The 144,179-nt window shown below is 35.6% G+C and overlaps 2 protein-coding genes across 4 annotated transcripts; both read right to left on the minus strand.

Annotated features, from left to right (window-relative positions):
* Window positions 1-6,379: 6,379 nt before the first annotated feature.
* Window positions 6,380-20,824, minus strand: LOC148951073 (uncharacterized). Of its 3 annotated transcripts, none has more exons than XM_089090608.1 (2): window positions 20,722-20,824; window positions 6,380-7,955 (listed from the first exon to the last, which is right to left on the minus strand). In XM_089090608.1, exon 2 carries the CDS (start codon window positions 7,950-7,952, stop codon window positions 6,453-6,455), a length of 1,500 nt encoding a protein of 499 aa, XP_088946734.1. In that variant the 5' UTR covers window positions 7,953-7,955; window positions 20,722-20,824; the 3' UTR covers window positions 6,380-6,452. The 3 variants fall into 3 exon arrangements, with proteins under 3 accessions (XP_088946734.1, XP_088946735.1, XP_088946733.1); XM_089090609.1 differs by lacking the exon at window positions 20,722-20,824 and adding an exon at window positions 20,460-20,583; XM_089090607.1 differs by lacking the exon at window positions 20,722-20,824 and adding an exon at window positions 18,001-18,020.
* An 11,498-nt stretch (window positions 20,825-32,322) lies between these two features.
* Window positions 32,323-119,194, minus strand: drongo (Arf GTPase activating protein drongo). Its single transcript, XM_089090612.1, has 9 exons — window positions 119,123-119,194; window positions 102,097-102,270; window positions 92,769-92,862; window positions 77,448-77,557; window positions 67,440-67,524; window positions 58,773-59,142; window positions 53,257-53,451; window positions 43,004-43,131; window positions 32,323-37,719 (listed from the first exon to the last, which is right to left on the minus strand). The coding sequence occupies exons 2-9, from the start codon at window positions 102,255-102,257 to the stop codon at window positions 37,654-37,656; spliced, it is 1,209 nt and encodes a 402-aa protein (XP_088946738.1). The 5' UTR covers window positions 102,258-102,270; window positions 119,123-119,194; the 3' UTR covers window positions 32,323-37,653.
* Between the last annotated feature and the right edge of the window lie 24,985 nt (window positions 119,195-144,179).

Here is a 144,179-nt window from a genome sequence, read left to right on the forward strand (position 1 = left end):
GCGTAGTTAATTTCCAGATAGAAAATATCATTTCGAGGAGGACACTCCCCCACAACCCTCGAGGCAAGGGTTTTAAGTTATGTCCTGAGGGCATAAAATCAATGTTGACAATGTACAGTTTATTATTTCCTTTCTTTAAAACAGGCCATTTAATATAGAAGGGGTCGTCCTAGAGACTTCAAAAGGGGCTCATTCGATTAGGAATCGAGAGTTCTAGTGCCTTTTTCAATAGTCGAAAGTGATTGGAGGGCAACTAGCCCCCTCACGGCAATCATTCCCCCAAACACATCCAATCAAAATTTTGAGATAGCCATTTTGTTCAGCGTAGTTGATTTCAAGATAGAAAATGTGTTTTTGAGGAGGACACTCCCCCAAAACCCTCAGGGCAAGGGTTTTAAGTTATGCCCTGGGGGCATATACGGTTTTTATAGAAGTTGTTGTCGTAGAAACTGCAAAACAGGCTCATTCGATAGGAAATTCAAAGGGCTAGTGCCCTTTTTAATAGTCGAAATTGCCTGGAAGGCAACTAGCCCCCCCGCCCCACGCCCATCATTCCCCCAAACACATCCAATCAAAATTGTGAGATAGCCATTTTGTTCAGCGTAGTTGATTTCCAGATAGAAAATATGTTTTTGAGGAGGACACTCCCCAACAACCCTCAGGGCAAGGGTTTTAAGTTATGCCCTGGGGGCATATAAGTTTTTTATTGAAGGCGTTGTTGTAGAAACTTCAAAGCAGGCTCATTCGATTGGAAATTTAAAGGGCTAGTTCACTTTTTAATAGTCAAAAGGGATTAGAGGGCAACTAGACCCCCCCACGCCAATCATTCCCCCAAACACATCCAATCAAAATTTTGAGATAGCCATTTTGTTCAGCGTAGTTGACTTCAAGATAGAAAATGTGTTTTTGAGGAGGACACTCCCCTACAACGCTCAGGGCAAGGGTTGTAAGTTATGACCTGGGGGCCTCTAAGTTTTTTTTTATAGAAGGGGTTGTCGTAGAAACTTCAAAAAAGGCTCGTTCGATTGGAAATTCAAAGGGCTAGTGCCCTTCTTAATAGTCGAAAGTGATTGGAGGGCAACTTGCCCCCCCACGCCCATCTTTCCCCCAAACACATCCAATAAAAATTGTGAGATAGCCATTTTAATCAACGTAGTTGATTTACAGATAGAAAATAGGTTTTTGAGGAGGACACTCCCCCACAACCCTCAGGGCAAGGGTTTTAAGTTATGCCCTGGGGGTATATAAGTTTTTTATAGAAGGCGTTGTCGTAGAAACTTCATAAAAGGCTCATTCGCTTGGAAATTCAAAGGGCTAGTGCCATTTTTACTAGTCGAAAGTGATTGGAGAGCAACTAGCCCCCCCCCCCACACCCATCATTCCCCCAAACACATCCAATCAAACTTTTGAGATAGGCATTTTGTCAGCCTAGCTGATTTCCAGATGGAAAAAATCTTTTTTAGGAGGACACTCCCCCACAACCCTCGGGGCAAGGGTTTTAAGTTATGCCCTGGGGGCATATAAGATTTTTTATAGAAGGCGTTGTCGTAGAAACTTCAAAACAGGCTCATTCGATTGGAAATTCAAAGGGCTAGTGCCCATTTTAAAAGTCGAAAAGGATTGGAGGGCAACTAGCCCCCCCCCCCCACGCCCATTATTCCCCCAAACACATCCACTCAAAATTGTGAGATAGCCATTTTGTTCAGCATAGTTGATTCCCAGATAGAATATATGTTTTTGAGGAGGACACTCCCCAACAACCCTCAGGGCAAGGGTTTTAAGTTATGCCCTGGGGGCATATAAGGTTTTCATTGAAGGCGTTGTCGTAGAAACTTAAAAACAGGCTCATTCGACTGGAACTTCAAAGGGCTTGTTCCCTTTTTAATAGTCGAAAGTGATGGGAGGGCAACTAGCCCCCCCCCCACGCCCATTAATTCCCAAAACAAATCCAATCAAAATTTTAAGATAGCCATTTTGTTAAGCGAAGTTGATTTCAAGATAGAAAGTGTGTTTTTAAAGAGGAGACTCCCCACAACCCTCAGGGCAAGGGTTTTAAGTTATGCCCTGGGGGTTTATAAGTTTTTTTTTTATAGAAGGCGTTGTCTTATAAACTTCAAAAAAGGCTCAGTTGATTTGATATCGGAAGGGCTTGTGTCCTTTTTAATCGTCGAATGTGATTGTAGGGCAACTAGCCCCCCCCCCACGCCCATCTTTCCCCCAAACACATCCAATCAAAATTGTGAGATAGCCATTTTAATCAACGTAGTTGATTTCCAGATAGAAAATAGGTTTTTGAGGAGGATACTCCCCCAAAACCCTCAGGGCAAGGGTTTTAAGTTAGGCCCTGGGGGCATATAAGGCTTTTAGAGAAAGCGTTGTCGTAGAAACTTCAAAACAGGCTCATTCGATTGGAAATTCAAAGGGCTAGTGCCCTTTTTAATAGTCGAAAGTGATTAGAGGGCAACTAGCCCCCCCTCCCACACCCATCATTCCCCCAAACACATCCAATCAAAATTTTGAGATAGCCATTTTGTCAGCGTAGCTGATTTCCAGATGGAAAACATCTTTTTAGGAGGACACTCCCCCACAAACCTCGGGGCAAGGGTTTTAAGTTATGCCCTGGGGGCATATAAGATTTTTATAGAAGGCGTTGTCGTAGAAACTTCAAAACGGGCTCATTCGATTGGAAATTCAAAGGGCTAGTGCCCATTTTAAAAGTCGAAAAGGATTGGAGGGCAACTAGCCCCCCCCCCACGCCCATTATTCCCCCAAACACATCCAATCAAAATTTTGAGATAGCTATTTTTTCAGCGTAGTTGATTTCCAGATAGAAAATATGTTTTTGAGGAGGACACTCCCCCGCAACCCTCAGGGCAAAGGTTTTAAGTTACGCCCTGGTGGCATATAAGGTTTTTAATAGAAGCCGCTGTCGTAGAAACTTCAAAACAGGCTCATTCGATTGGAAATTCAAAGGGCTACTGCCCTTTCTAAAAGTAGAAAGGGATTGGAGGGTAACTAGCCCCCCCCCCCGCCTATCATTCCCCCAAACACATCCAATCAGAATTTTGAGATAGCCATTTTGTTCAGCGTAGACTAGTTGATTTCCAGATAGAAAATATGTTTTTAGGAGGACACTCCCCCAGAGGACAATCCCCCACAACCCTCAGGGCAAGGGTTTTAAGTTATGCCCTGGGGGAATATAAGGATTTATCAGAAGGTGTTGTCGTAGAAACTTCAAAACAGGCTCATTCGATTGCAAAATCAAAGGGCTCGTTCCCTTCTTAATAGTAGAAATTGATTGGAGGGGAACTAGCCCCGCCCCCCCCCCCAACATTCCCCCCAACACAACCAATCAAAATTTTTATATAGCCCATTTCTTCAGAGTAGTTTATTTACAGATAGAAAATATGTGTTTGAGGACACTCCCCAACAACACTCAGGGCAAAGGTCTTAAGTTTTGCCCTAGGGTATATAAGGATTATATAGAAGGCATTGTCATAAAAACTTCAAAAGGGGCTCATTTGATCCGAAATTCAAACTGATAGTGCCATTTTTGATAGTCGAAACTGATTTGAGGGCAACTAGCCCCCCTCCCCACGTCCATCATTCACAAAAACACATCCAATCAAAATTTTGAGATAGCCATTTTGTTTAGCGTAGGCTAGTTGATTTCCAGATAGACAATATTTTTTTGAGCAGGACACTCCCCCCCAACCCTCAGGGCAAGGGTTTTAAGTTATGCCCTGGGCGCATTTAAGGTTTTTATAGAAGGCGTTGTCGTAGAAACTTCAAAAAAGGCTAATTCGATTGGAAATTCAAAAGCTAGTGCCCTTTTTAATAGTAGAAAGTGATTAGTAATATATTCTGTTGTTGTTGTTGTTTAGACCAGGGCACTTCGTATCGAAGGAGTTGTCGTTGGAACTTCGAAAGAGGCTCATTCGATGGAAAATAGAAAGGGTTGATGCCCTTTTTAATTGTTGAAAGTGATTAAAGGGAAACTAATCACCCTCCCAGGCCCACTCTCCCATTTGCACATTATGTTTAAAAAATAAATGTTGCATTAAGATTAAATCAAAATGAACTGTGATAATACTAATTCCCAATAAGGCATCTCAGCAGTAGCCCAAGAACGACTGAGGGTATTATGTTCAAACTTTCGAGGCTACTTCTGCTGTTAAAATTTAAGCAAATCAAAATAGTGTAAGTGTATACAAGCTATCAAAGAGAGTAAACACGATTTTTTTGCGAATGGTATCAAGTTTCCCATTTCAGGTCAACTAGAGGAGGTCTGAAACTAAGTTAAACAGTACTATTTGCGTCCAGATTTTTAAAATGGTGTATGTTGTTAAAAATTGCTCAAAATCTTTCTCCAGCATACGAATAGCAGGCCAAACTATAAAGTCTTAAGAAACGAAAAGATTTAAATTATTATTTTCTTTTTCCCTGAAAAGACTTATGTCAATATAAAACGAACAGAAATTAATTAAAAAAAACTTTTTCCACAAAATAAGGTTTTCAAAGAAAAGTAAAGAACTCCATTAAACAAAAAATGAGCAAAAATAAAATCAAATAATCTACCAAGCTCGAAACTACGACAAATCAGCATCAATAAATAAATGAAACCCAAAACGAACAGAAATTACAACGAATAACCGAGTCAAACTCAAACGAGCAGAAATTAACATAAGTTGGGCGCAAAACCCAAGGCCAGAACAAAATTTGCACTTTACTGAAAAAACACAAATGAATGTACATAGTTAGTTTAATAAACATATACTGATATTTAGTAATCAAAATGTTAAAATTAGTTGACTTATTAAAGTTATAAAAGTAAAAACATTTATATTTTTTTCAGTAAAGTGCAAATTATGTTCTGGCCTTGGGAAGCCATAGGGGTTTTGAGCCCGACTTATGTAAATTTCTGCTCGTTTTGAGTTTGAATCGGTTATTTATTGTAATTTCTGTTCGTTTTAGGTGTCATTTATTTATCGATGCTGATTTGTCGTAGTTTCGAGCTTAGTAGATTATTTGATTTTATTTTTGCTCATTTTTTGTTTAATGGAGTTCTTTACTTTTCTTTGAAATACTTATTTTGTGGAAAAAGTTTTTTTAATTAATACATACAAAGACAAAAATTGAATATCAAAGGTTATTATTCTCTAGCAAGAGTAGCTTCTGTTTACGCTTATAGAAATATTTGGGTATTTGATTATAGTTGCTCGATTTTTAATGGCTCTTTCATTTGGGTTGACAATTTGAATTAATTTTCTCTTTAAGTCCCAAGTAAGTCCTACAAAAAAAGAGTCAAATATGGGACTCCTCCTCGAGCAGTGAGATCTAGTCATTACACACATGCGCAATTCAAAGTTCATGGACATTCAAATGAGACCCCAATTACAACAAGATTTACACCCAGCCCACATTATCTGTTATTGCTAACCGGGACTGTGATAATCAAGAGGAAACAAACTATCAGGAGATTTGTTTTGACTCGGAGGATCTTCACCAAGTTGGTAGTTTGCTCTCTTCTAAAAAGGGATGATATAGCTGACTTGTTAACAATAGCTCTACAAAACTAAACCGAAAAATAAAAACACTTTCGCCCTGTTAAGTTTAACTTTAGAAATTGTTAATAGTTCAGATAAATCATGGGAAATGTTAGTAAGCTTCTTAAGTGTCACTATGTGGTCATACTGAAAAAAGCAAGAGTTTTAAAGGTCTTCTTTCCTGCAAATATTGACAAAGTGTTGTTGAATTTCATTCCATAGAAAATAAAATAAACCTGTTGTTTTATAATAAAGGATTTAATTACCTTTTTTTCTTCATTTTTAAGTACATGAGCGAGACAGGTAAAGCAGACTTGGGCATTCTTATATATTAGTATTTAAGTTCATGAAAGAGTAAGGTTAGATAGTGACAAAATCTTAAGGCAGCTAACACTCTTAGAATCAATTCTATTAAACAGAATGTATATACTGTACTGCTTTTGAAAATACTGCCTCTTTAATTTCCCCCAACGTTTTATTGCACTTTATTTATTAAATTTATATGCCCAAACCATTTTTCAAGCAAAACAATTGTCAGCTAGAAGACATATACTCAATATAAAGTATACAATTCAAAATTATATCAACGAACAAATTTTCATTCAATTCAATTAAACCAATTTTTTTTTTATCTTAGATGAAAAATTTTTAACCGATCATAGGTACCGTAATGAATAATCAAATCATGTTTCTGGCAAAAATACATTTTGAGTTGGTATGCTTGAAACTCAACCGCTTTCAACTGTACCTATTTAGCTATTTTTTCAACTCAACTCCTGCGCAACGCAACCCTGTTTAACTCTGTTTAAAAAAATAACTGGTGAATGTTTAAGACTGGAAAGAAAGGCCTTCTTATTTGCATAATCATTATATAAATCAGCTACATATTCAACAGAAAATAAAACACTATGACATATCTGATGTAGGAGGGATTACTAGGATCTTAGGATCATAGACACGCCCTGACTTTTTCCAAAAATCCACAACATCAACGAGGGACTTATGGGCCAAATATTTGACTGTACGACTCACTATAAGCCCTTTGTTGTTTTCTGAAACAATAAACTTGGTATGTAATTTTAGCTGTCTAGCAACAATATGAATAACTATTCTTTCTTGAGAAGAAAACTCAGATACAAATTTCATACTTCTAGTTGAACCAGAAGCAATATAATCATTTAAATATTTGCGAACGTGTTTTTTGAATTTTTGTACTACTACCAAGGAAAGTTTTGGAGGAACGCTGAAGCCCAGGCCACTCCGGCCGGGAACAGGCACAGCCTCAATTGGGGCTTCAATACCTTGTCCATTCTTACCAAGGCCACCACCTTGCCATCCAAGTATGCGCAGAAGCTCTTCTCCCTTTCCAGTTCCTGTCCTTCCTCTTGAATCTTCTTTTCCTCTCGTATTCACTCCCTCCTCTCCTTTGGACTTTTGTATATTAATTACATCCCGTTTTGAAATTATGTCACAATTAGTCACATCAGATGTATGGTGTACAGTGAAGTGATGTTCCTTTAAGTACTTGTAAGCATAGCTGTAAGTTCTAGCATGAATTTTAGTTGCATTAAAAGTAAATTTAGCTGAGAGCACTTGATACTCATCAATAAAAACCTCACATATCTGGCCATCATCAACAACACTCCTAGTCAAAAAAAAATTAAATTTCCCAGCTCTAGCTGATCCACGAAGTATTTGCTTTTCTGATGATCTAACTACATTTGTCTGTTCAAAAATAATGAAATATTTCAAATAGGGACAATCAGTAGGGAAATAATCAATGCTAATTAAGGTATTTTCTCTTAAGCCAATTTCAGATAGATTTTCTGGGAAAATATCATGGTTTTCCAAATCTTTGTTAACAGGGAATTCCTTAAATCTTGCCTGACAATTGGTTAGATTTACTAGCAGAATGTCAAGGTTTTCTGAACCCTTACTTTGTAAACATTCCTTCATATCATCAGTTTTTGTCCCATAGTTAGGTTTGGATTTTGCTACTTCAGCTTCAGCAGCATTTTCAGGTATGTTAACTGGTAAAAAACCACAATTTATCAAATCTTTATGCCGTGAAAGTTTCTTTGTATTACTAAAGTTTTTCCCATAGTTGGGCATGATTTTTGTCACATTAGCTTCAGCAGCATTTCCAGTAGATGCAAAAATTCGACGTATTTTTCCTCGAGATTTTGCCCCAAATTCAGCCAGTATTTCACTTCCCATTTCAAGCAAAATTTTCATAAAATCCTCAGGATAGGTACATCCAAGAAAGTAAACATTCACTAATGCCTGAGATAGACATAATAGTTGATTATATGGAAATGTATCCCAGTGTAGGATCAAAAACCGTTCTCGCATGTTCCATTGTTCATCCGTCTCATAATTGTTGCGTAGTCTACTTAATCGTTCCATGATCTAAAAATAGAAGAGACAATCAGCTATAGTTGACCATAAAATGGAACAAATACTAATGCCTAGAAATTTCTGCAATTCTGAGTTTTAAATCAATGTTTCTCTTTATTGTTTTACACAAGAATTTACACATTCTGTAACAACATTTTACAGTGCTTTACTTGTATAAATGAATGAACAACAAGCAATACCTTCTTTACGCATAACTAACTGGGGAACTGTAGACCCCATTCCCTTTTCACCAAACAAGCAACAAGCTAACAGAAAAATAAAGATTTAGACGCAGGTACGCCCACAAGGTTATATGCCCTTTTTCCATTAGCGAAAGGAGTAAGCTCCAGCCATTCTTTTTCAAATCTAAAATGGTAATAGTACTTCTTGTTTGTTGACCAGTACAAAAACAAAGAGAAACGTCAAAACTCCAAAAATAAACCTTTTAGAATTTGTTTTTAAATAAACTTGGATAGAGCATAAAACTATTCCTACAAGCTCTTGGATTGAGAAATATTAATCTCCTTCACGTTTCTAGATAATAATTATAGAAATGTAAACCTGGAAATTGCAGGTTTCAAAATTGTGAATTGGTGACATCAGCATACGTTGCAGAAGAGCTGTATAGATGTTGACTAATTCTAATTAGAAGTTAGAGCATGAGTCCAAGTTATATTTTTTGGAGGTCTTTATCTATTCAACAGACCTTTGCAGGGAAAAGAAAAATAAAGGATCTTTGAATTCTTGTCATCATCACATTCTTTAATTCCGTGGAGGTCTGCCCTATTTTCGGAAATCTAAAGGGTATCACAAGTAGACCCCGAAGCCGCGCCGAACAGTCGGCGGGGCGCCGCCAAAAAAAATACGGCGGCGCGCCGCCGAGCGTGCAACAGCGCGCTGGCGCCGCCGCGGATTCGATCGGCGGCGGCGTCCCAAATACGCCGCCGGTTTTTTTTTTTTTTCTCTCTTTTTTTGTTATCGATATCGACCTCCGGGCTTCAACCCTCATCCCGGCTAATCTGTTTCTTAAAGATAAATACTTTCATCTTGGGCTCACCATGTATATCGGTTCGTAGGAAGGAGAAGAAGAAATTTTTCTTGAAACAAAAATTCTACCTTCCACTTTAAAATTCTGTTCATTTTTCTTTCTGATTTTTTCGGATGAAAAGAGGTAGATAAAAGAGCATTAGGCAATTCAGGATGTTATCATAGGCAGCGCATTCGAGCTGCCTAAGTAAAGAACAATGTTGGCACAATGTATTATTTTTTTCCATACCAGGGCAATTCGTATCGAAGGAGTTGTCGTAGAAACTTTGAAAAGGGTTCATTCGATTGGAATAGCTAGTGCCCTTTTTAATAGTCCAAAGTGATTGGAAGGCAGCTAACACCCCTTCCATGCCCACCATTAACCCAAACACATCCAATCAAAATTTTAAGCTAGCCATTTTGTTCAGAGTAGCTGATTTCCAAAGAGAAAATATGTTTTTTGAGGAGGTTACTCCCCCACAACCCTTAGGGCAAGGGTTTTGTTATACCCTGGGGGTATATAAGAACGATGTTGGAACAATGTATTATTTATTGTTTTTTTCCTTTAGACCAGGGCACTTCATATCGAAGACGTTGTCGTAGAAACTTCGAAAAGGGCTCATTTAATTAGAGATTGGAGTGGCTTGTGCTCTTTTTAATAGTCGAAAATGATTGGAAGGCAACTAACACCCGTTCCACGCCTACCATTTCCCGAAACACATCCAATCAAAATTTTGAGATAGCCATTTTGTTTAACATAGTTGAAAGTTCTGGAAATTAGGTCTTAGACGATGACAACCACCCTCACAGCCCTTAGGGTAAGGGTTGTAATTTATGCCCTGGGAGCATACACGGTGTTTATAGAAAGCGTTGCCGTAGAAACTCAAAAAGGGATCATTCGATTGGAAATTGAAAAGCCTAGTGCCCTTTTTAATAATCGAAAGTGATTGGAAGGCTTGACAATTTTTATAGCAGAGATGGATGTGGGTATAATGTATCATTTTGTTGTTGTTGTTGTTGTTTAGACCAGGGCACTTCGTATCGAGGGAGTTGTGGTAAGAACTTTGAAAAGGGGTCATTCGATTGAAAATAGAAAGAACTGATGCCCTTTTTAATAGTCGAAAGTGATTGGAGGGAAACTAATCCCCCTCCCACGCCCACCCACCCATTTTCCTTTATGTTTAAGAAGTAAATGTTGCCTTAAGATTAAATCAAAATACACTGTGTTAATGCTAATTCCCCATAAGGCATTTCAGCAGTATCCCAAGAACAACTGAGGGTATTATGTTCCAACTTTTGGAGTTTCTTCTGCTCTTAAAATTTGACCAAATCAAAATAGCTTAAGTGTATCCAAGCTATCAAAGAAAGTAAAAAAATTTTTTTGCGAATGTTATCAAGTTTTCCATTTCAGGTCAACTACAGGAGGTATGGAACTAAATTAAACACTACTATTGGTGTCCAGATTTTTAAAAGAGTCAATGTTTTTAAATGTTGCTGCAAATTTTTTTTCAGCCTACAAATAGCAGGCCGAACTATAAATTCTTAAAAAAACGAAAAATTTAAAGTATTATTTTCTTTTTCCCTGAAAAGACTATGTCAATACAAAACGAACAGAAATTAATTAAAAAACTGTTTCAGCAAAATAATTTTTCAAAGAAAAGTAAAGAACTTCATTAAACCAAAAATGAGCAAAAATAAAATCCAATAATCTACCAAACGTGAAACTACCACAAATCAGCATCGATAAATAAACGAAACTCAAAACAAACAGAAATTACAATAAATAACCGCGTCAAACTCAAAACGAGCCGAAATTAACATACGTTGGGCTCAAAACCCCTATTCCTTCCCGAGGCCAGAACATAATTTGCACTTTACAGAAAAAAATACAAATGAATATGCATTGTCAGTTTAATATACATATACTGATATTTAGTAATCAATATGTTAATAATATTTGATTTATTAAAGTTATAAAAGTAAAATCATTTATATTTTTTCAGTAAAGTGAAAACCATGCTCTGTTTTGGATAGGCATGAGGGTTTCGAGCCTAACTCATGTTAATTTCTGCTCTTTTTAAGTTTGACTCGGTTATTTACTGTAATTTATGTACGTTTTGGGTTAATTTTATTTATCGATGCTGATTTATGGTAGTTTCCCACTAAGTAGATTATCTAGAGCTAGTATAGAAATATATCTATAGAAATCAATTACATTTTTTTGCACAGTTAGCAGAGCACACTGAAGTTTAAGTAGCATTAAACTTTGACTTGAAACGTTATAACTTGACCACTTCTTTCAGAAAAGAATTTTGGAGGGTTATTCCGTGTTGATAAGAAAAGAGGGTAAAGGTGCAGTTTAGTTCCTCCTGGAGTGTAGGGCACAGGAGCCCTATGGGAAAGGTACGTGTTTATTCTCCCGTATGAAAAAAATTATTTCAGCAAATACAAAGAAGAAGCCCGTTTTCGGTATTCTGTGGGGCCCCAAGGTTCAATACTAGCATTAGATCCCGCTAGTGGCAGTTTACGCTCGTCAAGTTCTGGCTATACCGGCCACACGTGCCCCAGCTAAACGACTTTTTAGCACGACAGGACTGATAGTGACTGCAAAAAGATCAATGGATCCAGGCAGAGCGAACAAACTCACTTTTTTTTACATCAGTTGTAACTGAAGTGATGTAACCGCTGATTTAAAATAGTTGGTGTTGTTAAGCCATGGTATCTGACATGTATACAGTGTTTTTTCGATGTTGTTATTTGTTTTGTTTTTACACTTCCTTTTCGTATGTATTTGATGAACAGGAGATGTTTGAACTTCAAACTTTGAAAGTTATACACACATTATCCCAAATAATTAACAAGAAGGAAATGACTAAACACGGGATTTTATAGGAACAATGCGATGTTAAACATAAACACAACAAGTAAGTAAGTCAAGTAAGTCATGTTGTTCCTGTATGTTTTTAGCCAACCATTTAAAAGTCCTTACTAAAATCAAGGTTGAACGTGCTTGGTGAAGTGGAATTTTATTACTATTTTTAATCAGAAAAATCGGCGCGCTGTGGCGCGCCGCCAGTCTAAAATCGGCGGCGCGCCGCGAAAAAAAATTCGGCGCGCCTGGCGGCGCGCCACCGCCGATACTAAATCACACATTCGCCGCCGTCATGTCGGCGTGGCGCGGCTTCGGGGACTAATCACAAGACCTAACTCAGAGGTTTGCCAAATATCAACTAAATTTGATAGGAGGTAAGAGTCAGTGTTCCTTTTGGGAGTCCATATTCTGTTAGTCTATATCAGTAATATCGCACGTTTTGATTTTGGTACCGAATGTAAAAATCTTGAGCAATCAAAACCTTAGTTTTGCAGCGTGTAACACGTCACAAAAGTAAAGACCAAAACCAGAAAATTTTATAATTTTTGTAAGTTCAATTGTTTGTTTGTATAATTTTGTTTGTTTTAATATTATTTAATACTGAGAATAATTTCGCAAAAAAAAATGTGAATGAGAAAATTGCTATTATGTTCCATAAGTTCAACAAATGATTTTAACTCAACGGATCCGTGAATCCAAATGCTATTCTGAAAATATACTTATTGAGTCTCTAAATCGTCAATTTGCATACAATGAAAATCCTTTAATTCCAAAGAAATGTAAACAAAAACATTTGGATATTTAATCGTTTTAATTGCCTTTCCTATGCTTCTCAACTGGCTGAATTTTCCCCTGAACTGTTGAATTTCCCCTGAACGAGTCAACTACATTCTAGTAGAGAAGTATAGACTCCATTCCACAAGGTGTTGTATTTGTTTGTTTCTTTTTTTTTATGTGAGGAAAATACTTGCATCTTTTAGTTTGAATATTTAGTTTTCTTATAAGAAACAAAAATGAAACTATAAGTGGCACTAGTTCTAAAATGTGTTTTATAGTTTAAAATATGTTATTACATGTCTTGTAAAAAAGCAAAATTAAAACTAAAACAAAAAAGGGTACTTGTCTATTAAACGAAACACATTCAAGAATTACACTGTGTAAGATCAGGCAATAACCGGTTTGCCTCTTTGGAATCGGTTACGATTTGCTTATGTTGAGTGAGAAAAACTACGCTGTAGGTATTTTTTAATTAAATATTTAATATATAAAGGTGGTTAGGGGTTTGGTATTTAATATAATACGTTCTCTGCGGCCTGCTTTCCATAATTCTTTGCCGTAGTTTCCATAATTTTGCCTCTAAAGTATCATATTATCAAAATGTTTTGGCATATTTCATTAGGATTAACCTAACTTTATTTCTCGGGTGTATTTTGTTTAACAGACAAGTACCCAAAAAAGTTTTCTTATCTGTCATCATCATTTTATTTAAAATCATCATCTAAATGTGGTTCTTAACCTTAGGACCGTTTATTAGATATTTATTTCTGATATATAACTTGTGCTCTGCCGAAAACGATTTCTGTTCCCAGCACTTTATTCAAATAAAGGATACAAAGCAAGTCAAGGAATTAATATTAGTTGCACATCAACAAAACAGATATGCATTTTGAACAGTGTTGTTTCTATTAATCAAACAACAACAACAATAACAAAAGAAAAAAAGCACTATAATAGCCAAGGTTACTGAAAAAAACTAATGAAAAAAGAATAATTATGTCCAATTCTGGAAGTATTAGGAATTTTCTGAATAATTAACTTTTAAAGGTAAAATGTTTAAAATATATTTTATTCAGCAAATCGCAAATTTCCTAGTAGGAGAGAAATAGCTGAAAGCCTTTTACATTCACTTTATTAGAACATTTAACAGGAGAGGTTCTGAACTATAAACACAACTTGGACAAGCGCATGAGTATGTATTCTATTTGTTTTTTTATGCAGGACCATACCCATTCTGACGTGCGAGGTAAGAATCACTTCTAAATTCCCCTCATTTTACATTCATCAGAATAGGCTTTATAGTTCGGCCTGCTATTTGTATGCTGGAGAAAAATTTTCAGCAATTTCTAGCAGCATACACCCTTTTAAAAATCTGGACACAAATAGTAGTGTTTAATTTAGTTTCATACCTCCTCTAGATGACCTGAAATGGAAAACTTGATACCATTCGAAAAAAAAATCTGTTTATTTTCTTTGATATCCTTGGATACACTTCTGCTATTTTGATTTTGTTGAATTTTAAGAGCAGAAGTAGTACCAAAAGTTTGAACATAATACCCTCAGTCGTTCTTGGGATACTGCTGAGATGCCTTATTGGGAGTTAGCATTAACACAGTGCATTTTGATTTAATCTTAAGGCAACATTTAGTTTTTAAACATAATGGGAAAATGGGAGAGTGGGTGTGGGATGGGGATTATTTGCCCTCCAATCACTTTTGACCATTAAAAAGGACATCAGCCCTTTCCATTTTCAATCGAATGAGCCCTTTTCGAAGTTAATACGACAACTCTTTCGGTACAAACTGCCCTGGTCTAAACAACACCAGTAAAAAATAAATAAATAATACATTATATCCAAATCGATCTTTACTATAAAAAATGTCAAGCCTTCCAATCACTTTCGAACATTAAAAAGAGCACTAGGCCTTTCGATATCCAATCAAATGAGCCCTTTTTGAGTGTCTACAACACAGCTTTCTAAAAACACCTTATATGCCCCAAGGGCATAAATTACAACCCTTACCCTAAGGGCTGTTAGGATGGTTGTCATCCTCTAAAACCTAATTTCCAGAATTGTTAACTATATTGTACAAAATGGTCATCTCAAAATTTTGATTAGATGTTTTTGGGGCGATTGTGCGTATCAGAGGGGAGCTAGTTGCTCTCCAATCACTTTCAACTATTAAAAAAGGCACTAGCCCTTTCAAACAATATACACCCCCCAGGGCATAACTTACAACCTTTGCGCTGGGGGCTCTGGGGGGTTAGTCATCCTTAAAAACGTAATTTCCAGAACTTTCAACTACGTTGAACAAAATGGCTCTGTCTAAACTTTGATTGTTTGTTTTTCGGAAAATCGTGGGCACGAGAGGGGGGTTAACTACTCTTCACTCACTTTCGACTATTTAAAAAGGCAATTTCATTTTCCAATCAAATAAGCTGTTTTTGAAATTTCTACAACAACTTTCTAAATAAACCTTATAAGCCCCCAGGGTATAACTTACAACCCTTGCACTGAGGGCTCTGAGGGGTTTATCATCCTAAAAGACCTAATTTCCAGAACTTTCAACTACATTGACCAAAATGAATATCTCAAAATGAAAATTTTGATTCGATGTGTTTGAAAAAAATGGTGGGCATGAGAGGGGGGTTAGTTGCCCTTCAATCACTTTCTACTATAAAAGGGCACTAGTAATTTCAATTTCCAATTGAATGAGCCCTTTTTGAAGTTTCTACAACATTGCTGTCTATAAAAACCTTATATACCCCCAGGGCATAACTCACACCCCTTCCCCTGAGGGCTGGGGGGGGGGGGGTTGTCATCCTTAAAGACCTAATTTCCAAAACTTTCAACTACGTTGAATAAACTGGCTATCTAAAAATTTTGATTGGATGGGTTTGGGGGAAAGGTGGGCGCGAGAGGCGGGGTTAGTTGCCCTCAGATCACTTTTGACTATTGAAAAGGACACTAGCCCTTTTCTACAACAAAGATTTGAATTAAAACCTTATATGCCCCCAGGGCATAACTTATAACACTTGCGCAGAAGACTGGGGGGGGGGGGGTAATGTCCTGCTCAAAGGTATATTTTCCTGAACTTTAAACAGCATTGAACAAAATGGCTATCTCAAAATTTTTATTGGATGTGTTTGGGGAAATGGTGGGCGTGGAAAAGGTGTTAATTGCCTTCCAATCACTTTTGACTATTATAAGGGCACAAGCCACTCCAATTTCCAATCAAATCAAATGAGCCCTTTCCGAAGTTCCTACGACAACTCCTTCAATACAGAGTGCCCTATTCTACAACCAAGAAAAAAAAAATACATTGTGCCAACATTGTTCTTTACTTAGGCAGCACTATTGCACTGCCTGTGACATGAGGTGCCTAAACTATTGCCATCATAAAATCTATAAGAACACACAGTCAAACCTTAATCAAAATTGGTTAGAATTGGTGGCCTTTAGGAAATTTGAATGTCATCAAATAAATATGGGGTATAAGGGTCCCAAATTTTGGTCGCCAGGACAAATATCAGAACAGGAGCAAAATTGAAGAAGGAGTAAGAGATGAATTCCCATTTATGCCATTCTGAGATCAGGAACTGATCTGAAATCTATGTTACATGTGCACGAGGGGGGGGGGAGGTCCAAGTTCACATTGTCAAAATAAAGGCAGAAGAGTTATATGGATAAAACCAAACTTTGTCAGGAATTGAAAGTAATAGGCTCTGTCAAATTTGAAAGCCATTCATCAATTCAATGCTTTGCAAAGAGGAGAGAAAGTAACAGCAATCTCTTATTGTGAAGATATAATTCAGAGAATATTATTCTCTATAAGGGACAAGGGAAGAAGAGCCTTAAATTCTTGCCATCTATACAACTAACAGAAGGAGACATCAATTCCTGACCAAACTTGGTGGGAAGTAGCACGTAGTTCCTTTTTTTCTTCTTTAAATTAATATGAAGACGTTTTCGCATAATCCCGTCACCACAAGCAAATTCCAAGCCTGGCAGTTTGTTTCTGCAGCTGCGTTTGAACTCTGGATTCCACTTACCAAGCTGAGATTCAGGACAGAAGTAGAAGCTTGTTTCTCGGTTTCGGATTTTTGTATCTGGATACAAACTAAACTCTGCAGAGGAGGGACGAATGGGGTCATCTATCAGAATATCTAGTTGGAGCTCAAACACACTAGGTGGACAACAAGAACAGAAAATTGTATGTTTCCAGCTTTCTTGGTCCTTTCCTTGACCCTGCTGTTGTGAGAGAGATCCATTCTTTTTGTCATCATGACACCACCAGGACAGCTCAAAGGGTTTCAAAATTATAGTTATTAGGGCATTTAACCAGAGAATTGAATTTATCAAGTATTTTGGGCAATAGGTTGCATCAAGACTGGGCTGGCAATGCGTGTCGAACAGGGAATTTTCAGACATATCTTCAAAAAAGTAGTGAGAACTTCTCCAATGCGTGTCGAACAGGGAATTTTCAGACATATCTTCAAAAAAGTAGTGAGAACTTCTCCAATGCGTGTCAAACAGGGAATTTTCAGACATATCTTCAAAAAAGTAGTGAGAACTGGTTCTTTATCTGGTTCTCACTACAATTTTGAAGATATATCTTCAAAAATATTTCGGATTTTTGTATCTGGATACAAACTAAACTCTGCAGAGGAGGGACGAATGGGGTCATCTATCAGAATATCTAGTTGGAGCTCAAACACACTAGGTGGACAACAAGAACAGAAAATTGTATGTTTCCAGCTTTCTTGGTCCTTTCCTTGACCCTGCTGTTGTGAGAGAGATCCATTCTTTTTGTCATCATGACACCACCAGGACAGCTCAAAGGGTTTCAAAATTATAGTTATTAGGGCATTTAACCAGAGAGGTTGCTTCATGTCTACCAAATTTAGTAAGAAGTAACAGTTAAAGTCATTCCAACTGTTTTTTATTCATTTCTAACCCAAAAATGCAAGAAACAAAATATAAGGGTGGAGTAAAAAAAAATTAAATGCAACAATGGTGAGGGGACAAATGTGTTCATACCCTAGAATTTCTCTGGATGTTCGTACAAGGACATTTACGAATTAGATCCCAGCCCAACTCAGAGGCAACATAAGTTGGACTTAAAATTATCCTTTTCCACAGTCTATGGCTGGTTTAGCCCTTGTGGATGGGGCATCACAATCTTTTTGTATCAATCTAATCACTAAAGGGATAGACAGAATTCTATAAGACCTGGTCAACAGCTATAGTTATGGTTAAGCACTCAATTAGACCTCTGTTAGGGAGGGGTTACATACTTGTCATCTGAATCTATATGAACAGCCTGAACAATTTAAAAAAAACTATACATATATATATTAAGAAGAAAAGGGTATACATACCTTTTCAAAACCCATTGTGGAATAACTTGAAATAAAGCTAGTAACCTACATAACTAAACTTTCAAAACACATAAAGGGAAAAAGAAGTAGAATAGTTTGTTTTGTCTTTTTTTTTCAAGTTAAATCTTAAAATAAATTTTTTTTTTTTAAACAAAGTGAGGAGCCATATTAAAACCTACAACAAGCAGAAATAAAGTCTATCTAATAATCCAAACTTGAAACTAAAAGAAATCACTGTCAATAAATATATGAAACCAAAACAAACAGAAATTAAAATAAATACATCACATCAAATGCAAAGATAGCAGATGCTGCAATACATGAACAAGTGAATCCTAAAATTGATAGAAATTAAAATGAAGAATCAAGTTAAATGTAAAACAACTATAAAATATAACAAACAAGAGCAGGGATATCATCCACCAAATCTTCCAAGAGTCATAGTGCCATTTGTTCTTTATTGACTGCAATTTGTAGTCTACTTTGTACTGTGATTTATTATTTGTCTAAACATGAACAAATAAAAAAATACCAAAATAATCAAGATGATAGAAAAGAACTCATGAAATGAGACTAATTGCAAGGTATTTGATGATATTAACTTCTGAAAATCCTTAATTTTCAATTTTACAATTATGTTACAGAGAAAATGTTTCAAATATGGTTGTTGTCCTTGATTATTGTTTTATACTTAATCATTTTGAAACTTGTAGCTAAAATTACCAAGTCCAAAAGAAGCCTAGTGTGTAAAACTTAATTTAGTTGAATTCTTATCCCCAAAAAAATGGAACCTGAAAAAAAACATGTTTTTCTTTTCTCATCAGTCAAGAATCAAAATTTTGGGTACCAACTCATATTTTGGGCTAAACTGAATACAATTATAATTAAATTCAAATTATTTTTCCTTTTTTTAAAATAAATTTATGTCAAGGTCCTTGACAAAAAAGGTATGTTAAGCATCACAAATCAACATAATACCCTGACAAGGATAGGTTGGGTGGTTCCATTGTAACTGAACCCCTGTAACTAAACAACTGTGCAACTGAACCCTTGTGCAACTGAACCCCCATGCAACTGAACCCTTGTGCTACTGAACCCTCATGCAACTGAACGCCCTTTAATTGAACCCTCGTACAACTCAACCCCTGTGTAACTGAACCACTGTGCAACTGAACCCTTGTGTAACTGTTCCCTTGTGCAACTCAACCACTGTACTTACATTGGGTAAAACACAAATTAGAATCTTTACACAGCTACTCACGCTCCTCCTCCATCACAATTGATGGAGAGCTTCCCTTTTAAAACCCTCCCAAGAAGTTCTTATTTCCCTTAAATATTTCCTTATGACATCTGTCAACTTCATTAGCTGATAACCTGGTTTTCGTTTGGGGTACTTGTCCATTATTCAGAAAACCCCAAGTTGATTCAATTTACAGATATATGGGTTGAAACAAGTAAGACGCTTGGGGGATAGATAGGATATATATAGTTTGGGCAATATATTTTCATATTAGGGGGGTGGGGGTTAAATATAATGGCGGTTCATGCAAAATGTAACCTAATGTAACCAAAATACCAATTCTATATATTAAATATTTAATTAAAACAAAACTACAACGTAGTTTTGGTAAATTTCTCGTTATTCATATTATTGACTTACAAATAAAGTAAGTATACCACTTGATGCCTTTTTCTATGCTCTTTCCAAATATAATAATCATTTTTATCAGAAATGAAATGCAATGCATAAATCTTTTGAAACTGCTGTTATAAATTGTTTTTATAGATAGCATTCATCCCAGCCAAGTTCAAAGGACAAGTTCCCAGCCAAGTCTGTTGATTTTGAATTGAACTTAGGTTGTATTAATATTTTTATTTTCACCACTGCTTTATCTATTATTAAAAAAAAAACGGAATACCACTATCTATAAGAACAATTTATTTGGCAATTTATAGGGGTAATTTCAAAAGATTAACACATTTTCTTTCTAGTGTGGAGAAAATTGTAAATTTTTTCTTTTAAGTTGGAAAAAGAAGGAAAAAAGAGGGAAGACTTGATGATAAAGGTTTTCCCCTTGGATAATATGTTAACTAGGATCATTATACTTATTTTAAAGTAAGAATTGTTTTCTTAACATGTCTCCTTATCAGAAGCCACAATTCTAAATTTATACCAAATTTTGTAGACTTAAGGTACTATGGCTTGGTTTTAGGACAATGATTTACACTTATTAATGCTGATTTTGCTCTATTTTGGACTTAATTTTTGAACTATTGGGTTGGGTGTACTGTTTTGTCCTAGGTGATTGGATGGATGAGTAAGCACCTTGTTCAAGTGCTCATTTATCTCAGTTACTAAATTAGGAAGATATTTTTTTTTGTTTTTTTTTACCAAGTAATTACCTGTAGGCCTAATACACTACTACATTATGTTGATAGTAAACCCAGCCTTAACACACCTATTTTAAGCAAAATTCTAGATAGAGGAGTGATGTCCCACTTTTTCCTCCTAACATGGCCACCCCTTCCAAATCAAGGCTCTTGATCCGTGCCTGACTGGGGTTTGTTTTTGGCAGTTGATTTGTTCCCAAGAGTTTCCTGAAAAGAAACCACTAAACTAGAATGTTACCAATCATTTGTCAGAAATAGTTATAAATTTATGCTGTAATTTTATTTGCTAAGAATATTTTCTTCAGAGGAAGATAACCACTAAATATTTACCCGCAATTTGTTACAGTTCTTCAAGTACACATATTACATGAACATGCCTTTAATTTTTAATTTTATACTGGCGAAAAGTATTGTCGTAATCTATGTTGCCTTGAATTCAAAAAAAAAAATCGCTAAAATCTTGAAAAAAGATCTCAAAGTGATCCTTAGAAAAGATCTCTAAAAGATGTGTGGACGTTGCAAGCTTATATTTATTTTGGAAGAGGTTTTTTTTTAAATAGGGGGAAACCTGAAAAAAAAACATAAAAAAGAATATTGTGTCCTAAGTAAACTATTAAAATTATTTCATTGATCTTGAGTTTCGAGATGATTTCGCCTGCCGTCAATCAAAAGGCGATATCTGACATGACGAGCGAAACTGAGATTTCTGCGTATGCCAAGTAAAGACACTCCGCTCTATCGATTGGTCGAGTCAAAAACGCAATATCTGCAAAAATAGCCAAGATATATGGTAGTTTTTTTTGGCGTTATCTGGAAAACTTCCATTCTCTTGTGACTCAAAATGCGATATCTACACATGTAGATATCGCCTTTTAGATCTTTGCTTTTACTTCCAGTGCAAGAGCAGATATCGCCAAATAAGGCCAACCTTTCATCACATTCATCGTTATGTAGAAGAAAATATTCCGTGAAACTGAAGAGCAGAATCATGAGCCGTGGCAATTTCTTGTTGAAAGAGGCCCTTAAGATGACGAGAGAAAGGTAAGGGTAACTGGCTTGTTAAGACTGTGTAACTGTAAAAGACATTCTTTTGAAATTTGCAGAGATTTGACCCCAGCAAGGGAATCAGCTAGTAGGATAAATCAGTTCAAGTTTCTAGTTTACAATTCTGATGCAGGTTTTTCGTCATAGCTGTTCTGGGGGTTCATTTTGCAGATGGTTTGCTGTTGTCAGACCACATTATTGCTTGTTTGGCAAATGTTTTGTTTCTTTTTATTTCTTCCGCAGTGTAAGCTACCATACATTTTGAGGCTATTTAAGAAGAGCCTGAACTCTGTTAAAATCTGACGAAAACAGGATCTTTCCTAGTCAGGGCCACTAGCTGCTTATGGGTTAGAGTACCCACCATTTTGGGGTACTCCAGGGATGCATGTCCTGTGCATGTCCACAGTCAGGGTTGGCACTTTAAATGGATTTTGTTTTCTTTTACGTGTTAAAATGTAACAAATAACAAAAGCGTTTTATCCAGTTTTGGCCTCGAAAACATTTATGACTGAGGTATCTACTTTACATGTAAAAATTTAATGTAAAAGACGTTTTTTTCACTCATGTAAAAATCATATTTTACATGTAAACGTTACGTTACATTTATTTTACATTGCCGACCCCTGTCCACACTAGAAGCAATCAATGCATGTCTGCAGTACTCAGGCAGTATCTATATATTTGGGGATCTGTCTCCTGTCAGAACTCTGCGCTCTCAAACAAAATCTGACATTGCATCCGTCCGGGTCAAATAATTGAATCATTAGAAACCAGACAAAACTAGCCTTCAGTCGGGAAAGCTATTCGAATCCACCGTTTTTGCAATTAGTACCTTCAAAAGCTCTGGCGGTTCCATGGCCGTGCTGAGATCTGGCTGATGGTTGCTCGACTAGGTGTTAATCCGGTAAGCAATCCCTTCCCTTCCAAAATCCGACCCATGGTCCAAAAAGTTTCGGAACCCCTCTGCTTTCCGCTGTTTATTCTTTGTATTTTCTGCTGATAACCTTGTCTTTTTTTTTTCAGGGAAACAGCTCAAAACAATGCTCAAATTAGCTCAAAACAGGTCAAAACAGACACAAACAATGAGATGGCAACAAAGATGCACGCTTACAGCAGTGAAATGGCGACAGCAGATATGCAGGCGGATAACAGGGAAGCAGCTCCTGTTGTTGTGTCCCAAAAACAATGAATGATTAGAATTGTTCCCAAAGAAACAGTGACACCAAAAGAAATACCCATCAAAGGAATATTCTCAAGCCATCCATCACCACAAAAAGTTCCAGTGGACTAAAAGATGCTCCACCTGAATTAGAGAGCATACAGTTTATCAAATACTGGCTGGAAAAAGTTGAGACTGAGAACATTGGAGTAAACTATGATATGGGGACAGAAATGCGTGCGGAAAACAATGAGACCGCTACAGAAGATATGTATGCGGATATGAGTGAGTTTAGTGACAGAGACGGTGAAATAGTTTTAGACTTGTCCACTCAATCTAACCGTCATGCAGCTAGTAACAAAGATACCAGACAAAGCCTACATCAAAATTTACTTGATTCAGACGAAGACTTGGAGACCAACTCAGAAAGTAGTGAGTATCAGCCAGATGGAGAATCAGAAGATTCTGATTCTACAGGTGCTAGTGTTCGAAGAGCAGCAAGACAAAGTACTGATGTACAAGGCGAGCTTATCTCATTATTACCTGTGAGTGAAGTCTCTATCGCCAGTGTTGAACGACAAGAAATACTAGATGTTGAAGAACCTGCTTTTGTGACAAAAAAGAAGACAAAAGTCTTAGAAAAAAGGAGAAAGCAGATTGAAAAGAAAAAGCAAAAACATCCATTCATAGAAAATGGTTGCAACCCCGAAAAGTGTAAGAAAAAGTGCAACGAACTTGCAATTGATCAGAAGAGACAGATCTATGACAAGTTCCAAGAATTAAGCCTGGGAGAAAGAATTACATGCATCAAGTCGTTTTTGTTAGTGACACGCAAAAAAAGAATCACCGTGAAAGACTCGAAACGTACAAAATGTAGAGACTACAGTTTCGTGTATCGCCTACCTGTTGCTGCTGGAGAACTCACGTTGGCAGTGTGCCAAAAGACGTTTCTTTCAACTTTGGGTTATACCAGTCCGAAAGTCATCGAGGTAATATCGACAAAGCTAAAGACCGAAGGCGTTGGATTTTCCCTTCAGAAAAAAGAGGAGGTGCTAGAAAGGTGGATGTGGACCACAAAGCTATACGTATGCATATAGAATCGTTCAAGCTGTGTCAGCCCCACTACAGGAGGTATAACAGTCCGTATGTAAGATATATCCCAAGAGATATTACGTTCGAAGCTATGTTTGCTGACTTTCAAGAAAAGTTTCCCGAGCAGCGTTGTAGTCTCTTGTGACAGACAGATTGTGCTCCAATCTCTTTGTGCATGCTCCCCGCACTTTACCAATACTAGCCGACTAGCTAGTGTAGCATTGCATTACAAAGAAGCTTACACTGACAAAACTCTAATGGCCTTGCAAATGGATCTTGTGAGAAGATTAATTAAAAAAACTTTTTCCACAAAATAAGTTTTTCAAAGAAAAGTAAGAACTCCATTAAACAAAAAATGAGCAAAACTAAAATCAAATAATCTACCAAGCACGAAACTACCACAAATCAGCATTGATAAATAAATGAAACCCAAAACAAACAGAAATTACAATAATTAACCGTGTCAAACTCAAAACGAGCAGAAATTAACATAATTTAGGCACTAGACCTCTATGCCTTCCCAAGGCCGGAACATAATTTGTACTTTACTGAAGAAACATAAATGTTTTTACTTATATAACTTTCATAAATCAAATAATATTAACATTTTGATTAAATATCAGTATATATATACTAAACTGACAACAAAACATTCATTTGTATTTTTTCAGTAAAGTGCAAATTTTGTTCTGGCCTTGGGAAGGCTTAGGGGTTTTGCGCCCAAATTATGTTAATTTCTGCTTGTTTTTGAGTTTGACTCGGTTATTTATTGTAATTTTTGTTTGTTTTGGGTTTCAGTTATTTATCGATGCTGATTTTTCGTAGTTTCACGCTCGGTAGATCATTCGATTTTAGTTTTGCTAATATTTGGTTTAATATCGTTCTTTTATTTTCTTTGAAAAGCTTATATTGTGGAAACAGTTTTTTTTAATTAATTTCTGTTCGTTTTATAATGAGATAGTATTTTCAGGGAAAAAGAATACAATACTTTAAATATTTCCGTTTTTTAAGACTTTATAGTTTGGCCTGCTATTTGTATGACGGAGAAAAATTTTCAGCAATTTTTAACAGCATACACCCTTTTAAAAATCTGGACACACATAGTACTGTTTAATTTAGTTTCATAACTCCTCTAGTGGACCTGTAATGGAAAACTTGATACCATTTGCAAAAAAATCTGTTTAATTTCTTTGATAGCTTGGATACACTTACGCTATTTGGATTTGGTTAAATTTTAAGAGCAGAAGAAGCCCCGAACGTTTGAACATAATACCTTCAGTCGTTCTTGGGATACTGCTGAGATGCCTTATTGGGAATTAGCATTATCACAGTGCATTTTGATTTAATCTTAAGTCAATATTTAGTTTTTAAACATATAAAAATTGGATTTGAGGAAGACTAAAATCTATTCTATAAATCATATTCAACAACTTTCTACACAAACCTTATATGCCCCCAGGGCATAACTTACAACCCTTGCACTAAGGGCTCTGAGGGGGTTATCATCCTAAAAGACCTAATTTACAGAACTTTCAACTACGCTGAACAAAATGAATATTTCAAAATTTTGATTGGATGTGTTTGGGAAAATTGTGGGCGTGAGAGGGGCGTTAGTTGCTCTCCAATCACTTTCAACTATTAAGAAAAACACTAGCCCTTTCAATTTCCAATTGAATGAACCCTTTTAAAGTTTCTATGACAACACTTTCAATAAAAACTTTATATGTCCCCAGGGCATAACTTACGACCCTTGCCCTGAGGGCTGTGGAGGGAGGGGTTGTCATCCTTAAAGACCTAATGTCGAAAACTTCCAACTACGTTGAATAAAATGGTTATCTAAAATTTTTTATTTGATGTGTTTGAGGAAAAGGTGGGCGTGAGGGGGGGGGGGTAGTTGCCCTCAAATCTCTTTCGACTATTAAAAAGGGTACTAGCACTTTGAATTTCAAATCGAATGATTCCTTTTTCAAGTTTCTACGACAAAGAATTCAACAAAAACCTTATATGCCCCCAGGGCATAACTTATAATCCTTGCCCTGAGGGTTGTGGGTGAGTGTCCTCCTCAAAATATGTTTTCTATCTGGAAATAAACTACCCTGAGCAAAATCGCTATCTGAAGATTCTTATTGATGTGTTTGGGGGAATGATGGGTGTGAGGGGGGGGGGGGCTAGTTGCCCTCCAATCACTTTCAGCTGTTAAAAAGGGCACTAGTCCTTTGAATTTCCAGTCAAATGAGCTTCTATTGAAGTTTCTACGACAACACCTTCTTTAAAAACCTTATATACCCCCAGGGCATAACTTAAAACCCTTGCTCTGAGGGATGTGGAGGAGTGTCCTCAAAAACATATTTTCTATCAGGAAATCAACTACGCTGGACAAAATGGCTATCTCAAAATTTTGATTGGATATGTTTGGGGGAACGATGGGTGTGAAGGGGGGGGGGGGCAAATTGCACTCAAATCACTTTCGACTATTAAAAAGGGTACTAGCCCTTTGAATTTCCAATCGAATGAGCCTATTTTGATGTATCTACGACAACGCCTTCTATAAAAACCTTATCCCCCCCCCCCCCGGGCATAACTTAAAACCCTTGCGCTGAGGGTTGTGGGGGAGTGTCCTCCTCAAAAACAAATTTTCTATCTGGAAATAGAAAATTTGGGCATAAATTACAACCCTTACCCTAAGGGCTGTGAGGGTGGTTGTCATTCTCTAAGACATAATTTCCAGAACTTTCAACTACGCTGAACAAAATGGCTATCTCAAAATTTTGATTGGATGTGTTTGAGGGAATGATGGGCGTGGGGGAGGGGCCTAGTTGCCCTCCAATCACTTTCGATTATTAAAAAGGGTACTAGCGCTTTGAATTTCCAATCGAATTAGCCTCTTTTGAAGTTTCTACGACAACGCCTTCTATCAAAACCTCATATGCCCCCAGGGCATAACTTAAAACCCTTGCCCTTAGGGTTGTGGGGGAGTCTCCTCCTCAAAAACAGATTTTCTATCTGGAAATGAACTACGCTGAACGAAATGGCTATCTAAAAATTTTGATGGGATGTGTATGGGGGAATGATGGGCGGGGGGGGGGGGGCTAGATACCCTCCAATCACGTTCGACTATTAAAAAGGGTACTAGCCCATTGAAGTTCTCATCGACTGAGCCTTTTTTGAAGTTTCTACGACAACGCCTTCTATAAAAACCTTATATGCCTCCAGGGCGTAACTTAAAACCCTTGCCCTGAGGGTTGTGGGAGTGTCCTCCTCAAAAACAAATTTTCTATCTTAAAATCAACTGCGCTGAACAAAATAGCTATATAAAAATTTCTTTAGGAGGTTTTTATGGGACTTATGGGCGTGGGGGAGGGGCTAGTTTCCCTCCGATCGCTTTTGACTATTAGAAACGGGTAACGACCCTTTGAATTTCCAATCAAATGAGCCTTTCTTGAAGTTTCTACGACAACACTTTCTATAAAAGTCTTATATACCCCCAGGGCACAACTTAAAACCCTTGCCCCGACGGTTGTAGGGAAGTGTCCTCCTCAAAAACATATTTTCTATCTGGGAATCAACTACGCTGGACAAAATGGCTATCTCAAAATTTTGATTGGATGTGTTTGAGGGAATGATGGGCGCGGGGGGGGGGGGCTAGTTGCCCTCCAATCACTTTCGACTATTAAAACGGGCACTAGCCCTTTGAATCTCCAATCAAATGAGCTTCTTTTGAAATTTCGACGACAACGCCTTCTATAAAAACCTTCCCAGGGCATAACTTAAAACCCTTGCCCTGAGGGTTGTGGGGGAGTGTCCTCCTCAAAAAGATATTTTCTATCTGGAAATCAACTACGCTGAACAAAATGGCTATCTCAAAATTTTGATTGGATGTATTTGGGAGAATGATGGGTGTGGGGGGGCTAGTTGCCCTCCAATCACTTTTGACTATTACTTTATATTCCCCCAGGGCATAACTTACAACCCTTGTCCTGAGGGCTGTGAGGGTTTGTCATCCTCAAAGACCAAATTTCCAGAACTTAAAACTACGCTGAACAAAATGGCTATCTCAAAATTTTGATTGGATGTGTTTGAGGGAATGATGGGCATGGGGGAGGGGCTAGTTGCCCTCCAATTACTTTTGATTATTAAAAAGGGTACTAGCACTTTTGAATTTCCAATCGAATGAGCCTTTTTTAAAGTTTCTACGACAAAGCCTTTTATAAAAACCTCATATGTCCCCAGGGCATAAATTAAAACCCTTGCCCCGAGGGTTGTGGGGGAGTGTCCTCCTCAAAAACATATTTTCTATCTGGAAATCAAATACGCTGAACAAAATGGCTATCTCAAAATTTTGATTGGATGTGTTTGGGGGAATGATGGGCGGGGGGGCGCGCCTAGTGGCCCTCCAATCACTTTCGACTATTAAAAAGGGTACTAGACCTTTGAATTTCCAATCGAATGAGCCTGTTATGAAGTTTCTACGACAACGCCTTCTATAAAAACCTTATATGCCCCCAGGGTATAACTTAAAACCCTTGCCCTGAGGGTTGTGGGGGAGTGTCCTCCTCGAAAACATATTTTCTATCTGGAAATCAAATACGCTGTACAAAATGGCTATCTCAAAATTTTGATTGGATGTGTTTGGGGGAATGAGGGGCGTAGGGGGGGGGGCTACTTGCCCTCCAATCACTTTCGACTATTAAAACGGGCACTAGCCCTTTGAATTTCCAATCAAATGAGCCTTTTTTAGTTTCTACGACAACACCTTCTATAAAAACCTTATATGCCCCCAGGGCATAACTTAAAACCCTTGCCCCGAGGGTTGTGAGGGAGTGTCCTCCTCAAAAAGATATTTTCTATCTGGAAATCAACTACGCTGAACAAAATGCCTGTCTTACAATTTTGATTGGATGTTTTTGGGAGACTGATGTGCTGGGGGGGGGGGGCTATTTGCCCGCCAATCATTTTTGACTATTAAAAGGGGCACTAGCCCTTTGAATTTCCAATCAAATGAGCCTTTTTTGAAGTTTCTACGACAACACCTTCTATAAAAACCTTATGTGCCCTCAGGGCATAACTTAAAACCCTTGCCCCGTCGGATGTGCCCTCCTCAAAAAGATATTTTCTACCTGGAAATCAACTACGCTGAACAAAATGGCTATCTCAAAATTTTGATTGGATGTATTTGGGAGAATGATGGGCGTGGGGGGGCTATTTGTCTTCCAATTACTTTTTACTACCAGAATTTGTATTAGCCCTTGGAATGTTTAATGGAATGAGCCTGTTTTGAAATTTCTACTACAACGCCTTCTATAAAAACCTTATATGCCCTCAGGGCATAACTTAAAACCCTTGCCCCGTGGGATGTGCCCTCCTCCAAAAGATATTTTCTACCTGGAAATCAACTACACTGAACAAAATGGCTATCTCGAAATTTTGATTGGACGTATTTGGGGAAATGCTGGGCGTGGGGGGGGGGCTAGTTGCCCTCTAATCACTTTCGACTATTATGAAGGGCACTAGCCACTCCAATTTGCAATCGAAGGAGCCCATTTCGAAGTTTCTACGACGACTCGTTCGGTACGAAGTGCCCCGGTATGGAGAAAAAAAAACAAAAAAAAAATTGTGCCCACCTCGGTCTTTACATAGGCAGTGCTCGCGCGCTGCCTATTATGTCCACTCATTAGCTAATGCTCCAAAAGATTTCTTTGAACTTTGCGATTGTCTGAAAGCAATGTCAACAGCGTATTCCGAAGTTTTGAAAATTTTTCAAATCTTCATTACTCTGTCTATCAAAACGGCTAGTAATGAGAGATTCTTTTCTACGCTATACCTGACTAAAACCTATTTAACATCAACAGTAGGTGACAAAATGCTCAGTGACCTGATGTTGATATTTAGTGAAAAGGCTCTTTTAAAATTGTTTGACTTCAATGTTATGGTTAGAAACTATATTTAAATATTAAAATTGTTGTATAAAGTTAAAGAATATAAAACGTATGGTTGGAAAAATATTTTTAGAAAAATGAGACGTTCTTGGTTCTCAGTGTTACAATAAAACTGTGAATTACTTTGAGTTCTCTGTGTATTCATTAAAAATTTTTAAATAGCTTCTTACTATTATTAGTCGACTTTAGGAGAGACCTGCGCTGACCACGATGAAGAAATATTGCTCTTCAACAACTGTGAGCCAACCAATTAAGGGGGCCCATAGAGGTTGCTTTGCCCCCCCCCGCCCCCTTAGTTCATAATGAAACTGACACCACTGTAACTGGCTCCAAGAATTTTCTTTATATGAATCATATAACACTGAGAGCATAGGTAATAAAAGAGAACCTGTCGTAGGTTTCACTGCATTTATCTGTTTTGTCACCCATGATACAGAAGAACTACAAGGCTCTTGTTTTAAGTAGTCCAAATAACCCTCAAAAAATGACAAATAACAAATTATGCTGAAAAGAGTCGAGGCAACTCAATCTAAGCTTTTAGGGCGGGAAAAAAGAATAAATATATTTAAACACAACGAATTCTTCAGGAAGATTCATTCTTGAAACTAGCACAATGTACACTGCTATGCACAGCCTAAGATAATTACTGCGACAAAATCGTACTACCTTTTTATTAAATTGGAGCTCGAAAAACAAAGTTAATAGGATGTGCTTCAGACAATACATAGGTCATGAAGGGGGAGCATAGTGGTGTGCAGCAGGTGCGTGCGCAGTAATTTTTTCTCCAGTATATACCAAATGATAAAGTTTTTATTTGATAATTTGAATCAGAAAAGACCAGACATTCGGGAGAATATAGAATTCTGGGGAGGGGCATGACCCTAGGCTCCTTTCCCTGCCTGCATACCTGGCGTGAAGTTGGAGCTACTCAAAAGCCTGACCAAATTTATTTGCCCTTGATTGTTCGTGGCCTTCCACTCGTCTGTGCACTGACACTGCTGTCTAATAGGAATTAATTAAAAAAAACTTTTTCCACAAAATAAGTTTTTTAAAGAAAAGTAAAGAACTCCATTAAACAAAAATAAAATCAAATAATCTACCAAGTGTGAAACTACCATAAATCAACATCGATAAATAAATGAACCCAAAACGAACTGAAATTACAATAAATAACCGAGTCAAACTCAAAACGAGCAGAAATTAACATAAGTTGGGCTCAAAACCCCTATGCCTTCCCAAGGCCAGAACGTAATTTGCACTTTACTGCAAAAAGTATAAATGTTTTTACTTTTATAACTTTAATAAATAAAAAAATATTAGCATTTTGATTACTAAAAATCAGTATATGTATATTAAACTGACAATGCACATTCATTTGTATTTTTTACAGTAAAGTGCAAATTACGTTCTGTTCTCCTGTACCATGGGTAACAAAAACAGATAAATACAACGAAATATACAACATGTTTTTTGTCACCTATGTTCTCAGGGTAACATGATTCATACAAAGAAAATTCTTGGAGTCAGTCAGGGACATTGATTTTGAAATAAGTTTCCGTGGTTTCATGTCTTCCATTTTGCAGAAAAGATGTAGAAAATTAGCCTATCTTTATCCGGTATAAGGAAATTTTGTTCCTCTGTCAATTGACGACGCTTAATTTAATCCACCATTGACTCTTTAATATTTAATTCATTTCAACGAGAACCAAACAGAGATATATGTTAACTATAGAAAATAAACCAGCTTCAAGGCAACATTATAGCCTTAAACAAAACAATTGCATAATATAGCTCAACATATAAGCCATCCCCAATGACCAAATGTGTTTTCAGTATACTGTACCGGAAATCGTTCTCTAAGGTATTTGATGCTGATGATTATTACTCTGGAAACTCTAAAAGCTCCCGGTGTTTCCGCAGGTTATGTATAAGGTAAGTCCCTTCCGTGGTGTCAAGAATTCATAATCTTCAGTAGAAAAACCAGCAAGTCTCGTAAGCTTCGAAAAAGAACACCCCATTAATCACGTCCAAAAACAACTAAGAGAGCAGTTTCTTAGCCAGCCATACAAGTAAAGTGTTTATGGCTCCACGAATTGAAATACCCGTTGGCGTCCTTAGTGAGGTGTACTCCATGGTTTGAAGAGCTTATAATCCCGAATAGCAGGAGCAGAAAGTCTCATAAGCTGAAAAAATAAGTCCCACTAATCACCACAAAAACGGGTATGATTCGTAGTCTTCATGAAATATCTATGACACCACGGATTGGAAAATATTTATGACAACACGAACTAGACTACCCGTTGGCGCTTAGAAGAAGGTAGGATTTTTTATTAAAAAAATACAGGTATCTTATTTTTATCAGATTGTAAATAACTACGCAGAATATGATGCCAAGTCGATTTCAAACGCTACTTGTGTTCATTTTGACAACTACAGAAGTTTGTTATCACAATGCTTGATAAAAAAAAAATGATCGAAAAAAAAATACAAAGCAGCTATTTCACTTAATCTTTTCAATATCAATTTTAAGTTAATTAAAAAATACATGATCATATTCCTACCTCAGAAAACGATTTACCAAAGTAGGACCGAAGCATTTTTTTTTTCTTTTCCCTTCTTGGGACAAACACCAGTTTTCCCAGCTACTTCCTATGTCCCCCCCAAAAAAAACTTTTCAACTGGAAAGAAACTGGACTGGTTAAAAATTTTATTCCTTCATGATATAATAACAATAATTGAAAAAGCAGTGGAAATAAATATAGCACCAAAAATACCTCCTGTGTCTAAAGTATGACTTTTCAAAAGCTTGCAGTAATTAAACATTCCAGTTTAGAAAAGTAAAAAAGTAAAATAAGATCATTTAAAAATCGCATCTGAACACAATTTCCACTCAGGGAAATTCAAATAATGAAGCCAGGCATGCATACAGGGACTATAGTATCTGAAGAAAATAAAATAAAAAGTATCTGAAAAAAGATAATTAAACAAAAGTCGAATGAAGTTAGAATAAATCGTAAAAACGAAAAAATTTCAGGAATACGTAGAACCCAAGGTTGCCACCCGGTGAAACCAAAAATCGGATTTTAATGATTTTTTGGTTGACTTAGTGATTTTCATCAATAATCTAGTGAGTTATGTGTTCATTTAGTGATTTTTGTTTAGGCAATATAAAAAATCACTAGAAATTGTGATACATCACTTTTGGTGGCAACCCTGGTAGAACCTACTCTGTACATACGTGCCTAAATAAATCGTAATTCGCTTCCAATAATCCGACCGATCTGTAAAAAAACAAAACAAATGAAACACTAAGTTCTTTTTACAATTTTAACTTCTTAATTTTTCACCTATTCTAATCCTGTAAGATCTAAAAAACAAATTTATCCATAGTCTTCAAATAAAACAAAAACTGGTTAAAGTAAATACAATCGATTTCACAAAAAAATCAATAATTTCAGCTTCAAAAGAACTTCATAAAATAAACAAAATAACTTTGGCAAAAAAGTATCAAAATTAATAGAAAAGTTAGGGCGAAAATTAAACCAAACAGTATAACTACACACAAGCTATGACTTTTGAAGCATGTAAAAATCTAGACTAAGAACCCAAAGAATACGAGCTTCCAAAGTGCAAAAACACAAGATTGTGCAAAAATTAAATTCAGAATATCGTTGCAGACAGGAGAGGAGAGAATTGGACTGCCCCTTCTCAAATTTGACCTCAACACCAGAACGACTAGAGGTTACTAAATCAATGAAAATTTGAGAAAAAAAAAATTGATTTTCTTGAGCATTCAAGAAGGAGGAGAGCAAATTCATCAAAATTAAAAAAAGACAAATTATATGGAAATTACCCAAGAACTGCGAAACGAACCATGAGATTTCAGAGGATTCGAGCCACGCAGCGACCCCTTGCATAAATGACATGCCCCCCCCACCCGAATGATTCCGAAGATCGTTCATGTTTATTATAACAGAAAGGTTGAAGAGGACCATCATATTTCCTAAAAAGTAAGCATTTGAAAGCAGAAAACCAAGAAGTTTAACCAGTCATTTGCGAGGAAATGAATTTCGGGGAGGGGGGAGATTAAAAATAAAAACAGGTCAAAAACAGACAATTAATATGAAACGGAGACAATTAACCGTATGTGGGAGGGCAAGGGCTTGTGTAAATACCCGACTCAGGCAAGTCCAAAACTTACCTATGCTACACTAAATACAAAAGAAACCTACATGTTCAATTTAATTTTTCATACTACTCCTGACGGGTAAATTTGTCCAAACAAGTCAATTTCAGTGGTAGAAAAGGCATTTTTTCAAAAAATGTTAACAGTTGACTCACTCAGCTAAACACCCCACTCACTCACCCACTCAGTTAAACTAAACAAGCTCTATCGACTGGTCCAATTATTTCAGTTCTCAAGGTATTCAGAACTTTCTGTTTTACCCAAAATGAGTGAAATTTTCCTGACATAAATAATTGGGAAATGGAGTTTTAATACTATATTTTTGTTGTTTCTAGTATACCTGTCAAACCTTCCCAGTAATAACATCTGGGGTTCTTAATAAGTGTTTAAAATTGCTTAAAATATTCAATATTACGAACAAATTCGATTTTCTACAAATTTTGTAAAATTCATGTAGTGCAACATAACACTTTTCAAGTAACATACAGACAAACAAGCTCACATAAAAAAAAAGAAAAAAAAAGAAAAAGAAAAAAAGAGCCTAATCAATATCATGAGAGCTGATAGTCAAACATCCCAGGTTACCATGCATATCAATGGATTTGTACGTCACATTTTATTCATTTATAATTAATTTACGGTTTATTTTAATAATATTTTCTTGCAATAAAAGGGGGAATGGATTTATTTTCAAAACAAACAAATGAGCAATTATGCTGATCATACAAGGATCATTGAATAACTAATGAGACAATGCAGGCCAGAAACAACTTATTTAATCAATATAATAGTTTCATTGCGTCAAGTTGGCATTTTAAAATTTAGTTTCTGACCAGCTGTTCAAGGTTATCTGGTAAGCAAAACCGGAAAAGCAATCAGTTAATAACGGCAGTTCATAAAAAAGTAGACCAGTCCATAAAAAAGCCTAAATAAAATGACTTGGAAAATGGCTAGGGATGAGGAAAGATGATGATCACTAAACTACCCGCTTACACAACCACCCCTAGTTTTCAAGAGAAAAAAACTACCGAAACCGTTGTCCCTTCCATGGAATAAAACCTTTACTTAATTCCCCCTCCCCCTTCTTTCTCCATACTTTCTTCAAGCCATGTGATGATGAAAAACAGTTTTGGATTAAAAAGACTAAATATCTGTGGATGTGGTGAGAGGTGGACGAGGCAGAAGCACTAAAGAGGTGGGGATGGAAGAGAAATGCTCCTTGATATTTTAGATACAAGCAAAAGCATGTGATAATAACCATTTCTTAAAAGATTGATCCTTCATAAAATATGCTTGATAGCTATTTTGGTAAACAGTCTCAACCTAAAAACTACCTTGTTTTTAGAAATTAAATTCTCTCAAAATTAAGATGTGTTTCTGACAAGATTATGCTCCTCACGGGACATTTCAGTAAATGGGCTTTCTTTAACAAGTTAGTAGTTTTTAGAAACGTCATTCATACAGAAACTGCTGACTGTCTGTATAAAATCGATGTGTCAATTTAGTATCGATGGATTGATTTATCGGTGTGTATATTATCGATAATATTTATGTAAAAAATACAGCCCTGTGTTTGTCTATTTCAGTGCATACGTCGGAAACCCTTTAGCTTGGATCCCAGCTGCTTTTCATCTGGAAAAAGCTAAACAATTGAGTCTCCCTTAGACCAGAAAGCAACACAACGGCGAGTCTACTCAGCAAAGTCATTTAAAAAGTTCAATAAACGAAACAATCCATAAGCTGAAAACCAGACCACACCTCGTGAGCTACTTAGGAGCCTGTACACACTAAATTCTTTAATCTGAGTTATAATTGCTCTACAGCATATTGAAAGTTTATGGAATGAAGATAATCATAAGATGGAGGAACTGCCTGCCCCTATGAACACCTTGGAGGCCGCTGACATGTTCTCCATAATCCTAACCAAACATATCAGAATAAAAGCCATATCAAAAATATAAACCTCACGTGCTTGAACATTTCAACCCCAATAAAGAGATCCTCTATCGTTGCTGATTCACAAGTCATTAAGATTGTCAAAATATCGTAAGAGCCTGATCAAAGGCATGTAAAACAAATTTACTATTAATGATACATTATCTGAGTTCTAGTAATCTAATTAGAGCTGAGAAATGCATAAAGTGCATCATAAAACTGAAACTGTTTCTTCAAAGAAGCTTTCTCCATAGGTTTATTTATAGCTTAATCCTACCTCTTGCTATTCGCTATTGAGAATAAGTGAGCAGAGCAACCTGAAAATTTATCCTCTTTAAAAATTATCCAATCAAAATATAGCAATATTTTTTTTAGCAAGGTTGGTCGCACGCAAGGGCATAAAGTATTTGGGAGTGAGGGACCCCCGCACTGCGAATCGAGCCAGCCAACATAATTAAATTTAAAAATTTTCACTGAAATCACAACCACAGTCGTAAAAAAGGCGGTAAAATCTGCTCAACCCATCCCCAAAATTTTGGCTAGTCTCACAGCCAATTGCATTACCACCCCACAAAAAGCGATACCACAAAAACTAAATCCTCGTATATAAGTTGACAAAAATCTGAACACCTACAATGTTTTCCACCTTCTTCGCTATTGATATATTTTCAGAGGACGCAATTTTCTGGCCCACCTCATGGGGCACAATTTTCTGGGAACTAAGCCTATGGTTACATACAAAATAATCCAAACACACACAAAGATACAAAAAATATTTGTCTGGATCAGCACATAGCATGCTCTCATTTTTATGCGAGAAAAAGACTGGCCCCCTAAATTTCATTCTTCTTCTTTTTAGGAGATTTTTATAAGGAAAAGCTTAAGTAAGTAACCATGCAACATACTTTCCCTTGTTATAAAACAAATGTGTTTATGACACCTTCAACTAAAAAACGGGTTAGCAATCACTAAAGCTGGGCTCTGATGGTATTCAAAGTTCCCTTTGGCAGCCAGATTTCACGGTACTAAAAAGAATTAATGTATTCAGAGGTGAACTGAGAATTTGCAAGGTTCAGTTTGCAAATTTTCAGCTCATCTCTTTTTCAGATTAGAGTCTAAAAGTTCGTCCTCTGATCGGGAAATTTGTGTTCATAACATAATGTTTTCATGATAAAACACAAAATTTGTGCTGATAACATAACAAATACAATTTCTTCTTTATGCACTGAAAAATTATCTTTTCGTATTTTCTTTGGATATTTATGCAAAGGAGTATTTTCTTTTTAAAATTATCAAAGGTTACTCAGAAATCCACTTTCAAGGAGATATGCTTGCCAGAATCCACACACGTTACTTGGCAACTTATGCTTTCCAGAGTTTACCATAATCTATATGAATCTAGAGATGACTGTAAGCTGAACACTATTTTCCAATCAAGGGCAATTTAACAGTCGTCATAATTATCAAAAACTGAATAAAATAAGGGCACTTCAGTCACAACAATATAAAAAAAAAATCACATGGAGGACCATACCCTTCCGCAAGAATTAAATTGAGGGGTTTGCACATCAAACGGGGGGGGGGGGATTTTAGATACAAAAAAAATGTGATATCCATAAATATTTTTAAATTACGATATAATTGAGAAATGCATGATAATTTTTTTTGGGGGGGGGGCGATCCAAGAGGCCTCCTCTGCCCACGTGCCTTTTGGGCTGGTCAGTAAATCAAGGGACATGAAATATTGTGTTAAGAAAAATATGCGCTAATTATCAACAGTCAAAGGTATTCGCCAATAATTTATAAGAACTGAAAATTTTATATCACCAATAGAGATTAAAACGAGGCCACCATTAACCAATTCGGAAATAAGCACAACTTAAATCACAAGCCTTTTTGTATCACTTAAATTAAAGAAATGGATTGAACGACTTATTTGTTTTTTGCCATTGTGTGGGACTTTCAACAGTAGTTACCTGAAAAAGAAGAAGAAATCAAATCAATTCCATGTAAAAGAACTAATGTAATTTACCAGTAAACTAAAACTGAAGAAGCAACAGAAACCAACTCAAAGATTGTAGATAATAAGACAGCCAAGTGCAATTAGGTTTCTAATCGAAAAAAAAAAAAAAAATTGTCTACCGTCCAGCGTCACTCTTCAGTGGGTATTAGCAGCAAAAGTGGTATGATATCAGAGGGAAACACGGGTAATAACGGTGGTTTCGAAGCTTTTATTTCGTATTTTATCAGACTAAATAAAAAAAAACAAGTTTTTTTTAACTGAAAGTAAGGAGCGACATTAAAACTTAAAACAAACAGAAATTATTCCGTATATGAAATGGGCTGTCCCCTCCTCCCCTAGCGCAAAGAGCGAGGCGTTGAGGAGGGGACAGCCCCTTTCATATACGGAATAATTTCTGTTCGTTTTAAGTTTTAATGTTGCTCCTTACTTTCAGTTAAAAAAATTGTTTCTTTTATTTAATTTCTGATCGTTTTTTAAATAATACTGGGAAATCCGGCCCAACCCTTCATGGAAAATCCTCTTCCCCCATGAAAAATTCCTCCCATGTAAACAATTTTCCCAGCCCCCCCCCCCCCCAACAGAAACAATCCCTCCTGAAAATGTCTGTATACTTCGCGATAACCTATACTATATGTAAACAATGGGCAAAGTTCGAAACTTGCAGCCCTTCCCCCAGGAACTGCGGGGGATTAAGTCATCCTTAAAGACATAGTTTTTAGATTTTTCAACTATGCTGAACAAAAAGGCTATCTCAAAATTTCGATCGGGTGACTTTGGGAAAAATGAGCGTGGGAGGGGCCTAGCTGCCCTCAGTTTTTTTGGTCACTTAAAAAGGGCACTAGAACTTTTAATTTCCGCTCGAATGAGCCCTTTCACGATATTCTATGACCACTGGATCGATACAATCACCCCTGGGGAAAAAAAGAAAAAAAAAGAAAAAAAACAAACAAACAAATGAACACAACTCCGTGATCTTTCTTCTGATTTCCCCTTTCATATACGGAATAATTTCTGTTCGTTTTAAGTTTTAATGTCGCTCTTTACTTTCAGTTAAAAAAAAACTTGTTTTTGTAAATTTAATTTCTGAACGTTTTTAAATCAATGCAGGTTTTGATTTTGGTACATGAATAATTAAAACAAAATTTGCATATTGATTTTACTTTTTTTTGGCTAAATGGCTTACTCGAAAGTTGTTTAATTTTATTTACGAACGTCTTTATTAGTAATAAATATACGTAACTTACGTAACGAACTTCTGTATTCGTATATTTTTATTACGTATATGAGGGGGGGGGGGGGTTAACCCCCTGGTCAATACCTCACCCTTTACGCTAAAGTTCAATTTTTTTTCCAATTCTTTAAGAATGACCCCTTAATCACAAAAGCCGTTAATTAGAATAAATAGTTCTTACAAAAGTACTAAAAAAACTTTAGCGTAAAGAGCGAGGTCTTGACTGGGGGCGAACCCAATCGCATACGTAATAGTTTTTTTTTTCGTTTTAAGTTTTGATGTTTAAAAGTTTTCAGTTGAAAAGTCTTTCAGTAGAAAACTTGTTTTTATTAATTGAATTTCTGATCGATTTTTTAAATAATGCTTGGAAATCCGGCGCCCCCTTCATAGCAATGTCCCTTCCCCCATGAAAACTTCCTCCATGGAGATGATCCTCCCACGTAACCCCCGATCCATCCCCTCCAATACCAGAAAAAATTCCTCCTGAAAACGTCTGTATACTTCCCAATAACCACTACTATTAGTAAACATTGGAGAAAGTTCACAACTTTCAGCCGTTCCCCTTGGGACTGTGGGGGATTAAGTCATCCTAAAAGTCATAGTTATCACATTTTTTACCATGCTGAACAAAATGGCTATTTCAAAATTTTGATCGAGTGACTTTGGGAAAAAATGAGCGTGGTAGGGGGCGTTGCTGCCCTCCAATTTTTTGGGTCACTTAAAAAGGACACTAGAACTTTTAATTTCAGTTAGAATGAGCCCTCTCACGATATTCTATGACCACTGGGTCGATACGATCACCCCTGGGGTAAAAAAAACAACAAACAAACAAATAAACCCGCACCCGTGATCTTTCTTCTGAGAAAAAATACAAAATTCCACATTTTCGTAGATGGAGCTTGAGACATCTACAGTAGGGTTTCGTGTTACGCTGAATCTGATGGTTTAATTTTGATTAAGATTCTATCATATTTTTTCAGGCTAGTAACTTTTGATAGGTTAGACTAAATTTGATGAAACTTATATATTTGAAATCAGCACAAAAATCCGATTCTTTTGATGTATCTACTGATATCAAAATCTGTTTTTTAGAGTTTCGGTTACTATTGAGCCTGGTCGCTCCTTACATACAGATCGTTACCACGAACTGTTTGAAATGTTCTTTAGCAAATATGTAAATAAAATTTTGCAATCGAACACAAATTTAACGTTATTGTTTTACCGGCTACCATTCTGTTTGAAAGCTGTTCCAAAAATGTAATTCAATCCCACTTTCTAGGGCTATAACGAAAGAAAGGTTAAGATGGCTAGGACACGTGCTGCGGATGAAGGATGACATTTGTCAAAGATCTCCCTTTTTGGTCAACCGACTAGGGCTAAACGGAAAGCAGATCGTCCACGGTTGGGGTAGGAGGAGGTCGCAAGGAAGGACTTGAGGGAAATCGGAACTTCTTGGGAGGCTTTAAAGAGGGTGGCTTTGAGGATGGGATTGAAGAGGAGCGTGCATAGCTGTGCTGGCATCACGTTGCCATGAACTCTTTCCTGTGCTGGAAAGAGTTGTTAGTAGTTTTGCCAGCTATGTCCCAAAATCATTGGAATAATAGGGCATTAAATACGCACAATACATCTTATTATACATAATCTTTGATAGGATTTTATAGTAGTATATGTTGTTATTGCAATAACATAACTCCGAGTATTTTATACTGCAGCACATAAACAAACCCTATAATGTTATAGAAATTTGTCTTCCCTCCCAAGATCAGTGCCTTAATATTACAATTTTAATACTGGCACCATTTAAGTATTTGAAAGGATAAAAAAACACCGCAATCACCTCAAAAACCGGATCACCGCAATCAATCTTAAAGTGATATTTCTTTAATGCCTCCCCCAAGGCGCTTTATTTGTTCCCATTCTTATCCTTGTTATAACAAATATGACACACAAAGAAAACAATCGATGGCAATATGTTGACAAAGAGTTTCACAGAAACTTAATTCTGAAGGAAAACAGCCCCAACAACAAACGTGGTTAGGGAAATTCCAGAAGCTACAAAACTGATAATTGGCAGGTACATTTGCAGAGATTCCCTATTTCAAAAATATGTTTGACGAGAGTAATTTCATAAGCACTGCCCAGGTGGGTAGTTTTGTGAAACCATCCACTTGGTTACATCACACCCACTCGGTTACATCACAAATACGTTCTGAAACCCCACTGGCTATTCATGAAGTTCGAAAAAAACAAATAAAAAACAAAATAATCTAGAAACCAGAGGGTGATTTTAAAGTAGCATTAGTCGTTAAAGGTAGAATTCTTGCCAAATCTAGTCTTTGACAGGCCGTTCTCTTTTCTTTTTCATTTTTTGTCTGGTTTCATGTGGTTTCATTCGAAAAGCTAATCTTTACTATCCTATATATATCTTTTTTCCCCTTTTTTTTGAGTGTTGAAGTTGGCTTAGCCGAAGTATGTGTCGAAATATTTACTTTGTCTTTTTTTCACAGACTGAAAATTACCCTTATTTGGTTTCTTAATATGTTTTTTCCTTTGTTTTCTGTTGAACATAACATAAATTACTCAAGCCATGATGACACGCAACACATATACACAGAATAGCAATGATAAATCATGATAGGCCTAAAATGGCACGAGCCATTTATACACTTCAAAAAGCAAATGATAGCATAAGCAGCTTGTATTCTCAACTAGACAAGGTATCCTAGCAACCTATTTCAAAGAGACCACACATACTATATACATTGAAGCAAGTTTTTACTTGGTTTTCTCATTTGTTTTAGTAATATTGAATTAGTTTTTGAGATTTAAAATTAAAGAGCCATTGATATAAACTATGAGTTCGATGGATAATTTTTTAAAGTAGGTCTGTAAATATTTTTTTATATACAACCTTTTCCCTTTTTTTCAAAAATTTAAATAATTTTTGATATTTTTTTTATTTATATTATTCAGGTATGTTTTTAAGCCTATTGCACATCGTTGCTTTGTTTTATTTGTTGAAGTATTTTTTAAATTTTAGTTATGTATTTAATATGCTCATCGATTTTGAGGGACCTCAGTAAATAAATAATATACATAGTCTTGAATATATTTGGCACCTCCTTCTTTATCCGAAAAATGTGCATCAAAATTTAAAGAACTGAACATCGTACACTTTTAGCAAAACTGTAATTTCCCATTCGCTCTTTTTGGCTTTTAAACAAATTTTAATTGGTGAAATCAAAACAGCAAATATTCTGCGTTTGCTTTTAAACAAATTTCTTTCCTATTGCTGTATTATTCACAGGGGTAATTCTCATAATTCTCTATAAATTTCTATATAAACTTATTATTTTGTTGTTGAGAAATTTTGATTTTCACATAAACTTCTTAAAAACTTCTTTCCTTTCTTAGTTTTAAAAAAATTGCATTTTAAGATACGTTTAAACTGCAGACGTCCCTCCATTTTGCCCAACTACCTAAAAAATAGCTGTAATTAACTTATATATATAAGCAAAGTCTAGGAATATTCCTTGGGGATATTAACTGAGAAGCTAGGGAAATGGAAGTGGGAATCAGCCCTGTTTAGAGAGAACTTAGCTTTACCCTCACTCTACTAACAATTATATTTGTTTAACAATGATACCATAAGAGAAACCAGATGTCTAAAAAGAAAGAAGAATAGAGAGGTTTCACAAGAGACTAACGCAGATGCGTCGAGAAAGATGCGTAGAAATGCATAACAAAAAGAAAATATTCAAAATTCTCGATCACATGAAAAAATCATTTTCAAATTCAACGTAATATGCTACATTAGAATCACATATTTCAATAATTGAACTACAAATTCCGTTAGTAAGTTTGAGGTTAAAGAAATTCCCATCAAACAATAGAGAATTAATGGGAACCAATACTAAATGGAATCAAATTAATAAATAGATCATTGGCAGAATCAAGTAAATAAGAAGTATACACAAAATTTAATGATCTATAAAATGAGACTAACCGAGAACGGATTAAGAGACTTGCCAGCGCCGTTTTGTGACCTGACAGCTAAAAAGGGAAAAGATGTCTCTTCTGCAGTTTTGATACTATTCCCATTCTTCATGCTACTTCCACCTCCAAATAAATCGGCTAAAAAGTCAAAGATTAAAAAAATTAAAAGCTCAATTACAGATCTAGGATGTTAAACTTTAAACAAACTATAAACTTACTAAGCCTTATTAGAAACAATAGGTCCTAAAAAAAGCGCAAAAATTAATTTTAGGTTTGCAGTAAATTTTAGAGTCAATTACGTCTGGTATCATTAAACAATGAGTTCATTGCGCCTTATTGAGTATAATAGGCTACAGCCTAAAAAAAAAATAAAAAAAAATTCGCAAAAATTAACGCCAAGGTTTCCGTAAATTTTGGAGTCAATTACCTCGGGTATCATTCAAATCTGAAATGGATTAACTAAAGACCGTTGCCCTCATATCTCACCACGGCGCAGCCGTTGGTCAAATAATGATCCTGCTGAACAGGCACGTACAAAATAATTTATTTTGGGGGAGGAGAAGTAAAAAAAAAAAAAAAAAAAAAAAACAACAAGGAGAGAGATAAATTATAACGGATGTATGTCAGATTACTTTACTCTCTAAATTCCTTTAGCTTAACTGACCTAAGAGTAACGACGAAGACCACACTGCAATTCCACAGGGCTTCTAGTTCTTTTGATATCTAAGTGGCCATATTTTCGAAAACCCTTGCCATATAATACTTTTTGAAAACACCACCCTTATCATTAATGATTTGGGTGCTAAACAAGTTGTTCGAGAGGCAATGAAAGTTAAACTTAAGTTAAGTAATAACACTTTTTTAAATAAGGATTTGGGACAATAAACACTTAATGCATTATACGGAAATTAAATTAAAAACGATTTAACAAATTAAATTGCAAAGCAAATAGTTAATACCAATGAACCTGTAAGATAAAGACCTTCTGGGTTAGCTGCCAAAAAAGCGGGAATCGCATTAAAAACATCCTCCTAATTTGTTTTTACCTGAATAATTTTCCTTATTTTGTGTTTTTTTTCCGTACTGGTTGAACTTTCTTCAGGTTATGAAGCTGGGACTATTTTAATTTACTTTAATTTTTTTTTAGTTTTGTTGGTCACCTATTTTAATATAAGTCTAATTTTATATTTATCTGTGATTTGCTGATGATGACTCTTAGATATAGAGCTGGAATATGTATTTTGAAAAAATATCACTGTCTTAAAATAAGTTTTTCCCTTTTGTTTTTTGGACTGACCTAAGAGGCAGCAGTACCCAACCAAATGCTGACCAGACTACTAGATAGAATTCTAGGGAGATTACTATCTCTATTGGGTAGAATTCTAAATAGTATTTCATTTAGAGGGGAGGGATAAGTTAAATACATACGAAAAAAAAAAAAATCAAAAATGGGCGAGTTACGACGATTGTAAATAAAGTTACTACTGCTACTACTACTAGTAGCAACTCACCGCAGTACCTGGCCACCTGAGGCCAACAAAGCTACGCAAGCTCCTCCTCCATCCCACCTGCTTTCCGTTCAGCCCTAGACGGTTGGCCGAAAAGAATAATCTTCGGCACACTGTCATCCTTCATCCGCAGAACGCACCCTAGCCATCTCGACCTTTTTTTCATTATAGCCCTAGAAAGTGGGATTGAACCACACTTTTCGTACAGCCTACTGTTTGAAACACAGTCAGTCAGCCGGGTACCCAGAAAAATCCGTAGGCAATTTCTGTGAAAAACATCTAGCGAGTCTTCATCCGCTTTTCTGAGTGCCCATGTTTAAGAACCATATTTGACCATTGTCATTACTGTAGCTTCCAATATTCGAATCTTGGCTTGCAGACATATCTTCCTATTCTTCCAAACTTTTTTCAACTGTGAAAAAACACCCTGAGTCTTGGCTATTCTACTTTTAACATATTCACTGTTCCCATCGTCTTTACTAATAATACTACCAGGGTAAGTGAAGCTGTCCACCTGATCAATCTTTTCGTACTCAACGTCACCTTTTCATCTTCACTATTCCTAGCCTTAGCGGCTTAGTCTTCATAGCATAAATTTTTAACCTATTCTAGCACCTTGTACTCGCAAACTCTAAAAGTTATTCATTTTGCTTACACTTTCATCTAGGATGCTTAAAATCATCAGCATAATCTAAGTCCAGGAAAGTTTTTCCTCTCCATTTGATTACGTGTTCTCCCATTGCCTTTCCTAAGCTCCTAAAACAAAATTAAGAGTATTTGTGAATGCTTTTACCTAATCTGAAGAAGTAGTGAGACTAAAAACATGATAACAAGGAAAAGCCGTCAAATACTAACCAGATTGCTAGATAGAATTTTGGGGAGACCTCAATCTTTGTTTACGAGAATTCTAAATAGTAGTTTATTAGGGAGGGGGGGGGTAAGTTAAATACAAGCGAATGAAACGTCAAGAAGGGGCAAATTGCAACGACCGCATATAAAGTAACGTACATCTTTTAATGCCTCGACGTAGCTTAACCTAAGAAGTAGTAAGAATAGCAACGTAATTAAAATGAGTAACTACTCAAATTGAATAGCCCGTAAGTTGTTACTGGCTCTCCCTAGACTTTGAAAAATATAGGTGTTTTCTTAAAAAAAAAGTCAGAAAAAAGTAACTACCCCCCTTCCCGAGATTTCGAAAAAGGCTTTTTTGTGTCTTCATAAAATATAGACTGAACTAAAGTACTTTTCTTTCACCCCCCCCCCCGAAAAATTGTATATTGGGAGTCCTGGATGCATATCCCATAGAGTGGGGCTATTCCGTCCCTGAATGTGGTGGAATAGTAGAAACAACATATGTCACGAGTATAAAAATGAGGGCAGTTCAAATTGGGAATTCCTGGCAATATTAAGTACTCAACAAAAATATTACGGATGAAAAATGAAATTAAACTATTAAAAAAGTACGTATAATTTGAAAAAAAATTTTCTTCGTTCTATCTTGCTGTACATACTGCAAAACGTTGCATCTGAAAGCAAAACATGTTAGATATCTTCGGACACAACTGGCGCTTATACATTTTTCTGACGGTTAGTTTCAACACCAGCTCAAATAGAACCACAAAGACGGTTACTTTTCCAATGTCAACCCCGGCATAAAATTAGTTGATATGAAGTAACCCACAAACCCTTAACTTTACAGAGGAAGAATCTCTTGCAGCCATAGGACAATACATGGGACTTGAAAAGGTTTCAATAGACAAGGCTATTAATCAATCAAAACTTGGTGAAGATGGCCAACAAAGCTGATATAGGTCTGGTAGTGAGCTTGAAGATACTGCTTGGTGTGCAATCTTGATGAAGATGGCCAACGAAGCTGGTATAGGTCTGGTAGTGAGCTTGAAGATACTGCTTGGTTTGCAATCTTGGTGAAGATGGCCAACGAAACTGGTATAGGTCTGGTAGTGAGCTTGAAAATACTGCTTGGTGTGCAATCTTGGTGAAGATGGCCAAAGAAACTGGTATAGGTCTGGTAGTGAGCTTGAAGATACTACTTGGTGTGCAATCTTGGTGAAGATGGCCAACAAAGCTGGTATAGGCCTGGTAGTGAGCTTGAAGATACTGCTTGGTGTGCAATCTTGGTGAACATGGCCAACGAAACTGGTATAGGTCTGGTAGTGAGCTTGAAAATACTGCTTGGTGTGCAATCTTCGTGAAGATGGCCAACGAAACTGATATAGGTCTGGCAGTGAGCTTGAAAATACTGCTTGGTGTGCAATCTTAGTGAAGATGGCCAACGAAACTGATATAGGTCTGGCAGTGAGCTTGAAGATACTGCTTGGTGTGCAATTTTAGTGAAGATGGCAAACGAAACTGGTATAGGTCTGGTAGTGAGCTTGAAGATACTGCTTGGTGTGCAATCATTTGTCTAAGCTTTAACAGAAACACTTTTGGAAGTCCTTCAAGTCAGCTAGGTGGAAATAGGCTTCAAAATACATAAATCATTTCATACTCAACTTAATTTTGCTATGTTACTGGAGGTGTTCAGAAATCCAGCCCGTAGGGAGGTAGGAGATATATAGAAGGATTTGTCTTATGGAGATAAAGGAGGAGGGGGGGGGGTAATACACAAAAAAGTGCAATTTTACACGACAATTTCCCATTTTCCTAGGGAGGAGGAGGGTTTCATTTAGAGGAAGAAGGAATCTCTCAGGCCTCAGTTGTGCATATATAATAATAGAGAAGGGTTTAACAAACACGCAAATATACTTTTACACGACAATTTTCCATTTTTCTAGTGAGAGGGGAGGTTCAGTTTAGAGGGAGAGGGAGTCCCTCACCCCTCAATTTTACATATATGTATTCAACTTTACGTCAATTACAGGTACTATCTTTTTACCAAACTTTAAGCTATATGTGGCAGCCACTTTTCATGCTCTATTCTAAGAATTAATTAAAAAAACTTTTTCCATAAAATAAGTTTTCCAAAGAAAAGTAAAGAACTCCATTAAACAAAAAACGAGCAAAACTAAAATCAAATAATCTACCAAGCGTGAAACTACCACAAATCAGCATTGATAAATAAATGAAACCCAAAACGAACAGAAATTACAATAATTAACCCAGTCAAACTCAAAACGAGCAGAAATTAACATAAGTTGGGCGCAAAACCCCTATGCCTTACCAAGACCAGAACAAAATTTGCACTTTACTGAAAAAATATAAATGTTTTTACTTTTATAACTTTAATAAATCAAATAATATTAGCATTTTGATTACTAAATATCAGTATACGTATATTAAACTGACAATGGACTTTCATTTGTATTTTTCAGTAAAGTGCAAATTTTGTTCTGGCCTTGGGAAGGCATAGGGGTTTTGCGCCCAACTTATGTTAATTTCTGCTTGTTTTGTGCCCACATCGTTCTTTACTTAGGCAGCGCTAGCGCGCTGCCTATGAAAAAGTTAACCAATTGGATTTTCTTACAATAGTGTTTTATCGTCTCCCGCATATAAATGGTCGAGAATTTATTTAAGTTGGAAACCCATGGTCCCACAATTACCCCTTTCCCTAAGAATTGTCCAAAGATCCAAAGAACTCCCAGAAAAGCTTTTTTGAGATGATGGCCAAAAATGCAATTTTGATTATACCCCCCCCCCCCCCTAGTCACAAAACATCGTACGATCCCCATGAAGAGTTGGAGATTTGGGAAGGCATAATCAAAGTTAAGCATAAAAAACGAAAAAACAATTTTTTTTTGTCCAAACATAGTAACAGAAAATAGTTCAAAAGAATACTTAACCCTTTCATGACTGTACTAAATAGGGTTGTTATGAAATAGGTTGATTCTTCAGCTAGCAAGATTACCTCATGACTCCACTTGTGTGGCTTGGAATTGTATGTTTGGGCTATATATTTGCACATTAGGGGGGTAAAGTACTTGGACAGTGTGACGTTGGAAAACAATTCTTACTTTATAATATGCAAAATAACTGTACCTAACACATTAGGTTTACAGACCCGCTATACTTCACTCCCTCCCCCCCTAATGTGCAAATATATAGCCCAAATTGGTTTCTAAAGCATTATATTTTTATCATACTTAGGTATATTTCATTAGGATTGAGCGTCAGAGAAACAGGTTCTACTTAAATGGAGAAAATTAGGTCGGGGCAATATCATACAAGTACCCAAGTGTGAATCAACCTTAGTTCCTAAAAAACAGCAAAAATCAGAATAGTGAAATACCTTCTGAATTTATTACGGAAATAAATTTTGCAGTGCATCATCCAGCACTCATTTTTTAGACACAAAAAGAATGTCAAATGCAGGCATATATTGCTTCTCAGCTCCCCCTATGCAAACAGCAACGTAATACCAAAGATAATGCTAGGCCTCTCTTATAGATAGATAGATAAGTGTATTAAAGCCAAAAATACGGCCATGAACACAAAAAGAGCACAAAAATAATAAAGTTACATCGGCGATCATCATAAAAAACACAAATATAATGAACTTGCATCAGCCATCATCAACAAACACTTAAATGAAACATACACTTAAAAACACATTTTTTTCGACTGAAAACAAGGAACAGCAATAAAACTTAAAAACTAACCGACATTAATCCACAAATGTGAGAGAGAGGTGCTGCCCCTTCGTAGGCCCTCTCTCTTTATAACTCTATAATCTCTTTATATCTCTCTTTATAACTCTTTATTAAACTTTGAAAGGGGCTTATTTGATTGGAAATTGCAGCATCTAGTACCCTTTTTGATAGTTGAAAGTGATTGGAGGGCAACCAGCAATAAAACGTTGCTGTTTTATTACCAGGTCACCCCCCCCCCGATACAGCCTTTCTTATAGCTCAGGAAGTAAAAATGCTAGATATAAACTCTCAAGGCCGTTTCCAGAGGGTTAATGGGTTCGAACCCCCCGCCCCTAAATTTTTGTCCGACTCGTAATAACGCATATCAATTTTTAAATCAATTGTTCTTAATCAATTGGGACAAGAGGTCAAACTTAAACGTAAAGAACGGGGTATTGAGGAAGCAAGGAACAGCAATAAAACTTAAAACTAACAGACATTAATCCATATATGTGGGAGAGAGGTTAATACAATTATACTGTTTAAGCAGAATTCTAGCTTTACTGAGAGCACTCCGTTTGTCTACTCCCTGACCACATTCCTCAGATTTTTTTTTTTTTTTAAAAGTTCGATAACAGGTTGAATTTTTTAAGATTTTTCATTACACGAATCGCTAATTGAAGACTGATTAGAATCGTCGAAATGTAAGAACCTCTTGATTTCTTCAAATTAGTAAACACAATTTTGAACATTTTTGAGCAAACAGTTTTCAGAAATAAAGAAAGAAAGGGAAGAGATAAAGAAAAGATATACTACAGAGAAAAAACTTTGCACGTACTTCTGCTGGATGGAGCCACACGGAACCATGATTTTGAAAGAGTACAGAGAGCTGAGGATTGTGTCAGGGACAGAGATAGAGCCATTCCCAGGGTTGGTGGTGCCCAGGTAAAAATTAATTACAGCACCAATTTCCGACACAAATATAAACAAAACAAGTCAAATCAAAGTGAAAATTTTTTATCCAAGTGGGCAACCCCCAGCCACAGCGACCCCCCAGCCATGGCCACCAGGACGCCTTAATCCGGTTACCCCCCCCCCCCCAATTTAACGGCTCTGGCCGTGGAGAAAACTATATCATGGGACTACTTAGACCAGGGGTCTCCAAACTACGGCCCGAGGGCCAAATCCGGCCCGCGGAGAGCTAGCATGCTTGAAAACTCCTTTTAGAGAACACATTTTTTATAGCAAATTAAATTGAGTTTCCTGAAGTATTCTAATTTTATGTTGAATAATTATTAATAATATCTACATTGATATGATCATGGGCTAACTACTCATAACATTGTTGTAGGCTTATTGTTATTGTTTTTGTAATTAGTTGGATAAAGAAACACAAAATTTTAATGAGTAAAGACATGTATAATATGCAGAAAATTTAAGTTCAGTATATAATAACTAACAAATTATTGAAATGAATCCAACTAAGATTTTATACATTTTAAATAAAAACACAAGCATAACGACATATGAAATACTAATGAGATTTATGTAACTGAGATTTTCCACTGACAACAGTTTGTAGTTGTGCACTAATTTTACTTGTACCAATTATTAAAACAGATTTAAGATGCTCATCAGTTAATTTAGATCTGTAAACATTTTTTGTGTACTTCATTTTGGAGAAGGTCTTCTCACACAAATAAGTAGTACCAAAAACAGAAAACAGCCCACGAGCAAATTTATGCAAATTATCGAATTGTGTCAGTGGAAGACTCTAATAAAATTCCAACAAAGATGAGTTTTGATATTTGTTCTTAATTATATCACTGCACTGTAGATCAATCATTTCCATTTGAATTTCTGGGGTTAGGGTTTCAATGTCAGTATCAAACGGATTCTGAAAAATCTTAATTTGATTTGCAATGGTATCAAACTCCGAGAAACGAGTATCAAAATTTATTTTCAAAGCCCTCAAAGTTTCGATTGCAAAATCGATAGGAAACTCAGTCTCAGTGGTGTGGCTAAATATTTCACATGTTTTAAAATGTGAAAAACATTTACTTTGTAGTTGCGATTGAAACAGTATCAATTTCTTCCGGAATGATTTGATATTAGTGTATAAATCAGGAAGATGCTGGTTTTCTCCTTGCAATCTCAAATTCAGTTCGTTCACATGTTTCGTCAAATCAACATAGAATGCTAACTTCCACAGCCATGTGTTGTTTTGTAATTCAGTAAGAGGGCGATGCTTTTCATTCAAAAAAATTTCGATCACTGCTCGAAATTCAAATAAGCGCCGAAGGACTTTCCCACAACTAAGCCAACGTATGGCAATATTATAAGGTAAGTTATTTTCTTCAATCTCCTCAATGAATTGTCGGAATTGTCAGTGATTCGGCCCAAAAGATCTGATAAAATTAATAGTTGATATGACTGGTTTCAGAACTTCAGACATATCTAAACATTTTCCGCACTAAGGCTGTTGATGAATGATACAATGTAAGACTAATGGTTTTGAACCACCGTTATTTTCTACAGCCTTTGACACAAGAGCGACCACTCCTTTATCTTTCCCACTCATGTTTTTGCCTCCATCAGTTGTAATACATTTCAAGTTTTTCCATCGAAGGGTCTTTTTATTAATGGCCATTTCAACTCCTTTAAAAATATCTGTACCGGTAGTTGTGCCATGAATACTATACATATCAAGAAGTTCTTCATGCACTTCATAGCTTTTATCTACTCCTCGAATATAAATCAATATCTGAGCAGTATCTGACACATCCGTTGACTCATCCAAGACCAAAGAAAACCACTCGACATGTCCATTTTTGTCGAACAGTTGAGAGGATATATTTTCAGCGATGTTTTCTACCCTTCGAGCCACAGTGTTTGCTGACATACTGACAGTTTTTAATAAATTTACCCTATCAGGGCATATTTCTTCGGCTACTGCAATTATGCATTCTTTGATCATTTCTCCATCGGTGAATGGTTTTCCACGTTTCGCAATTTCAAGAGCCACACGAAAGCTGGCACGAGTTGCAGTCTCTTCTTCAGTTTTGAGTTTTGTAAATGAAGATTGCTGCGATTTCAATCCGTGCTTCATAGCTTCGAATTTTTCTGTCCGCAAACTTCCTGTATACTTTGAGTAATTTTGAAAATGTTTTGTTTCATAATGACGTTTAATGTTATATTCCTTGAGAACGGCTATGCTTTCATTGCAAATCAAACATAGCGCCTTGTTATTAGACTCAATTACGAAATACTGAATGTTCCACTGATCTTTGAATTTTCTGCATTCACTATCAATTTTTCGCTTCTTTTCCATACCATTAAATCATGCACAAAAGCAACAATTCAAATCAAAATACTGTTACAAAGATGTATTAAACTTAAACACGCACAAACACGTTTTAAGGAGGTACACACTATTTTATTTCACAACAGTGTCATAGGAACTGACTTGTGGTTGCGCCACTAACCTTCTTATATAATCCAATTACTGCCATCTAGAAGTGAGTTTCCGCTTGTGTCAACCAGATGTCGTGTCACGTTACTCCTCATGGCTCGTACTCTACGACTAATCTAGAAATTATAGATAATGAAAGGACAATTAATAATATGCAGCGTTGCCGTTTTGCGGACTTTAGTCTGATTTGCAGCCTTTTTTAAACTTGCGTACTTTTTCGGACTTTTTTTTCATCAGTGAACTATTTCACTTTTTACCATCGGCAACAATGACAATATGGTTTTGGCCCTCGGAACTTACTGATGTAATCAGTATGGCCCTGAGGCTGAAAAGTTTGGAGACCCCTGGCTTAGACTATTCTGAATGAGTCCATATAGAAACTAGATTGAAATATCTTTACAAATATTAAATATCAAAATAAGTGTATGATAAAAATAGACTAACTAAAAGTCTCTACGGTCCTCGATACCGGGCAAGATGGAAACGTCTGATTCCCACCCCAAGCACAAGCAAGCAAGGAAGTATGACAAAATATGGGGCAATAAGCAACTTCTTGGCTTCTTTTTAGTGTTATAAATCACCCGGTAATATGAATGGCTGGTGAAAAAAATTCAAAATATGCTAAATCCAAATAGGATGGAACCATCTGTCCTGAGACAGTTAAGCTACGTTTACATTAAAAGCAAAAGCAACTTACCAAAAAAAGGATTTAAAGGTCGAGGCTCCCCCCAAAGTTGTGAAGTGGAGGAAGAGCTATGTAAAGGACTCCAATGGTCTCCACTAGAACCAAGACTCCGCCCAGACGATGTCGAAAAAGCAGAGTCATTAAATCCACTCAAAACGCTAGTACTTCCACCCCAAGAAAATCTGTTCGTACTTGATAATGTGGAATCTAAAAAGAAAAAAATAGCCCATTAAATACTAGGAGATACGCTTGATAAGCTTATTACTAGGAATTCAGTAAATATACCCTGACAATTCACGGCCCGTGGTACATAATATACTAAATAATTTATTTACAACACAGGGCGCAGGGAAAATCGCAAACTTAAACTACGAGTAAAGCCAGCCGGCGGAATAGTGTTTCGCCAAAAATTATCATTTTTAGTAGACAGCTGCTAATTTATCAGCAAATTATTAGAGACACACAGACGGCTAGCTTAGTATACTAGCTATATTTCAGCCTACAATCTGATTTTTAATGGAGGAGGGGTGAAGGAATTCCTAGGACCAAACAAGATCTACCAGGAGACTTTAGTCGTATTTTTAGTTTGCAGTTTGTCCTGCACCATTGGCACCTATGCCCTTTATCGTAGTAAAATTGTTAGCAAAATACAAGCGTATTATATAGAGTAAGCGAAATCATTTTGAGCTTCTTATGTTTTTAAGTCAATGTGAGGCGAAGAGGAGAACTTCAAAATCCAAAGGGGCAGAAGTTTTTTGTATATAAGAAAGCAGGCTGTTAATAGTTTAAACTAGCTTTCTTTAAAAAATCTTGGAATTCTTAGAAAAGCTAATAAGTACATGTTTAGGGAGTATGTTTTTGATGGGCTCCTTTTTATTTAGTGTGCCTCTAAAAAGAACACCCCATTTGAAAAACCCATTACTTTTAATTGTTGTTGTTGTCAACATTGGTTTGCATGTTTTGTTATCATCAATCATTGAGGTTACGTTTTAATACTGTGCATTTGTTTTCCAGATTAATGTTTGTAGTTTTAGTCGCATTTATGAATCTATTAAAAGCAGATTCAAACCCGACGTTCTTTTTAGATACCCTTTACGTTGTTTCTTCTTCCTTTCTCATTCTCTCTTCTTTTATCATTCTTGTTTCTTTATTTACTTTTGAGATTTCCCCATTTGTTTTCCGCTCAAATCTGGTCAAAGCTTCACTGTTCAATTCTTCACATGTTCTACAATTTTTGGAACACAAAAAGTGCTCCACAACTTTTTAGAACGCGAAGTGTTCCACTACTTTTTGGAACACAAAAGGTTTTCTGAATACTTCGGAATCCTTTCTTATGAACACTTCTCACTTCATCTTGGACAACCTACTTTTCGTGTGCTCCCAGACGGATGGCCAAAAAGTTATTTTTGGTCATCAATCACCTTCCAGTCGTAAAACGTTGCTAGTGGCACCCCTCGGACCTATCATCTAAAAAATGTCACAGCATTGCACTAAATGGAGATTTCTATTCCATAATTCTTCATAGAATTACAACTTAGCAGATACTATTTTCAAGTTCATAAAACAAGTTTGGCAGTTGAAACTCGAGCTTTGGGGCACTTTGGTGACACTCATTGGAGCGGTAAGATTCTGTCGTTACTTTTTTGATTGTACAAGAAAAGTAAATACATACTGAAACCAAGACTTCTAGAAGTATTCAACTTGCCCTGGTTAATGACAAGTAGTTAAGACGCTATAATTATCTATTTCCCTAATAACTGAAAGATAAATAAAATATAGGTGAATAATATGTAAAAGATAAGCACAAGAGCATAGAACTAAGGAAGTAAAGTAACAAAAACACTCTAAGAGATCAAACAAAGAGGCAATTCATGGAAAAAGTAACAACACTATAGACCTAAGAAAATAACTAAATAGAACGTATCAAATAAAAATAACAAGAGACGAAAAAAGAAATCGAGCGTGTGGGATTTGCGACTGTGGTTTGATGAGTAACGAACATGGATAAGAACAATATCATGTGGAACGCGTTACTGAATTTTGTATCCAGATCGATGCTAAGTGGTATAGAACACCAGCTGATTGTCAACCGTGCTGTCGAGTTCTTCTCCAGAGATGACGTTCTAGTTGCAAAAGAGTTATTGCTGCAGAAATCTGGACTACCCGACCCCTTCCGTCGATCTGTGAAGGATGACGAGAGAGTTTTAGACATTCTAAAATTATTTGCCAAATCAGCAAAAGAAAAGCGGAACCTACCAACGTTTGTTATCTTCGAACCTACGGAGGTTCCAGCGTGTGGGGATGAGATCAGTGCTTGTATAACCACCAAAGTTGACGACATAATGTGCGTAGTTTAATCGCTGGTTGTGAAAAGGCAGAGCAATGTGGTAAGTCACGATCTTTAAAGCTGTTATTTCCAAGTCACGAAGCCCTCGACTTTGCAACCAAGCTTTCTGTTAAAGTTGGTTTAGAGTGTTTCTGAATCCACGAGTTTGCGTTTCTTCCAAGGCGCTGTTATAATTATCACGAATCTGGTCACATAGCTGCGCAATGTAAAAGTACACCAAAATATGCTCACTCTGCTAAAAATGACACTGGCACAAACAAAGACAATCCTTGCTGAAAATAGATCCGATGCCTGAAGTGTCAAAGTGCCAAACATACGTGCTACCACGCTAGCTGCCTGTTGAACAAGCCAGCCAAGTTGTCACCGCTAACAGTTCGAAATGACTGAGTCTCACACAACTAAGCATATAGTCTCTTGGAATCTTAGCGGTAATGTGAGTGCTAAATTAGCTGTGCTGGAACATCCGTGCCTCACGGAAGAAAATATTTGCCTTCAAGAAAATTTTGTCTCGAGTGAAAGTAAAAATATCTTTGATGCCTTACCATCGCATTTCCTCCATCTTGTACCAGCGAAGAAGCCAAAGCGACGAGGACGCCCATCAGGTGGCCTCGCCACGCTTATCAGTGCAATATAGACCCTGAACTGTTTTCCAGTTCCGATTGTTTTCTAGCAGTGAGAGTGGATGAAATGGTTATTGTTAACGTTTACCTACCTACCGATTACAGGTATAATAGCTCTGAAAGGAAGTTCGCCATGGCGTGTAAAAAACTCGGTAAATGCATTAACAAGGTCAAAGCTTATAACCTCCAGTGGATTTTGTTGGGTTAGTTTAATTGTGATGTGACTAAACCTATCGGTCTATAGCGGTTGCTACTACATTCTGCAAAGTGTTCGAAACGCTGGTTATGCCTGAGCTTTTACACAAATGTTCTATGCTTCCGTTCCAGTTTGGATTCCAGCAGGGTTTAGGGTGCGTCCATGCTCTGACTGCGCTCTCGTCGATCTTGATTGATGCCGATAATTCTGGTGAATCACAAGTCCTAGAGAGTCATGATGTAAACCATGCATTTGATTCGCTGATTCATGCCCAAATTCTGATTGAGTTGTTTAAGCGTGAAGTTAATAGTTGTGTGATCCGTGGCATGTATGATATGTATACCCATTTGGTTGTTGTAGTCAAATTACCTGATGGGTCTGTTGCGCATGTAGTAATACCAGTCCGAAAAGGGTTTAGGAAGGGAGCCTTACGTCTCCAGTTGCCTTCAATAACTGTATTCTCGATGCACAAGCCCATGCCACCCCCTCGTGTATTTTAGAAGGAATCGACGTATCGCTTATAGCTTATGCAGATGACATTTTTAACCCAAGTCGAACAGTACTCTCGTTTCAAAGAAATTTTGTCACTCTTAGTCGAGAATACGCAAAGATCAATCTGAAATTTAACCCAGAAAAATCGGAAATAGTACTGTTCAACTGCAGTAAAGTACCGGAAGGATTTACAGTTAATCTCGACGGTGTGCCGGTGTTTAACCGGCAAGAACAAGAAGTCTACTAATCCTCCATTTTAACCGTCGAACAACCAGTGATAACGATGGCTTGGTAGCCAGTAAATTGTAACTTAACCGTCGACTGCTAAGCAAACTTTACAACGCATGCGCGCTCCCAAATTTCTTTATCTTGCACCGTTCTGGCGAGCATTCACAGCTACAGATCGAAAGCAGTTACGGAGCGTTTATTTTCGATATGTAAAGTATCTGCTTGCCTTGCCCCCCCCCCCCTGGGCAAGCAACTCATGGATTACGCAAAGGTACGGGATTATAGACCCGACTGCCTCGATAAACAAGTGTATTGAAGCTTATAACAACAGAGTTGACCGACACCCCTGGAGTCCCATTCTAAAGCAGTAGATCGGTCTGTGAAAACGTTATGTAGAACAGCAGTTGATATTTTGTATGTTTCATCTTGTCACGTAGCAAGTTTCTCAGTTTTTACGTATTTTATGAATATTTGTCATTCTTTTTCTTTTTGCTACTTTTCTTTACTCCGTTTGTCAAGTGCATTACAACAGGTTATAAATAAGTTCTATTCTGTTCTATTTATGGTAAAATAATTTATTTTAATCCCAACTATTTCAATCAGCTCATTAATTTTTAAACATTGAGACTAGTTCAGTGTTACTAAAACGAATTAGAAAGGCAAGTACGACTACATAAAACTTAAAATAAACTCGAACTGAACGAAAAATCTAAAACCAAAAATAGAAGGAAGGGATGAAAAAAACGCAATAGCATAAAAGAAGACCCGAGACATCACGACGACAAATACCCCGTAGCCGTATTATTGACCCAAATACCATTCTTTTTTCTTTTTAATATGTAAAACTACCAGGGTCTTGGTACTTTCAAATGAAGCACATTAAGACAAGCTAAGATAAGCCAGCAATTAAATTTTTTTATCCCAAATTAATTCAACTCAGTCCTCAACATTGAAGGGAAAATATTGACATTTTACAACACTAATAGAAAGGCCTCTGCGTTTAAGCAGACTAGAAATAGAATTAAAATTCTTAATTAGACTAGCTTTGGAACTATTCAATAATGAAACCTTAAACTAAATTACTAAAGTGGATAATATAATTAAACATTTGATATTTTTGTGTGCGGGACATGATAAGCTTATGTTATTAGCATTGTAACGACTGTTAGACTTCATTTTTTTTTTAATATGTAAAACTAGCAGGGTGTTGGTACTTTGAGAAGAAGAACATTAAGGCAAGCTAAGACGGATATAATATATCCCATAACACAAATTAATTTAACTCGGTCATTAACATTGAAGGGAAAACATTGACTTTGTATAATACTACTAGAAAGGCCTCAATCATTAAGCAGACTAGAAAGAGAATTAAATGTCTTAAATAGACTAGCTTTAAAATGCCTGAATGATTAAACTATAAATTAAAGAAATAAACTCAGTAGTATAATTAAACATTTTATATTTTTAAATGCTTGACATGGTAAGGCTATTTTTTTAGTTCCCCCCCCCCCCCTTTCTCTGAGGGTGAAAAATATATTTAAGGCTCTTTTGTAGTTTAACTTTTTTTTTCTCCGTCTGTCAGAGAAACCAGAAACTAAGACCATAAAATACAAAAGTGAATAGTAGATATATACTAGTAAAGTACCATTCAAATTCTTATGTTCCTCCACTGCTATATTGTTATTACTTGAGCTAAAAATCAGATCCAAATCCTTCAAGGCAGCATATTTGTCTTCTTTTGAGGATGAAGTCTTCTCCTCGATCCTAAGACTACTCTCCTCCCACGGAGAATGGCCTTCAGAGAAGCTTGAAAAGTTAGCAAAACTAGGTTGAGAAAATTGGTTTTGTTGCTTCGCAGCAGGAGTCGGTATCTGAATTCCAGGTCGTGTTAATGAAGCTGCTGGCCTTAACTGCTTAGCAGCAATTTCTAATTGACTTAGAGATGGAGCTAGTTGACTTGATAGACTTTTAGACTTAGGAGCCGATATCTTGGGAAGTGGTTGAATTTCTTTATTCTGAAAGAAAAGTTACAAATTAATTTATGAAATAAGCCAAGTTTCTCATTCTAAAGCTCTCCAATAATATAGCATACATAAAATACCATAGTTAAAGTACTATTTCAATAAAATATTAAATAGTTAATTCAGTGGCTATCTATTTCGTGGAAAATCTTTTTTGTGTGAATTTGTTTAAAAGTAACAATTTAAATCATGTTCTTTAGAACTGAATCAGTTGGCGTTTATGTAGAACGGCTACCTCACAAAAACAAAATCAAGGAATTATTTTACAAAGCTCAGACATTAATTCGAGATTCTTGATAAAGGCATTAATTCGGCTAACATGAAGTGTTACAGCATTCTTCAGTCAGCTTCACCACAAGTATTTCAAGAAAATATTTTGACTTACTTCTTCATTATCATTTATATACAGCATTTATCCCCCCTTCAAGCCTTTAAAATAGTATGTCTGAAGAAAAATTTTCCTTCAGAAAAGAAGAAAAATTGATTTCACATCTCACAGAGATGGTATCAAAAAACACTATGATCTACAAATCAAGTTTATCCTCTAGTTCATGACATCTAATCAACTTTGCTAGTTTTTCAATCCGCCACGTAATTAACCTAAAACGTAGACTCAAAACGCAAAACCTAACACAAACATGTTGCTATTTCTAAAAATTTCAGAATGTACAAGCTAAGGCTGCACTACTTTCCCCCAAAACATAACAGCAATCGATTGTTTCCTATGCAACTGATGGTAGAAGTAATTTGATTGTAGGGCTATTTCCGTTCAATTACCCATAGACACTTCACTAACAATGGCTAAAAACACGTCATTATATTGCATTACGTTTAAGAAAGTAGTAAAAAGGATAGACCAATTAGCACAAGTACGTGGTCCCTCTTCCTTGAGGATAAACAAGCAGTTCAATTTTTACTTACAATTTACTCTCTGTGATAGAGGACAAATCTCCGAAAATGAGACTTGGAATCCAACTGGCACCTGAACATTAAATTTCAAAGGTCAAAACTTTCTTAATTAACGTCTCCTTGTCTGTAGGTACCCACAACTAAATTTCAAGTAAGTGTCGAAACATATGTGCGGATAATAATTGGCGACGCTTCTAAAAATTTACCTCTTTTCTTCCCTTCAGCCAAAATTGCTTGCCCTATAAGTTTCAAGCAGATGAAAAACCTGATAATGGGAATATACCTCTGAAACTCATTTTCATGTCCTATTGGTCAGAGTACTTTTGGCATTATCTTAAGCTGATTTGTGAAAGAATGCCTGCCTGCGTTTCTACTGAAAAGTTTGTTGTGGCGGGTCATCTTGGGAAGGGCCAACGACGCACTAGATCAAAAGTTCTGGCATAAATGCGCTGCAAACAGCGCGCAACATGCCTGGTTTTCAGCTAAAACATGATGGCGAGAGGGAAAGAGATTTCTGAGTGGGCATAGGCCCACTTTGTACCTCCAATCATGCAGTTTAAAAATCATTGCCCGTATTTGGTTTAAACTATGGGCAACTTCCCCATACTTCCACATAAAAACAGGTAGTGGGATGAATGAGATCCTAATGGGGCAGTCTGCCATAGGACTCACCTCTAGCCATAATGATTGTAAATCTTTGTATTTTTTCGAATTGAGAATCCTCGCATTTTTCTGGTTCAAAACATAGAATTCTTTTTTTTTTGAGGAAACAACGGATCTTTGGTCAGTGGAAAGAAAAGAGGAAAGAAACAATCACACGAATATTCCTCCTGTATCAAACGAGGCGTCCTCAGCGAAGAAAACCGAAAATTTAAAATAAAACTATACAAAAAATAGTAGGTGTACTTAAAACAAAGAAGAATAAAAAGAAAACAATGAAAACGAACTTATAAAATTGGCACTCCCATATTATATATCATAGAAGTAGAATTTTGTGCTGTTGTTCTCTTTTATTATATTAATTTCAAAAAAAAATTTCAACAGAAAAGACGTTTTGTGAATAAACTGAAGCCTAAGACGAACAGAAATGGAGTCAAAGAGTAATTCAAGCGTAAACCAAATATATATTACTCAAAGCAAAAAAAATGTGCCCCAGAACGAAAAGAAATTAAAGTAATAATTAAGTGAAACTTAATTATTAAAAAATTAAAAATTAAGTGAAAATAATTAAGTGAACGAACAGAAATTACTACAAACAGGAGCAGGGCTAACGCTCTATATACCTTCTAGAGACCAGAACGCCATTTGTATTTTACTAAAAACTATTTTTATTTCGAGCTACATTTATATCAAACTACATTTTATATCATAGGCAGCGCCATGGCGCTGCCTAAGTAAAGAACGATGTTGGCACAATGTATTATTTATTATTATTTTTTTGGTTGGTCTTAGACCAGGGCATTTCGTATCGAAGGAGTTGCCATAGAAACTCCGAAAAAGGCTCATTCGATTGAACATTAGAATGGCTTGTGCCCTTTTTAATAGTCGAAAGTAATTGGAAGGCAACCAACACCCCTTCCACGCCCACCATTTCACCAAACACATCCAATCATAATTTTGAGATAGCAATTTTGTTCAATGTAGTTGAAAGTTCTGGAAATTATGTCTTTGAGGATGACAAACCACCCACATACCTAAGGGAAAGGTTTGTAAGTTATACCCTTGGGTCATATAAGGTTTTTATGGAAAGCGTTGTCATAGAAACTTCAAAAAGGGCTCATTCAATTGGATATTGAAAGGCTAGTGCCCTTTTTAATATTCGCAAGTGATTGGAGGACAACTAAACCCCCTCTCATGCCCACCATTTCCCCAAACCCATGCAATCAAAATTTTGAGATATCCATTTTGTTCAACGCAGTTGAAAGTTTTGGAAATTCGGTCTTTGAGGATGTTACTCCCCCCCCCCCACACTCCTCAGGACAAGGGTTGTAAGTTATGCCCTTGGGGCATGTAAGGTTTTTATAGCAAGCGTTGTCATAGAAACTTCAAAAAAGGCTCACTCGATTGGAAATGGAAAGGGTTAGTGCCCTTTTTAATAGTCGAAAGTGATTGGAGGGCAACTAACCACCCTCTCACGCCTAGCATTTCCCCGAAGACATCCAACCAAATTTTGAGATAGCCATTTTTTCAACATAGTTGAGAGTTAAAGAAATTAGGTCTTTAAGGATGACAACCCCCAAAAGTCCTCTGAGTAAGGATTGTAAGTTATGCCCTGGGGGCATATAAGGTTTTTACAAAAAGCAGTGTTGTAGAAACTTAAAAAAGGGTTCATTCGATTGGAAAATTGAGATAGCTAGTGCTCTTTGTAATAGTCAAAAGTGATTAAAGGGCAAAATGCTCCCCTTTCACGCCCACCATATCCGCAAACATATCTAACAAGATTTTGAAATATTCATTTTGTTCAACTCAGTTTAAAGTTCTGGAAGGTAGGTTTTTGAGGATGACAACCCCCCTCCACAACCCTCAGGGCAAGGCTTGTTAGTTATGCCCTGGGGGCATATAAGGTTTTTATAGAAAGCGTTGTCGTAGAAACTTCAAAAAGGGCTCATTCGATTACAAATTGAAAGGGCTAGTGCCCTTTTTAATAGTCAAAAGTGACTGGAGGGCAACTAACCTCCCCTCACACCCACTATTTTCCAGAACACATTCAATCAACATTTTGAGATACCCATTTGGTTCAACGTAGTTCAAAGGTCCAGAAATTATTTCATTGAAGATGATAAACACATCACAGGCCCCAGGGCAAAGGTTGTAAGTTATGCCCAGGGGGCATATAAGGTTTTTATAGAAAGTGTTGTCATAGAAACTTGAAAAAGGGCTCATTCAATTGGGAACTGAGAGGGCTAGTTCCCTTATTCATAGTCAAAAGTGATCGGAGGGCGAATGCCCCACCCCCTCCCATCATTTCCCCGAGCACTTCCAATCAACATTTTGATATAGCCATTTTGTTGAACGTAGTTGAAGGGTCCGAAAATCATTTTTTTGAGTATGAAAACCCCCCTCCCCCCAGCCCTCAGGGCTAAGGTTGTAAGTTATGCCCTGGGGGCATATAAGGTTTTTACAGAATGTGTTGTCGTAGAAACTGCAAAAAGGGCTCATTAAACTGGGAATTCAGATGGCTAGTGCTCTTATTAATAGTCGAAAGCGATCGGAGGGTGAATGCCCCCCCCACGCCCATCATTTGCTCCAAACACTTCCTATCAACATTTTGATATAGCCATTTTGTTGAACGTAGTTGAAGGGTCCAGAAATTATGTTTTTGAATATGACAACCCCCTCCCCACCACAGCCCTCAGCGCTAATATTGGAAATCATTCCCTGGGGGCATATGATGTTTTTTTATAGAAAGCTTTGTCGTAAAAACTTAAAAACGGGGTCATTGGATTGGAAATTGAGAGGACCATTGTCCTTTTTAGTAGTCGAAAGTAATCTAAGGGAGAATCATCCCCGCCCCATGCCCATCATTTCCCCAAACATTTCCAATAAACATTTTGATCTGGCCATTTTCTTCAACGTAGTTGAAAGATATGGAAATTATGTCTTTGATGATGACAACCCTCCCCCTATAGCCCTCGGGACAAGGATCCAAAGTTATGCCCTTGGGGCATATAAGGTTTTTATAGAAAGTTTTGTCGTAGAAGCTTCAAAAAGGACTCGTTGGATTGCAAATTGAGAGGACTAGTACCTTTTTATAAGTCAAAGGTGATAAGAGGGTAAATACACCCCCCATGCCCATCATTTCCCCAAACACTTACAATCAAAATTTTGAGATAGCTCTTTTGTTCATCGTATCAGAAAAGTCTGAAAATTATGTTTTTAAGGGTAAAAAATACCCAAAGCTCCCAGGGCAAGGGTTGCAAGTTATGCCCTGGGAACACATAAGGTTTTTATAGAAAGCTTGGTCATATAAACTTCGGAGGGGGCTCACTGGATTGGTATTGAGACGCTCTAGTGCTCTTTGTAAGACTCAAAGTGATCAGAGGCCAGCTACTCCCTCCCTCCCACACGACGTGTTGTCCCGAAATGCATCTAATAGAAATTTTGAGACAGCTATTCTATTCAAAATAGTCTAAATATCATATAACAAGGCTTTGGGGGTTGAAACAACCCCCAGAGATTAGGGGCAAGGGTTATAAGTTATGCCCAGGGGGTATTTAAGGTTTTTATGGAAGGAGTAGTTGTTTAACCTTAGAAGAGGCTCAGTCTTTTTCCCTGAAAAAGACTATGTCAGTATAAAAAGAACACAAATTAATTAAAAAGACCTTTTCCACAAAATAAGTTTTTCAAAAAAAAGTAAAGAACTCCATTAAACCAAAAATGAGCAAAAGTAAAGTACAAATTATATTCTGGCTTTTAGAAAGCATGGAGTTTAGAACCCTACTCATATTAATTTCTGCTCGTTTTGAGTTTGACCCTGCTATTTATTTTAATTTCTGTTTGTTTTGGGTTTCATTTATTTATTGATACTAATTTGTGGTATTTGTATGCTTGGTAGATTATTTGATTCTATTTTTGTTTATTTTTGTTTTAATTTTTTTGAAAAACCTATTTTGTGGAGAAAGTTTTTTTTTTTAATTAACAACATAAAAAAGGGGAAAAAATCCAGCATAATAACCAAGATTACTGAAAAGAACTAATGAAACGTAGATTGATGTTTAATATATATAATGTATATCGATATTTATTCCTGAAAGTCTCGACAATTTCAGATTTAGTAACAACAAAAAAGAGAAAAAGTTTAACATATATTCTATTTTCAGCAAAGCGCATATGATGTTCTAGTCTTCAGAAGAAATGGAGGGGGGGGGGGGTTCCCTACCCTCGTTTGTAGTAATTACAATTCATTTTAAGTTTGACTTCATTATTCATTGTAATTTCAGCTCATTTTGGGTTTCATATATTTATCCTAATGATTTATGTTCGTTTTACACTTGAATAATTATTTGACTTTATATTTGCTTGTCTTTGATTTAATGTAGCTATTTACTCTCTAAAGTTTCAACTTAATTCCCTTAGCTGTTCCAGAGATACCGCAGACACCCCTTTTGACAACCTTAGATACAAATAGTGTCTTACGATTTAGTTCAAACATCCCCAACAACATGCCCTGAAAGCTCCTATGTAAAACCTTTTGGTAATCTGAAATAGTGTCTTTTGATTTAAATTTCCACCAATTTCAGCCTTCCATGAAAATTTCAACATAATACCCTATTCCATTCCTGAGATGTTGAATATATGCCATTTTGAAAACCTGGATGCCCTTAATTTCTTTTGATTTAGTTCAATTGTTGTAGCAGTACTAGAAGTAGCAGTTGTAGTAGCAGTCGAAGCAGCAGAGTCAGTTAAAGTCCCAATGGTAGTAGCACTTGTAATTACAAGTAGTCACAGTAACAGTCGCAACTAGTCTTAGGCAATTAGTTACAGTGGCAGTCGTAAGTAGTCGCAGTCAGAATAATCCCACTCGCAGTCACAGTTGCATTCGAAAACAGGCACAGTTGCAAGTAATTGCAGTCTCACTTACAGTCGCAGTAGAAGTAGTAATAACAGTAGCAGTTGTAGCAGTAGCAGTAGTAACGGTGGTAGTAGAACTAGTAGCCGCCTACATAGTAGTCGTAGCAGTCGTAGTAGTAGTTGCACCTGTAGCAGTATTGACAGTAGTAGTAGCAGTAATGGAATTAGTAGTATTAGTAGTAAAAGTCGTGGTGCTCGTAGTCGTAGTGTGCACATAGTGTTTTTTGGTTATTTCAAAATTACCGAAGCCGATTCACTTGAATTGGATTAAATTAAACCGCACACCCTTAACATTTACAGAAAACCAAAACATTAGATATCTTTTCACACAAAACAATAGATAATCTTCATTTTAAATCAAATATCGCCAACAAGTTAAAAGAGATGTTGTAACTCCTCTCATGGATCGTGCCCTAAACATATGTAGTATTTACTAGTAATTTTAGAATCATAAATTTCCTAAACTCTGGTAAAGATAAAACCCTAGTTATTCACCCAAGAGGGGTTTATCAAATACCACGTGACTGCAATAATTATTATGTCAGTAGAGCCCACCAAAATTTATAAAAATATCAACAACATCATAAAGATAACATAAATAAGGCTTTAAATTCTAATAGTGCACACAATTCTTTTGATTCTGCTTTTAGCAGCCATGTTTTTGATAAACTCAACAATACAACACTTTTTGAGAATCCTCCCTCATTAGCAATGACTTAGGCATAAAACAAGCTGTCCATGAAGCAATAGAGATTAAACTCAGAATATGTAATAATATTTCTTTAAATAGGGATTCGGGGGAGTATTCACTTTACAATACTCCCTTTGTAATTCATTCATTTCTCTAATATTGCGGGTTATAAATAAACTTACATAATTATTAAAGCTTTCTACACAGATTTAATTAACCACCAGTGAACCTGTTACTAAAAGTCCTTTGAGGCTACCTACCAAAAAAGCAAGAATAGCAATGAAAGCATATTCTTATATTTTTCATTTCAATTCAATGAATTGCCTCTATTCATCTCATTTTATCTGTCAGTCCTCCTTCAAGTAATGATTCTGGCACTGTTTTAAATTTTAGTCTTAAAAGTCGTATTTCACTATATTACCGTATTTTATCTGTCAGTTCTGGTTGAAGTTCACTGAAGTAGATTGTGGGACTGTTTTAAATTGTTTAATTTTAGTCTTAAAAGTCGCATTTTCACTATATTACCGTATTTTATCTGTCAGTTCTGGTTGAAGTTCGCTGAAGTAGATTCTGAGACTGTTTTAAATTTTTAATTTCAGTTTTAAAAGTCGTATTTCACTATATTACCGTATTTTATCTGTCACTTCTGGTTGAAGTTCACTGAAGTAGATTCTGGGACTGTTTTAAATTTTTTAATTTTAGTCTTAAAAGTCGCATTTCACTATATTGCCGTATTTTATCTGTCAGTTCTGGTTGAAGTTCTCTGAAGTAGATTCTGAGACTGTTTTAAATTTTTTAATTTCAGTCCTAAAAGTCGTATTTCACTACATTACCGTATTTTATCTGTCAGTTCTGGTTGAAGTTCGCTGAAGTAGATTCTGGGACTGTTTTAAATTTTTTAATTTCAGTCTTAAAAGTCGTATTTCACTACATTACCGTATTTATCTGTCAGTTCTGGTTGAAGTTCGCTGAAGTAGATTCTGGGACTGTTTTAAATTTTTTAATTTTAGTCTTAAAGGTCGTATTTTACTGTAAATATTAATTTATATTTATATGTGTTTTGCGCTGTCTTAGAAAATTACCCGTTGTTTTACCTGTTGTTTGTGTTTATTTTACTTACCCGCAAAGTTGCCGAACCAAGAACATTAGGCGTGGGTGGCAGAGAGGTTTCTGACTCTACACTTCTTGGTGAGTCAACGTACCACCTAAAATAATAAACAAATAAGTTTGTTTACTGATTAATGAGTGATCATTTATTTTTATTTCATTTTCGCAAGTTAAAAACAATTTACATAATGGGTCATCTTTTAAACGAATATTTCCTACCAAATTTAGTTGAGGGTGGTCACAGACTTTCGCAGCACAAACGAAATTCGTGCTCAATATCGTCACAAGTGCAGTTAAACAGAATTTAAAACAGATTTACAACCTGAACCCCCAATTTTTCTTCGATAAGGTCAGATATATTACATAGCTTAAAAATTCGAGCTGTAGAACTATTAATAAAAGAATGATGATGCCTCTTATTTCGCTTAAATAATTTTTTTAAAATGGACATTGATTTTGCTGTCAAACAAGCTTTTTATTAATGCCAGGCAAGTTTACAGACATTAATTTCGAGGAGAGAGGGTGAGTACACTAAAGCAACAGAAACAAAGTGAAAAAACAAAAATGAGAAGACAATCAAAAGAATGTCGATATTTCTTGACGTTTCGGGCACGAAAGACTCACTGTAATTGAGCTCAATCGAAGAGACGAGAGGACTGGTGTTCCTTCCTCTTATATCATCTTTCTCAGTGTTTTCATACACTAATATTTTAAGAGATTTTCTTTTGAATTAATTTAAAAAATACTTTCCGAAAAAAAAAGTTTCACAGAAAAGTAAAGAGCCTTATTGACACGTAAAACGAGCTCAAATAAATTCACACAATAATCCAAAATTAAAACGAATAAAATTACTACGAATGAATAAATGAAACCAGAAATGAACAGAAATTAAAATAATTAATCAATGCAATCATAAAGATAACAGGTACTGCTATGGATGAACAAATAAAGCGTAAAGCGAACGGATATTGAAATGAATAATCATGTCAAACTTAAAACAAGCAAAAATTATCCCAAACAGGAGCAGGGCTACCCTCTACCTAAATCCTCTAAAGGGCAGAGCGTCATTCATCTTTCACTAAAAACGATCTGTATTTGAACAGTGCGCTTTTTCTTTCTACTAACATCATCGACAACACAACAGCAAAGTGAAATCACAAGGCTAATCAAGGCTATAAGAGCTACTGCAAAAAGAGTGGGACTTTCCCCCTTTCAAATCTCTAAAAGACTTGACTGACAATTGTACCTTACAGAGTACCAGACATATTTCAAAAATCACATATATTTTCGATAAAAATTAACATTTCAGGAAAGATACTTCCTAGAATCAATGTATAAGTCAATAAATTTAATTTTCTGAAGCAAAGCTTTGAATTATCGAATCAACGAATAATGTAACAATCTATTTAAAATATAGTTGAAAGGAATGCGTTTAAAGGGTAGGTAGTACGAAAAATTTTCTTTATATAAGGCAAATGAAAATAGACTAATTGTTTACACGTTGAAAAATCAGGAATTTTTTATTTTTCAATGTTACAATGATAAAACAGAAACTTTCGAAAACATATTTTGTTTTCAGTAAGGCGCAAATGACGCTCTGGCCTAGAGGGTTTAGTGGGGGTGTTAGGTTCTAATTTTACTTGTCTCAATTTTTCTTTTCGTTTTAAGTTTGACTTGGTTATCTATTTTAATTTCTCTTCGTTTTGGATTCATCTAGTCGAGATAGTAATTACGGTTCGGTTTGAGTTCGAATTTTTATTTGACTTATTTGTTAGGGTTCTATTTCTCTTTGAAAATTAATTTTTGAAAAACGTTTTTAAAATTCATTGAAAAGAAAACTCATAAATATGTTATGAAAATACTCTGAGATTTGGAAAACATTGAACAGGTTCTGTTCTTTTTTAAGCTTGACTTGATTATTCACCCTAATTTCTGTTCGTTTTGGGTGTCATCTATTCATCGATAGTAATTTTTTTTCGTTTTAAATGTGATTATTATATGCTTTTATTCCTGCTTGTTTTCGATTTGAACATGACTATTTACTCTTCTTGGAACATTTACTTTTTGAAAAACGCTCTTTTAAATTGATTTCTATTCAATTTTCAATTGACAAAGTTTTATTATTGGTTAATTGTAGAAAATTTCATAATATTTTTACGGTTTATCAGCTTAAAAACTCATACATTGGTTTGCAATTAAAACAACTTGAATTATATCCCATCCGGCCTTTGTGGCTGTATTGGGACTTCTTCTCTTCTCACTAGTCGTTGAATATGGCGACGGTATTCGGTTCTATCTGGTGCAAGACGCAGGAGTTGGGGGAGGTTCAGGCCATTGAAGTTGTCGTACCATCTCTCGCGGGATCGGCCACGAGGTCGTCTGCCGTGTACCCATCCTTCAAACGTTGCTTTAGAGAGCTGATTTGATGACATTCGTTGGATATGACCAAGCCAGCGGAGTTGCTGACTTCTAATTCGGTCCATGATAGTGTATGAGCAGAGGAGAAAAGATTCTGCATTTTCAGTTTGCTCTCCTTTTATGGTTAGCTGTATGACTCTGGGTGCAGAGTCTCTGGATACCCGCATGACTTTCGTTTTAGTTGTGTTGATAACCATCCCAAGGGCTTCGGTTGCTGACACTATCTCGTTTGTGTCTGTTTGGAGGATATGTTCATGAATATTCACGATGTCGTTGCGTACACTAATTTGTCGACAAGTTTCCCTCCAATGGATGCACCGTCTGTGTTTTTAGCAAGTGATAATGCTGCATTTAGAAATAGATTAAATAGATGAGGGGATATGAGGCAACCCTGAAGAACACCTGCTGACGTCTGGAACTCTTCTGTCAATCCCTCAGGCGTCTAAACCTGGCTACAGAAGCTCAAATACATATCTTTGGTCAAAATTACCATGTTTTTGGGGACTCCATAATGCAGAAGTATGTGCCAAAGCCCGTTGAGCCATATTAAATTGAAGACCTGTTTAAAGTCAATAAAAAGTAAAAGCAGTGCTTTCGCAATTTCTATATTTTTCTCCATCAGTTGCAGGGTGGAAAATATATGATCTATAGTAGATCGATCTCTTCGGAAGCCGGCCTGATATTCTTCTAAAGTGAGGCCTGTCAGGGATTTTAGTCGGTCAAGTAGGATTTTCGTGAGGATCTTTGCCGGTTGGCTCGTCATCCTATTTGGTCAGTAGTTATTACAGTCGCCTTTTCACCATTTTTGTAAAGGGGGACAATCATGGCTTTCGCCCAAGATCTGGGTAAGTGGCCTGTTTCCCAGTTGCCTACTGTGACTTTATGATAGATGTCTACCAGTTCTTCTGGGCTCAACTTAAATAGCTCTTACTTTACGCCATATGGACCAGGAGCTTTATTTGTTTTCAGGGATTGTATAGCTGCAACTACCTCTTCTCGTAATGGTGGTGGACTTGGATCTACTGGGTACTCCGGTAGTGGAAAAGACAGTAGTATAGATGGGTCAGGGGTTATTGTGGGGTTCAGTTTCTGGCAAAAGTATTCCTTCCAGCGTTCCCGCCCCTCCTCAGATTCTGTGATAAGTGGTCCATGTTTATCTAACAGGGTTGTTGCTGCCACGGGTTTCTTTTTAGACAACTCCCGTAATTTTTTGTACATGTAGTGGCTGTCATTTTTTTAAGGCGTCTTTGCAATCATGGCACTTGTCGTTGACGTATTGGCCCAGAGCCTGCCGTATTTTTTTCTCTACTATACGTTTTAACCTCTTGTATTCATCATGGCTTTGTCGGTCTTGTTTGTTGGCGTGAATACGTTTTTCAGCACAGATCTCGATGATTTCGAGTGTGATCCATGGTTTATCAGAGCGGAACTGTACTCCTAAGATTTCATTAGCCGTTTCTCTGCAGGGTTGCCACCAGAGCAAAAAATTTCGTAACGTCCAACTTTAAAAAACGTAACTTTTTCGTAACTTTTGATAGGAAAGTCTCTTTTCAGGGCAGGGTGCCTTAATTTCACCATCAAGAGCGGTACTTAAAGGGGGGATGGGACATTCGTTGCCTGCATAATTTAAAAAATATATTTTTACGTAATCTCATTAGAAATCTTCCCTCCAACTTTTAAAAGGTGCCTAAAAAGTATACAATAATAACAATTCATGCTTCTTTACCTTCAGGACATTCCTACTTATTCAACTGAAATGTCTGCTTCCAGTTTACATGCAAAACAAAAAGACCCCCCCCCCCCTGATGCGTGTATATAACCACAGACTACTATTCTTCATATCTTGTTGTTGTTGTTTTTTATTACCATTATTGGTGTTTTAAACCAAAAGTTGATGAGTAATACGTACAAAATAAAAGGCAAATCAATAAACACAGGACACTTTAGAGTTTTGATGAAAAGAAGAAAATCAACTAGATTTTTTTTATTATTAAATTTCAATAAAAACGATCTTAATAAATCCAGCTTCTTAAAAACACCCAAAAAATCATTTTAATCGCCCCCTTCCCGTCTAATATTTTAGATTGGCTCAGTCTTAGTCTCACCTCCTCTAGCTTCAAATTTTATCGTTCGAACATGAAGATTTAAGCAATTCCGAGTGACAGAGTTTTTTTTATGTTATCGAACAAAAAATATTTTAATCGTTTTCTTCAGTTCCTATACGAAACAACGGTTATTTTGCATAATATACATTTTTCTGTTTGTAGTTCTGTAATTTGAATCGTAACTCCCAACCAAAAGAAAGTCAGAAATAAAAGAAGAGTTCACACAATTCCATCCTAATAATTTTATCCAAAAGCTGTTTTTATGGGCCTCACAAGTTCAGGTACGAAAATAGAACTCTTAGGAGAGGAGGTCAAAAATTAAAAAAAAAAAAACTCATTTTAAGAATGAACTAAATAGTACAGAATTATTTTTTTTTTCTCAATAACATATTAATATAATCGAACATGAGGGGCACAAAAAGCATTGGATTTTACATAACATAAACACCAAATTTATCTAGGTTTTAAATTCATAAATGGAAAAAGTCGATGAGTTGAGGAAAACAAATAAAAAAGATCAAATTGTACAAAAACTAATCGATTTTTGGCCCCGAATTTTCACTTATATTTAATATGGTGAATATTCTAATTTTTAAATTTAAAAAAAATATAATGTCTCATCGAAGATTACGACCTAATTTAACACAGCCTCAGGATGTGGTCTTACCGTTGTGCTATACTGATAAAAGTGGGAAATAACTGAACATTCGAAAGTGGTTGAAAAAAGTTCACAAATTGAAAAAAAATTGTGTGACAAAGAAATAAAAGGAAGATGGAACAAAAAGATCAGTGAGTTAATAAAAATGAACTGGAAATGATTTAGTTAAGAAAATTAAGGGGGATAATAAAAACATATAATTTAATAAAGAAATGCCGAGAAATTTACGTTTTCAGGGGATGGGGCCCCAGTCCAGCCTGCGTGGTCCCTATGAATAAGTTTTTAAGTAAACTTTAAGCCCTATATAGATACAAGACTGTTATCCTTTTCATAAAAATGGGCATTAGTCTAGTTGTCGTTGTCTAAAGCCAAATATTTAGTAATGGTACGTTTCTGAAGAAATCATGCTAAACACACAAGCAGTACCATTAAATAATGTATTTTGTATACTCTATAGATATCATGGTCCTTTTTCTTACAATACACCCACCCCCCTGATGGTCCGGGATATAGCCCTAGGATTACATTAAAAAAAATCGACCAATAAAATCCTTACTTTACAATATGAAAGAACACGAATGAATGTAACAAGAAAGAATGTCATCACAAGATTCGCCACAACGATGAAATGTATTTATACAGTTATATATAGGACCGCAGATGGGGAGGGGGGTATAATGTCAAAAAAGTGACCAAGATAATTGGAAAAGTTTATTATAAAATCCAAAATTCCGGCTCAACTAACCCACCCCCCTCCTCAATGCTTAGATATAACCCAAAAATGGCTCATTTTTACAGTTTCATATATTTTGTCAATATCAGCTGTTCATAATCCCATATGAAAAAGAACAAGTTTTGTATACAACCTGATATTATGTCAAACCAACCAGAGGGGGGAGGGGGGAGGTTGTTACGGAAAGAATAATATATATATATATATATATATATATATATATATATATATAATATATATATATATATATATATATATATATATATATATATATATATATATATATATATATATATATATATATATATATATATATATATCATCGGTACTAGTCAATTAGCTGATACACACGCAAGACAGATGCTAAAAGAAAATAGTCAAACGGGTATCGGTCAGTAGAGAATTGGATCACAAAGTGTGATTTGTCATTGCGTTTACAATATTTAAACTATTGTTTTTTGGGGTTTAGGGGGGGGGAGTACCTAGATTAGGTTACGTATTTAATATATACTATGCTTCACCCACCACCACCCCCCTAATGTGCAAATATATAGCCCAAATTTGGTTCCAAATTTTTATATTTTCATCATATTTTGTTTTATTTCATTAGCATTAACTAATTAAACTAGCTCCTTCTCCATATAATTTTAGTATGACTCTTAACGGAGCAAGATTCAAAGTCAACTGATGAAATTGAAAGTTGGTGAGGTGACTAACTGACTATTGTCACTTGTCACTAAACAAATGATAATCGTATGCTTATGAGATAAAATGTTATCTATACCTACTATGCGAACAAGCGGATCGGGTATTTTCTCATCCTAATAACTGAGTGATTGTTTGATAAGATTAAATAACCGCGATGTGAAAAAATGTCGATACTCATGTCAGTGTAATTAAAATGGGAACAGCGGATTTTTTCACGGGGGGAAAAAATTACTTAGAAAATGTGAAAATTCCTCATTATTCAAAAGCGTAACATAAATTCAAAAACGTAACTAAAATGTAACGTTTTTAGGACCGTAACATAAAACGTACCGTTTTATTTGAAACTTACCAAAAACGGTACGAACGTAACCTTGGTGGCAACCCTGTTTCTCTGATGATTGAGGTGCTTTCATCAACCAGACCGGCAACTACCTCAGTGGTTGGGACTCCCGTGAGTTGGATGCTTGACGGCTCATTCGAGAGAGCGGTTTTATATTTGTTTCTTGTTTCGATGGTTTTTTAGGAGATCGAAACGGTATTTTGGGTAGCTTTTCTTGGGTGGTTGGGGCTTTCAGAGGCACAAACGAAGTTCTGACATGACTAGAACATGGTCTGAGCCAAAATCACCACCGGCCAAAGATACTGTATTCAGCACTGACGACTTCCAGCGCTTGCGGACCAGTATGAGGTCAATCATATTTGAGGTTCGGCCGTCTGGAGATCTTCATGTTACCATTCTGCATTCTCTATGTCGAAACATTGTGTTGGTAATGAAAAGCTCGTTATCACGACGGAAATCTATGAGAATTTCCCCCCTAAGGTTTTGTCGCCCATGTCCGAACTTGCCCATTACGTCTTCGAAACCTGCATTCGATTGTCCGACAATAGCGTTAAAGTCCCCAATGACGAAAAGAACATCCTTCTTGGGCATCCGTCATGTGAGAATATTTACAAATAGGTCCACAAGACTTATTGAATAAACTGGTACATTTTCTACAGGGATCTTTACACTATCAATACTACTTCACTTCGTAATTGTCAAGAAAGTAGTCGTGGAGAATTATAGCCTAAATTTTCAGTTTATTCACATAAATTGAAAACCTGCATAATTGCCAGCGTTCTATAGAGCTGAAGCCATCCGTCATACATGCCCTATATGTAAACAAAAAAAAATCCAATTTTTTGCACTAAGAATTGATACAACCGAATTTACATCGACATTTTTTTTTCTCAATAGGGCCTCATTGGTCCAGTTTACTTAACCTGAAAGCTTCATATTGACCGGATTTGAGTATGCAATCAATTATTTTCACTAGTTTTCGTCTTCAATGAGGTCCCTTTGTCTGTCATTGGACCCTGTAAGTTTAAGCTAAACGCAGAAAACAAAATTAATTGACCCAGTTCCAGGTGTCACATGCCAATACAATCAAACTTGAAAATACTTTGTTTTCATTCAGGTCTACCAGACCCTGTAAATGGCAAGCCTTCAGAGAGGATACACAATTTACAACCCGTTTTGAGCGTCACTAACACATGAAGACCCAATTTCTTTTAATGAATTATCTTTACTTTCCTTAAATAAAATTCTTAAGTACTTGATATTACCTTATTTTTTTTTTCTATTTATTTTTAACTAGTTAACACTCAAGACTGGGAATAAGGGACATATTCAGTTGCGATCGAACATTTAACAAAATTCAGTTGCAAATTATTAATAAATTCAAACTACCACCGCTTCAGCTTATGTTATGTTTGCACCAATGGAGAATTTTATAGCCTTCACTTAAGCAAGCTTACTTTTTACTTAAGCAAGAAACAAAGAAAAATATAGCGCCTGTTTTCTGACGGAACGAACCGGTTTTCCTGGCCCTGTCTACATGTGATTTTAGAGCAGACAGGGAAATACTGCTCTGCAGTTTCCCAAATAAGCGCTCAGAAAAATAAGAAGTTTGTTGACCTTCTTTGGACCCCACCTGGCCGAACAAGTTATTTTTTACATTAGATTCCCCTTGGCCCAGGGAGTTTGGGCTGATTTCCAGACCTTTCCAGGCTTTACCTTCGATCTCCATGCCCTATAACACCATCTCTTCTCTCAAGATAAATATGCAGTCCCCTAACCCCAATAGCAATCTTGAAGGTTTCAAGCCAATAAGAAAAAAAAAGATTTCCACTTTTATCTTAGCCCTTTTCTCAGAACGAGAGAACTACGCCCTAATACCAATTTTTCTTGTGCAGCAGGGACCACTTTGCCGAAGAACATAAAGCTTTGAAGTTCAATTTTTTCAGGAAAAAAGAGTTCGTTAGTGTTTTTTTGGACTCAACTTTCAGTCAAACCAAGATTTTTTGCATTTTATAAATTAAGATCTTCTTAGATCAAGGAATTTCAAATATGAATCTCAAGCCATTCATAAAAGCTGAACAAATTTTAGAGTGCTCTTGTCCCGAATCAAAATTTTTTTGTATATTAGGGTCCCTTTTGCCCAACCCCCTACAGATGTAAGGTTCAAGCCATTCGGAAAAGAAAGGTCCTCAGTTCTTTTTTAGAGGAGACAATGTAATGCTTTCTGTATTTTCTTTTATACTAAGGTCCTCTTGGCCCAAAGACACAAGGATGTAGTTTTGAGCAGATCAGAAAAACAAGTTTCGAGTCCTATTTTTGGGGGACGATGCCCCTAAACTATTTTCTTGTATTAGGCTCCACTTGGCCCGGGGACTTGGACCAGCAATATTCAAACCGGTCAGAGACAACAAGGTTTTTTTAGCCCCTATTGGGGCCACCTAACAACCTCCCGTCCTCTAAAATTTGTGGTCCCCTTAGCCCAGGTAAAGTTCCCTAAGATTTGTAGGTCAAATGGAAAAATTTGACGCTCTCTTTGGGGCTACAGTTTTGAGGAGGCCCACGCCTCTAAACTAAGTTTCTAGCCAATCATAAAAAAAGTTTTGCCTTTTTCAAGCCCCAAGAACGATCCTTGAAAGGTCTGAGCCAATCGGACAGTGGAAACCAAACATGTCCCTTTGTTCTCTATAAAAAAAAACTATCTGAACACTGTTGGCAATTTGAGTTATTTACAGCCCTTGTCCCAGGTTGGGTCAACGGCCCATCTCTTCATATGTGTGCAGGTATGTTTTACGCGTCCTTGGAAATTGACCAAATGTCAATTCAAATTGACTATTAGAATAATTTTTATTTTCCAACGAAAGAAGAAGGAAAGATACTTCTGCAAATGTCTCAAAATTACATCATGGCTTTAGATGGAAGTTGCATTTGGATTCCTCAACAAACAAACAAAGATAATAAAAAAGGAATAAAATGCACGAAGAAATGATTTAAAAAAACAGATTCGGAACATATGTGTTGCTATAATTCAGATTTATTCGAGGAGACAAATAAGGTCTTACTTTTTATTTTCATATTTCATAATGAGATGGCGCTCCATATTCTGAGTTTTATTACCTTCTTCTAGAGAATCTGTTTGATTAGATTTGCCCATCCAAACACGCTGGCAAAACTGAAAAGAAGTATAATACTAATACATAATTATAAATTATACACCTATAATATTTACATCATTATATAGGTCATTAATAATAAATGTGTTGAGAGAGAAGTTGAGAAAGTCCTATGGACGTTTTTCTAGAGTTAAAGGTCAATTTGACAAAAAAAACGCTTGGTCAGCTTTATAACTCGCTTTTTGCTCCCCATTTTTGTTTTTATGGTGCCATTATGGAAATTGTTTACCACGTCTGAACGTCATCAAATTCGGTCTGTCTTTTTCAAATTTTGTAAGTATTTCTTCGTGTTCTTATTTGGTCTCATAAAAGTTATATCTCCAAACGTTACAGTGTTTTTTTTGTGATATGTGGTAAGATGGATGTATTAGAAGGGAGATTCAGACAGCGATCTGAGTCAGTCGTAGATTTTCCGTTGGGATGTATTAATCGTTTTGTGAGTCATTGTTAGCGTATTCTTTTTTCTAGTGTTTCTGATGATAAGTGTTTATATTTTGTTTATATAGTGCTTATAAGTGTTTACAAATTTATTTTTCCATACTCCTCTAAGTGCATTTTTTGTATGTATAGAGGGCCCAAATAAATTATTATTATTATTATTATTATAATAGTTTAGAAGAAAAAAATTATCAGAAAAAAAATTTCACGAGCAAACCCCACAAGATACTTTTTAAAACAACCTCAACTCTAAGACCGAAACTCATTAGAGACAGAAACTTTGGCACTTTAACATGAATTAGAAGGAATTAGTTATTAACGTCTCTGGTAGTGCACTTTCGCCTGCCAGAATTTCAAACTTTAAGTCAAGTTAATTTAATTAATTAGTATCTGGATTACATTATGGTTCGGGATAGGTTTGTCTAGTATAGGTTTAGGTTCACATTAGAGCTGTAGCGTCTTCTTTTTTCAAACATGATACACATTTGAATCGTCCCTGGCAATATACGTCACAACCTTAGTTTAGTTGCTAGTGGTCGGACAAAAAAAAACAGGTTTTTCCATAGGCTTCTCGTAATGTGTACATCGGAATCGCGCGTGCACGAAGGCAAAGTATGAATTTTGTGTGGTTTTAAGTGTGTTTCACTTTGTGTACAATAGCCTTTGTCGATACTGTATTATATTCTCTCTACTGTGGTTTAGGCCAGGTTGACCTATAGCGCAAACTTGGAAAAAAATAGTTCTTTTATTTCATTGATATAAAGCAAAACTAAAAAAAGGGGTAAAAATTTAGAATTGGTACTCCTGATAAGGAGACATGTTAAGAAAACAATTCTTACTTTAAAATATGTATAATGATCCTAGTTAACATATTATCTAACGGGAGAACCTTTATCGTCAAGTCTTTCCTCTTTTTTCCTTCTTTTTCAACTTAAAAAAAAAAAAATTACAATTTTCTCCATCCTAGAAACGCAATGCGTAAATCTTTTGAAATTGCCGCTATAAATTGTTCAATAATTGTTTTTATAGATAGCGTTCATCTCGGCCGTTGTTAGTTAATGACAAAGCACGTGTTTAAAGAAAAAGCAGTGAGGAAAATACAAAAAATTGCTATAAATATACATATATTTATATACCCCCACCCCCCTAATGTGCAAATATATAAAATAAATTGCATTCTGAACCTAAATATAACCAAATGAAATGTACCCCAACCCCTAAATATATCCAAATCAGGGTATATATTTGCACATCAGGGAGGTGGGGGCAAAATTTATTTGTGATGTAAGAGAAGGTTATATTTAGAATCAGAATGCAATTTTGGTTGTATATTTGCACATTGGGGGGGGGGGGTTATATACTCTGTATGTATATGTATATTTATAGCAATATTTTGTATTTTCGCCATTGCTTTTTCTTTAAACACTTGCTATGTCATTAACTAACAACGGCCGGGATGACCGCTATCTATAAAAACAATTATTGAACAATTTATAGCGGCAATTTCAAAAGATTTACGCACTGCGTTTATACATATTTTAAAGTAAGAATTATTTTCTTAACATGTCTCTTTATCAGGAGGACCAATTCTAAATTTATACCAAAAAAGGTAACTACAGCTAATGCAAATACAAATACAAAATGCGAAAAAAATAGAAAAGAGTAAATGCAACTAATATAATTTTTTCGGTTCTTACAATCTAGTTTATGCTAGATGGTGTTGGTTGTTTCTTCTCCAGGACGAAGTTTTGTTTCATCTATTATAGGCTTCTTAAACTATTATCACAGTGTCTTAAAGAAGTCAGCTGCAACTGCGGTTTCTCTACAATGATTACTGGGAAAGCGCTACTAGGTGAAGCTGGACCTTCTTTAAATTTTGGAAGTGCTCCTACTGGGCCCTTATTGTTAGAGGATATTCATCTTGAATGAATGCTGATAATATTAACAGAATAAACAAGTTATACTCACAATAAATAGTGAATTAGAACTGATCTTTTGATTGTAGTAATTGCATTAATCTATCTTTGTACTTTTCTATGTTTACATAATAGTATCATACCTTTACATAATTTGGTAATCTTATTTTACTTACGTTTCAAAGCGTTTAAGCTCTTAATTTTTTATTTATCTTCTCTTTTAACACTTTTTTCCACTCAGGTACTTGTTTTTGTTTTTAGATAGATTTATAACATTTTAGGTGGCATATCCTTCATTTGAAATATGAGAAGCCTCAGGCCTTGGGTATATTTTGAATTCTGGAATCATCCAGACTACTTAGAGGCATAACATATCTCGTTACCGCACTCGTGGCTCTGGTGAGAAAGGCTTCATGCGTATGGTGTTAAACACTTTTTTTTATCAAATTTCCTGTTTTAAATGGATTACCGTACTCATAAGATATAAAGAAATAAAAATACATATTATAAATATAAATAAATACACAAAAATACACAGACAAATAGATAATAAATATAATAAATTATAATAAATTTTAATTTATTAGATAAATTATATTAATCATAAATAGGCTTAAATATATATAAGAAAATACAAGGCCAACACTTTTTTTAGATTTTTTTTTATTCAACATATGCCATTTACACACTCAAAATGAGCTGTTTCGTCTTTCCCAAAACTCAGCAGCCCTGCGTCGTTTTGAGCTTTTTCCGAAAATGTAGGACGGCCTTTAACGACCATAGCAATTTTACAAATTCCCTGCATGTAAATCAGTAAAAGCTAACAACAAATACTTTTACAGCTATGCTACAGATCCCTCAAGGTTGTTACTTTTCACTATTACTGTCTTTTTTTAATCCCTGCTCCGACCATTATTTTTTTTCATTTTTGAAAGAATTGAATTGCATGCTTACATATGACGTTACTCATCCTCGCTTATCCTGCATTGTCTGGGATTAACAGGTGCAACTTATCCGACAACTAATCCAGCCCGTTTCGAATAGCAATCTCCCTAACCTCTGACGTCATTTACCCCTCATGAAACGCTAAGGATAAGTGACCGGGCTTCTCTGATAGCGTCATTTGTTCAATGAACTAAAACACTTAACGCCGCAAGTGCGTTTCAGACAGCCATTTCGCTAGATGTATCGTGGATGTTTACCCGCTCGTGCATTGCAATCATTTTTTATATTATCTAGTATTTATTCAAACAACAAATCTATTGTTTTGATTTAATTAATGTAGAAGTGCTCCATATGTTAATATCTAATTTTAGCCCTTTGTCTCTTTTACCTATTTATGCTATAGGGGGGGGGGGGGTTCAAATCTTGATTTTTTATTACCAGTGAGATCTACTCACGAAAACTAACTTTTGCACAAGTTTTTTGGCTTTTTACTTTTCTAGAATGTTATCCTATACGATGATACCCCTGGATACCTAATTTGGATGCTTGACTGGGTTAATGAACTGCATTTGCAGTAAATTAGACGCTCAACTTTATTGAACAAACCGATTGAGAGGTGAGCATTGACTTTATTTTACATTGACTATGTACAAACAATCTTACGTGGCCTGAGATGCTACAACTTATGGTGCTCTGTATTTGCGTTTTGATTAAAATTTGTTTCGGTATTTTTTCATGTATTTTAGGGAATACATATTTAGCTTAGTTTCAAGAATCCATGCTTCATCTACAGACATTGTATAATGTTTTATGTTATGATTACTGTTATATATTTGGAGTGTCCTGTACAAACTCAAGTATTGGGTTTCACGTTTTTTTGTAAAGTGCCTCTTTAATCATAGGCTGCGCGCTAGCGCTGCCTAAGTAAAGAACGATGTGGGCACAATGTGTTTTTTTTTGTTTTCCATACCCGGGCACTTCGTATCGAAGGAGTTGTCGTAGAAACTTCGAAAAGGGCTCATTTGATTGGAAATTGGAGTGTCTAGTGCCCTTTTTAATAGTCGAAAACAATTGGAAGGCAACTAGCCCCCCCCAGGCCCATCATTCCCCCAAACACATCCAATCAAAATTTCGAGATATCCATTTTGTTCAGCGTAGTTGATTTCCACATAGAAATTATCTTTTTGAGGAGGACACTCCACCACAACCCACGGGGCAAGGGTTTTAAGTTATGCCCTGAGGGCATATAAGGTTTTTATAGGTGTTGTCGTAGAAACTTCAAAAAAAGGGTCATTCGATTGAAAATTCAAAGGGCTAGTGTCCTTTTCAATAGTCGAAAGTGATTGGAGGGCAACTAGCCCCCCCCCACGCCCATCCTTCCCCCAAATACATCCAATCAAAATTTTGAGATAACCATTTTGTTCAGCGTAGTTGATTTCCAGATAGAAAATATCTTTTTGTGGAGGACACTCCCCTATAACCCTCGGGGCAAGGGTTTTAAGTTATGCCCTGGGGGTATATAAGGTTTTTTATAGAAGGCGTTGTCGTAGAAACTTCAAGAAAGGTTCATTCGATTTGAAATTCAAAGGGCTAGTACACTTTTCTAATAGTCGAAAGTGATTGAAGGGCAACTCGCCTTCCCCCCCCCCCACGCCCATCATTCCCCCAAACACATCCAATCAAAATTTTGAGATGGCCATTTTGTTCAGCGTACTTGATTTCCAGATAGAATATATGTTTTCGAGGAGGACACTCCCCACCAACCCTCAGGGCAAGGGTTTTAAGTTATACCCTGGGGGAATATAAGGTTTTTATAGAAGGCGTTGTCGTAGAAACTTCAACACAGGCTCATTCGATTGGAAATTCAAAGGGCTAGTAGCCTTTTTAATAGTCGAAAGTGATTGGAGGGCAACTAGCCCCCCCACGGCCATCATTCCCCTAAACACATCCAATCAAAATTTTTAGATAGCTATTTCGTTCAGTATAGTTGATTTCCAGATAGAAAATATGTTTTTGAGCAGGACACCCTCCAACACCCCTCAAGGCACGGATTTTGTGTAATGCCCTGAGGGCATGTGAAGTTTTTATAGAGAGCGTTGTCGTAGAAAATTCAAAACAGGCTCATTCGATTGGAAATTCAAAGCGCTAGTACCCTACCCTTTTTAATATTCGAAAGTGATGGGAGGGCAACGAGTACCCTCCCCCATGCCCATAGGCTCCCGTCTTACAAGAACTAAAAACTGATTTATGGCCAATTTGTTCAGGATAGTTAGTATCCACATCTAAATTATGTAGCTGAAGAAGACAATCCCCTACTACACTCTAGGCCAGTGTTTTAAGTTATAACCTGGTGGCATATAAAGTTTTTTATAGAAGGAGTTGTGGTAGAAACTTCAATAAAAACTAATTCGACTGGAAATTCAAAGGGCTAGTGCCCTTTTTAATAGTCTAAAGTGATTGGAGGGCAACTAGCCCCCCCCCCCCAACATTCCCCCAAACATATCCAATAAAAATTTTGAGATAGCCATTTTCTTCAGGGTAGTTGATTTCCAGATAGAAAACATATTTTTAAGGAGGACACTCACCCACAACCCTCAGGGCCAGGATTATAAGTTATGCCCTGGGGGCATATAAGGTTTTTATTGAAATCTTTGTCGTAGAAACTTGAAAAACGGCTCATTCGATTTGAAATTCAAAGGACTAATACCCTTTTTAATAGTCAAAAGTGATTTGAGGGCAACTAAACCACCTCTCTCGCCCATCTTTTCCCAAAACACATCCAATCAAAATTTTTAGATAGCCATTTTATTCAACGTAGTTAAAAGTTTTGGAAATTAGGTCTTTAAGGATGACAACCCCTCCCCCCACAGCCCTCAGGGCAGGGGTTGTAAGTTATGTCCTGGGGGCATATAAAGTTTATATTGAAAGCGTTGTCGTAGAAACTTCAAAAGGGCTCATTCAATTGGAAATTGAAAGGGCTAGTGCTTTTTTTAATAGTTGAAAGTGATTGGATAGCGACTAACGCCCCTCTCACGCTCACCATTTTCCCAAACACATCCAATCAAAATTTTGACATATCCATTTTGTTAAAAGTAGTTGAAAGTTCTGGAAATTAGGTCATTTAGGATTATAAACCCCACATAGCCCTCAGTACAAGGGTTTTAAGTTATGCCCTGGGGGCATATAATGTTTATATAGAAAGTTGTTGTATATGATTAATAGAATAGATTTTAGTTTTCCTCAAATTCAATTTTTATATGTTTAAAAACTAAATCTTGACTTAAGATTAAATTAAAATGCACTATGATAATGCTAATTCCCAATAAGGCATCTCAGCAGTATCCCAAGAACGACTGAGGGTATTATGTTCAAACGTTCAGGACTACTTCTGCTCTTAAAATTTAACTAAATCCAAAAAGCGTATTTGCACTTTACTGAAAAGATACAAATGAATGTGCATTGTCAGTTTAATATACATATACTGATATTTAGAAATGAAAATGTTAATATTATTTGATTTATTAAAGGTATAAAAGTAAGAACATTTATATTTTTTCAGTAAAGTGCAAATTATGTTCTGACCTTTGAAAGATATATAGGTTGTGCACCCAATTTATGTTAATTTCTGCTCGTTTTCAGTTTGGATCGATTATTTCTTGTAATTTATGTTCGTTTTTAGTTTCATTTATCTATCAATGCTGAGGTGTAACTATCTTACACTCAGTAGATTGTTTGATTTTATTTTCGCTCTTTTTTTGTTAAAAAAAAGTTCATTATTTTTCTTTGAAAAACTTATTTTGTGGAAAAAGTTTTTTTAATTAATTTTCATAAAAAAGGCTCCTTAACTAATAAACTGTTGCTTAAAGGAAGTTTCTATATTTGTAAGACCAAGCCTGGGTTCCATATAAGGACAAAAATAACACAAAAAATGTATATTTTTGCCAATTCTTCTTATTAGAAAACTTGAAATGCATACTATTTAATTTCTGAGATATTTATGAAACCCAAAAATTGTTTCCAGTTGACAAGAAAAGCTAAAGAAAGCACTTAAAAATCGAAATTCTTCGATTTCGAGTTTTTCATTTAACGGATTTACTTAGCTGCCAAACAATCCACTGTCTGTTTTTGTTTTTTTTTGTAGTTTAATTTATTTGTTTAGAATAGAGTCCAAATTTTTCTCATTACTACTGCTTCTATTGCTATATCCTTCCATAAAACCTCCATCCTCCCAATTCGCGGATGACCTGCTTTTAGTTTGACCCTAGATGGTTGGCCGGAAAGGAGGATTGGAGGACAATCCGTCATCCGAAGAACGTGTCCCAGCCACTTAACCTTTCTCTTATTATAGCCCTAGAAAGCGGGATAGAACCACATTTCTCGCACAGCTTACTGTTTGAAATACGGCAAGTCACACGGGTACCCAAAACAACCTTTAGACATTCCCTCTGGAAAACATCTAATAAATCATCTTTTGTGTTTCGATGGGCCCACTTTTCAGAACAATACTTGACCATCCGATATTCCAATCCTCGTCTGCAGACGTATTTTCCTCTTCTTACAAACTTTTTTTAACTGTGAAAAAACACCCTGATTCTCCTTTTATCATCTTTACTGTAACCATCGTCTTTACTGATTATTAAATAAAAAAAACAGATTTTATTAACTGAAAAGTAAGGAGCAACATTAAAATTTAAAATGAGCAGAAATTATTCCGTATATGAAAGGGGTCGATCCCTCCACAACACCCCGCTCTTTACGCTAAAGTTTTTTATTGCTTTAAAAAGTAGAGTTGTGATAGAGTCGAATTCCTTCGAGACAGTTCCATCCTCCCTGAAAATTACCCCGCCCCGTAAAATTGCTTGCAGACGATTCAGCCTGAAAAATTTTCCTTAGCATTCTTTCATTTGAAAAAAAAAAACATTTTACACCTAAAGACAGTTATTTAATCTTTCAACTATACTGAACAAAATGTCTATCTCAAAATTTGGACTACATAACTTTGGTGAAAATTGACGTGGGAGGGGGGCCAGTTCCCCTCCAATTTTTTTGGTCCCTTAAAAAGGGCACTAGAACTTTTAATTCTACAGAAGGGTTCTCTGGTACGCTGAATATGATGGCGTGATTTTGATTCAGATTCCTTAAATTTTAGGGGGTGTTTCCAACCTATTTCAAAAATAAGACAAATTTCCCCAGGCTCGTAACTATTGACGGGTAACACTAAACTTGATAATTCCTATATGTTTAGAATCAGCATAATAAGCTGATTCTTTTGATGTGTCTATTAATATTAAAATTCTGTTTTTGAGAGTTTCGGTTACTATTGAGCCGAGTCACTCCTTACAAACAGTTCTTTACCACGAACTGTTTAATACTACCCAACACTACTCAACATCACCTCTTCACCTTCACTTATTCCAAACCGAAGCGACTTGAGTCTGACCTGAGCTGCAACTTGACCTGACCTGCGACCTGAGCTCTCAAAACATCCAAAATCATCCATTTTGCTATTATTTTTATCTTAACACTCAAATAATGTGCATAATCCAAGTCTAGGAGAGTTTTACTTTCCCATTTGATTCCATGCTCTACCATAGCCTTTGCCACGTTCCTTAGGACAAAGTCCATCAAAATGGGGATATAATGCAACTCTTCTTAACTCCTATTTCAAAACAAAACCAGCTACTAACCTAATTTCCTACCTTAACCGCAGTAATGTTATTCTCGTACGTACAACTAATCACTTTAATCCATTTATCTGGTATACCATACAAGGACAGGCCCTTTGCTACAGCTCTTCGATTGGAAACTTGCTCTTAATCTATAAAGCTAAGGACTAAAGGGGTCTGATGACTGAGGCACTTCTCAACTGTTGATATAGAAGTGAAAATTAGGACCCCGCCTCTTTAAAACCATACTATTCTTCTCTTAAAACTTTATCTAAAATAGCTCTCAGTCTAAAACGTATCATCATTTAAGTAATTTACTTCCTTCGGGCAGCAAGTTAACGCCGTTATAATTAACAAACTTAGGGGTTTAATTAAAGTTTTCTTAAAATCGCAAGGCACTTCACCTTTTTCAAAAGTCATGTTCATAATCTTCAGTAATTTATCTTACATTTCACAAATACCATATTGAAAAAAAGAAATTAATTTACCACACTATGAGCACCAAGGGGCCATATTATTTTTCAATCCCTTTAGTACTCTTCCACGTAAAATAAATCTTCCTTACCTTCCAAAGGGTCCCAAAGTTTTGCAGGCCTTTCTATATCTTTTCCTGTAACTCTATCACGGTTTAACACATTCTCAAAATGTTCTGCGTATCTCTCTTTACCTCTTTCCTTGTCACTAATTGTGCCCCTGTTCCTATCTTTAACTGGGACAAGTCCAAATTGACTATTCCAACTCAGTTTTTTTTAGCATGCCAATACAAAGTTTTACTATTATTCCGTCTGACTTCACCTACCACTTCTCATTTCCTTAATTCTTATTTTAATGCTTTCTCTTCTTTCCTTACATTCCTCCTTATTTTTCCTATTAGCTGTCACTGAAATGCTTCTTGCACAAACCCCTCCTCTTATCTAAAAAACCTAAAGCATTTTCACTGATATTCCTAGTTACATTCCTAACTTTCCTCCCCAAGACACTATCTGCTACTTTAATCAATATTTTCCTAAGCTTATTACATCCCTTTCCAACATTATCCAATTTTAGACTCTTTAGTTTAATATTCAACTACTCATGGAAAGTTTCCCTCAAATTCTCATCCTGGAGTCTACAAGCGTCATAATTTCACAGAGGTTAGTCACCCTTCCTAAATTTCAGCTTTAGATTAACTGTAGACACTATTAGAAGGTAATATTAACTTTAACATCAATAACAGCACTCCTATATACGCTGTTATCTTGTATCGATCTTGTCGGTCTTCTATTTACAATATCATAATAAAAATGGTTGGTCATCTTACCATCATGTGAGTACCATGTGAACTTATGGGTCATTTTATGACCAAATACTCCACTGTTTATAACAAGATTATTATTGCTACAAAACTGAAGCATCAGTCTATAACCGTTACTATCTTCTTTTTCTAAACCAAATTTACCAAGGCCAAGGTACCATGTGAACTTATGGGTCATTTTATGACCAAATACTCCACAGGATATAACAATATTATTATTGCTACAAAATTAAAGCAGCAGTCTATAACCGTTACTATTTTCTTTTTCTAAACCAAATTTACCAAGGCCAAGGTACCATGTGAACTTATGGGTCATTTTATGACCAAATACTCCACAGTTTATAACAAGATTATTATTGCTACAAAATTGAAGCAGCAGTCTATAACCGTTACTATCTTCTTTTTCTAAACCAAATTTACCAAGGCAAAGGTACCATGTGAACTTATGGGTCATTTTATGACCAAATACTCCACAGGTTATAACAAGATTATTATTGCTACAAAATTGAAGCAGCAGTCTATAACCGTTACTATCTTCTTTTTCTAAACCAAATTTACCAAGGCCAAAGTACCATGTTAACTTATGGCTCATTTTATGACCAAATACTCCACACGTTATAACAAGATTATTATTGCTACAAAACTGAAGCAGCAGTCTATAACCGTTACTATCTTCTTTTTCTAAACCAAATTTACTAAGGCCAAGGTACCATGTGAACTTATGGGTCATTTAATGACCAAATACTCCACAGGTTATAACAAGATTATTATTGCTACAAAATTGAAGCAGCAGTCTATAACCGTTACTATCTTCTTTTTCTAAACCAAATTTACCAAGGCCAAGGTACCATGTGAACTTATGGGTCATTTTATGACCAAATACTCCACAGGTTATAACAAGATTATTATTGCTACAAAATTGAAGCAGCAGTCTATAACCGTTACTATCTTCTTTTTCTAAACCAAATTTACCAAGGCCAAGGTACCATGTGAACTTATGGGTCATTTTATGACCAAATACTCCACTGTTTATAACAAGATTATTATTGCTACAAAATTGAAGCAGCATTCTATAACCGTTACTATCTTCTTTTTCTAAACCAAATTTACCAAGGCAAAGGTACCATGTGAACTTATGGGTCATTATATGACCAAATGCTCCCAAGGTTATAACAAGATTATTATTGCTACAAAATTGAAGAAGCAGTCTATAACCGTTACTATTTACTTTTTCTAAACCAAATTTACCAAGGCAAAGGTACCATGTGAACTTATGGGTCATTTTATGACCAAATACTCCATAGGTTATAACAAGATTATTATTGCTACAAAATTGAAGCAGCAGTCTATAACCGTTACTATCTTCTTTTTCTAAACCAAATTTACTAAGGCCAAGGTACCATGTGAACTTATGGGTCATTTTATGACCAAATACTCCCCAGGATATAACAATATTATTATTGCTACACAATTGAAGAAGCAGTCTATACCCGTCACTATCTTCTTTTTCTAAACCAAATTTACCAAGGCCAAGGTACCTTGTTAACTTATGGCTCATTTTATGACCTAATACTCCCCAGGTTATAACAATATTATTATTGCTACAAAATTGAAGAAGCAGTCTATAACCGTCACTATCTTCTTTTTCTAAACCAAATTTACTAAGGCCAAGGTACCTTGTTAACTTATGGCTCATTTTATGACCTAATACTCCCCAGGTTATAGCAATATTATTATTGCTACAAAACTGAAGAAGCATTCTATAACCGTTACTATTTTCTTTTTATAAACCAAAATTACAAAGGCAAAGGTACCATGTGAACTTATGGGTCATTTTATGACCAAATACTCCACAGGTTATAACAAGATTATTATTGCTACAAAATTGAAGCAGCAGTCTATAACAGTTACTATTTTCTTTTTCTAAACCAAATTTAACAAGCCAAAGGTACAATGTGAACTTATGGGTCATTTTATGACCAAATACTCCATAGGTTATAACAAGATTATTATTGCTACAAAATTGAAGCAGCAGTCTATAACCGTTACTATCTTCTTTTTCTAAACCAAATTTACCAAGGCCAAGGTACCATGTGAACTTATGGGTCATTTTATGACCAAATGCTCCACAGGTTATAACAAGATTATTATTGCTACAAAATTGAAGCAGCAGTCTATAACCGTTACTATCTTCTTTTTCTAAACCAAATTTACTAAGACCAAGGTACCTTGTGAACTTATGGGTCATTTTATGACCAAATGCTCCCCTGTTTATAACAATATTATTATTGCTACAAAATTAAAGCAGCAGTCTATAACCGTTACTATATTCTTTTTCTAAACCAAATTTACTAAGGCCAAGGTACCATGTGAAATTATGGGTAATTTTATGAACAGATACTCCACAGGTTATAACAATATTATTATTGCTACAAAATTGAAGAAGCAGTCTATAACCGTTACTATCTTCTTTTTCTAAACCAAATTTACCAAGGCAAAGGTACCATGTTGAACTTATGGGTCATTTTATGACCAAATACTCCCCAGGTTATAACAAGATTATTATTGCTACAAAACTGAAGAAGCAGTCTATAACCGTTACTATTTTCTTTTTCTAAACCAAAATTACCAAGGCAAAGGTACCATGTGAACTTATGGGTCATTTTATGACCAAATACTCCACAGGTTATAACAATATTATTATTGCTACAAAATTGCAGAAGCAGTATATAACCGTTACTATATACTTTTTCTAAACCAAATTTACCAAGGCCAAGGTACCATGTGAACTTATGGGTCATTTTATGACCAAATACTCCACAGGTTATAACAAGATTATAATTGCTACAAAACTGAAGCAGCAGTCTATAACCGTTACTATCTTCTTTTTCTAAACCAAATTTACCAAGGCAAAGGTACCATGTGAACTTATGGGTCATTTTATGACCAAATACAGGTTATAACAAGATTATTATTGCTACAAAATTGAAGCAGCAGTCTATAACCGTTACTATCTTCTTTTTCTAAACCAAATTTACAAAGGCCAAGGTACCATGTGAACTTATGGGTCATTTTATGACCAAATACTCCACAGGTTATAACAAGATTATTATTGCTACAAAATTGAAGCAGCAGTCTATAACCGTTACTATCTTCTTTTTCTAAACCAAATTTACCAAGGCCAAGGTACCTTGTTAACTTATGGCTCATTTTATGACCTAATACTCCACAGTTTATAACAATATTATTATTGCTACAAAATTGAAGAAGCAGTCTATAACCGTCACTATCTTCTTTTTCTAAACCAAATTTACCAAGGCCAAGGTACCATGTGAACTTATGGGTCATTTTATGACCAAATACTCCACTGTTTATAACAAGATTATTATTGCTACAAAATTGAAGCAGCAGTCTATAACCGTTACTATCTTCTTTTTCTAAACCAAATATTACCTATAGGCAAAGGCGTACCATGTGAACTTATGGGTCATTTTATTACCAAATACTCCCCTGTTTATAACAAGATTATTATTGCTACAAAACTGAAGAAGCAGTCTAGAAAATTTACGATTTTCTTTTTATAAACCAAATTTACCAAGGCCATGGTACATTGTGATCGTATGTCTCTTTAAATGAAATAATGCTAACTTTTTTATCACAATATTAATATTTCCACAAAATTACAGAAGCAGTCTATAACCGGTACTATCTTCTTTTTCTCAACCAAATTTAACAAGGAAAAGGTCCCATGTTAACTTATGGGTCATTTTATGACCAAATACTCAACTGTTTATATCAAGATTATTATTGCTACAAAATTGAAGCAGCAGTCTATAACCGTTACTATCTTCTTTTTCTAAACCAAATTTACCAAGGCCAAGGTACCATTTATTCCTATTTCTACCAGCCTGCACTTAAAAACTCCCCAATAAAAATACAACATTTCTACCTAAGATCCTGTGTATTTGTTCTTACAGCTGCAAATAAAATTCATCCGAGTCAGTACTATCTCCATCAGTCGGTTCTATAGGGGCATATACTACTATAACAGATGCCTTGCAATTTTTGGTCATAAAATGAGCAACTAAAATTCTAGTATTAATTCCTTCCCAACCTAAGCAAGACTATGCAGCATCCATATTCATTATGAGCCCTACTCCCTGCCTATAAGCCACATCCTTCCTGTCTGAGTAAACAAATTTTAACGTAATTTCGTGTTTCCCAGCCTTGAGATATGAGTTTCTAAAACTCCTAACAAGTTCAGTTCAAAACGTCTGAATTCATCCGTTTAAACGTCAATGCGATATGTTGTTTTTTAACTATGTAACATTCCAAGTAGCAACTTTTACATTATTTAAATAATTGAAATTATTATGGTCTCAAGGAAAGCAACAGGTCCCAAGCCAGTGCAGGGACTAATACATCTAATCAAGTCTACACGAAGCTCTAAAGACGGCTTAGAACCAGACAGCAAGAAGTTCCTGGGGATCTCCATCATAAATGGAGACTTGGTGGAATCCATGGTCTATTTTGGTCACAACACGGCTTTCCACACTTGGCCACACTCTTCTATCGACAAGAATCGAAATTAATTTTAAAATGTTTACAGATTTCTCTCTCTCCCTAAAAAGAGTTTAGCTAACAATTTTCCCGATATGAAAAAAGAATACCCACCAAAAGTAAAAATTTTTAACTTTAGTTTTTATTTAAGCAAAACAAAACATTTACTATAGGTGTACCCACCCATCCCTCTCTTCCCTCGAACTTTATAGGACAGCTCCCCCAAAAAATACTGTTCCAAAGGGTAGAGGCTATAAACAATCGTCAAAATTAAATTAAGGTGCTTTTGAATTTAGTTCTATTTTGGCCATTACGACAAAAAGATTTTCAATTTTCAAAAGATTTCGCAAAGATTTTCAATTAGAGCATAAAGTCATCTAGCATCTCTTACCTCATTCCCACGCGCTTTTAAAAAGTCAATTTCTTCTTCTGTGAACTTAGCCATAGATATAGACTTAACTCGGTGTGGAGGGTTTAGACCTCTTCTGCAAATATAAAAAATAATTAGATAAATACTTCTTAAGATGTAAAAACTAGACATTGAAACATATAACCGAAAAGTATAAAAAACATATAAAATAAATAATTTGAAAAATATATACGAGAATCAACTGAAGATTAGAATCTCAACTCACATGAAAAAGCAAAAAAATAAAACCTGAAGTAAAATTCAGCGAAAACACAATTATATATTAATGAACAATTATATACTAACCAACATATAAAACAACTTATGATAAATCGATTAGCATAAAATATAAATAATCAAAAAAAGGTTAGGATATCTGTCTTTAGTTGCAGAGAATTCGAGCAAAAGGGATCTTAGATGACTTGTAAAATATCATAGCAACTAAATACTGCGAAATGTTCCCATATTTATAAAATTACGTTTCAATGTCATTCCTTTCCTCACATTAACCTTTTGATTTCATTATATATTACTTTATTCCTTTCATCAACAATTTACATGAAACAGGATTTCATTCCTTTTATCAATAGTTTTATCAACAAAATTAATAATTACTACAAAAATTTAAAAAAATTATAGACAAAATTATATTAGCTAAGCACAGCAAAAATAAAGACTACAAATCAATTTCTGTAATAGATTCCCAATTTACTAGAAATCTCAAAATCGTCAATCGCGAGATATTGGTAACAGGTAGACCCCAGCACCACGCCGATGAGGGAAGACCGGTTGCGGCGGGGCCAAAAACAGGAGCGGCGGCGCGCCGCCAGTGCGATCAATTCTGACCATAAACATTAATATTTTCATCAGTGTGCCTCACACCAAAGCTTGAATTCATAAAATTACTTTCTTTATACATTGGCAATAAACTTACACAGGGTACTTTACCTAGTAGCTACTGGTAGCAACCAAACTGTCATATTCTTGTTAAAGTTTCTCACCTCTCATCGCACTTACTTTTGTATATTGTTTTAAAGCTCCCATATAATCTTCTGTAAGGTCCGTCTCTGCTTTAAATTAAAAAAAAATAACTTTTTGGCATCCCTGCTTTCGATAAAACAAATTCAAGATATTCTCATTTAAATATAATACTCTCCACCTTCTGGATACCACATTGATAGGATACCGTCTCTGCTTTAATTTAAAAAAAATAATTAAATTTTTGGCATCTTTGATTTAAAAAATAAATAAATTTGAGATATTACCATTTAAATATAATACCTAACTAACCGCCCCCCCTCCCTCTGGATACCACCTTAATAGACTACCGTCTCTACTTTAACTTAAAAAAAACTTTTTGGCATCCCTGCTTTCAATAGAAAAAATTCAAGGTACTGTCACTTAAAAATTCAAGGTACTGTCAAATATAATAACACCCTATGCCCCCCCCTCTGGATACCATCTTGATAGGATACCGTCTCTGCTTTAAATTAAAAAAAATAATTAACTTATTGGCAGCCCTGCTTTCAAAAAACAAAAATTGAGGTATTATCATTTAAATATGATAGATACCTACCCCCTCTGGATACCACCATGATAGGATACCGTCTCTGTTTTAAAATAAAAAAATAATTAGCTCTTTGGCATCCTTGCTTTCAATAAAAAAATTCAAGATATTATCATTTAAATGTAATCCCTCCCTACCCCCCTCCCCTCTCTGGATACCGTCTTAGCTTTACATTAAAAAAATAATTTACTTAATAATTAACTAGGTCATCATAATGTTCAAACATGCATACGAAGTAACGGTAAACTGCTTAATGTTCCTTGAAAAAATATTGAGGGTATGAGTAAAGGAATACAATTACAAGAGCAAAAATGTGGATATTATTCAGATATACCACAAGTTATTGGAAAACTGAGTCACATATTTGCCGGGGCACTCAGGAAGATCTAAAGACTCTAATTAAAAGGGAGCACACACAACAGCCAAATTAGGCCAGTAGCCTATGAGAAATGGCAAAATACCCAAGACAATGAACAAGTCCCAATAAGGGGTCCTGGGTCTATCAAAATATTTCAATGGTTTCCCAGGGAATTTGATATTAGTTTGTTCCGTCTCCACTTTAAATGAAAAAAATAATTATCTTCTTGGCATCCCTGCTTTCAATTAAAAAAAAAATGAGGTATTCTCATTTTAAAATGATAGTCCCCTAACCCCCCCCCCCATATAGGAAATTATTTACAATTTTTATGAATCATATTTTAGGGGTAACTTCCGTTTCAATTTTAAATTCCCCAACCGTGTACATAGCTTAGTTCATAGCTAAATTTTGTCTCAATAGAAGGTTGTTTTTTTTTGGGGGGGGGGTAATTTTTATTCAGATAGAAGATTGTATTTTCTTTAATTCAACAGGCGTTCAACAATTGTGGATTAAACATAAAGAAAATCTTATCTAAAAACAGCGAAAGAAAACAAAATTCTGCAAACTTACAATTAAGCTGTAGAAACAGTCTGTTAACTATCAATTTCAAAATCCAACTGAAGCTGTATAATAGTGAATGCATTCTATTCAACTTAAAAATAAAATTCTTTACTACAAACGTTGTAAGAAATAACAATTGGGAAACTGCATCCGAAATGATTTACTCTCATTTCATAAATACGATACTTTTTTGTCAACATATGAAGAACTGTGTATATTGTAATTACATCTGTTTGGTTTTTATGCAAAGTAACAAAAAAGACGAAAATTAACGAACAAGAGAGTAGTGAAGCATTATGTTATGCAAAGTAATATTTGGCAGGGATAGTCACTAGTGATAAATTACTATGGGTGGCACCGTGATTGGGTGATTTTTTGGGATTTGGGGAACCAATTTTTTTTCGGCGTAACACATAGATTTTCGGGGAAATCCCCGAACATGTGGGGATAGTGCAAGGCCTGCTTGATTTCTAATCAGGAAAATAGAAATACTTATCCACGCGAGAAAGAAAAGCTCCGACTTTGCGGTTGACGCAATACAAAATTGCCGCGAAATTAATTCAAAGTCAGCCGACCGCCGCCGACTGCGGCGCGCCAGAAGCGTAGCGACACTTCGGCGGCGGTCAGTCTGGCCTCTCGTTGGCGGCGTTCGGTCGATCCGCCGGTGCGGCGCAGGGGTCTATTAACAGGGGACTTTTGGTAACTCGAGGGGAATATCCAGAAATAGCGGAATCTTTAGAAACAGCACCTCGGTGGGTGATCTGATTTGAGATGCTTATCTCAAACCTATTTTTCATCTCTCTCTCTAAAAACAAAACAAAAAAACAAAAGGCCTACTAGTCACCCACGCATCAGTCGTTCACAGAATATTGGCGGGCTTCGCAACCAATGGAGCTCCCGCTATGGCAGAAGGCGAGAAAGGATTTACGGCCTTGTGCCAAAAAATTAAACAGCTTTCCATACTTTCTGTCTTACCATTGCATAGTACACCACCAGTTATCATGTGCTAGGTTTTGAATATAAGCAATATGTAAATAAAGTGAGAGTTAATGCACTTCAGAGACGTTTGTTCAGGATTCTGACTGAAGTGTGGGGAGCTATTGCAACATATAGAAGTTCGTTGGCATAGCAGAGGCAGCATTTTAAAGCATTTCAAAGAGTTACTTGCTGCTTTGGTCTAATTTTTGAAAAAAATAAACAAATCATTTTGCCAGATTTTGCTTTTCTAATAGGCATAACCAAAAATTTAAATTCCTCTAGCTTGCACCTTTGAGGTGATAATAAAAATCCATTTCAGGTGTGGTCTCAATCAATAAAAACCTACAGCTGTGGGAAAAAAATCTTCTCCAGGGTGAACGCCAACACTTTGCCTGTTTGAAACAGATCCCTGACAAGTAAGGACTTTCAAAGCATCTTTATAACAACAAAGAACAAATTGTAATTCTTTCAGACTCTGAAAATCAATTTAATCAAGTCCATAAAGACTTCAGAAATGTTTCTATTGTACCCCAGTTTGTCACATCTTATGTTGAGATTGATGCTGAGTAGTTCTGTACACAACAGTGCATTGGAGTTGGAACTGATTGATTTTCAAAGTAACCTTTTATCAAAGTTACTCAGTTAAAGCAGTTAATATATTTGGCCTTCTATTACTATGCAAAAATTATCGAATCTTGTTTCAGGCTACTTTATGAGTGAAGGCAATGTTGAGTTCAACAAATCAATGCAAGAATTCCTTTTTCTGTATGCAAATAATTAAAAATCAAGTACATGAAATGGTCTGATATTTGGACAACTGCGTTCGAATGGCCGCTGCAACATACGAAGTGTCGGTAAGTATGTTTTTCGGGGGTGTTACCATTTCAAATACCCGTCACAAGCACTAATCGTCATTTCGTCGACAAGGAAAATCCGTCAGAACCACTAACCGTCAGAACGTCGACACGTCAGTTCATCGACAGTCACAATCGCTACCCGTCAGATCGTCGACAGTCATAGCATCGACACATCATAACATCTAAAAAAAAATTTAGATGTTATGACGTGTCGATGTTCTGACGGTTAGTGGTTCTGATAGATTTTCGTTATGAAATTTTTTTTTGATGTTATGACGTGTCGATGTTATGACTGTCAACGTTCTGACGGTTAGTGGTTCTGACAGATTTGCGTTATGAAAAAAATTTGCAAATAATACAAATAAAACTTGGAGATCTAATTTTTTCCATAAGCGGTAGAAACTTGGTATCATGGTTACAGCGGTAATTACAACGGGAGTATCAATTTCACTTTAACTAAAAGTGTGAAATTTTAAAACTTTAATTTTTTGGGGGTTTAGGGGGGAAAAGGTACCAAGTTAAAGTTAGGTTACGTATTTAATATATGCTATGCTTTACCCCCACTCCCCTGATGTGCAAATATATATCCGAAATTTGTTTCTTAACTATGTAATAGTAATAAGTATATAATAGATTAGAAACAAATTTCGGCTATATATTTGCACATCAGGGGAGGGGGGAGGAATATAGCATAGCATATATTAAATACGTAACCTAGCCTAACCTAGGTACCTTTTCCCCAGCTGACGGATTTTCGTTATGAAAAATTTTTAGATGTTATGACTGTCAACGTTCTGACGGTTAGTCGTTCTGACGGATTTTCGTTATGAAAAATTTTTATATGTTATGACTGTCGACATTCTGGCGGGTAGCGATTGTGACTGTCGATGAACTGACGTGTCGATGTTATGACTGTCGATGTTGTGACGGTTAGTGGCTCTGACGGCTTTTTTGTCGATGTTATGACAGATTCTGCAGACGAAATGACGTTAGTGCTCCTGACGGTTAGATGTTATGACGCCATCCCTGTTTATCGGTGTTCTCAAAAAATATTTGAGAACTCAGTCTCATTTTAGCAAAATTGATTCAAGTAGTGAAAAAGCTATTTTTATGGAGAGTTTATCAAATAAGGAAAACTAATGTGAAAATAACAAATATTGTTGTCCAGATCTATGTGTCAGAGACTCCTTTTCGCATAAAAGTATACCTATACTTTCGGCTCAAGATTGAGTTGCATAACTGACAGAACAACGGGTGCCATCTGTTGATGGGTTACTTCAACAACCCCATCCATTCATTATTTCAAGTAAAGGTACGACAAAAGTATAAATCGTCGTGCCTTAACTGAGTAAAGAATTAGTGGTATATTGTACATTTATAACACAGAAACTTTTGACCAAACCCCAGAAAATGTTCGAAGAGATAGGAGAAAATTTAACTAAGTTGCAAATTCTAGATACTATTAGATTAAGGACATAACCTTCAGTAGTTTCCCAATCGTAAATTGTTCGTTTTAAATACCATCTATAAACATGTATAAACTATAGAACAGAAAAGATGTAGGTCTCAGTAACCTATTTGGGTGCCTTCCAGAAACCAAAAACCTAAGATAACCAGGAAAATGAATCCATTCTTATTATCGCATGGACAAAAGTCACTACATTGTTAATACTTTTATCAGTTTAATTGGTAGTGACCTGAATTGGTTGGTATTCTCTGTTTCATGACAAAGGTAATAAAAATAACCATTTACGATGATTGACTTTTAAAACACACCCTTTGTCTATTCTTCGTATTCTAGCTACAATTTTCTTGCCAAAAATCATATCACAGAATATATCTCCTTTGTATGCGCTCAAACTCCAAAGAAATTGGAGCTCCAATGATCAGATTGTGCGAGAGTATCTCCATGCTAATCCATACACGAAGAAAAACCAGAATACTCTGATAAATAGTGATGTCTCAAGCAGAAAAATATCAATGTATCATTTCATTGCCAACATAGGGGCTGAAAGTCAAAACTTTAAGAGGTCTAAAAAAAGTAAAAAAAAAGAAAACTGAAAACTACATTATTTTCAGAAGAGACTAATTCAAAAAGAACAGTTTTAGCATCGAAACCAGCAGCAGTCCTGGCCTCTCTTGCACCTCGGGCAAAATCTTGATTAGCCCTCCTACCCCCCCCCCCAAAAAAATAAAGCTTGCAGGTCAAATTTTAACAAAATTTTCATTAATACTTGTTAGGTAAACGAAACAGAACGTGGAAACATATAGCCCAAATTATATTATTATGTAAACTAAAGGTTATATGAAGGCTATATTTCATTAGGATTAACCTAACTTCACTTCTTGGGTGTGTTTCGTTTAATTAAAAAGAGCCTTTTCATTTATTAATAAAATTATTATCAACTAATTAATTAATTAATAACTTATTTTTAGTTGTTATTATCTTACTTTAATTATTATTAGTTATTTCTTATTTTTTAATTTATTTGTATTTTATTAATTAATTGATATTTATTAGATTATTATCTTAGATTAATTATTATAATTAATTTTTTGATTAAATAATAATTTAATAATTACTTACATTTATTAAATGTGCCCTTTACTTTGTTTTAATAAAGATGAAGTTTCAAAAATTACAAAATGAGTATAACCGTTAGATTATTTATTTCAAATTTTGTGCCCCTAAAATTTATGTGCCAGGAAAGTGCTCCCTCTACCCCCCCCCCTCCCCCCAAAAAACCCGCCACCGATCAAAATACTTGAATGACTTTTACAGAGCGTCTTCACATAAATATGTATTAATAAGGTTTATTGGCATATAGCAGTTTATTTTAACTTTATTAATTATTATCGTTAAAGCTTAATATAAATAAACAAGTTAAACAAATAAAGCAGAATTAGAGCTTACAATTGAAGTTAAATTAATCCTAATAATTAAGATTTAAATTCATTGTTTCATTTAAATTAAATTTAATTGTACTTAATAGGGAAGGAGGATTATTAATAGCAGGGATTAAAAATCTATATCATTTTTGTTTTTTATAGGGCTGAAGCCATCCTGGCCCTCATCCCGTAGGAAGTCTTGAATACACATGTATCTTATTAAACCATTTTTTTTTTACTTTCTTTTTTTAGTAACAGTTTCTTTGTCTAAATAGATGCATGTCAAACTCCTTTATATGACAAAGCTCTATTTTACTGTGTTAAAAAAAAACAATAATTAAAATTGGAAATCACAAATCAGCACGACCAGACTTCTTCCCTAAACTTGTTGTCTTTATTGAGGTTCCTTTGGCCCTACCTACATTTCCGGTAAGCTTCAATCAAATTGACAGAAAAAAAATCAAATAGCTGCAATAAGAATCGATAAAAAAAAGTTTTTCCTCTAAAATTTTCGGTCCTCCCTGATGTCCTCTTGGTCCTTTCTACTCAAAGCCATTTTTAGGGGGAGGAGTAACCGGGTCAGCTGCCCGGGCGCATGAGCTTGGGGGATCATGGCTGGGTGATTGCCTACTTTGGTCAAATTTTCACTTTTATTCGGCTCTGTTTGCTTATATTTAAGTCTGGAGGGGGAGGGAGGCATTGTAATTGATTTTCCCCGAGCGCCACCGACCCTGGGGATCTGTGTTTACTTACTCTGAAAGTTTAGAGACAATCAGAGAAAGACACAATTTGGAGTTTCACAAAGCAATGCAGTCCAATTTTTGTTTAATGTCCTTTCCTGTTAGGTTGGTTTTGCTCAGTCTAAATGTCCTATTAGGTTGGTTTTGCTCATGTATAAATGTCATGTTAGGTTGGTTTTGTTCAGTATAAACATCCTGTTAGGTTGGTTTTGCTCAGTCTAAATGTCCTATTAGGTTGGTTTTGCTCATGTATAAATGTCATGTTAGGTTGGTTTTGTTCAGTATAAACATCCTGTTAGGTTGGTTTTGCTCAGTCTAAATGTCCTGTTAGGTTGGTTTTGCTCATGTATAAATGTCAAGTTAGGTTGGTTTTGTTCAGTATAAACATCCTGTTAGGTTGGTTTTGCTCAGTCTAAATGTCCTGTTAGGTTGGTTTTGCTCATGTATAAATGTCATGTTAGGTTGGTTTTGTTAAGTATAAACATCCTGTTAGGTTGGTTTTGCTCAGTCTAAATGTCCTATTAGGTTGGTTTTGCTCATGTATAAATGTCATGTTAGGTTGGTTTTGTTCAGTATAAACATCCTGTTAGGTTGGTTTTGCTCAGTCTAAATGTCCTGTTAGGTTGGTTTTGCTCAGTCTAAATGTCCTCTTAGGTTGGTTTTGCTCATGTATAAATGTCATGTTAGGTTGGTTTTGTTCAGTATAAACATCCTGTTAGGTTGGTTTTGCTCAGTCTAAATGTCCTGTTAGGTTGGTTTTGTTCAGTATAAACATCCTGTTAGGTTGGTTTTGCTCAGTCTAAATGTCCTATTAGGTTGGTTTTGCTCAGTATAAATGTCCAGTAGGTCAATCATTCTGTAGGGATATCATAGCCTAGCCTAGCACATGGTATTTTCTTTTTCTTTCTTTTCTTTAAATTTTATTCCTATGTTTAAGGGGTTAGTCCAAGCAAGGGACAGCTTCAGGAGGTTAAGTGTTTTATTGTATTGCTTCTATTTTTGAATAAACCCTGTAAGCAAATAAAATAGACTATGAAAAGATGTAATTTGTGTCGAGAGATTTCTTTTAATAAATTATAATAAAACTTTGAAAATTTATATTTTTATGCACAAAAAGTTCTTGGAATAATTAAATTTGTGACTTTTTAATTTAATTTTACAATTTAAATGGACAGTTTCCTTCGACGCTGTCAATATTTTAGAATTCTCTGCGTTCCTGTGCATTTCTAGCCAATTCAAGATTTTTTTTAATTCGTGTGTTACAAACTGATCCAACCCATGTTTTTTTTATATAATGGCATTGAAGATTAAATTTCCTTGGATACCTTGATTTTTAATAATAAAAAAAATAAGTACTTACAGTTTTCCTGAGCAAGATACACAAACAAATGAGCCTATTGTCATATTAATGTAGGTTGTCCCTTTTTGGTCACAGTCAAAGCAGTTTTTGTTTGGGGCTAAGGAGGCCAAGGACCTTAGCGCTTCTAAATGTTTATCTTCTACCTTTTTCTTGTTAGCCATTGTGACATTGAATCTAAAAAAGAAATTTAAAATTAAATGGTGTTCGTTTTGTTCACAGCTCTTGTCCTATAATCCATGTTAGCCATTGTGGCATTGAATCTGAAAATGAAACTTCAACTGAATGTACATTTTGTTTAGGGCTCCTTGTACACTTCTACTAGCCATTTTAGTTTCTACTGAGACCTGTTAAAATTGCAACATAAAAGTCAATTAAGGTGTTACCAAGAGAATGTCAAGCAGGATAAAAGACCCTAGGGCACAAAAGACATTAACCAACATTGACATCAAGAACAAAAAGAAAACTGAATTTTTTTTTCATCTCCTTGATCTTGTTTAACTGCCAAATTAGGGCTGCAGGTTCATTTCCAAGAATTGACTTTGCTTGAAAAAAATGCCTCCACGTTCATAATAAATGAGTGCCATAGAAAAGGGATAAAAAGTTTTAGAAGGTCCTTTAAAAAATTCCGATGTCCTAGTTTAGACTGCAGAAACACTCCTAAGATTTCATTCACCAGATCAACAACTTTTCAAGACATTAAAAATCCTCACACACATGTTATCAAAATGCAACAATAAACACTAACTTTATTAACACATATACAAAAAAGATTTGGCTAAATTTCAATACCAGCTAGAGTCATTACCAAAGCCCAATTTATATTAACACTTTTTATTTAGCTAAGGCCATTCAACCAGAGAGATATATCATTGGTCGGCTCTAATGTAACTCTGAAACTTAGCTAAATCTTCTTATGAATAGGATCAAATGGCTTAATGTTAGCTAGATATCAGCATTGACAAAAACTTAGAATCAGGTAAGTCTCATTATGTACAGGTGAAACCTGGGACTATTAAACGAGCAAACCTGGAATATTTCTATGGGTAGAGGAAGATATGCAGCAGAAAACTTATTTATGGCACTTAAACTATGGCTGAATGCGGAAAGTGTATCTAGTTATTCAAGTAGCTAGTTACAAGTCATTATGATTCAGGAATTCAGTGAGCAATGGTAGGCAACTACTGAGGTAAGAATTGTATATAGAAAAATTACGTCTAGTTACTCAAGTTATTAGATTAGCATGTAAACTACAGGTCTATAGTATGGATCTATCTTATCTTTGAAAGAAGTCCCATTACATCAAAATAATTTGCTCATAGCAGGTTGATAGTAATTTGGTTAAATAAAACAGCTTATCTTTCATGATCTTATCACCAGAATAGCCGAAATTAATAAATATCTGTTCTAAAAGTACCACAGAAGCTTTTCATTTTTAGTATAATGGAAAGGGACTTCAGTCAACCCTACTGTTTGATAACAGAATCACAATCTAATTTTGAAGTTCCCTTAGTTCCTGTCATCAGTAACACATCTACCAACATCCCTAAAAGATCGTAGAAAATATGGAGTTTCAGGAGAAGTGGGTATGTTGAAACATGTGCCGACAGAAAATATGGGATAAAACAAAGTTGCTTAGGCGCATCGCGTTTGCCATCTATCGCTAAAATCGTAAACGAAAAACAGTGAAATTTGAAAAAAATTATGACACCAAGTAGTTTAAATAAGGACATAGAAATTTCAGGAGGGATAGGACTAAGAAGACAGGGTGAGGATTTGAGGAAACAAATGGGCATTATCATGAACTTAGAGGGGTTTTCTGTCATGCCTAAGCCCTCATCTTCAATTTCACTGAGAATACTCATTGGGTCGCTTATTAAATTTCTGAAGCAAGTTTCAACAACCGCTAGGTCATCAACAAATTTCAATTGGTCAGGAAATTCCTTTGCAAGGCTGTTAATCATGACTGAAAAAAGGAGGAGAGTCCCCCTTTTTTTACCAGTTTTTATCTTTTAACTCTTTCATTGACTTTATACAGTTAAATTATTGACACTTTTTTAGTGTCCCTTTTAATTTATATATATTTATATCTTATTCTTTTTTGTATTTATTTGCTTACTTTGCCCCCCCCCCCTTTTTTGTAATGTCCCTTTTAATTCTTTTTCTGATTTGTATTTGTTTAAGTTTAGTTTGGTCAGTTTTTATCTTTTTAACTTTCTCATTGACTTTTTACAGTTTAATTATTGACGCATAGTCAATGAATGATTATTCATTATGATTTTTCTTTTTCGTCGTAGTTTTTTGCATTTTTGCCAGTTTTAGTGCAACCATATGATTTGTCGACTCCGAAGTCCGAATTCGGCCGTTTGTGGGCTTGTGATAGAGATTTTTTTTTAAATTAACATCTTATCTATCCAGCTGGGCTCAAATCTGACTTGCATCCTACATATGTCCAACTCAAAAATTTTTTAAACTGCAGTAAAACGGAACTGTACCCACAATGTGTCGTTCTTCTCTTTTTTATATTGTCAACTGTTACCTTTTTCAGGATGCCAAAAATCAGGAAGATCAACCCGTCATTGTATGCTTGGGAGGCCGAAGATATGAAGAATGCAATTTCTACTCATCTAGATGGGATAGCACGCCGAGCGGCTGCAGAAGCTTATAACATCAAAAAATCGTCACTCAGCAGATATGCTAAAGAACATCGTGATGCGACAGACGAAGAAAAAATGCAATTTTCTTTCACCCTCGGCTATGACAACAGAAGGGTATTTTCAAGTGAACAGGAGACATATCTTGAGCAATATATACTGTAGGCTGCAAGAATGCACTATGGTCTAACTAGAAAGAAAGCAAAAGAACTTGCATGGCAAATGGTTAAGACGAATTTTGTTACACAACCTGCAAAATAGGATGAAGATGAAGATGCTGGTGAAGACTGGTTGAAAGGTTTTCTTTGTATTTTACAACAACCTTGCTAGTGTAAGTTTCCTGCTAGTCGTAATTTCAGCATGGATGAAACAAGGCTAACAAATGTCCAAACAAAGTGTCAAAAAGTGCTGAGTCCCAGAGATACCAAACAACTTGGCACGGCTACTTCAAAAGAAAGAAGGAAGCTGGTAGCAATGGTTGGAACAGTGAGCGCTATGGGCAGATTCATTCCAGCTTTCTTGATCTTCTCGCGGGCTAGTTTTGTTCTCAGGCTTCTTGAGGGAGCTCCTCCCGGAACTACTGTTGTTGCAAGTGGTAAGCCGGGTAATGCCTGGATGACAAAGGACTTGTTCATGCAGTACTTAGAGCATTTTACTTCTCATGTGTGTCCATCCCCTATTGAACCCGTCTTACTTCTGATGAATAACCATGAAAGCCACACAAGTTATGATGCAGTGTCGTATGCTAAAGGAGTAGGAATACATCTACTTACCTTTTCACACACACATCTTCAAAATTGCAACCTCATGAAGTTTCAGTGTATGGCCCCCTAAAAACTTACTGGTGTCAAGCAATTGAGAAGTGGCTGAAATCTCACCCTGGCAGAGCAGTGACTGAGTACAGAATAAGTCAGTTGCTTGGAGATACCTCCCAAAAGCATTCCCTCCCGCAAACATTGTCAGTGTGTTTTCAGACCCTGGTATCTATAATAATGTCTCTAGGGATGACACAAATCCCCCAGCGCCCTGGGGATAGGGTTGTAAGTTGTTTTATGAGGGCATAAAAGTATTTTATGGAATGGGTGGTCGTATAAACATCAGATGGGGTTTATCTGATTTGAAATTGGAAGTTAAAGAGTCCTTTTTAAGAGTCAAAGTGATTTGACACCAAACAGCCCCCCCCCCCCTCCACGCTCATCATATGCCTTAATACTTCAAATCAAAATTTGGAGATAACAATTTTATTCATCGTAGTTTAAGGTTTCGGAAATTATATATATGTATAAGACAACCTTCTCTTCTCAAGAATTCATGAGATAAGAACTGTGATTCGTTTTCTTGGGGCATAAATAGTTCTCATGAAATAAGTTGCTGTCGGGAGTTTGGAAGAGGAACTTTTGATTGATAATTGTAAGTTATAATATTCTTTTAAGAGTCAAAGTGATCAGAGTGCAGCTATCCCCCCCATACACACGTGCAAAAACACATCGTGTTTTCCTGAGATATATCCAAAAGATGTTTTGAGACAGTCCTTTTATTCTAAATAGCTCAAATATCATATTACAAGGCTTTTGAGGTTGATACAAACCACCAGAGCCTGAGGACAAGGGTTTTAAGTTATGCCCCTGGGGCATTTAAGGTTCTTATGAAAGAGATGGTTGTATAAGCTTTAGAAGTGGCTCATTTAGTTGAAATTGGAATTCTAGATCCCTTTTAAGAGTCAGTAGTGATGCCGGTCAAGTAGCATCTCCCCCTTCAACTACCCCTCTTTTCACTAAATGCATCTGATTGAAATTGTGTGACGGCAATTTTGTTTAAAGTAGTCCAAAGAACATATAAAAATGTTTCCAGTGTTGGCACAACCCCCCAGAGCTCTGGGGCAGGGCCTTTAAGTTATGCCCTAGGGACATATAAGGTTTGTATGGAATAGGTGGTCGTATTAAATTCAGATGGGTCTAACTTGATTTTAAAATGGAAGTTATGGTGCCCTTTTTATGAGCCAAAGTAATTTGAGAGAAGCCTATCCCCCCCCCCACGCCCATGATATCCCATAACAAATATCCAAACAAAGTTTTGAGACAATAATTTTTTCAGTATTATTGAAAGGTTTAGTAATTATGCGTAGCAATAGTTGTAGTAGTATTAGTAACAGTGTGCAAATAGCACCTTTTTTTCAACACCCCCTTCAACACACAATAAACTTTTTAACTTAGTACCATCAACCAGTCCAGAAGCATTGCTGATATGTCCTCTTGACAAAATATGCGGGTACAGTATATTTCAATTTATTTCAATACAGTTATCGTATTACCAAAAATTTTCACCTTAATACCCTTGGGTTTATTAGTTGTACCAGTGGCACCAGTAAATATAGTAGTAGCAGTAAGAGTTCAGTTAATAGTAATAGTCTTAATTTTAGTAGTAGTAACAGCAACAGTTGCAGTAGCTATAGGAGTAGAAGCAGTAGCATTATGATGCAAATATTGTCTTTTGGTGAGTTCATCATCCCATACAACAGGCGTTTTAAGTTTTAGTCTCACTCTCAAAAATGTTCCTAAGGTATTGCTGATATGCCCTTTCGACAACCTGCATACAGATGGCAGGTTGTCATCAGTACAACAGAAATATTCTCTGAAAATTTCACTTTCATGCCTTCATAAGTTGTGGATTTTGAGCTAGCCAGAAGAAACTTTGTGTATTCATTTAATGCTGCTTCTGCAGTTACTGTAAATAACGACACTATTGGCATTAAGTTGAAACTTTTCGGGAAAGTTTAGGAAGAGTTTATATTAAACAAAAAACCTAAGTGCATGCAGGTCTTAAAAGGCATATAAGTACTAAAGGGCATATAAGGACATAGGCAGCAATGCTCTATCATAACTAATAGTATCATTGATATTTTAAAGGAGCTAATTTGATTGAAAATTAAAAGTTCTGGTGCCCTCTTAAGAGTCAAATTAATTGGAGGGCAATCGGCCGTCCTCTTTAACGCATAATTTTCCAGACACTTCCAATCAAAATTTTAAGACAGCCATTTTGTTCAGCATGGTTAAATGGTCCAGTAACTATATCTTTAGGGTTATTGGGTGGGTCAACCCCCCACAGTTATGTAATTTGTCCATTATGCTTAAAAACTAAATGTTGTATGCTGGATGCCAACAAGACATCTCAGCAATATACCAAGAACAACTGAGGGTATAGAGTCCAAAATAAATATGACGTAGATAATTTCGGAGACCACACTGCCTTTCCATGACGATAAATAAAATTTCAAATAGGGATAAAATCCTTTTAATAGACAGTGTTTTTTATAACAGTGATAGAAATTCACAAAAATACCTGATATTTCGGTCACATATACAGTGACCGTCACCAGTTACCACTGATGACAGTCCCTGTATATGTGACCGAAATATCTGGTGTTTTTGTGAATTTCTATCACTGTTATAAAAAACACTGTCTATTAAAAGGATTTTATCCCTATTTGAACTTTTATTTAGAGTCCAAATTTTTGGGGGCTACTTCTATTACTACTTCTGCTCTTACAATTTTACTAAATCCAAAGAGTCTTAGTGTATCCAGGCTGTGTAAGAGTATAAATATAATTTTTTGTGAATGGTATTACCTTTTATTTATCAGGTCAACTAGAGGATGTGTACTGTAGCATTCCGCTATGCTTGTGCTTAATTCCCTGCTTGTGCCTATACCATGCTTGCGCTTACTTAATGCTTGTACTGCGCTTAGATGTTGCTTTTATTTTGTAGGTAGCCTGGGTCAATAAACCTTTACACTAGAGAAGTATTACATGGTGTCAGGAGTGGGATCTCATGGATGTACAGCCATCAATCAACTGTGAAGCCAGCTCCCTAGCAGAAGAATAGAACCGTTTCCAAGAGCATGCCCAGCTGATGTTTGCAGGCCAACTGGCAGGCAAAACAGAGAAAGTTCTCTGTGCCTACCTACTTATATGGGCTGGAGCAAAAGGACGAGAAATATTCAACACCTTCACCATTGCAGACGAGAAACGGAACAAAATCGAACGGTACCTTGAGAAATTTAAGGCGTATGCATCACCACAGAAGAACACAGTTTTTGCACGGTATCTGTTCCAAAAACGAGACCAAACCGAGGCAGAAAGTGTTGAGAAATATATTACAGAGCTCAAGACATTAGTGAAACCATGTTCTTACTCGGACCCAAACGAAATGGTCCACGATCGCATAGTTTGCGGAATACTAAACCAAAACGTACGTGAGAAGCGCCTGGCTGAAGGTGATGAACTTATGCTTGAAAAAGCAACCATTATGTGCAGAACCCATGAAGTGACCCAGGCACAGCTTAAAACATTCCATGGAACTAAGTTTATTCCCATAAAGCAAGAGATTGATACCATCTCACACAACCCAAACCAGAACAGCAGCAGAAACAAACAGGAAGCAAGCAGCTCAAAGAGCAAACCATGCTACTTCAGTGGCGGAACATACTCCCCCTCCCATGTCTACCCAGCAAAGGGCAAGTCATGCTCCATCTGCAAAAAAACCTAAACCATTTTGCACGAGTTTGTCGAAGTAAGACAGTAAACGCAGTGGAAGAAGACACTGTCAAAGCGGACTCCAGTGATGAAATTATATTCCTGTACTCCAAAGAACAAAGCAAAAACAAAGACGAATCAGTGATACCTTTGATCATCAACTATCAGTTCCCTGTCCAGTTCAAAATCGACACAGGGGCCCAGGTCAATATCATTCCAAAGAAGTACTTTGACCTCATCACCCCAAAGGCCACCGTGAAACTCACATGCCAGCGCCTCACCAGCTACTGTGGAGCAAGGATCCCTGTAACGGGAGTGAGCGAATTATCATGCAGCTACAAAGATAACCTCAGCAGCAGGCAACAATTCTTTGTAGTAGAAACTTCAAATGCCCCCATCATAGGCTACCGTTCAAGCCTTGATTTGGACCTGATTAAGCTGGTACTGAACGTCAACTCAACATCTTCAAGAGTACCATTCCTGAAAGAAAAGCACAATGAAGTGTTTAAAGGAATCGGGAAACTCGAAGGAGATTGCAACATATACCTGAGAGACAATACCACCCCAACTGTCTACCCAGCAAGACGAGTACCCGCGGTCATGCAGGATAAACTCAGGCAAGAACTCAGCCACCTAGAAGACCTAGGGATTATCGAAAAGGTCGTTACTTCAACGGAGTGGGTCAATTTGATGGTTATGGTTGAGAAGAAGGACGGGTCCATAAGACTGTGCATAGACCCCGTGGACCTAAACAAGTCCATCAAACGGCCCCACTATCCCATTCCTACTCTAGACGACGTCACCTCCAAGCTATACGGAGCGAAAATATTCACAAAACTTGATGCCTGTTCCGGTTACTGGTCAATTCCGCTCTCCAAAGATTCGTCTTACCTCATGACATACAGCACAATATATGGAAGATATCGTTTTAAGCGAATGCCCTTCGGAATCATCTCAGCGCAAGATGAGTTTCAGAGGAGGGTGGAAGATGCCTTTGAAGGCCTAAAGAGTTTCTTCATGATCATTGATGACATGATCGTGTACGGTACAACGCAAGAAGAGCACGATGAACGCCTAGCAGCGATACTCGAACGTGCCCTAGCTAAGGGTATCCGTTTCAACGAAGATAAGTGCGAGTTTTCGGCCTCCAGTGTCAGCTACTTCGGACACATAATCAGCTCAGCTTAAATGAGCAGAAATGCAGACAGCTTAAATGACAAAAGAAGGAAGATGTAGCATTCCGCTATGCTTGTGCTTAATTCCCTGCATGTACCTATACCATGCTTGCGCTTACTAAATGCTTGTGCTGTGCTTAAATGTTGCTTTTATTTTGTAGGTAGCCTGGGTCAATAAACCTTTACACTAGAGTATAACCCTTTTCTTAAACCTTTTAAGTTATCAACTTTAACTTTACCTAACTTTAAGATATCAAAAATTAATTAAGATTTTAAGGAATAAATATAAGCATATGTGTATTAAACTGACAATGCACATTTTTTTCAGTAAGTTCATTTGAATTTTTTTCAGTAAAGTATAATTTATGTTCTGGCTTCTAGAAAACATGGGGTTTTGAACCCTAGCCATATTAATTTCTGCTTGCTTTGAGTTTGACTCTTTTATTTATTTTAATTTCTGTTTTTTTTTGGTTTCATTTATTTATTGATACTGATTTGTGGTAGTTCTATGCTAGGTAGATTATATGATTCTATTTTTGGTCATTTTGGTTTAATAGAGTTCTTTACTTTTTTTGAAATCATATTTTGTGGAATTTTTTTTTAATTAATTTTTAGTAATGTTGAATGCATAACTTCAAAATTTCAGGAGATCAGATGTGTCCTCTCTGCAAATGAGGGAGATATTTATGCGTTTTGTGAAATCAAACCAAAGCAAACCTCCTTACCCCTGACTGAAACCCAGATACAGATTGATGACCAACCTTCCCATGCATTGAGGTAGAGGAATTGCCATGTGTGTACGCAATGGGATCCAGATAGGCATAATCGATATTAAATTATATTATGAGCCATGGGTAGAACAAATTTGGATATCTATTAACCTATCTGGGGTCCTATTGTACTTGGTTTGTCTTTACAGGAGTCCTTCTTCAACAAGTTTAGAGGAATCACTCTTGGCTATACATTGAGCTATTGATAGTGTTGCCCAAAAATATAAGAGTTTATTCATACTTGGTGACTTTAACTTACCTGCAATTGAGTGGGCTGAGGGATACAGCCACACAAGCAATGTTTTAACACAGTCTTTTCTGGACTGCTTAGAGGAACACTTGTATTCTATGCTGTGGCATTTCCAACAAGATTTCGAGAAGGACAAAATCTTTCACTCCTTGATCTCATTTTAATTAATGATTGTGAGTCACTCATCAGCATAGAATCAGAACCCCCATTTGGAAATAGTGACCACATTACAATAAAATGCTGATTTCAACTGCACCCACAAACATCAAACCTAACTAAACAAGTGTATATCAACTACAGTCAAATCAGGCATGAACTCAGTCTGTGTGATTGGTCAATTGTCAAATTTATGGAAGTAGAAGACATGTGGGAGATACTGAAAAATGTGATGTTGGACACTGTTAATAAAAACACAGCTATCATGTGGAGAACCAAACCAAGAACTCTTCCCTTTATGACCAGAGAAATGAAAATTGCCAGGAACAAGAAAAAGAAACTGTAGAAGTTCATAAGCCAGAACCCACATAGGGCTGACTACTTAATTAAGTTTATAAACTGCAAGGAACAAAGTTCCAGCACTGTCCATAAAATTGAGAGAGAATTACAAGAAGGTCATTGTAGCAACCTCAAAAACCAATCCCAAGAAGTTCTGGAAATACGCCTCTGCACATAAGCCTGGTAGGCACACTGTTACTGAGCTGGTTTATAATGGAATCCAGTTAAATGACCCTCAAAAAATTGTTGATGCCTTGAATCACCAGTTTATGTCAGTACTCATACCTACAGACACTGCACCCCTCCCAACCTCACCACAATACGTAATTAACACTCAAGTGCCTCCAATAATAATGGATAAGGCTGAGCTTGAATCTTGGCTTAAAGCGCTTAATCCAAATAAGTCTGCTGGGACAGATGGCATTCATCTACAACTCCCAAAAGAAGCTCACATCCAATTAATACTGCCACTCTCAAGACTTCCAAAAGTCTATTGACACCAAAGTTATACCATTGAACTGGAAAGTTGTCCATATCTTGCCAATACATAAGGAGGTGAAAGGACAAAAGCTCCCAATTATTGGCCAATCAGTATTACCTCTGCTGTTTGGAAAATCCTAGAAGGCATTGTAAATGCTGTCGTTCTCAAAGATTTGGCCACAAATAACCTTCTATCCAAATACCAAGACAGATTCCAACCAAGTAGATCAGTTGAAACAAATCCAATTGACTCATATTATTACATAACTGAGCTCCTTGACCAAAGTCCTCCAGTTGATATGGTTCTGCTAGACTTTGCTAAAGCTTTTGGTAAAGCCTGTCACCAAAGGCTCCAGTTGAAACTGAAGGCAATAGGTATTGAAGAGGGTGTGGTGGACTTGATTATGTCTTTTTTGAAGGGAAGAAAGCAGTGAGTCAGAGTTTTTGGTAAAGGTAATACAGCTTTCTATTCTGAAATAGCAGAAGTCTTAAGTGGGGTGCCTCAAGGAACTGTTTTGAGATCTATGCCTTTCAATATCTACATAAACAATGTTCCAAAAAACGTGACTAATAAACTAAGTCTATATGCTGATGACTCAAAACATGTTGGTCCCATTGACACACAACAGGGTATAGCCTCAATTATGTCTGACCTAGACTGCTTTTGCAAATAGGCCAACAGATGGAAACTCAAGTTTAAGGTTGAAAAATGTGAGGTTCTCCATTTTGTAAGAAATAACCCGCATGGCAATATAACCTACCAGTTATTAAATCAGACCAGATGGCTCTTGAATATGTTCAAAGACAGGCAAAAAATAAATAAAGGGTAGATAAAGAGTACAGATGTCAACTGCAGAGCCTGAAGCTACCAACTCTAACATACTGTCAATGCAGAGGTGATATGATAATTACCCATAAGTTGCTCTAGTCTGATGACAAAGATATGTTTGAACCTGCCCAGTTGTCAAGTACCAGAGGTCATTCAGCAAAGCTGTTCTGCAGGCATGCCATGACAAGAAAAAGAAACAATTTCTTCTACAACTGAATTGTAGGTCTGTGGAACAGCCTAAGCATGAAGATGGTGGGATCTTCAACCATTGATAGCTTCAAATCTTGACAAGGACTGGGTGACAAAACCATGACTTACGCAATGGGATGCAGCAGATGTCCCGCAGCCCAATCATTACTAACTGGCATACACTGGATTTGTCCATATTGCTAGCAGGTACAATTTAAGGTAATATATACAATAGGAGAATTTCCTAATTTACATTTTTTCCTCCGAGAAAGGGTTACTAGACCTTTAGCTGCTATGAATAATTATTCCTTTCTTTTAAATATTGATAAGGGTTGAGGAAGGGGGATCTGGGGGAGGGGCTGGCTGCTCTATGATCACTTTGAGCATCCTCCTGGCCATACCCCAAAAATCTTAGCTTAATACCCTAATGTCTCCCTGAAATATTGCTAATACACCCTTTTGAAAAACACCATGCTCATAGTGGGTTCTGCCTTTGTTCAATATCCCCCTAAAAACTCCTCAAAAATAGTTGCAAGTAAAAGAAGTTGCAGTCAAAGGCATGAGTAGCCCAGTCACATCAGCAGCTGTAGTAGTAATGGCCCTGAAAATTTCAAGTTATGAAACTTTATTGTTGCCCATATCTGATCTCAAAACTTTGCAGATATGCCTGCTTGAAGACCTGGATGCACATAGACTAATTTATTTTGGTTTAGCTAAACATACCCTTCAACCTTGCCTGAATTTTCACCTCAATACCTGTAAGTTTTTGGAGTGTTGTTCATGGTTATAATATTCAAGGTATTCCATAGGCCTAGGCAAGGCCTACTTATTTAAGAGTTTCTCGACACATGGAATGGTGAAACCGTCAACTTTTTCAGTGGTATGACATAGATTTTGCAATTTTTTTAGTGCTAAAGAAGTGAGTATCTGACTCAACATATGGTAGGCTATCTTACCCTACTCTTTACTTTGTGACATGAGAGTTATGTTTAGATTTCTTAAAATTTTTATATACCAAGCTCAAATGGTTTGCCATCACTGTTGGCCTACAAGGTTTTCTCTGGGGAGATCATAATCACTTAGTAATTTATATCTAGCCTATTAAACCAATTATGGGTTAAGGAAAGTGTTTTTAGCATTACGCTATAGCTTAGCCTCTTTTTGGTATGTCCTAATTCATGACGTTTAAGAGTTTTAAAAGATATTTAGAAACCCTCATATATAAAACTTAGGTAAAATTCTACTTTAGCTACTTTTGGCTATCTTGGAAAGGGGTTAGCTTAGGAAAATGAAACTTTCAGGGATGGGTCTACAGGCTAAAGTATGTCATGGGAAGGTATTTTGAAGTACCTATCTCCACTCCTTCTCCCTCTAGAGGATCCTGAAATTTGCCTACATTACAGGTCTATACCTATTGAAATTTTGACAAACCAACATTTTACCTTAATTTCCAGTTATCACTTTCCTTTTCTCTGGCTTTAGTTCTGAAAATGCAATTCCTCTTATTTGAGTAAAATTTTAAGCCATATCAGTGTTTGTTTTTTTTTTGAAATTTAGGAAATGTATTTGCATATCTTTATAACCTTATAAAATGGGATTGAGTGAAGTTGTAAAGCTGAAAACAATTTTGTTGTACTTCATTTAAGCAGAATATCTATTTTGCAAGGTTTCACTTTTATAACACACAGATTTTTAAATGTCAGGACCCTTTCGAGGGAGAAGGGGTGGAGGTAGGTAGTGTTGGGTGATATTTTGATTAATCAAAATATTGATATTTTTACTTTTGATATTTGATATATTGATATTGATATTTTGGATCAGTTTTTTGCTATCTCATGGATTTACTGAAGTTCAGTAATGCAAATGGTAAATAAAGAATATTTTGTATAACTTTTTTTTCAAAATTCAAATAATACAAAATCAAACAATAAAAATAAACTTTGATTACATAAATGAATTCAATAAAAACCCAGATTTGGAATGATTCGGGCTCAGGAAAAGAGAAAAATAAACTGCTGGCTATTCAAAAACATCAGCATGTGAATGTTTTTCCCGAGTCAGTTCTGCATTCAGTGATTATCTGACCAGCCTTGGAAAACACTCTTTCAGAAGGGATACTGGTAGCAGTTACAGGCATAAATTTCATTGCAACTTTGTACAGGTGTTTTTGGGACCCCATAGCATGAGACTTCCACCACTTGAGTGGACAAGTTTCCCTTGAAACTACTGGCTCCCTATTGAAAGTTTGCAGAGCCATGATATATTTGGCTGCTGTCAAAGCATGTCCTGCATTGACTATAAGGACTTCATTGTGTAAACCACACAAACTGGCTTGATTCTGATATTACTGCACTGCAGGGAATGGAATGGTACTTGTATCTTCTGATCAAGATTCAGCAACCAGCAAGACCAAATTTATCTTGTTTGTACTTTTGCTCTAAACTTGTAGAAGATTGTCAGGTGAAATATACATTTTCTTGAAATGCGGGTCAAGATATGTGGCAATTGCAACAGGTGTGACTTGATCATGGCTTACAAAACCAAAGCACATTATATTCAGCAAAACCTTTTGAAGCTCATCAGCCATATCTGAAGATCCACCAAAATCTACATGAACAAGGTGGTGTTTCAAAATCTTAGATAAAGGCAGGACTTTCAAGATGGGGGATAGCTTTTAGAAGAGAGCTCAATAGTTGCCTCTACAAAGGGTGTAAGCACTGCAATCATGTTTGAAATAACACCCCACTCACTATCTGTGAGTATGAGATCTACTTTACAAAGAAGCACAAGCAAGCTTGTTACTGACTCTTTCAAATCTTGCAGACTATACAACATAGCCTAGAGAGAAGCAAATTCCATCTAGTGGTTTTAGTTTTTTGGTGTAAACATTGTCAATGATTTGAACCTGGTGCAACTTGTTGTTAGCTACAACACTACATCTAAAAAAGCTGACAATATTTCTAGCCTTTTGGACAAGAGGCAACAACTCAGCAGTATCATTAATAGCACCCCCCCCCCCCACATAAAATTTAAAGTATGTGTGAATCACAAAACAGGGATCTATCCTGTACCTTTTTGGGATGGAGCATTCTTTATGGCCTGAACTGCATTTGCTCCATTATCAGTTACTACAGCAACAACCTTTTCCTTGATCCTCCACTCAGTGGCAATTTTCATAAGGTGAGCCTTAATAGCATCAGCAGTATATACACTTTTTCAGACTGAGAAAATTCACCCTGTCTAATCAGCTAGTTTAGCTTTGATAACATTCAAAATCTGAACATTTCATTATAACATCATTTATTGTGAACTTTTCATTATCAGTTGGTAATAATTCACAAGTATCTGACTCAGGAGCCAAAAGTGAATTCTTGCAAAAAAGATGCCAGGGTAAGATGTAAGATAAGGATAAATAAAATCAATTATGGATCAAAGAATTCAAACCTGCAAAGAATCTTGAAGATGTACGCTGAAAATTTGCAGAATTTTCTTGTGGTGGATTTTCTGTGGGGAATATAGGGGGCTAGAGACCCCTAAAAAATATTGGGTAAATTTTTGGCAGTTCATATTATTGACTTACAAATAAAGTGAACATACCACTCGGTGCCTTTTTTTATGCTCATTATGAATATAATAATCATTTTTGTCAGAAATGAATTTTACCCCCACCTCTATATATACTGATTCAGGGTATATATTTGCACATTCGGGGTGGAGGTAAAGTTTAAATTTACCTCCCATTTGTTTATACCCTGAATTGATATATATATATATATATATATATATATATATATATATATATATATATATATATATATATATATATATATATATATATATATATATATATATATATTGGGGTGGGGGTAAAATCCATTTCTAACAAAAATTATTATTATATTTGTAATGAGCATAAAAAAGGTGGTAAATTTTTGAAAGTTCATATTATTGACTTATGAATAAAGGAAACATACTACTCAATGCCTTTTTTTATGCTCTTTCTAAATATAACAATCATTTTTGTTGGAAATGAATTTTCCCCCCACCCCTATATATACCAATTCAGGGTATATATTTGCACATTAAAGGGGTGGTGTAAAGTTTGTTTCTGATGCAAATGAGAGGTATGTTTAAACTTTACCCCCCCCCCCCTAATGTGCAAATATATACCCTGAATTGGTATATATAGGAGTGGGGGTAAAACTTCTGACAAAAATGATTATTATATTTGCAGAGAGCATAAAAAAAGCATCAAGTAGTATGTTCACTTTATTTGTAAGTCAATAATATGAACTGCCAAAAATTTACCAAAAAGGCACCAAGTGGTACATTTACTTTATTTGTAGGCCTAAGTCAAATATGAACTGCCAAAAATTTACCAAACATTAGGGGCATTTTTTCACTCATCAATGTGCTAAGATCTTACATCTTTTCTCAGAAAACGCTTAAAAGTGAAATCTTTGAACAAAGATCTTACATCTTTGGTCGTTTTTGTGCAAATGTCTTTTATCATTCTGCTCTGATCAGTGGTCTGAGAACAATGATGAGTTGATCATCAAAGTTCTCTCATCATTGTTCTATATGGCAAAACAGTGGTGGTCTTCACACTTTTTGCTAGCATCAATGAGCTGTAAGATCTTAGATGTAAGATCTTATTGCTAAAAAATGGGCCTATTGGTTTGTTAATTTTTACCAAATCATATTATTGAGTTAGGAATAAAGTGAATACACTATTTGATGCCTTTTTTATGCTGATTACAAATATAATAATAATTTCTATAGGAAATGAATTTCAGCCCCCAACCCCCATATGTGCAAATATATATCCTGAATTGACATATATAGGACAGGGGGCTAAAATTGATTTCCAATAGAAATGATTGTTATATTTGTAACCAGCATAAAAAAGGCATCAAATGGTGTATTCACTTTATTCCTAACTCAATAATATGATTTGGTAAAACTAACCCATTGGTTTCAATAATGCATATTGATGTTTAATATTTCTATATTTGGTCTGATATATCAATAGGCTATTGGTATCAAATATCACCCAACACTAGAGGTAGGGGTAAATTTTAGGCAGTTTGTATTATTGACTTACAAACAAAGTAAACATACCAATCAATGCCTTTTTTATGCTCTTTCCAAACAAACAAATCATTTTTGTCAGAAATAAATTTTACTCCCACCCCTAGGCCTATATAGCCTATACCAATTCAGGGTATATATCTGCACATTAGGCCTAGGGGGTAGGGAAAAAGTTTATTTCTGATGCAAATGAGAGGTAAGTTTAAACTTTGCCCCCCCCCCCTAATGTGCAAATATATACCCTGAATTGGTATAGCCTATAGGGGTGGGGGTAAAATTCATTTCTGACAAAAGTGATTAGCCTATTATATTAGTAAGGAGCATAAAAAAAACATCGAGTAGTATTTTCACTTTATTTGTCAATAATATGAACTGCCGAAAATTTACCAAGGTAGGTACTTCAAAATACCTTCCCAGGACATACTTTAGCCTGTAGACCCATCCCTGAAAGTTTCATTTTCCTAACCTAGCCCCTTTCCAAGATAGCCAAAAGTAGAATTCTACCAAAATATGCAATAGGGGCCAAAAATGACTTCTGGTAAAAATAAACAGAGCCTACACTAACCTTACAGAATCTACGGGCAATCCAAAACCCTTAGTCTTGTCTTTTGAAGCTTCTCGCCAAACAGATCTTGGAGGCATTGCAGCAGGGTTGCCTCCAGACCAAAAATTTCGTAACGTCAAACTATTAAAAACGTAACTTTTTCGTAACTTTTGATAGGAAAGTCTCTTTTCAAGGCAGGGTGCCTTAATTTTGCTATCAAGAGCGGTACTTAAAGGGGGGATGGGACATTTTTTGCCTGTATAATTTGAAAAATATATTTTTACGTATTGTCATCAAAAATCTTCCCTCCAATTTTTAAAAGGTGCCTAAAAAGCATACAATAATAACAATTTATGCTTCTTTACCTTCAGGAAATTCCTATTTATTCACTTGCAAGTACTGCTTCCAGTTTACCTGCACAACAGAAAGACCCCCCCCCCTGACGCGTGTATATAACCCCAGGCTATTATTTTGCATATCTTGTTGTTTTTATTTGCCATTATTGGTGTTTTAAACCAAAAGTTGATGAGTAATATGAACAAAATAAAAGGCAAATCAATACACACAGGACACTTTAGAGTTTTGAAGAAAAGAAGAAAACCAACTAGATTTTTTTTATCGTTAAATTTCAATAAAAACGATCATAATAAATTCAGCTTCTTAAAAACACCCAAAAAATCATTTTAATCGCTCCCTTCCCGTCTAATATTTTAGATTGCCTCAGTCTTAGTCTCACCTTCTCTAGCTTTAAATTTGCATCGTTCGAACATGAAGATTTAAGCAATTCTGAGCGACAGAAATTTCGTTTCGTTTTTATTTTATCGAACAAAAAATATTTTAATCGTTGCCTTCAGTTCCTATACGAAACAACAGTTATTTTGCATAATAGGCATTTTTCCGTTTGCAATTTGATTCGTAACTCCCAACCAAAACAAATTCAGAAATAAAAGAAGAGTTCACACAATTCAACTACAAGAATAATATCCTAAAGCTGTTTTGACGGGTCTCACAAGTCCAGGCACGTACAAAGAATCTTTAGGGGAGGGGGTCAAACAATAAAAAAAAATTAAACTCATTTCCAAAATGAACTACAAAGTAGAGAATTTTTTTTCTCAAGAATATATGAATATAAGTGTCCACGAGGGGCACAAAAAGAATTGGGTTTTACATAATATAAACACCAAATTTATCTAGGTTTTAAATGCATAAACGGAAAAAGTCGATGAGTTGAGGAAAAAAAATAAAAAAGATCAAACTATACAAAAACGAGTTGATTTTCTTCCCCGAATTTTCACTTATATTTTCACTTTATATTTTCAAAATTTTAATCTTACAATTTAAAAGAATGATATGATAGCTTATCCAAGACTACAACCTAGGTTAACATAGCCTCGGGATGTGTTCTTACCGTTGTGCTATACTGATAAAAGTGGAAAATAACTGAACATTTGAATGTGGTTGAAAAATAGTTCACAAATTAAAAAAAATTGTGTGGCAAAGAAACAAAAGGAAGAATAAACAGAAAAATCAGCGAGTTAATACAAGTGAACTGGAAATGATTTGATTAAAAAAATTAAGAAGGATAGTAAAAAACCTATAATTTAATAAAGAAATGCCGAGAAGGACGTTTAGTGCAAAAGGACGGCCCTATAGTTTCAGACTCTCAGTGCTAAACCCAATGAATTTTTAAAGTGTTTTCATCTTACGAGCTTCTAATGTGTTGGAAATAAATTCTTATAAGTTAGAATGCACCAGAATAGCATTGTTGAATACAGGCTCTAAAAGACCTGAACGCTGGTACTCAAACCTATAGTCAGCATAACCAACTTCCAACAAGGGCTTGGAAACAAATTGTGAAGATTATTATTTTGAGTTCTTTGTTTCAGTTTTTCAAAACTGAAACCATGTTCGAGCATACTATTTTACCATATTTTAACTTAGAATAACCATTGTCCATTACACTAGGAAATCGTAAGATCCAAACGTTTAAAAACTTTATGGGAATAAAAAAGGGGAACTTTATAATGATTTTGCTAAACAGGATTGCGGTGCACCGGTCTGTTTTTCTGGGGCAAATAAGACATAGACATAGACATAGGTTTATTAAGATCGAACAGTGTAGCCATGGCTAATTTATGTCGTCTTTACAACAATATGAAAAAAAAAAAAAAAAATAAAAAATACAAATAACACTATAAGAACACTAACACGTGAATACAAATAACACTAAGTCTTGTTGTATGCTTCTACGAAAAAGGGGACAAACGTGTTTTTGTAGCTGTTGAACCTGCAGACCGGGGGTTGTAGCTTAGACTGGAATCTGGTTCTTTGGTTAATAGGAGCATCGGGTGGGAGGATCAGTCTGTGATGGGGCGAAGATAGCAGTGACTTGCCGAGGGACATGATCAGTGATAATCGTCTGTCGCTGAGAGATTCAAGGTTCAGTTCTTGCAAGAGTTTGTTGTAGTCGACACTTCTGTTACCACGATTATGTTAACAGCTCGTTTCTGCAAAGATTCAAGGTCATCGCAAAAGTAGTGGGTGCTCTGGACAAAAGGTCCCAAGACAGCGACGGCGTATTCGAGTAGAGGTCTCACATACGTAATATAGGCATTTTTTAGGCTTTGAGTGTCACAGCCAAACCTGCGCATCAGGACTAGGGTCTGAAGTGATGCATTGCCAGCCTTAATAACCTTCTCCACGTGTTCGGTGAATGTGCAGTCCATCGATAATGTGACTCCGAGGATTTTTGCAGATGGAACAACAGGGAAAGGGACTTGCGGGAATTCCAGATCACGTTTTAAGGGGCAAAACCTGAGGATCATTGATTTATCTGCATTCAGTGTCAGCTTGTAACGTTCACAGTCCTCAGAGAAGGATGCCAGAAGGGTCTCGCTGAACTGACGTTCGATTACACCTTCTCTCACGAGGTATTTGAGGACAAATGATAAATCGTCGACGAATTTGAGTCGCTCTTCGAAATTCTGAAGGAGGACGTTGATGAGGGAGATAAATATGAAACCAGCAAGTCTTGTACCCTGAGGGGCTCCACAGGTAAGTTTAGACCATTATGAGATCAAGTCACCTTCAAACAATGGAAATACACACTGCATTCTGTCCTGAAGGAAGCTCATCACTATTGCAAGAGACCGCTTCTGTGCGCCCATTGCTCGCATATTTTTTGCTGCCGTAAGATGACAAATCAGGTCCAATGCCTTCCTGAAATCGGCAAGAGCTAGGTCGATGAAGGTACTGCCCTTGTAAAGCCACTTAAAGATAATGTCAACTAGGCGCACGAGGTATATCGAGGTATTGCAACCTTTGAGGTCGCCATACTGGTAACGGTCTATGTTTTCCCGCGTTTGCTTGAGAAATTCACGCAGGATGAATGACTCGGTGACTTTTGCAAAGGTAGATGTGATTGATATCGGTCGTAACTCGTTGCAAGATTTGGGTGTTTTAGTCTTCGGTATAACACGCACAAATGTGCGTTTCCAGCACGACGGGAAAGTTGACTGGGCGAAACATTCTCTGATGATGTGTCGAAGTGGCTTGGCCAGGAAAAGAGAGAACTCTCGTATTAACCTTATAGGCAGCTCTTCAGGAAAAGAGCTACTGGATGGACTCAACTTGTTCAACTCTTTGAAAACTTGATACTCAACTATTTCGATTTCACCTTCGTCAGGGCATATTGACAGTAGATTCTCTATTTCAGTGTTAGTTGGGGCAGGAAAGGATTTACAAATGTCAGTAAAGTAATTGTTGACGTCATTTGCACTCACGAGTGACCCATCATCGTTCAGAATGCGGATACTGGATGATACTGTTTTTCCAGCAATCTGTCTTACTAGACGGTGCCATTTACGGGGATCCTTTTTTATTTCAGGGTTCGAAAAGGATTTTCCGAAGGACTTTCAATAAGTCCTAAACATAACTAATGTTTAGAGTAAACGATGGCGTGCCGTTGGCCTACGTCGATTTTAATATTGGGAAAGAGCTTCAAATCTGTTCGAAATACCTTCAGTGATATATTGTTCAAGTCTGAATAAGCGGACAATTCTGCTAATGTCCTTTAAAACTCCGAAAGCACGTACTACATAATAAAACACATAAATAAAGAAACACAATACAAGCAACAACAATAAAAAATCCTTAGGATCAAAGCTTTTTCAGACTTTTTAATCTCTTTATTTTCAGTAAATGGTAGTGTTTCACTTTCTTCCGTGTTTGTATTTTTGTGATACCTGTCGTTTTACCCAATAAAACCGAGTAATCACAGTATCATACTTTTCAACAGAGTGTGTGTTACAATAGTGAAACAGCTTTTGTTCTTTGTGTTCAGCTGAACACAAAATAAACTTGGTCTCGATACGTTTGGAGGAAGGGGAAGAAACACAACGGACAACTACTTCTTGAAAATAAATTATAATATTTAAGTTATACCTTGCTTGGAGGTCTTAACTAGGACAAGATTTGAACAATAGATGTCGCAATGCAAGTAAACACAACTTGATTCTGCTTTCCATATCCATTGCAACGGACAGGAGGTTAAAATGCAAGTTAAAATCTTAACACGTGTTATCTTGTTGTAACTGTTTGTTTGCTTAGGCTGTGAAATAAAGGTCTGTCAAGATCATTCATGAAAAAATTCATGTTGTGATGTCACAAAAAAGAAAATCGGACGTCACCAAATCATTAAAGCCAGGTTTATTTGTTGATCGAAAGTTCATTTAAACGGGGTTGAGTTAGACGGGGGCCTAATTAAACAGGGGCTCTGCTGCGGAAGAGTTCAGTTAACTGGGAATGAGCTGAACGTGGGATGAGTTGCACGTGGGTCCAGTTAAACGGGGGTTCAGTTCCACGAAGTTCAGTGATTTTTGCTCTATTTTGGACTTGATTTTCGGATTGTCGAATTGGATATACTGTTTTTTCCTGGGGAACTGGATGGATGAGTAGGGTCTAGACCTTGTTCAAGTGCTCATTTATTTCAGTTACTAAACTAGGAAGACAGTTTTTTTTTTTTTTTTTTTTTTTTTTTTTTTTTTTAATTTTAGCCAAGTAATTACCGTAATACATTATATGATTTCAGGTTGGATCTAGTGCTGGTGAAAGAATTGTTAAAAAATTTTTTCCCCGACAGACCTTAACCCTGATCCAGGTTTTAACCTGAGACGGATAATTATTTTGGGAAGTCATTTTATTTTTGGTTTTGGGTTGTTTTTTGGTGTTATGGCTAATGGAATTATGCTTGATTTTTGGATATGATTTGGATTTTGTTTTGTTTGTCGTTTTTGGTTTTTTACCTTGTTTTTAATTATAAATTCGAATACTAGTAAGATTCAAAGCGGTCTGCCGGATATTAGTAGGTGTACGGGTCGTTGTTTTCTCTGCCGAGATTATTTCACCCCTAGGGCTATTGTACAAAGCACCTTATATAATAAAAAGTTTCAATGTTTATTTCGCGGTAGGGTAAATTGTAAAACAACTAATATCATTTATCTGTTGGAGTGCAATATTTGTGGTGTACAATATGCGGGGGAAAGTTTTAATAACATGTATGAGTTATTTTTGGGACACAAAAGCACAATTAAGGGTAAAAAAACGAATAGCTATCTAGTAAAACATTGTAATAATGGTACTTGTGCTTCAACTGATTTAACTATTACGATTTTAGAAAATTTGGAATTAAGTAATCCAACTAAAGAAGAGAAAAATATAAATTTACGTAAAGGTGAAGATTATTGGATCCATACCCTCGGTACTGCTTATCAGTTTGGGTTGAATGATTGAGTGGCTAAATATGGAGACATGTCTAATATTGTTGTTAATTGTATAAATGGTTTAATGGATCATCCTTCTCTTAATCATCCCGTAAAACGTAAAAATCGATCAAGAGGGCATAGGAAAAATAATAGAAAAAAGAATATAGATTTAGATAATTATTTGAAGGAATTGTGCATACTATTTGAGTCTAATGGTATGGCTAGTACAATAAAATATTTAAATAAGTTATCAAATAATAATTTAATAAAATTATTTTGGAATATAAATAATAAAACACCATGTAACTCAAAAATTAAACTGATTTATGATACAGTATGTATTCTAGCTAGAACTAAATGTAATTCAAAAGATAAAAAGTCAGAAAAGACTGTTAATAAGGAGAAGAGATTATATCTACCTATAACTTTTATAAGTAAACAAATAGAGGATATAAATTTACCTGGAATTTTTAACCAGGCTGATGTGAAACAGGCCCTTCCTAGTAATTTAAAGTATAAGAATAATCCGATCATAACATATGAGTTTTTAAAAACAATAGGACAAATGATTTTTAATTATAATTTAATACTTAAGAATTTCGATACGGATAGCAATTCAAAACCTATTTGCAAGTGTGACCAATTGTTATCATTTGTTAATCCAACTTACGAACAAATTATTACAGGTGATTTAACAATAATAAAGCAAATTGAATTGCAGAATATAATGAAAATGGGGGCTAAATTCCGTCTTTCAAATCATCTAAAACTTTCGAATCTGCTTATGGGGTTAAATAATAATCTAGAATTATTTATTGATAATTGGTTCAAAAAAGAGAAAATTAATAAAAATAGTTTTCAGAATTGGAAAAATTTAATTATTAATAAGGTTAGAAATAAGATATATAAGAGGACAAATAAGCATGATAATGATGTAGTTTCTTATAATTCTAAGATTAAACAAGCGATTGATAATATAAAGAGGGATTTTGTAATTGTACCCATTGATAAAGCGAATAATAATTTTGCAATAATTTGTCAGAAGCTTTATTGTGATGTTTTAACAAAGGAACTTAGTACAACAAATACATATAAACAGGTTCAAGATGTTAATAATAGTCTATTGATTGGAATAGAGGATATACTTTTAAAAAAATTTAATATTAAGGTTAATGATAATGATAAAAATTTTATGTTTTTATATTGGACGGCAAAATTTCATAAAAATCCCCCGAAACCACGCTTTATTGCGGGTGCAGCAAGGTGCCCGACCAGAGTTGCGGCTACTGACTTGTCGTGTATTTTAGGAGAAATCAAAAATAAATTTGAGGCATATTGCTCGGGAATTAAACAATTTTCCAAGTTTAATCCATACTGGAGTGTTAATAATTCGCTGCAAGTAATAGACTCTCTTGCTTTAGTTTCAGCCAAAAGAGTGGACTCGTTTGATTTCACGACATTATATACAAATTTACCCATTAATTTAGTATTTATAAACTTAGAAAAGATTATTAAGAAAGCTTTTCTTTTGTCTAATTTACCGTTTTTAAAAATTAATAAGTATAATACGAAAGCGAGATGGACTAATTATTTTAATAGTACCACTATCTCAAGGTTTTATAGCCTAGATTTGATTTTTGATCTACTAGAATTTGTTTTATTTAATACTTATATAAAATTTTATGATAGTCTATATAATCAAAGTAATGGAATTCCTATGGGGGGTAATGCCAGTCCAGTTATAGCGGACCTATTTTTAAATTATTTAGAATATGATTATATGATGGATAAAAAGAATCCAAGTAACATAAAGTATTTGCTCTCAAATAATAAAAGATATTTAGATGACCTTCTGGTGATAAATTGTTCAAATTTTTTAGAGATTTCAAGTAAAATATATCCACCCGAGTTAAAGCTGGAATCTAGTAATGGAAATGGCAAATATGACCATTTTCTAGATTTAGAGATTAATGTGTCACCTAATAATACAATAATTTTTAAAATATATAATAAAACAGATGATTTTAATTTTGAAATAGTTAATTTTCCATTTCCAAAAAGTAATATTTATTCGAATATAACATATTCATCGTATTTTTCCCAACTATTTAGATATGCAAGAATTTGTACTAATTACATCGATTTTAGAAATAGATGTATGTTACTTAGCAAGAAGCTAATCGTAAGAGGTTTTTCCGCCAATAAACTTGCTTGGCAATTTAAAAAGCTTTGTTTTAAGTATAATCAGCTTTTACAGAAGTATAATAAAAGTTATCAAGATACCTTGAATGATATTTTACGGTAACTTGCTGAAGGAATCTGGTTTATCTTCCCGGTAGCTTAGGGCAGATTGCGACACATGTGGTAAAGATTAAGGTGTGATATTCGGAATTTAATTCTTAGAATTCGAGTGAGAGTGAAATTGTTCCGGGGGGAGGGCTAGTGCTATTTATTTATTTGTATTTAAATTGGATGAAGGCTTTGCTCTCAGTGTTATTTGAAGGTTGGTTAAGGATGCTTGAAATAATTTTTATGGGGTATTTATTTTTATTTTTTGAATATTTGAATTTTTTTTTATGTTTATTCCATAGGTGTCACTACATTGGGGGATGCCAGATTATGGCATTGCCCGCTCATATTGCCTGGGTAATGAAATTTAAGCACCGAAACCCATTTAGGCAATGAGTTTTCATCTGATGCGCCCCTATATGTGGTGATCACCTTAGGAATATAATGTTTTTGCAGATTTAAGGTGCTATAGCTTGGTTTCGGAACATTGACGTATACTTATTGATGCTGATTTTTGCTCTATTTTGGACTTGATTTTCGGATTGTCGAATTGGATATACTTTTTTGTCCTGGGGAACTGGATGGATGAGTAGGGTCTAGACCTTGTTCAAGTGCTCATTTATTTCAGTTACTAAAGTAGGAAGACAGTTTTTTTTTTTTTTTTTTATTTTAGCCAAGTAATTACCGTAATACATTATTATAAGATAAGATTTATTGCTGAAAAACGGCTAACACAACCTCAAATGGGCCGAATTCACACTTCAGCGTCAAATAAACCAAAAAAAATTAAACAAACAACAACAGAAAATTATAAAAGGGTAAATTTCAAATACGTAAAAATATTAAAAACAATTAAAATTAGACTCATAAAATTAGAAGGTCAATGCCAAATCAGCAAAAATGACTAAAAAATGAAAATTCGTAAAATTAAAAAGTGGGATAAAAAAATAAAACTAAATAACATAACAGTTATTTAGTCACAGTTATGTGACTAAAAAAAAACAAAAAACAAATTGAATTGCACAGGGGCTCAGTTGCACACGTCTTCAGTTATACAGGGGTTCTGTTAAATGTGGATCAGTATTTAGTCTTCAGTTACACGATGTTTCAGTTGTACGGGGGTTAAGTTGCAAGGGGGCTCAGTTGCAGGAGGATTCAATTAAATGAGGTCGAGTTGTACAGGGTTCAGCTGCAGGAGGGTTCTGTTAAACGAGGTTCAGTTGCACGAGGGTTCAGTTACACGAGGGTTCAGTTACAAGGGGGTTAAGTTGCAGGATTTCAGTTACACGAGCTGCACAAGGGTTCAGTTGCACGAGGAATCAGCTGCACGAAGGTTCAGATGCACGGGGGTTCAGTTACATCGAGGTTCAGTTACACGGGGGCTTAGTTGCACGAGGTTTCAGTTGCAATGGAACTGGCAAAGTCATGTTGTTTTCATGATAGGCCCAGGATTGCACAAAACCTCTATTAAATAGGGGGTACCAAAAACTTCTTGGCTGTTCAGTATCGAATTTGCAATCAATTTAAAATTCTGAGAATTTTATTGATTAAAAAGTATGAATAACTATATTTTAGGCTTCCCAGTTGCAAAAGAAGTAGCGCCACACGGTGGCAGTACTGGATTCAGCCAAGTTGATTTGCTTCATTTGTAATCTGTAATTGCGTATCAGCTGTAATGAGGGGTGGGGTGAGTCATCGTTTAGGTGGGGGTAGGGTAGATACCTAAAAAAGTACCACCACTGATATTTTGGCGTTTGGCTCCTCCTGGAAAATTTTCGAGGGTTCAGTCGAACGAAGGTTCAGTTAAATAGGGTTAAGATAAGATAAGATTTATTGCTGAAAAACGGCTAACACAACCCCATATGGACCGAATTCACACTTTAGCGTCAAATCAAACAAAATAAGAAACAAAACAAACAAACAACAGAAAACTATAAAAGGGTAAATGTCAAATACGGAAAATGTTAAAAACAAAGACATAAATAAACTCATAAAATTAGAAAGTCAATGCCAAATCCGCGAAAATGGCTAAAAAATGAAAACTCGTAAAATTAAAAACGGGATAAAAAATTAAAACAAAAACATAAGTTAGTTATGTGACTAAAAAAAATAACACAAAATGAGTTGCACAGGGGCTCAGTTGCATACGTTTTCAGTTATACAGGGGTTCAGTTAAATGTGGATCAGTATTTCAAGTCTGCAGTTACACGATGTTTCAGTTCTACTGGGGTTAAGTTGCTAGGTGGCTCAGTTGCACAAGGATTCAGTTAATTGAGGTCGAGTTGTACAGGGTTCAGTTGCAAGAGGGTTCAGTTAAACGAGGTTCAGTTGCATGGGGGTTAAGTTGCACGGGTTCAGTTACACGGGGGCCCCGCTGCGTAAGGGTTCAGTTGCACGGGCGTTCAGTTACATGGAGGTTCAGTTACACTAGGGTTTTGTTGCATGAGGTTTTAGTTGCAATGGAACTGGCAAAATTATGTTGTGACCATGATGGGCCCAGGATTGTACAAAACCTCTATTCAATAGGGGGTAGCAAAAACTTCTTGCTGTTCAGTACTAAGCCAGCTTAAGCACTTCACGTAGATATAGGAAGACGTGTTAGTTCCTATCCTTTGCTGATTTTGGAACCATTGCTCTTTTCTGAGGCCATAATAATTTCAATGATTTAACGAATATGAAAATCTCAACTTGAAATATTACAACATTAAAAAACAACTATCGTATGGCATATGGACTGACGAATCCAGACGCTTCAAGTTGGACTTAATAGGGATTTGGGAAGCTCATATCTCAGGGGTAGGATACATGAAATTAGTTGATATAGAATTTATTTACACAGGCAGGAAGGATAGGCCTGATAAGCAGGGAATGTAACTCATGATAATATAAGAAAGCTGCAAAGTCTCGGTTTGGTTGGGAACCTATTAATAATAGGATACTAATGGCTCATTTCATGACTAAAAAGTACAAGGTATCAGTCATAGTATTATAAGCAGGGTTGCCACGGAGGTTACGTTCATAGCATTTTTCGTACGTTTGAAATCAATGGTTTCTTTATATGTTACGGTCCCAAAAACGTTATATTTTTGGTACAAACATGGATTTATATTACAGTTATGTTACGTTTTTAAATAATGATCGGATTGCACAATTTTTGAGCAATCTATTCTTCCTCGTGAAAAAATAATACTGTTTCCGGTTTAGTTACACTGTCATAAGTATAAACGTTCTTTCACATCGGGATCGCTTAATATTATCATACAATCATTCATCTATTAGGATGAGATTACACCTCTTTCGCTCACTCACATGGTAAACTATGATAACATTCTCTATCTTGGGATTATCATTTGTAATAATGTGACAAAGCAAATATTTTGCAAATATTTTGCACTCAAGTCTTATTGACTTAAATAAAGTCATTGTACTCATCATATTGAATAAGCTAAAACTTGTTCAGTCAATAGGCATACATAAATTGTACAGAGGAGTAATTCTAAGTCAGGAAGAAAAAGTTATTATGAAAACATCGGTAAATCACAATAGAATATATTTTAGTTACAATTTTTCTAAGTAACAGATTATACGGCAATAAATGAATTGTTCTTTGGGTAGCAGCCCCCCCCCTTCCATGTGGTTGGATATAATATCGGGGTATAAAAAAAACTTGCTACTTTTATGTGGGATTATGAACAGCTGATTCGGCTAAAATAGTTGAACTGTCGAAATGAACCAACTTTTTGTTATAACCAATGCTATACCCAAGCACTGAGGATGGGGAGTGAGTGGTCAGGGCAGAATTTCTGTATCTAACACAAGGCCATTTTCAAATATCAATGTCACTTTTCTGACACTGTAACCCCTTCCCCTCTTTTAAGGGTCCCATATATGACTGTAGTAATAAATTTCATAGTTGTGCTGAATCTCGTGACGACATTCTTCTTTGTTAATTTTGTTTTCTGCAATCTTGACTCCAATGAAATTAATCGTCAGAACATTGCCATTGTAATACTAGCCAAACTGAATGGTTTGGTAACCTCAATTAAACATGATTTACCCTGGCTTGCCGTAATTGGTTGTGTTTGTCATTCGTTCTTGCTTATTTCTTCTGCTATCTACAAAAAAAATCCATTTAACATCGCACTATTCTGTTATGACATCTATAATCATGTTTCGGGAATTGCAAGGCGTAGGAAGAATTTCAATATTTTCTATAGGCTACAGAACATCAACTGTTTTAACCATATGCTACAAAATGGTTGGTTTTTGAATCAGTTGCCGACCGCTTGATGGAACAATGTGTTATACTCATTGGGTTCTTTAAGGTAACATTCTTAGAAGGAAAGGACGTGAGTGCTGTCAATCTGTATTTGGGTCTGGCCAATCCAAAAGTAAAATTATTTTACTTGATTCTTAAATACGTTTTACCCAATGTTAACAGAATAAACGTCAAATTTCAGAGTACGGAGGTAAAAACCTATAAATTAAATTCTAATGTTTCATCCCTTCTTCAAGAAACAGGAACCTGTTTCATTAGCGAAAATCGACAGAGGCCTGAAAAAACCTGTCGATTTTTAATGAATATTTTAGATCCTCGAAACTTCAGGAGTATGTAAGATATGCATTTTGGTGAAAAATAATAACTATACGAGCTTGAAAGTATCGAAAATGGTGTTGTTGAGGAGCTCCATTTAAAATTGATAGGAGAAGCTGATTTTATATCAAGCTCCTCACCAAAATAAAATAGCGAATCAACTGAAAAGACCCTTTATAGGACCTAATTAAGTCTTCCTCCATGCGCCGCAAAGTCCGGGCAAGTAAAGCCAATTTTACCTCTGTTTACAATGTTTACTCCCTTTGTGTCGATCTTGAGAGTTAAACACTGAGTAGAGACGTCTTCTTTTTATAATAGGTGAGGCATATTTAGATTTTAATCAGTCTCAAGTTAATTTTTAGGAGTGTGTAGTCAGTTTGAAAAATGGAGCTGACAATCCTTCCTTACAATTTTTGTCGAATTTTATGTTGACATTGACGTTTCTACCCCATTCCAGTCCTGGAGCAGAAAATAAGGGCTCTCAGTTAAAAATAATTAAGACCCCAATTCGGAAGATTCAATCCGAAAACCATTTGTGATCTTATGCATGTCAAAAGAGCGATTCCTCACATGTGTTCTTGGGAAATCCCGAATACTCCTGTAAGGAAAGCAAGAAAGTAGAAAGACTAAACTCCAATGTTAGCCATGTTTTCAAATTAATTATGTTTACTTCACTATATAAGGATCTTATATACCATGTCTTATATCTATGTAAAAAGTTGGTTTTAAATTTAACCCAGAAGAGTCTCTTAGAGATGTTTATCTAGATCTCGCTAAATAAAAATGTAATCTTTACTTGCCTTTTTCTTCAAAGTATCCTAAATACACGATTTACACCCAAATCAATGTCAAGTTGAGAACAAATTAAGGCTCATCCTGGCAGAGCTTGAACAAATTCACCTTGTGTATAGGCACCTGATTTGTTTCATTCCTTCAAATTCTCGGGGACTTTTGCTTATAAAAGGTGACTGAGGATTATATTACTGGTAAGGGCTGTTTGTCTTTATTTTTCTTGTGTGGAAACAAAAATTCATTCAAATTTGCTTGATAAGAAAGGCCAAATTACATCTGAATCAACTCGAATTTTGTTAGTGCATGACTATTTCTGCTGCAAAAGTGAAATTGGGCTGCTATTGATAAGAATTTAAAAGGTGGGGAAGGGAGATTTCAAAATTTTAATCACAATAAAAAAGGGTACTTCTTAAAATTTGGATGGAAGATTTTTTAATGATATAAGATAAAAGTTTTTTTAGATATAGAGGCAAGGCTGCCACTCTTTGTAGGGAAATAAGGGTATCTTTTCTGCATCTGGAAGTTACGAAATTTTTTAGTCCCGTGGCGACCCTGGTCATATAAGCCAGAGTTAATTTTTATTGCTTTGTAGCATAGATTTATAATTTTAAATAGATACCAGTTCTCGTTGGGAAGGCGCCAGGACATCGACACGTCAGGACCACTACCGTCAGGACATCGACAAAATCCGTCATAACATCGACAAAAAATCCGTCAGAACATCGACACGTCAGGACATCGACAGTCATAACATCGACACGTCAGGAAATCGACAGTCAAAATCGCTACCCGTCAGAACATCGGAAGTCATAAAAATGGAAACTTCAGTTCATCTACAGTCACAATCGCTACCCATCAGAACGTCGACAGTCATAACATCGACACGTCATAACATCAAATGTTATTTTCATAACGAAAATCCGTTAGAACCGCTAACCGTCAGAACGTCGACAGTCATAATATTGACACATCATAACATCTGAAAAAATTTTCATAATGAAAATCCGTCAGAGCCACTAATCGTTAGAACGTCGACCGTCATAACATCTAAAACCTTAAAAATTGAGCCTTTTGGGGTTTAGAAGGGAAAAGGTACCTAGGTTAGGTTAGGTTCTGTATTTAATATATATGATGTTGTACCCCTACCCCCTGGTGTACAAATATAAATCTGAAATTTGTTTCTAAGGCATTATATGCTTATTACTATTATACAGAAGTATAAGTTTTTTTACATAACGAAAATCCGTCAGAAATACTAACCGTCAGAACTTCGAAATTCATAACATCGACACGTCATAACATCAAATTTTTTTTTCATAGCGAAAATCCGTCAGAACCACTAATCGTCAGAACGTCGACAGTCATAATATCGACACGTCATAACATCTGAAAAAATTTTCATAACGAAAATCCGTCAGAACCACTAACCGTCAGAACGTCGACAGTCATAACATCTAAAATTTCAAAACTTTAGTTTTTTGGGGTTTAGTGGGAAAAAGTACATAGGTTAGGTTAGGCTACACATTTAATATATGCCATGCTTTACCCCCACCCCCCTGATGTGCAAATATATAACCGAAATTTGTTTCTAAACTATTATATACTTATTACCATTATATAAACGTATAATTTTTTTTCATAACGAAAATACGTAAGAAACACTAACCGTCAAAACGTCGATAGTCATAACATCAACACGTCATAACATGCTAAAAAAAATTTCACAACGAAAATCCATCAGATTCACTGACCATCAGAACGTTGACAGTCATAACATCGACACGTCATAATATCTAAAAAAAAATTTGATGTTATGACGTGCCAATGTTATGACTGTCGACGTTCTGGCGGGTAGCGATTGTGAGTGTCAATGTCCTGACGTGTCGATGTTATGACTGTCGATGTCCTGACGCGTCGATGTTCTGACGGATTTTTCTTGTCGACGAAATGACGTTAAGTGCTTGTGACGGTTAGATGAAATGGTAGCATCCCATCTCTTTTATGAAACTGCTTGCTAAGCCTGAGCGCGTCGGAAACAGTAGGCCCGTTTTTTAGCACTAAGATCTTACATCTAAGATCTCACATCTTTCTGCAAAGATTATCGTTTTTTCAACTCATCTTTGTTCTAAGATCTTACAGCTCACTGATGTTAGCAAAAAGCGTGAAAGACGCCATCTTTCTGCCATATAGAACGATGATGAGAGGACTGTGATGATATACTCATCATTGTTCTCAGACCGCTGATCAGAGCAGAATGATGAAAGACGTTTGCATAAAAACGACAAAATATGTAAGATCTTAGTTCAAAGATATCACTTTTAAGCGTTTTCTGACAAAAGATGTAAGATCTTAGCACATTGATGAGTGAAAAAACAGGCCTAGTCTTTGGTGGCAAGGTAGGTAGACATGGCAGAGGCTGTGATAATAATCTTCTTTGAAAATCGCATTGGCGATAGCAGTAATTTTTATAGATTAAAGGAAATAAACAGGTTTTAACTATTTTTTTTAGGAGAATGGTAAACCCTCATTCACAAAAGTGGGAGGGGGTGTAGTCTTCAAATTTTTTCTTCTGATAAATGGCTTTTATTTTGCTATACATTGACCTTATTATTATGCATCTTTGCTATATAATTAAATTTAAAAAAAAAAGTTTTTTTTTACTGAAAGTTAGAAGCAACATCAAAACTTAAAACGAACAGAAATCATTACTTATATAAGGAGGGTCACTCCTGCCTCTGTACCTCACTCTTTACGCTAAATTTTGAATTTTTAAGAATTTTTGAAAAGGGTTATCATTCTAACTAAACGCCCCTTGTGTTTTAGTTGTAGTTTTTAAAGAAATGGGACAAAAAGTCAAACTTTAGCGTAATTAGGGAGGTATTGAAGAGGGAGCCACCCCCTCATATGCGTAGTAATTCTGTTCGTTTTACGTTTTGATATTGCTCGTTACTTTTAGTTGAAAAAACTTGTATTTTAAAATTTAATTTCTGATCGTTTTGAAATAAAGGCGGGAAATCCGCCCTCCCCCCTACTTCAGAAAATTCTTCTCGCGTAAAATATTCACCCCCCTCTCTCCAAAAAATCCCCCCAGACAATTCCATTCTAGCAGAGAATTCCCCAAGGAAAATTTTCTGGGGGGATTCCAGCTAAAAATCCCCCCAGCTCCCCAGAAAAGTGTCTTTATCAAACAGTTCGTAGTAACGAACTGTAAGTAGGGAAGGATGCGGCTCAATAGTAACCAAAACTCTAAGAAACAGGTTCTTAATGACAATAGATACATCAAAAGAATCAAGATTTGATGATTATTCAAAATATGTAAAATTCATCAATCTTAATGGTACCCGTCGAAATTTACCAGCCTGCGAAAATTTGCTCACTTTTTGAAAAAGAGGGGAAACATCCCCGGAACATCAATTGATCCTAATGAAAATAAGACCATCAGATTTAGCATACCAGATAATACTGTAGAGGTTTCAAACTTTTATGTACAATAAAAGATCTAGAAAGACAAGAGCTAGAGCTAGAAAAACAAATAAGGCTACCCTTTTTAGATATTTTATTAATAAAGAGTGATAATGGTTATACTTTTTTCAATTTACAGAAAACCAACTCATAATGACAGGTATTTAAATTTTCGTTCATCTCACCCAATTTCAGTAAAAAAGGAATAGTCACTTCATTGGTTAATAGAGTTTTTCAAATTGGTTCCCGGAGTATATTGATAGCAAACTATTGTATTTCAGGGATATTTTATTTTGCAACGGGTATCCTGTAGAATTTGTAAATGAAATAATACAGAAAATGCAGATTAAGAATGAAAAGGGTAACAAAAACGAAGTTTCTAAGCTTTTGGACCCTACAATTTCTAATAAATTCGTATCATAACCTAACATCGCAATTCTTGGGGAGAAAATCAAAAGAACTTTACTAAAACATAATATTTCAACTTGTTTTAAATCAATCAGACCATTGAGTAACTTTCTAAATTCTGGAAAAGATATAACACGATAAAGATATAATAGTTTGTCAAGTGGAGTCTATAGCATCCCTTGCTCTTGCTGGAAATTTTATATCGGTCGAACACACCAGCAATTTGTAGAACGATTTATTGAGCACCGGAATTCAATAGACAATGCTCTAAAATTTACAAAACCTCCAGAAAGTTTCCCTTCAGCCTTAGCAGAACATTCATTTTTTTTAATTCGGACCATTTTGTGCAGTTCGAGGAGAAGCAGCCATTTCCAAGGATAAAGGTTTCACGCAATGGGCTCTTGAAGCATTAGATATAAATAAAAACAACATATTTTTGCAGGTTTATCGCGTTGTTAGATACGGGCGAAATATTTGTTTTTGTTTTTTCTTCGTTCTCATTTACTGGCAATATACCCACTTGTCGTATTTATATTTTTGTTGTTTTCTTTTATGTATAAAAGTGTGAAATTTTACTTTTTTGCCAGAAGAAAGATCTTTCCATGGAGGAACTTTTCAGGGGGAAGGCAATTTTCTATTGAGGGGGAGCCAAATTTCCCAGCATTACTTTAAAAACGATCAGAAATTCAATAAATAACAAGTTTTTTCAACTGAAAGTAAGAAGGAACATTAAAACTTAAAACAAACGAAACTATGACGTATATGAGGGGGGATACCCCTTCCTCAATACCTCGCTCTTTACGCAAAAGCTTTTTCTTAGCACTTTTAAAAGAGCTCAATTCTATTTAAACCTTCGTTGTGATTCAGGAATCATTTTAAAGAATTGGGAGAAAATTCGAACTTTAGCGGAAAGAGCAAGGTATTGAGGAGGGGATGACCACCCTCATATTTACGTTTCTTTTTTCTCCACTAGCCGCAGTCTCGTTTGTTGTTCTTTTTTTTCACTGAGATTTTTCTCTTTGTTGGTTTTATGTCATGGTTGGCCAGTTCGGCTTAAGATCTTTCATTCGTCAATTGCACGGGCAACTATTAGCCGCTTCTGTCAATTATTATTTGTCTTTGGTTAAAAAACATGCAAATTTGTTAAATCAACAAACTTTCTTAAAAAATTGCAAGAAGGAATCAGTAATTCCGAAATCTTTTAAAATATTTCCCCACTTTGGAATTGAAAATCAATCAAAATTAAAAAACAAATTAAGCCTAATGGCTTTAAATCACGTAGTTTCTGAACCAAACCAGAGACGTTTTCAACTGTCTAAGGACTTAAATTCTGTTGAAACCCTATTAAGAAATAAGCTTCCATCATACATTTTTATGCAAATTAAGGAAATGGCCATTAGATCTTTTCGTCATGATTTTCATTTGTCTAAGGTTCATCTAGTTGACAAGTTTAATAAACTTTTGTTTGAGAAGTTCCAAGATTCAGATGTTTTTTATCCTCGTTTTTGTCTGGGTCCAGCAATTAAGAATTTGTCTTCTAAACCTCTTAGTATTCAACAGGAGACAGTTTTGTCGAAGGATTCTAAGTTCTGTTTTACAACACCAATCTCCTATTCAAAAATAATTTCAAAGGTGGAGTCAGGAATTATGGATTCTATAGATAAAGTTGATACTCCTCAAGAACTTAGAGCCGAGATCGTAAGAAAACTAAACATCTTTAATATGGGCATAATTGGTAAAGATATCTCACAAAAAATGACATTAAAATACTTTCAGATTTGAAAAAGGATAAATTCCTAACTATCGCCAGAGCCGATAAAGGAAGCACGACTATGAACACTGATGACTATAATAATCAAATGAAAACCATTATTTCTGACACTACTACGTACAAAAAACATGGATTTTGATTCTACAGATAAATATGTAAAATTGACAAGAAAGGAATTGGAGTCATTGAAAAACAATTTGCACATTACTCCACAATTTTATGACAAATTTTATCCAAGGGGTTGTTCTGCACCCAAGATATATGGTCTACCTAAGATTCATAGGACAGGAGCCCCCCTCCACCCCATTGTGTAAACTTTTCCGTCACCTGTTTCGAAATTAGGAAAATGGTTGTCGGTAGCATTGCGTCCAATTTTGGGAACAGAAAGATCATATTTAAAAAATTTGACTGATCTTATTAATAAATTGAGAAATTTCACGTTGGAGGAAAGTTCAATTCTCTGTAGTTTCGATGTTGTTTCCATGTATTCAAATTGTGATTTAAAAAGGTGTGAGGACATTTTAAAAAGTATTTTAGAAAAACATTTTGATTTGATACAAGATGTGACTTTAGCCAGTTTGGATATTGAAGTTATTATGACACTAATTATCCTAGTAAATGAATTTTCTTTTCATTTTGGTTTTAGAAGAGATTTCTATTGACGAATTTTTAGATAACCTATGGGAGTTTCTCTAGCTCTTTTGTTTTCAAATATTTTCATAGATGCTACTGAAACCTTCGCAATACACAGTTTCTGAATCTCCCCGTGTTTTTGGGATAGGTTCATGAATGATGTAGTTTGCATTTGGAGACATGGTTTGGACTCCTTAGACCTATTTTGTAATCATTTGAATAGTTTTGATAACAATGTTAAATTTACAGTTGAGTTTGAGGAAAATAATAAATTACCTTTTCTGGATATTTTATTAATTAAAAGTGATCTCCATTTACTTTCCTCGATTTATAAAAAACTTACCCACAATGATAGGTATTTGAATTTTCATTCTTGCCACCCTATGTCGGTGAAACGGGGGGTTGTAATTTCACTAGTGGATAGAGCCTTTAGAATTTGTTCCCAGGAATTTCTGGATTCCGAATTGTTATACTTGAGGGATATTTTGTTTTGTAACAATTACCCAATTAACTTCATTGACAAAATAATTGAAAATAGACGTGTTAAACATGATAGTAGGGCTATTGGGGTTTCTCAGTCTTCAGATTTAAATGTATCAAAAAGCTTCATTTCATTGCCATATGTAGCTGGTTTGGGTGAGAGACTTTCACGGATTTTGAGCAAATTTAACATTGATACATGTTTCCAATCGTTGAGACCAATGGGTAGTTTTTTTTAATTCTGGGAAAGATTTAACCCGGAGAAATTTAGTAAGTGGGGTGTTTAAAATTCCGTGTTCTCGTGCGATGTTCTATATTGGTAGGACTCACCAATAATTTGCTGAAAGATTTATTGAACATCAAAATTCGATAGAAAAAACCTACAATTAAGCAAGCCACCGGAAACTTCCGTTTCAGCCTTAGCAGAACATATTTAGTTTCAACCAGATCACTTTGTAAAATTTGATGAGGCCTTAGCTATTTCAAATGATAAGGGGTACACACAATGGGCGAGAGAAGCCATAGAAATTAAAAAAACATATATTTGCTAACCTTTCGATAAATAGGGACACAGGTAATTTAAATATTGACCCAATTTATGATAATCTTCTAAAGATTGAATCAACAGTCAATACGGGAGTTAAAATTTTAAATAATTACCATGGGACTATTTTACCTGCTAGACCAAAACGATTTGCTTCAATAATAGCCAATAAAAGGATTAATTCGCAACAGCATAATTAGAATAATTTCTAGTTTTTATTTATTTTTCCTCAGTTACTCTGGCGTCCTCACTGAAGTAACTCTATAATGCTACCTTTTCCCTACGTGGATAAGTTTGCGTGAATTGTATATTTTTTTTGTGGTGGTTTTATTGTTTTTTTAGTTTTGGCTTGTTTTTTTTTTATCTTGTTCCTCTTTTGTTTCTTTCGTGCTGAAGAAGCCTTGTTTGGATGCACGCGAAATATCTGCGTTGTTTTACATTTTTAGTTTCTTTTCTCTGCACTGACCATAGTCTTGTTTTTTTTTTTCTAACAGAGATTTTTCTCTTTGTTTGTTTTTTGTCATGGCTGGCCAGTTCGGCTTAAGATATTTCATTCGTCAATTGTATGGGCGAATATTAGCCGCTTCTGTCAATTATTATTTGTCTTTGGTTAAAAAACATGCAAATTTGTAAAATCAACAAAACTTTCTTAAAAAACTGCAAGAAGGAATCAGTGATTTTGAAATCTTTTAAAATATGTACCCATTTTAGAATTGAAAATGAATCAAATTTAAAAAACAAATTAAGCCTAATGGCTTTAAATCACGTAGTTTCTGAACAACAACAGAGTCGTTTTCAACTGCCTAAGGACTTAAATTCTGTTAAAACCCTTTTAAGAAATAAGCTTCCATCAGACATTTTTATGCAAATTAAGGAAATGGCCATTAGATCTTTATGCCATGATTTTTATTTGTCTAAGGTTTGTCTAGTTGACAAGTTTAATAAAATTTTGTTTGAGAAGTTCCAAGATTCAGTTGTTTTTTATCCTCGATTTTGTCTGGATCAAGTAATTAAGAATTTGTCTTCTATACCTCTTAATATGCAACAGGAGACAGTTTTGTCGAAGGGTTCTAAGTTCTGTTTTCCTACACCAATCTCCTATTCAAAAATAATTTCAAAAGTGGAGTCAGGAATTATGGCTTCTATAGATAAAGTTGATACTCCTCAAAAACTTACAGCCGAGATCGTAAGAAAACTAAAAATCTTTAATATGAGCGTAATTGGTAAAGACATCTCACGAAAAATAACATTAAAACACTTTCAGATTTGAAAAAGGATAAATTCCTTACTATCGGCAGAGCCGATACAAGAGATAAGATGATAATTATGAACACTGATGACTATGATAATCAAATGAAAACCTTTATTTCTTACACTATTACATACAAAAAACTTGATTTTGATCCTACAGATAAATATGTAAAATCGACAAGAAAGGAATTGGAGTCATTGAAAAACAATTTTCACATTACCCCACAGTTGTATAACAAATATTATCTTAGGGGTTTTTTGGTATCCAAGATCTATGGTCTACCTAAGTTTCATAAGACTGGAGCCCTCTTCCGCCACATTGTGTCAACTTTTCCGTTACCTGTTTTGAAATTAGGAAAATGGTTGTTGGTAGCATTGCGTCCACTTTTGGGAACACAAAGATAATATTTAAAAAATTCGACTGATCTTACTAATAAATTGAGAAATTTCACGTTGGAAGAAAGTTCAATTCTCTGCAGTTTCGATGTTGTTTCCATGTATTCAAATTGTGATTTAAAAAGGTGTGAGGACATTTCAAAAAGTAAATTAGAAAAACATTTTGATGTAATACAGGATGTGACTTTAGCCAGTTTGGATATTGAAGTCATTATGAAACTAATTATCCTAGTAAATGAATTTTCTTTTTATTTTGGTTTTAGAGGGGAGTTTTACTGACAAATTTTTGGGTTACCTATGGGGGCTTCTCTGTCTCCTTTATTGGCAAACCTTTTCATAGATTCTATTGAAACTTGCACTTTACACAGTCTTAGAATCTCCCCTTGTTTCTTGGGTAGGATCATGGATGATGTAGTTTGCGTTTGGAAACATTGATTGGACTCCTAAGACCTATTTTGTAAGCATTTGAATAGTTTTGATAACAATATTAAATTTACAGTTGAGTTTGAGGAAGATAATAAATTACCTTTTCTGAATATTTTACTAATTAAAAGGGATCTCCATTTATAGAAAACCTGTGCACAATGATAGGTATTTGAATTTTATTCTTGCTACCCTATGTCGGTGAAACGGGGGGTTGTAACTTCACTAGTGGATAGAGCCCTTAGAATTTGTTCCCAGGAATTTCTGGATTCGGAATTGTTATACTTGAGGGATATTTTGTTTTGTAACAATTACCCAATTAAGTTCATAAGCAAAATAATTTAAAATAGACGTGTTAAACATGATAGTAGGGTTATTGGGGTTTCTCAGTCTTCAGATTTAAATGTATCAAAAAGCTTCATTTCATTGGCATATGTACCTGGTTTGGGTGAGAAACTTTCACGGATTTTGCGTAAATTTAACATTGATACATTTTTCCAATCGTTAAGACCAATGGGTAGTTTCTTTAATTCTGGGAAAGATTTGACCCGGAGAAATTTAGTAAGTGGGGTGTATAAAATCCCGTGTTCTTGTGGAAAGTTCTATATTGTTAGGACTCACCAAGAATTTGCTGAAAGATTTATTGAACATCGAAATTCGATAGAAAAAAAAACCCTACAATTAAGCAAGCCTCCGAAAACTTTCGTTTCAGCTTTAGCAGAAGATATTTGGTTTCAACCAGATTACGTTGTGAAATTTGAGGAGGCCTTAGGTATTTCAAATGATAAGGGGTACACACAATGGGTGAGAGAAGCCATATAAATAAAAAAAAACATATATTTGCTAACCTTTCGATAAATAGGGACAAAGGTAATTTAGATATTGACCCAATTTATGACTATTTTACCTGCTAGATGAAAACGATTTGCTTCAATAATAGCCAATAAAAGGATTATTTCGCAACAGCATAATTTCCAGTTTTTTTTTATTATTTTTCCTCAGTTACTCTGGTGTCCTCACTGAAGTAACTCTATAATAGCATCTTTTCCCTACGTGGATCAGTTTGCGCCAATTGTATATATTTTTTTTGGTGGTGGTTTTATTAGTTTTTTGGTTTTAACTTGTTTTTTTTTTTTATCTTGTCGCTCTTGCGTTTCTTTCGTGTTGAAGACGCCTTGTTTGGATACAGGCAAAATATCCGCGTTGTTTTACATTTTTCGTTTCTTTTTTTTCCACTGGGCGCAGTCTCATTTGTTGTTTTTTTTTTTAACTGAGATTTTTTTCTTTGTTGGATTTTTATCATGGCTGGCCAGTTCGGCTTAAGATCTTTCATTTGTCAATTGTACGGGCAACAATTAGCCGCTTCTGTCAATTATTATTTGTCTTTGGTTAAAAAACATGCAAATTTGTTAAATCAACAAACTTTCTAAAAAAATTGCAAGAAGGAATCAGTGATTCCGGAATTTTTTAAAATATATATCCATTTTGGAATTGAAAATGAATCAAATTTAAAAAACAAATTAAGCCTAATAACTTTAAATCACGTAGTTTCTGAACAAAACCAGAGACGTTTTCAATTGTCTAAGGACTTAAATTCTGTTGAAACCCTTTTAAGAAATAAGCTTCCATCAGACATTTTTATGCGAATTAAGGAAATGGCCATTAGATCTTTTCACCATGATTTTCATTTGTCTAAGGTTTGTCTAGTTGACAAGTTTAATAAACTTTTGTTTGAGAAGTTCCAAGATTCAGATGTTTTTTATCCTCGTTTTTGTCTGGGTCCAGCAAATTAAGAATTTGTCTTCTAAACCTCTTAGTATTCAACAGGAGACAGTTTTGTCGAAGGGTTCTAAGTTCTGTTTTCTAACACCAATCTCCTATTCATCAATAATTTGAAAGCTGGAGTCAGGAATTATGGCTTCTATAGATAAAGTTGATACTCCTCAAGAACTTAGAGCCGAGATCATAAGAAAACTAAACACCTTTAATATGAGCATAATTGGTAAAGAAATCTCACAAGAAATAACATTAAAATATTTTTAGATTAGAAAAAGGATAAATTCCTTACTATAACCAGAGCCGATAAAGGAAACAGGATTGTAATTATGAACACTGATGAATATAATAATCAAATGAAAAGCATTATTTCTGACACTAATACATACAAAAAACTTGATTTTGATCCTACAGATAAATATGTAAAATCGACAAGAAAGGAATTGGAGTCATTGAAAACAATTTTCTCATTACTCCACAGTTTTATAACAAATCCT

Source organism: Artemia sp. Qi Xiang Cuo, chromosome 6 (genome assembly GCF_049724085.1).
Source record: "Artemia sp. Qi Xiang Cuo chromosome 6, ASM4972408v1, whole genome shotgun sequence".
Lineage (NCBI taxonomy): Eukaryota > Metazoa > Arthropoda > Branchiopoda > Anostraca > Artemiidae > Artemia > Artemia sp. Qi Xiang Cuo.

Excerpts from the sequence above, each read along its gene's own strand:
- drongo (XM_089090612.1), bottom strand. The coding sequence starts at position 102,257 with ATGGCTAACAAGAAAAAGGTAGAAGATAAACATTTAGAAGCGCTAAGG. Across the intron at positions 92,863-102,096 it reads GTATCTTGCTCAGGAAAACT|AAGAGGTCTAAACCCTCCAC; the intron begins GTAAGTACTTAT and ends TTATATTTGCAG. Across the intron at positions 37,720-43,003 it reads AGTCTCTTAATCCGTTCTCG|GTAACTACTGTTGAAAGTCC; the intron begins GTTAGTCTCATT and ends CTTCTTTTTCAG.